The 144179-nt window shown below is 45.0% G+C and overlaps 1 protein-coding gene across 3 annotated transcripts; it reads right to left on the minus strand.

Annotated features, from left to right (window-relative positions):
- Positions 1-4614: 4614 nt before the first annotated feature.
- Positions 4615-99374, minus strand: LOC308483514 (tetraspanin-15-like). Of its 3 annotated transcripts, XM_081017543.1 has the most exons (8): positions 99183-99372; positions 79545-79730; positions 58413-58487; positions 53146-53241; positions 35393-35506; positions 19210-19263; positions 18144-18260; positions 4615-5145 (listed from the first exon to the last, which is right to left on the minus strand). In XM_081017543.1, exons 1-8 carry the CDS (start codon positions 99264-99266, stop codon positions 4915-4917), a joined length of 957 nt encoding a protein of 318 aa, XP_080873669.1. In that variant the 5' UTR covers positions 99267-99372; the 3' UTR covers positions 4615-4914. The 3 variants fall into 3 exon arrangements, with proteins under 3 accessions (XP_080873669.1, XP_080873671.1, XP_080873670.1); XM_081017545.1 differs by lacking the exon at positions 35393-35506 and having other exon boundaries at positions 99183-99374; XM_081017544.1 differs by lacking the exon at positions 58413-58487 and having other exon boundaries at positions 99183-99373.
- Positions 99375-144179: the final 44805 nt, after the last annotated feature.

Here is a 144179-nt window from a genome sequence, read left to right on the forward strand (position 1 = left end):
TTTTGTTTGTTACTATCAGTGCTTTCTCTCTTTTTTTAATAGAAAAAAAGGCGCCGGTACTCACCATAAAGTTGTTACAGTAAGTGCCACACTATTAACATTTGAAAGTAGGTGCCAGTACTGCGTACCCTTGAGTAACCCCAGAAAAAAGCACTGGTTACTATTATATGTATTTCGGGGTTTTTATATTGTAAACTCCCCGGTGATCCTTGAAAGGCATTATAGAAATTTAATAACCTAATTTGATTCTCAACTGAAGGTTTCCCCCCACCCTTGCACCTTATCTGGAGTTGTTTTTTTACTCTTACAGTCTGCATTAGGCGCCTCCTAAACTGTTTCTTACCAGTTTTTGGTTAGGCTGCACCCTTGCAAAGTGAAACGGGTCTAATTTTCTGCCCTTCCAGTCCCAATGGACCCCAGCCAAGACGCTCAGAGGGAATATTCAACTGTGTTCCACCCTGCTGTTCTTGTGCATTGACTGGTGTTGCACGTGTATGGCTAACATGGTAGCACCACCAGGGCTGTCATGATTGGCGGCTGGCAAGAGAGAGTTGCCGGGGAGATTGTGGGCATGTCATCTGTTGCCCTGTTGCTTCTGCTAGTATTCTGCTGTTCTGCCTGGTCATGGTGATGGCCACCCTAGCATTGTCCCTCCTACTGCTTCAGCACAGCATTTAGATGAATGGCTCCAGCCCCACGTGTCAGAATCACTCCTGACTAGCTACCAGCAGTGCATTGCAGTAAAAGGGTGCCTTTATGAAGTTTGTCCTTGGATCATTGCTGAAATTCTGCCCTTTGCATTAATGGTTGGACATCACCATGCTTAGCATTAACCCAGAAATGGAAATACTCATTCAGCCATCTGCCTTCGTCTCTCTAGCATTAGTGAAACCTGGCAGCTTAGCGGACAAAATATAAAACACTGTACTATAATTATCCTGAGCCATTTACAGAGTGGTATTTTTGCCTGGGGATGACAAATGCCTGCCATTTCTCAGCCAAACATGACACACAAATTAAAAGTGAAGGAGCAGCTTCCAACCCCAAAGACTGTAGAGTTTTCTCCTTGTGAAAAGAAGCCCACTTGTTCGGAATGCAGAGGTTTGTGGAAAACAAAAGGGATTTTATTTCAGAGCCATCGGAATTTCTAGTCCCAGATCATAGCTCGTTTGCAAATGCAGTTTGTCCACCCTTGCTCATTGCTATTATTTTAAAGATAAGGCAAGGGTTGTTGAAGACAAACTGGTGAATCCACGCAGGAACTAAGAAGAGTAGGATTCAGTTCCACGGTCTAAGAACAGACCTGGGTTGATTGTGCTATTTGGGGATTAATATTTTCTCTGAAGATATTCCAGAGGAGTAGCAGTGCTAGGCTATGTTGCAGAAGAAGAAAAAACCCCAAAGAATTTTTTTGAATTGACTGGTGAATTTATAATGGCATGATCTGCAAAAGCTGATGCCATACTAAATTTGTTAAATATTTAAGGTGCCACAAGACTTTTTTTGTTTTCTCTGAAAAGCTTCACCTTGGGATCCTACAGGCTGAATTCATTCCTGCGCAGATTCATGTCCAGCTAGGTATGAAACAAGTGCTAAATGATTTATGCTGCTCTGCAGCCATGCATTATACATCAAGGGGCCTGGCAATGGAGGAAATCAAAGCTCCATGAACGCTGCTGTTTCAGCCTGACAAGGCAAAGCACCCACAGATGAGCCTTCATGCAAAACAAGGCGGAAACGACCAGTGGGAAACGGCCTCTGGAAATATCAGATGGAGACAGGCTCCTGAATAAAAATGAGGGTATTTTAAGAGCCCCTTTTATTTATTTATTTTAAAAATAAAGTCTACTAAGGTGGAAAGAAGAGGATAGGACTTAATAATTTACATGTAAGTCCATACACACCGATGCTTTAACATGTCGTCTGCTTTAGAGCCTTGTGTATTACATCTCAGAAAACCTGCAATGCAGCTTAGTGACTTGGTCTAAGACCCAGGGCTGTAGCTCAGTTGTAATAATAATAATAATGATAAAAAGTAAAAAACATGGGATGCGGGTGGCGCTGTGGTCTAAACCAATGAGCCTCTTGGGTTCGCTGATTGGAAGGTCGGTGGTTTGAATCCCTGCGATGGGGTAAGCTCCTGTTGCTCTGTCCCAGCTTCTGCCAACCTAGCAGTTCAAATCCATACCAACACAAGTAGATATATGGGTACCACTGTGGCAGGGAGGTGAACGGCATTTCTGTACCGTCTTGTTTTCTGTAATGGTGTTCTGTTGCGCCAGAAGCGGTTTATTCATGCTGGCCACATGAACTGGAAAGCTGTCTGTGGACAAACGCCAGTTCTCTCAGCCTGAAGTGATATGAGCGCCACACCCCATAGTCACCTTTTACTGGACTTAACTGTCCAGGGGTCCTTTACCGTTTTTTACTACTACTATTATTAATAATACGTTGTTGTTTTTGTTTGTTTGTTTCCCACCCATCTGGCTGGGTTTCCCCACCCACTCTGGGCAGTTTACAGCACATATAAAAGCATAGTAAAATGACAAACATTAAAAAATTCCTGATACAGGACTGCCTTCAGATGTCTGTTGTTGTTGCTGTTGTTGTTTGAATTTATATACTGCCCTATACCCGGAGGTCTATTTAGACCTCCGGGTTGTACTAGCCACCACTGCCCAGCCACTCATGGGGCTCCTGCTGCAACAAGTGAAGCTCCTTCTTTCTGTTCACTCCCATAGCCTGGTGGTGCTGAGGACTTCTAAGAATGTCAGGAGAACCCTGCTAGATTAGACCAAAGGTCTAATCCTCCAGCCATTTCTGCAGATAATGGCCAACTAGACGCCCCAATGGGGAACCCACAGGCAGGGTGTGAGTGCAACTCTTGTGATTTCCAGAAACTGGTATTCAGAGGCATACGGTTTCAAAATATGGCTGTAGAACATAGACCTATTTTCCAGGGTTAGTCCCAGATTTATAGAAGCCATCCCATTTCTGATTTGATCCCAGAATGTCCCACTTTTCCTTAGGACGTCCCTATTTTCATCAGAGAAATGTTGGAGGGTGTGGAGTTATGCGAACCCCGAACCAAGGAGATAAATAACTATACAACCAGGGCTTTTTTTCAGCTGGAACTCACTGGAACTCAGTTCTGACATCTCTCAGGTGGGCTCCATTGTCATTATAAGAGAATGAAGGAAGGGTTCATGGTGAGTTCCGGCACCAATTTTTCTAGAAAAATAGCACTGAAGGTGGTCCTGTAAAGGGAGGTTTTTGGTTTTTTTAATGTTTAATGTTTTTATATATGTTTGAAGCCAGAATGGCTGCGGCAACATTTTATCAGATAAATATTGTAGGGTGTGCTGGTAGTCATTGCAGACCCAATCCTCTTGTAAAGCCATCAAAGTCTGTGACCTTGTGGGAGCAAACTCCATCATTTAACTATGTGCTGTGTGAAGACGTAGCTCCTTTATGTCTGTTCTGAAGGTCCAACCATGAAGGCAAACTCTTCCATTGCCTCCCAAGACAGATGGATGCCAACCAATGTGAATGTTCCAATAGTCAGCATCATTAGATAGCTCTGAATTCTAGTAATATGAGAGAATGAGAAAAACTGATTTCTACCCACTTCCTCCAGACCATGCATATATTTTTGTGTCAAAGATGTTACAGTTAGAGCTCCACAGCAGCCCACATCAATGCTAAACACAGATACACATTTGCTAACAACATTGCTGGTGGATGGCGATATCCCTGGAAGGTGTACATCAGTGGTGAACTGGTTGTGGGTGAACAAATTTCAACTTGCTGCAGATGAGATGGAGCTGCTGGTGCAAGGGGTCTCCCCACTCCACCGGGAAGCTGGAGAAATTCCTGCTCTGAATGAGGACACAATCTCCTGTAAGGATGAGGTTTATAGTTCTGTTAGGTTTCGCCTTTTATTATTATCTGGATATCTCTCTCTCATAAAATGGTAGAGTTGGAAGAGACCCCAAGGATCATCATGGCCAACTCCTTCTGAGGTAGCTCATTCCACCGTCAAACAGCTCCTACCCTTGGAAAGTTCTTGTAATTTGAGCCCATTGGTTTGGGTCCTGCCTATATATATAATATTCGATACACACAAAGACCAGGTCAGATCTGTGCTTAATAGATAACTACTTTGCACCCATTTGGTGGTTTGGGAGTGTGCGGCGTGATTATTGCTGAGCTGAAACAGGGTCTTCGTTGCCAAGGCTGACACCCACTTTTTGCAACACTTTGTTGTAGTGAAATTGCCAGAGTGCCACGAGGAAATGCCCTTGATGTTTTTTGGCAGCACAGTGACACCAATTTACATGAAGACATGCTTGTTCCTCAATGATGCCCACAAAGGCAGATCTGATGACTATACAGCTATGACACCATCATTATCCCTGGTTGACTGGGTTTATGTAGCCTTTAAAATGGTGTGAAGTCAGAGCTGCAGATAAATACAGGGGATTTCAGGAGACCAGATGCATCTGGGTGAGAAAAGAGGAGCATTTTGGAATTTTACACGGGATGCAAACGTGTGCAACTTTCATGTTGTACCTGCTCCTACATTCTAGGATGCTTTCAGTGGAAGATATTGGATAAAGGCAAGACCATATTTTATTTCCAAAAAAGACATACAAAAAAAGTGTGCAAATCATAAAATAATACAAAATGCTATCTCAGGACACTCACCAAACCCAACTTAACCCACATTAAAACCAACCAACCACACCCTTCTGAAGACTGTGTGGGATTTTAAAGACATAGCACCCTTTGTCATACCTACTTCTTGCTTTGCTAATTGAAACAAATCACAATGCTACCCTGCATCTACGGATGCACTAAGCCTTGACCAGACTCTCTCAGAAGGCTGGTCTTGCAGACAGTCCCAAAATACAATCAAACTTTACTCTGGAAGATGTCATCATTTACTGTGTCATCCTCTTTGTCAAGGACTGGTAAGTAGCCACCTTCACGGGGCAAACACCAGCACCAACCAGCGCCAGTGAGGTCCAGAGAGGCAAAGTCGAAGTCAGTCATGTCTAGTGCCTTGAAATCCACAGTGTCCAGCCTGTAATGAATCTCGTTGAGCTTTTGCCAGTATAACCAGGCCATCACCAAACCTACTGCCTGCAAGAAAATATGGAGACAAAATTACTTGTTAACATGTGTGCTTTAAAATGCAATTATGACAGGGTATGTATGTGTACAGCCAGGGTTTCCCTAATACAACAGTGTGAGTATGCGTAACCCAAGCAAAGCTGCTTTGATAGAAGAACCTGCAGGGAAAGTTCACAGCAAGTAAGAACACCTGTGTTTACCTTCCATGGTCCAGCACAGCAGCCAACGTGCAAAAGGCAATGGGTCCATTTGGGCACTCTTGGAAGCTAACCTTATTAGCAGCAGAGGTACCTTTAGTCGGTCCTTGCAAAAAAGCTAATGCAATTCTAGGCTGCATCAGCAGAAGTCGAATGTCCAGGTCAAGGGAAGTCATAAAGGTAAAGGTAAAGGACCCCTGACAGTTAAGTCCAGTCACAAACGACTGGGGTTGTGGAGCTCATCTTGCTTTACTGGCCGAGGGAGCCGATGTTTGTCCACAGACAGTTTTTCCAGGTCATGTGGCCAGCATGACTAAGCTGCTTCTGGTGAAACCAGAGCAGCGCACGGAAACAGCGTTTACCTTCCCGCTGGAGTGGTACCTATTTTTCTACTTGCATTTTGATGTGCTTTCAAACTGCTAGGTTGGCAGGAGCAGGGACCGAGCAATGGGAGCTCACCCCGTTGCGGGGATTCGAACCGCCGACCTTCCGATCAGCAAGCCCTAGGCTCAGTGGTTTAGACCACAGTGCCACCTGTGTCCCTAGGGAAGTCATAGTCCCACTCTATTCTGCCTTGGTCAGACCACACCTGGAATACTGTGTCCAATTCTGGGCACCACAGTCTAAGAAGGATGTTGACAAGCTGGAACGTGTGCAGAGGAGGGCAACCAAGATGAGGAGGAACAGTTAAGGACTTTAAAAGTACAAACTTGAAGGCCTGGTACAAGGGAGTGTGGTGTGATGCCCTTACAGAAAAAACGACTCTCAAATTAAGAATGGCAAGAAGAACAAAGGAAGATACCTTTGTGGGAGAATTGTGGATCTTCATTTTGTTCACAATTTCTCCAGAAAACCAGAGATCAGTTTTGTTTATAGTAGCTTGTAGATCCCTTAATACCATGTTTTATAGATGCGTAGTGTTATTAGTTGTGATGTATGTGTGGGAATGTAGGTTTTCATAATGTATTTTTTGGGGGGTCTTTGGTTTATTTTATTTAAATAAGGATCCTGCGCAGTGGAAGCTCGTTTTCAAAAAGATTTCTCATATTGCTTAATCACTCTAAAACTTAGAGAAGCCCGATATATAATATTAGATTGAAAAAGAACTCCCTTTATAGCCTCTAGCAAGAACAGCCCAGTTTATGATTCAGTCTGTTAACCGTCCCTCTGACGTGGTAGTGCACACATCCCAGCTCCCTGAGCAGCGAGAGGTCCAAAGGCAAGCACCATGAAGGCTGTGCGGCACAAACCTGCTTGCATTTACTCAGCAGTAAGTCCCAATGCATTTAATGTAAAACTAGGGGTTTGTGCAACTAGCACAAGCTGGAATGAGCCTGGTGGGTGGGATTCTGGCTCACACGTCAACTTTAAACCATTGGGTTATGAAGCTGGCTTGTTCAACTAAGTGCAGCTTGTAATAAATGAAAATCTCTGGTTTGTATGAAGTAACAAGCCCGATTCTATGAAAGCAAAACTAACTTCTGTTGAACACTTTCCCCAAGGAATGGGGGCGTAGAAGCTCAAGACTTGCTTGGGTTTGTAACAGCTAACAGACGTAGTATTTAACCATGGTTTACTATTACAGTTGGTACCTTGGGATGCGAACAGGATCCGTTCCGGAGCCCCGTTCGCATACTGAAGCGAACGCAACCCGCATCTGCACGTCGCCGTTTCCGCGTGATGCCATTTTTACTGTTTGCGCATGCGCGCGCAGCGAAACCCGGAAGTAACGCACTCCATTACTTCTGGGTCTCTGTAGAGCGCAACCCGAAAATACTTAACTTGAAGCACATTTATCCCCAGGTATGACTGTACATGCGAATGCAACTACTTGCTTCACTGGGATTTATTTCTATGACATCACATCAATGGACTGCTGACATCACTTTGATGGACAGTTCTGCATGCACAGTGGATCCCTGCACTCAGCAGAATTCAACACCCTCGCTTCCCATCAGCAGGGAGAGCACAAATTCTGCTTGCTTCAGATGTGCACACAGTCACTCCTGTGGGGAACTAGTGCATATGGTCTATTCCTGCAGAAAGCTGTTCTAATCTGCTTGGTTTGGCTGTGGGCATCTGGCTGGACTGATCCCACCTGCCCATCAGCTGATCGATGAGGAGTTCAATCCTGCTCAGTCACTAGCTCCCTTCACCCCCGCTAGCCAACTTTGACAGGTAGGTGGACTCGCCCACCTCTCAAATCTTGCCCGCCTGTCAAAGTTGGCCCAGGTGCAGGGGGCAGGTGATTAAATATCTGGCCCATGGGGTCTAGAAGGTTTCCCATCCCTGTACTACAGTATACTGTCAGAATAACTGTAATAACTACACAAGGTATAATCCTGCCCACCCTTCACCATGTGATCCCAGGTTGAGTTGCAACAATTTAAAAATACAGTATTAAAATTAGGTAAAACTAAATGAGTAATAGTGCAATCCTATGCATAGGAGCCAACTCCTAGAGGCCGAGGAGTTTTTGCTCTCCCCAAATAAAATATTTGAGGGAGTCACTCCCCCCCCCCCCAAGTTGATGGGCATTGCCATTCAAATGGTGTGCATGCACTGCGTCATGTGACTGATTACGCAGGGCGGGGCTTACCCCCTCATGCTATGCATGTATAAAAAGGTAAAGGGACCCCTGGCCATTAGGTCCAGTCATGGCCGACTCTGGGGTTGCGGCGCTCATCTCGCTTTACTGGCCGAGGGAGCTGGCGTTCAGCTTCCGGGTCATGTGGCAAGCATGACTAAGCCGCTTCTGGTGAAACCAGAGCAGTGCATGGAAACGCCGTTTACCTTCCTGCCAGAGCGGTACCTATTTATCTACTTGCACTTTGACGTGCTTTTGAACTGCTAGTTTGGCAGGAGCAGGGACTGAGCAACGGGAGCTCACCCCGTCGCAGGGATTTGAACCGCCAACCTTTTGATCAGCAAGTCCTAGGTTCTGTGGTTTAACCCACAGCGCCACCCGCGTCCCCTATGCATGTATACTCTGAAGTAAACCTCTTTGTGTTCAGCAGGGCTTACTCACTGGTGTGCTTAGGATTGCAGTCTGTGGTGTAATGCTTGGGGCTGGACTATGGCCTGCTCAGCCATGAAGATCACTTCACAGGGTGAGGATAAAATGGGGAGGAGAACCATGTGACCACCTTGAGGAAAAGGTGGTATATAAATGTAATATTTATTTTTAAAAAATGTAACAAAAGCTCTGCTTCAGTGTATAATGTGCCAAACATAAAGAGCTGAGGCAGTGTTGGGTACCAGCACCTAACTTATGACAGTAAAGAAGGATTAGACAAATTCATGGAGGATATATTATATATAGTTGTGTGGATACACATGAAAGCTCATACCTAGAAATCTTATACTTAGTTGGCCTTTAAGCTGCTACTGGAAACACACACACACACACACACACACACACACACACACACACAGAGAGAGAGAGTGGTACCTCGGGTTAAGTACTTAATTCGTTCCGGAGGTCCGTTCTTAACCTGAAACTGTTCTTTTTTTAAAAAATTTTTTTATTCAAAGTTATAACAAAACATATTTTCCAAAAACACATCTTTCTTCCCCCCCCCCCATTTTTCCTCCCCCCACCCCCACAAAAGCATGTGAGCACAGGATGCTGCGTGAAATGGACCTTTGCCCAGATCCGTCAGCCAGTCTCTTCTCGTGTTCCTGCGTTCCAAGCATAATAGGAGGATGCAGACTCCTGAAAACAGGTAGCTTCCTATTATGTGGGCCGCTATTCATAACGCAGATAACCGTCTGGAGAAGCACTGACAGAGCCTGAGATTCCAGCAACTGCCAGATCACCCTAAAAAGCTATAAACTGGGCCTTTGTTATTTCAGATCAAGAGAGAGCTCAATATGGTATATTGTGAGCAGGAAAATGTATTCATTAGTGACAAACGCAACTTCTTCATTCGCAAAGTGGGCTTATTTATAACTTTCCACCTGATATCTCCCTTGATAACGGTCCCAATGTAGCAATTGCAAGCAATATACTATAACAGAGAATGTGTTCTGTTCTTCAAAAAATAATCAGGTAGAAGCTGTTAGCTAGGAAACAGATGCTGATGATAAATAATGATTGTAAGAGCATTAATCAGCACCATCCTGTGTGCACTAGGAACAGCAGGCATTCAGGAAAAATCAGAGAAGTTGCTTGATTTGCATTAACTCCTTGATCACTCCAGTGACAGCTTATTTGCAGGAAAACAGCTTGAACCAAATTCAATGAAACTATGGCATACAGCAAACACGTCTCTTCTTCCTCCCCCAGATATATTGTTTAAGAGTCACTGCCACCCATTATATGTGTGCTCATAATTTTAGCCCATAACATTTTAGCTCATAATTTTATGGTTGTGTACATGTCTGCATGTGTGTGCTTTAAAAATCTGCAGTGCCCCTTAGATTGGACAATCTTAGCCAGGGAAAAAATCAGTAAGTGTTCGCATCAGTCTATCATACTGCCCTCAAGTCTCTTAGAAGTTGTCCTGTATCTCCAGGTAATGACGTTTTTTTGATGCCACCAGCTGTGATGAAGAGCAGCTGTGATGACAATTGTGTTTGGCTCAACTTCATTCAGCTTTTCAACCTAGTGAGGTTCACATAAAAGGCACCTACTATTTCTACTTGCAAAGGGTAGTTGGGGATTTTCTGGTAATTGTCCCTGGAAAATCACCCTGCCTGGTTTTCTTTTCTTTTCTTTTGCCTTAAAAACCTTTGAAAATTGCCCTAAGTTGCACTGCTGCCATAATAAACACACCCCAAACTAAAACCAATCCCTGCAGCCTCTCATTCTTATAAAATACTGCTATACTTATAAGCCGTTCCAACTCTAAACCTCCGTGGGTAGCACCAGCAATCTGGATATTATTGTTGGTTGTACTCTGTGTATGTTGCCTTGGCAGGATCTTTGTTTTGAAAGATGGGATATAAAGAAACAAGCACCTGCATGAAAACCTCTACTTGCAACATAATTTTGGAGCCATGGATGATGACATTGTATTGCTAGCACATCTACCGGTATTTGCATACTTGCTGTTCTCCTAAGAAATTATTTCTGGTGTGGTAGGTCTTTGGAATCAGTAAGTTTGGTGCTGTGCTGAATTACCCAACAGGCAGACCACACATATTCTTAGGGATCCAGCAAAGCAAAAAAATGAGAAAATTGTGAAAGAATTTGACATATTACAAATAAAGCGGCTAAGTATGAAGTAATCACCATGGGGAAAATCTGATTTTCTTATACTCCACACTCCTCCCACATTTTTGCTCCTCTTTTATTACTAATATCCACCTAAACCAGGGAGACATTAACAAAATAATGCAAGAAAAATGGATCCTGTCATGTGTTGCACATGAGATACATTTCAGCACACATGTAAACTTTGTCATTTCAAAAAATAATTTTGTTGTTGTTTAGTATTGGTTTTATTTTGAATTACGTACAGGGGTGGGGCACCACAATCTTTTCTGTGCTTAGGACCTCTAAAGGTCTTTATAGAGATTCAGGGCAGATAAAACAAAGTCTTCATGAAGTGCATAGCTAAATGATGGAACTTGCTCCCACAGAGAGCCGTGATGGCCACCAAACTTGATGTCTTTAAAAGATGATTAGACAAATTCACGGAGGAGGAGAGAATGCTCTCGATGGCTAATGGCAGTGATGGCTCTGCTCTGCCTTCATAGCTGGAGGCAGCAATGTTCCTGAATACCAGCTGATTGAAACCACAGGTTGGGAGAAAGAGAGAGCTCTTGCCTTCCAATCCTGCTTGCAGGTTTCTCATTGGGGCATCTGGTTGGCTACCCTTGAGAACAGGATGTTGGGCTAGGTGGGCCTGATCCAGCAGGCCCTTCTTAAGTTCTTATTTCTCAATTTGGCCCTGGCTTGGTGAGATGCTTTCACGCAACAGTCAGTTTTCAGATTAATACCATAGATGGCTCCCAGACAGGATGGTCACTAGTGAAGACAGATTTGTGCAATGCATACAAGCTCAATTTGCTAGCTCAGAAGTACAGTGGTACCTTGGGTTACAGACGCCTCAGGTTACAGACTCCGCTAACCCAGAAATAGTACCTCAGGTTAAGAACTTTGCTTCAGGATGAGAACAGAAATCACGTGGTGGCAGCGGGAGGCCCCATTAGCTAAAGTGGTACCTCAGGTTAAGAACAGTTTCAGGTTAAGAAGGGACCTCCAGAACGAATTAAGTTCTTAACCCGAGGTACCACTGTACCTGCGTGTAACAGTGTTGGGTTTTTTGTTTTTTTAGCATAGCAATTATCAAGGGTTTGAGTTGCCTAACTTTAGATTGAATAAAATAATTTGAATTAAATCGAATGAAGCTGTGACTGATGGACACACACCAACTATTAATTTGCTCCAGGTGCTGTAAGTACAGCTATAAATTAGCATTTGGCTATAAAACACAACTGTGTCTATAATATGACCACCCATCTACGTGGAGATGTCACAGCAGAGGAGAAACACCCACAGTGTGGTCTAAACAGGTGCATGCAAAATTGTAGTTTCTGCTTGAGGCATGTTATGTGCTCTCCATGAACAGCGAGAAAATTCTGCTTTCCTACTCAGGCTCTTCTTAAGTCTTAATCTGGCCCTGGGCTGGTGGGATACTTTCAAGCAACAGCCTGTTGACAGATTAATGCCATTGACTCTCATGGCTGAGTTTAGCTACATTTGATTTCTAAAGGGCTCTCACTGATGTTTCTTCAGAGCTTCTGAACTGTCACTTTCTTGAAAATTAGATTTATACCAATGGCGATTAGTGTCAATATGAAGAGAACTAAGTGACAAGAGCAATATTTATTAAGTTAAGCTGAACAATTTCTGTTTCGTGTTGGCTTTGTTGTGTATAAACAATACTAATGACTTTCTTTAGTGCTAATCGATCTGGTAAACAGCCTTGTAAACTGAAACGGGTGAAGAGAAGAGTTTATATGAAGTGCTCTATCAATTAGACAACACTGTCTCTGTTAATTGCAAAGGAACATATAGAAGTCAGGAGATGGGCTGAACAATTAACTGCGGACAGGCATACCCACTTAACTATGAATTAACAGGTGAATGTTTTCACTGACAAATCCATTTACACCTGGGAGAAGCTGGGACGCACTCTTATGATAGTCACTGAATTCTTTGTGACAGTTCAAGTCAAAAAAATGGCATCTGGTTTTACATTACCCAGTTAAAAATAAACAATGGTGTGTCAAGATGAGAGCTCTTAAAGGTACCATGTGCTCCTCTGGTCCTATTTTGTAAAGTATATGTGTGAGACAACTGCAGTAGTGCTGTGAACAGGGCTTGTGTGTTGCAGGACATAGCCATAAGGACAGAAGAGCCTGCAGGATCAGGCCAATGACCCATCTAGTCCAGCATCCTGTTCTCACAGGGGCCAACCAGATGCCCGTGGAAGACCAGGAAGCAGAACATGAGCAGAAGACCACTCTCCCCTCCTGCGGGTTCCAGCAACTGGCATTTGGAATCATTGCTGTCTCCAACCGTGAAGGCAGAGCAGAGCCGTTGTGGCTGAATTTATCCTATCCTCTTTTAAAGCCATCCAAGTTGGTGGCCATCCCTGTGTCCTTGGGGAGCAAGTTTCCTAGTTTGACTAAGTGCTGCATGAAGAAGTCCTTTTGTTTATATGTCCCAAATCTTCCAATTGTCCTAAATCTTCCAATATTCAGCTACACTGGATGTTCATGAGTTTGAGTGATATGAGAGGGAGAAATAACTTCTCTCTGTCTACTTTCTCCATGCCAGACACCATTTTATAAACTTTTATCCTGTTGTATCCTTTCTATCAAAATGATACAAGGGAGCCATTATTGCCTGTGGTGTGCAATACATCACACTGCTGTCTCAGGTCAAACCCTGCTGACAATGGTGAGAAAAAAGGTGGTTTGGTGGGCCCAATCCAGCCCATTGGCTGTAGGTTCACCACCGGTATTTTAAGCTGTATGCAGTTGTGCACATCACAGCCTAGGACCCTCTTACCTACGGGACCGCCTCTCCTGGTATGCCCCATGGAGGACCTTAAGGTCCATAAACAGCAACACCCTAGTGGTCCCGGGCCCTAAGGAAGCTAGATTAGCCTCAACCAGAGCCAGGGCCTTTTCAACACTGGCTCCAGCCTGGTGGAACGCTCTGCCTCATGAGACCAGGGCCCTGCGGGATCTGATTTCTTTCCGCAGGGCCTGTAAGAGAGAGTTGTTCCGCCTAGCCTTTTGGCTTGGAATCAATTTGATTCCCTTCCCCTCTTTCTTTTTTCCTTTCTCCTCCTGTGAAGAGGCTGCATTTTAATGTTTTAATGTTGTATTTTAATCTTGTTTTTTAAGTTGTATTTTAATCAGCTTGTTTTTATTATTGGTTGTTAGCCGCCCTGAGCCCGGTCTTGGCTAATAATAATAAAATAATAAATAATAAATTTATTTTATTATTTTATTATTATTATTATTATTATTATTATTATTACCGAAGACATAAAACTGAAAATAAGGCAAGCTGCTGGTTTTTTTTTTTTTTAAATATAACTGTCTTCCCTTCATCCCTCTGCCCCACTGGCGGTAGCACCATGGGAAGTGCACCAAGGGACTGGAGAAGGTTAGGGGGAAACTCGTAGACAAGCTGTTTCTCTTCTCTTCTCTCTCCTACACTGTCCCCCACGATGGGGAAGCTCCAGGGGCCATCATAAGGCTCAAATACTGGCTTGTAGCTGTGGATTCTTACCAAAAGAGAATCATCTCCCTTGCAAAAAATTAAGAAGGATGCCAGCATAATGGATGGGATCAGTTTGAGAGCAACCAGTAGAGTAACACTTGCAATTCAACAGACCGCTGTGGGGAACAGACACTGTCCCCCTGGTTTTCACCTCCCTAACCCCCTACCCAGTCTGCCCAATTTGCATGAATGTTACCCAGCAAGATGAACACTCTCCTTCACTTCCTCTAATTTTAGGGATGGATATTGATGATTTGGAGAGAACACAGAGAAAAGCTTTTAAAACATTTTCTTTCTTTTTTTTGGTTTTGTTAACAGTTATACAGTCAAAGTGCACCGAGTCTTGTGATGTGTGAAGACCAAAAGGCCAGAAATTGTTTTTACTGTCCTATACTATTAATAAAGCATCTAGAATATGCTTTTCTCTAAAGCCATGCAGATTCTGGCTAATGCAGTGCAAGTTATTATTACTGCATCTGAATCATCTACTTAACAAAACTATATTGACATTTGAAGGAAGAGAGCTCAGGTTTGTTTATCTTGGCAAAACCATCACTAACAATTTTTTTGCTTAGTGTGAATAATGTGTTTATTGAAGCAATGGACAGTGTTCGGTTTTATGGGGTGCTAAAGAGCATTCATTTCCTTCTTTTAAAACACTTTGTTTTTGTAAATGATATGCTAAGTGCCTCCCTGTCACTTAGCAACCTTCCCTGATTTTCAGAAAGTCTTCTTTGAGGATTATAAGTGGATGTTAATCAGCTGGGGGGTTGGGGGGTTGCTATGGCTGGAGAGGACTTTGTGTGCTTTGAGGAAGAGAGACATTTCACCTGCTTACGTTAAAGGGAACAGAAGCAGTGAGTGGGAGGAGGATGGCATTCCCCTGCTTGATCACAGCAGCCATTGCAAAGGGAGAGGGCAGCCCCGCAGGGGCCGAAAGACCCCCCACTCCTCTTCTCATTGAAACCTTTCTGCTCCAGCTGGTCTTTGAAAGAATTCTGTTACTATCAATCAGTGCCTGGGTTTTCTTTTCCCCTCTGCTCTCGCAGTCCCTTTTCCTTTCGTGGAAGTCCGAGCAGGGACTGTCCAGCACTGGCATCCGTACCCTGTCGTGGAGACTCTTTCTGGCTGAAGAGTGGGATAGAAATTATTCAAAAAGTAGTGATGAAGGGGCTTGTGTGGTACTGCCCTGCACTCCACCAACTAGGTTATGCTATCCAATGCAGCCAGGGCGTGGCCTCACTGATTAGCTTCCAGAAAAATGCCAGCTAGCATTATGGCTTCCATTTCAAACCAGAGCTCAACGCCAGTGCAGTCCATGGCTCTGTTCCTGAACTGCTCAGAGCTTGGAGTTCCCCAGCTAGGCTGGAGCCCTGGCTTCCCTCAGCACTCTAGTCAGCCAACCTGCAAGCACCAATCCTGGTGCACCCAGCTGCGCCTTTTACCAGCTGCAACTGGTTTGACAGCTATGGCCATTCCTGGACTGGAAAACCTGGCCACAGTAGTTCACTGGTTACTTCAAGCTTGGATTACTGCAATGCACTCTGTGGGGCTTCCCTTGTGCTTGGTTTGGAAGTTGCAGTTAGTGCAAAATGCTGCAGCATGATTGCAGCCCTGTTTAGGGAAGCTTTTCATGTTTAATAGGTTAATGTTTAATGTTTAATAGGAAGCCACCCAGAGTGGCTGGGGAAACCCAGCCAGATGGGCAGAATATAAATAAATAAATAAAAATAAATAAATAAATAAATAAATAAATAAATAAATAAATATTAATAATTATTATTATTACTGGCAGGAGTGAGGACTTGTCAGCATAGAACAACTGTGCTCAGAAATCTCGGCTGGTTTCTGATTTGCTACCGGGCCAAGTTCAGGTCATTACTATTAGAATAAAGCCTTTAACAACTTGGGACCAGTTTACCTGCAAGATTGCCTTACTTCATATGCACCCATTCACTGCTTTGATCAGCAGAACTGGCTCTGTTCCTGGTGACAATTTGTAAGAACTCCCTTCCTGATTATGTCAGCCAGGCACTTCACTGTACTACCAAAAACATTTTTGTTTAGACAAGCCTACCCAGAAGCTTAGGAAGTTCATGCGAGTGTTAGTCAGTAATTTTAACTTTTTAAAAATTATAAATTGTTAATTTTTCTTATTGATAATTTTATTGTTTTTTGTAAACTGCTTTGTGGTTGTGGTTGTTTTTAGTCATCAAGCGGCGTATAAATGGAGACCACTCCCCATGCTTGCTCTTCAACTTTCGCATGTGGAAACAGCCTAGGCTTCCACTCCCTTCTCATCCAACGATCTGCCTTGGATCCTGGCTTGGATTGTGCATCCCCTGATGTGAGCTTCTGAATCTTCTCTCCCTCTAGAACATGAACCTGCTTTTGGCTCTGTTAGCATGAGGTTGACTCTGGCTATTCAGCCTAAGTCTCCAACCAGACTACCTGAAGACTGAGCCCTTGGAAGGGTGGCATCCAATGAATTCACAATTGTAGATGCTCAAAAACAGCCTTCCACAAGATGGTGCCCTCCAGATTAGGCTGCATCTCCCATCAGATCTACTCAGCATGGTGTGGACTGATGAGAGTTCCCATCCAAGACAACTGAAGAGGTTGGAGAAAGCTGCTCAACAAACTTGTGGAGTATTTGCAACCCTCCGAAACACAATACAAACCTCTGCTCAACTGGCTTAATATTTATTCATCACACTTATAGCCCACTTTTCCCTTCAAGGAGCTCAAGATGGCGCACACACTTCCTCCCTTTCAATTTTATCCTCATAACAACCCTGTGAGGTAGATCAGGCTGAGAGACAGTGACTAGCTCAAGGTCATCCAGTGAGCTTCATGGCCAAGCAGATTTGAACCCTGGTCTCCCAGGTTCTATTCTGACACTCTAACCACTATGCCACAACTGGCTCTTTAGGATAGTTAACAACACACATGATGTGCCTGCTTGTCACCAACATCATCATTCTTCATCAGTGTGAAGAGCCTGCAGCCTCTGACTCTCGTGTCCCAGTCCCTGTTGGATACCAAGGTCATGGCACTAGCTGACTGGAAAGAGTCTGTGGACACATTAAAAAAGGCTGTAGGGCTCCAACCACATACAGGATTTCCCAAGGCAGAATAAAGCAGTATTATGACTTCCCTTATGTTAGTTTCCTAGAGATGAAGAGACAGAGCAGTTTTCTGATGTGTAACAGATTGGAAACACAACTGAAAGCTAATGAAATATGCCATGGCTGTTACAAATGAAGAATTAATCATAAGTGGCTGTTAAACAGTAACAAGAGCATTTTTGGGTACATGTCTGAATAATTTTATGATATATGAACCAGAAGTATGATAAATTATCTGCACTGATCAATTATGTATCTGAATATGCCTTTAAAAGAGGTTTTACTAGATATGAAGGTTAGAATCTAGGAAACTTGAGGTCCATGAGCAATAAAACAGAAAGCAACAGCAGGAAGCCTTTGATTAAAGGTACAGGAGACCTGCAAAACCTCAGCTGTGCTTTGCCTACCCACTCTGGATAGACTGGAGTGCAATTGGGGTTTATTGCAACCCATTTTCAGTGCCACAAATCAAGTTGAAAAAACATAGAAGCAAACTCTGGCAATTTTTCCATGTTGCTATCTGGAGTCTCTGAAAAAACGAGGTAAGGATCAGAATTCCAGAGGAAGAAACCAGGGGCTGTCAGTTAATGGAAATAGCCATACTGAATAATTTGGTGAGGGGCTGAGAGATTAGATATAGTTATAATGATTTTTTAAAAATAAAATAAAATTTTATTTTGGTTGTCCTGCATTGTCATATGGGTCAATTAAGTTAGATGTGGATGCTGTTTTTTGGGTAATAATAATACTAATAATAATTTTATCAATACCCCAACCATCTGGCTTAATTAATGCAGAATTTTGTCTCTTAAAAAAGTATTTGGAATGTAGTTTCATGGTGATCTATAGCAAAGAAGTAATGTCTTCACCTCTGTTTTGGGGGAAAACACACACCTCTGAATACCATCCAGGAGCAGCACATTGTTTACATACCTGTGGAAACAGCAGAGAGCAAACAATTCCAAAAGTGGCTTCAAAATTGTCTTTAAGCCACAAGCCGACCGCATGGATGCAGCCACGTACGTGAATAGTGGCCACCAGCTCCAGGCGCTACAAAGAGAACAAATCACATTAAAGGCAATATTTTGAGTCTGAGAGAGCTGCGGTTGAGCTCTGTTCCTGTTTGTGGGCTTCCCCTGGGGGCACCTGGTTGGTCATCATGAGAAGAGGAGGCTGGACCAGAAGGGACTTGGGCCTGATCCAGCAGGGCTCTTCTTGCATTTTATTTTATTATAATTTTTAAACAATCCAACAACATTTCAAATTTAGCAATCAATCATTCTACCTATGACTTCCCCTCCCTTCCTCCATGGTTCCCTCAAAATTTCAATTTATGTTGCATATTATAGTTACTCTATACCTTCACCTTATCTCACAATAAAAACAAAAAGTTCGCCCCCACTGCTCTTCTTACTCAAATCCTATTTGCGTTCTAACTTTTTTACACTGCATTTTTAAGTATTCTGCAAACGTTTTCCACGGCTCTTCTTACACTCTTATTCCAGAAGCCAGCCAGATGCCGCAATGGGAAGCTCACAAGTAAGACACAAGTTCCAGCTTATGATCCCTGGCACCTGGTACTCAGGACCTCCCACTGGAGGTAGCCCACAGGTGTTGGTAGCCTTGTTCCCCATGAATTTGTCTAGCTTGCATTTAATGCCAACCAAGATAGCTGCCCATCTTGTGGAACTAAATTCCATACCTGAACTATGTGCTGTGTGAGGATGCCTTGCCTGTCACCTTTCCTGAAGCTCTCACTATTCGGCTTCATTGGGTGAGGACCTCGGTTGGTTCTACCATTACACAAGGGAGGAACAAAATGCCTCTTTATCTGCTTTGCTCCATGCGTATGTTTATAGCCTCCATGATGTCCTCTTCCCTTACTAAGTATCCCTTACTCCCCCCTCGTCTGCCCCACAAAGCACAACCTCCTCCCTCCACAAATGTCTGCTACCTAATGCCTGGCTCAGCCCTCAGGTACCTTAAAAATGTTTGTTACCTCTTTATTTAGTGTCTTGTATCCACACAGAGTGTTAATGACTTCTCCTGGGGCCTATTAAGAGAGGAGGAAGAAGATCCAAGCTCAATAACAGTGCAGGTGGATGGTGGGAATTTGTTGTTTTTAAAAGTCACAAGAAAGGTAAAAGAGGGTAGGATTCTCTCTCTTCCTCTTAAGACTTTTCACCAGACCACAAAAACTGTTGACAAACCAAGCCACAAAGGAGTTCAATAGAGGCCACTCTCTGACCTTTTGAACACTTGCATTTGGAGAGTCAGAACTTTGCACTGAAAGCATCTCAGACTCTGCAGCAGCTTTTAAGATGTCTGGAAGTCTCCTTTACAGATATATTTGGGTATAACTGCCAAACATTTTGCAAAATTCCAAACAGTGATGAGGGTGATGCAAGGGGGGTGGGGACAACTTGAAGGCACATCAAGAGTACATGTGGAAAGGTGTCTTTTTTCAGTGCCCCATTTGCTATTCACTTCCAGTATGCCACGTCCATTCACAGAATCATCAAACTCCATCTACTCCAAACTCCTCCTATTCATTCAAGAAGAAGGCTGTCCTATGGCCCCGTCTGCATTAGAAATTTGAACTATTATAACAAAGAATCCTGGGAGCTGTAGTTTGTTAAGAGTGCCAGGAGCAGTTATTAGAGGTCTCCTAACAACTATTAGCATCCTTGACAAACAACAGCTCCCACGATTCTTTGCGGGGAGCCCTTTAAATGTGTAGTGTGGACCTAAGTAGCTGGGTAGGTGGTGAGTTGTGATTATCTCTTTTTTATTTAAACAATTTATATGCCACTTAACTACAATAGTATCTAAGTGGGTTACAAAGATACTATACAAAAATATAAAGATCAGTTAAAAATACAAATTCCAACTTCAATTAAAATGCCTGCTGGAATAAAAACAGTCTCCAGTAGGTGTCAGAACTTCTGCAGGGAGGGTTCTGCTGAACCTCAGCTCGAAAGGAGAGCCATAAAATTGGGCCCACAGTGCTAAACACACAGCTACTAGTGGATATGAGCCACACATCTGATCATCTAATTCCTTATATCCCAGCCCAAAGAAATGCAAATTGCATCTTTTGATCATTTTCTTTCTCCTCCATGCCTTCAAGGCAGACTTAATTTTCATTTTCAGACATTGTCATTCTGACAGAAAAGGTTTTCCATAAATAATGATGTGTTACGTCTTTGCATAATCCTGTATTCCTTTTGACTCTTGCGGAACACAAGGCCCAGGAACTGAACACGCAAGTCATGGGCCTCCAGAAAGCAAAGGAATCCCTTTCCATTGATTTCCTTTGTCAGCCAAACACATTTGTAGTAGAGCCAAACAGAGCAGTAATATCAGTCCTCCTCATAGTAAAACTGAGGAGTTCTGAAGAACAAATAAGTCTAGAAGTGATTTTTTCCCTTTTCCTTTTTACTAACCACCATAGAACATGATTGAAACGCTCTTGGGCCTAATGCATAAGCGTGAAGTGACTGCGAATTCCTATCTGGGTTACATTTCAGGCAATTGTCCCTTGCCAATGGCATTTAACTTAGAGGCAAAGAAGGGAGGTGTGGATCCCAAGGCCAAAATGAAAGCAATTCCATTAAGGTTGTATCCTAGCAGGGGAAAGTTCAGGCATTGGTTCAGGGTAATTGTTACCCTGGCAGTTGCAGTAACAGGAATGCTTTATTTACCACAGGCCACGGGTGATATTAAATATGAAAGGTAGCATTTGGTTGACTAAGAAGGTGGGAGACAGCAACACAACAGAGGTTTATACAATTATGAAATGTGTGGAGAGATAAATAAATAATTTCCTCATGCTACAATTTGCCACAGATGAGAAGTGAGTGATGGGGGGCAGCCAGAGGGGCATAAGGAGGAGCTGAGCAAGCATTTAGGGCAGCAGTTCTCAACCTGTGGGTCTCCAGATGTTGTTGGACTACAACTCCCATCATCCCTGAGCACTGGCCTTGCTAGCTAGGGGTGATAGGAGTTGTAGTTCAACAACATCTGGGGACCCCACAGGTTGAGAAAGGCTGATTTTGGGTTTAAGAGCTGTTTAAGGAGTATGGTGTCCCACACAGCTGGCTGTGCCGTCATGACGTTGCCCTTGTGGCAAGATGGTGAGGGAGGCACTCAAAACCAATGACTCGTCTGGTGGGAAGCTTGGGGAAGGAGACTGAAACCCTATAAACCACAATGGCTTCTCCTCTGCAACCCCCGAGGCTACGTCGGTGCCATATGAGATACCCTGTGAGAAAACAACTCTGGGTTCTTCACCCTCCAGAGTTAATGCAGACCAGCTCAGACTCCCTCACTCATGATCAAATTGTGGATGTCTTGATTTCTGAGGCAAAGGACAAAATTCTCCACCCCCATTCAATGTACAAAAGCTGAGCAGACAGGCAACTGAACCTTGGTTACAGGCACAAGGCAGGGCCTCCAAAACAGGCCATATGCAGCTCTCTTCTCCAACATCTTGCTGTTCTCCACACACCCTGCCAGCATCTGGCAACTGACTAGTGGTAACTAACCCCCGACTAGTGGTAGGTCCTGAAAACTGATGCCTTGATATATACTGACCAGCACCAAGTGTGGTGTAGTGGGTAGAGTGTCGGGCCAGGACCTGGGGGCCCAGGGGTCAAATTCCTACTTGGCCAGTCTAACATACCTTGCAGGGATGTTGTGAGGATAAAATGGAGGTGGAGGAGAACCATATACTCCACTGTATGTTCCTTGGAGGAAAGGTGGGATATAAATGCAAAACAATAATAATATAGCACCTTAAGACCCGAGGGTAGGTTGGTGTGACTGTTGAGAACACTGCGGTTGAGCAAGGGACTGGAAGGTGGCACAGGCCACCACATCCAGATGCTTATAGCCACTATAGGGATGGCCCTCCATGCTCCCTGCTGCATTTTCCACATAGGATCTCAGGCACATAGTGCAAAACTAATCAAGCAGTTTGATTATATCTATTTCTCTGTGTAAAATAATCAATGTGGTCTCCTCCCTAGGTCTCATACGTCAACATGGTGACTTGCTGTCTCCTTCGGCCTCCACACTGCACTCTCAAATATCTTGCAGTGCATGCAATGAATTGTTCAGAAAGTGCTCTAAGGAGCTGGTTTCTTGTCTGACATGACCAGCACATATACTTCTCCAACAATACACCCGCCCCAGGCTTTTCTGGTTTCATGCCAGATGACAGACCTTCCAACTCCATTATTTTAAGTATAGTCAAGATGGAGTGACAATCAAACTTGCTTTTCAATTCTATAGAAACCAGATGTCACACCTCAGCCCAGCTCAGAATAGCATGAATGGACCAAATGGTCTTTCTGTCAGACTTTTAACCAGTGCTATTTTTCTAGAAAAAGAGGTGCTGGAACTCACCATGAACACCTTTCTCATTCTCTCAGAATGGCAATGGTGTCCATCTGAAAGGTGTCAGAACTGAGTTCTGGCGAGTTCCAGCTAAAAAAAGCTCTGATTTGAACAACAGAGTCCTTGGGCCTTAGCACTGCCAGGTAGCAATAGGGAGACCAGCAAGCCTGTACTGTTCCCTCATGGTGCATATCATGGGATATCTTTCCTTGGACACCAGATGCATAGGAAACTAAGATTAGTTCCATTCTAACAGCAGAAATGATGCTTCTTTGTTCTTTGGATTCCAAATGAGCATGTCCTTTTTCTTAATGAATCTCATTGCTCCAGAAAATTCAATAGTTCCAAACCTTTAGGCGAGACAGAGTTACAGCCTCTGAAAACAAAAACCAAATCAAACTGCTTGTATATGCATCACATAAGGAGTTGTATACCAAATTTGCATATCATATTTTCTTTTGCAGAAGCCAACCACCATCAGTCATGTATATGCATGAATGCAGACTGTGCTTAATGGTTGTTGGATCAGTAATCTTCTAAATTGCATCTTCTAATGATGCTTTGCTCACCTGGTGAAACACTTGGACTGGAACAAAGCTAGGCAACTAACTCACAAGCCACAATTTATTTGATCTCTGTGTGGGCATTCATTGCCAGTGATCACTGCGAAGTTCTGGAACAGATCTTGGACAACATGTACTTCCTTGCCATCGATTTTCACTGCTTTCTCTGATCCCAGAGTCACAGCTCTATTCTTCTTTAAAAAGACACAAATATAGGCTAATTTCCCAGTCATGTTCCTCAGTATTCATGAATCAGTATCCTGGCTATATTCACACCCATGCCACCCAGTACTTACTCTCACTCAAGTTACAATGTTGTTCTGGTTTTAGCATTGCAAGGATGGTCTGTGTAGCTGATACATCTTCGTCCATGCACAAACATGAGGTCTCAACCTGCAGTCCCCTTCATCTACAAGGGGGCTTGCCAGCAGCCACACCACACCCAAAGCAGGGCTGGCCCAAGATCAGAGTCCAAGAAAGTGGAGCACACAACAAAGAGTCAGGTGAGAGGCAAAGTCAGGGCAGTTCCGTGGTCATTTTTTACACAGGCAAGAGATTCAAAAGCAGGCAGAAGCAGAGAGCCGGCAAATATACATTGTTCCAGAAGTTCTTCAAGCTCAGCACTGGGTTTTTTAAAGCTGGAGCTGCTGGACTGAGTCATGACAGTAGGGGAGGCCACTAAGATTTTGCACTGTCAGTGACTAGATCAACCATAGAACCTTCTTCATACCACATCCTTATGCTAAGGCCCAGCTGTTCATCTCATGTTCCTCATGAAAGCCTGTGCTGGACTTCCAAGATTCTCCCCAAAGTGATAATTTCTTCTGTCAACAAAGGGCCCTCCTGAAACACTGAGTAGAGTTCAGGTTTCCTTTTTGGAGGTCAGTCATATTCCGGAGATGAACACATAACTGCTTTGGTGAACAGAGTTTCATTTGTTACAGCTGTGTGTAAATATAGTTAAACCTTTAGGTGTGTTTTTCTGCCCTGGAATGCAGAATTTGCAAAATTCAGCACTGTAAAGGACATCTTTCTCTTTCTCTTAGCCTCTTTCCTATCCAGGGATCCACTGGTCACCAATGGAGGTGGAGGCCAGACCAAAGTTGGGGAGACTCTTCACTGAGCAGCTGCAATTGCATATATCACCACATGGGGCAACAGTCAGCAATTCCTGATACCTGCTTCTTAATGGTACCACTTGCAAAGCAGTAAATTGGTGCAGTGGTACCTCTAGTTACAAACTTAATTCGTTCTGGAGGTCCATTCTTGTATATGATACACTTCAGTTAATAACTGAATTATTTGCACACCCATTTTAAAATGGAACAACAAAAAGCAAATTAACCAGAAATGTACTTTTAGATTTTATTCCCCATCCCCCCAAACATAGTTGTAGTCATATTCCAAAACTAGCACCTTGGTATAATAATAATAATAATAATAATAATAATAATACAAAAGCAATCAATAAATATTTATACCCTGCCCATCTGGCTGGGTTTCCCCAGCCACTCTGGGTGGCTTCCAACAAAAGATTAAAAATAAATTAAAACACCAGTCATCAGTATTAAAAAATAAAACCAAAATATTATTTTAAAAATATATATAAATAAACCGAAGTTAGAATTTCTCATTTGATATTACCCAAGTATCTATATTTAAAAATAACATGCAGGCATAACAAATTAACCCCCAAAGCCTCATTTGACCCCATAACTTGGTGTTCAGGAGGTCAGTGTTGAACAGCTCATTTTTCTGAACATTTTTGTACAAGACACATTTGCACTGTCATTTTGTCTTTTCTGCCCTGGACTATTGTGTTAAGGGATAGTTCTGCTGTAGGGGTCTGATCTAGAGACAACACACTTCCCAGCCTGCTGTTATTGCAAGCCCATCAATTTGTTGGAGATCTCAGAAGACAAACGCAAAAATGTTTGAATGCACTACTGGTCTCAGGTGTTCTGTTTCCTCCAAAAAGATATTGCCTCTTATCCCCATTGTTAGAATGATGCCTTTAGGTGTGAGAGTCACATTAAGCAATGAAGTCCTTTACCAATAATTCTCCCTTCCTAAGTGCTTAGAGAAGAACACTCCAGAAAATAAGACTGAGCAGAACTAACACAGTTACAAATTCCCTCAGTGGTATTCTGCTGCCATTCAGAACATCAATGGGCACAGCTGAAAAACTCAGATTTGCCTTCCATGAACAGTTCCAATGCCTTTAAATATATAATGTATCAATGAGTTTTAGATGTTTTAACCTATGTGTTTAATTAATTAATACAAATACTAATAATGTGCAATGCAAAAAATTCTTAAAGGGCTGGCAGCAAGGTGACGGGCAGAATATTTTTATTCACTGATTTTCCAAGTGTGTGATTCCAGAAAGCTAGCCTTGGAGAAAGGCATATTTCATTTCAGGGGTTGGTGGTTGGTAGAAAGAATATTGGACTGTCAAACTGCTTTTATTGGATACCCAAGACTTGTGGACAAATTATTCATTTAAAAAACCCCAATTAGTTGAGGTTCTCCAGATTATATATTTCCCATGTGACCAATGGCTTTGAATGTAATCCATCCCAGATCTCGTGAATACATTTCTGTTCCTAGGAAGTGACTAACGAATGTGCTTGAAATATGTCATACTTCCTCACCTGACTAAAGCCAGATATCATAATCGTCTCCTGATTCTTTTGGGTGATTATTTATTCATGCATACCTCTGATGTTGTATGCACATTGATCTGCATGCAAAGGAGTTAGAAGGACTTGAGTTCTAGCACCTCCATTAAGAAATACTCAAGGATGGTTTGGAGCGGAGGGGGTGGGGAGCCTTCCACCATGCAAGCAACATCATTTCAGGGAGAGACAACTAGGGCAGTCAGTCAGTTGATGGAGGAGCACACTCTGTGCCAACACAGAATGCTTAAACTCTCTCTTCCCCTCCCTCTGCAAAGAGGAATCTGCGTACCTTCTGGCTGCAAAGTAGATGGTGGCTCACAGACACACACAGACACAGACACAGACCCAAGAGAAATCCCAGCTGTTTTGTGATTACTTCTGAGGCAAGAGAATGGGATCGAGCAGCTTGATCACATTTCCAAAAACCGGTGAACTGTTCTTTTCTCGTTCTGAGACATTTTGAATGACTTTGGAATAGTGTGGTGCCCTTTAAGATGTTTTATGCATATTAATCAATTATATTTTAAAGATGTTTATATATGTTTGCTGACATTTCAGAAGCTGGTATTGCTTTGTATTTTTGGTTTTGGATATGTATTTTTTAGATTGTATCTTTATGCAGTTCACTGCTCTTAGCTCCTATTGGAGGAAGGGCAGTATAGAAATGGATTCAATTAACCAATCCATCAAATAAAGCTGGTAGTACTGGAGATGGATGGGCCACTGTTTTGGTCCAATTCAATTTATCATGTGTTTATTCTCATTTTGTGCCATTTCCACATTAATCTGCAAATTAAAAAAATGTACAAAAATTAATCAGTATTTATTGAAGTAGTACTGAATAAAGTATTTTATCACAAAATATGTATTTAAATATGCATTGTATTTATATGTATGCATTTCTGAATGAATTTTACCCTAAATATAAATTTTAAATGCATTTTGGTACTTTCTTGACCTGAGGACTTGTATTGTAAATTTCGGAGAAGAATGGAGTACAAATGATAATAATGTTCCAGTCCATAAGGCAGGTCTGAATTAGATCAGTTTGCTTAAAAATGCTGGACCAAACACAAGTTTGTTCCACCTCTAGTCAACACAGGAAAGATCCAGCAAGACTTTCAGGATGAGGCAACGCCCTTGCATCAATGAGCCCAGCAACTCTCCTGTTAACTCTGCCAAACTCATGCCTCTCTGGAACCTCACCTGGACCCACTTTGAATCCAGCGCACAGCAACAGCACTGCCACTGCGATAGCTCCAGCATCAAAAGAGGGATTTATTTTCATCTCAACATTTAAATAAAATGATCCCACTTGTAACTCTAAGGGTGTGTCCACACCATACATTTAAAGCACGTCCCTTTGTGTGGCAGCAACCCCAAACAGGGGACAAGTTTGGTTTCTGGGTTGTACACTTTCATAATTCATAGAGCACCAACCTTATCATTTTTAACACTCCACTAAAATGACTCTCTTTCTCTGCTGGATAACCATCAAGCAGAAGTTGCTAACACACACACACACACACACACACACACACACACACACACCCCATCTTTCAGGCCACATCATTTCTTTTTCCAGCTCTCAGCCTAATTCAAAGCAATCACCTCTTGCTTAGGAAACAATAAAGCAGTTCTTCCAGGAAGCCAGTGGGACTTTCTATTCAGTTTTCAAGAACGATGCACTTAGCATTAGCACTGATTTGCGGCAAGGCTGGCAAGTGCCATTTCTGCACCAGAGAAAGTTTCCTGGCCCTGTGTGTCCCTGTGTGGCTTTATTGCGAATGGAGGATTTTCACGTAGGCTCTCCCAGGAACTGGCTTCCAGCTTAACTCCCCATTTTCCTGATGAAGTCTGTGGCATTTTGTGCCAGAAGAAATGTGGTAGCTATTAATGTGCCAAAAGATTATCTGCTACTTTTGCTGCAGCAGACTAACATGTCTACTTGCTGTGTTCTGGTCCTCTGCCAGAACCTCCTGAGAAAGCAGCAAGGCTGGAGGCAAGGGGAGGCTGCTCAAAGCCTGCTGGTCCACGGAGAGTCCTGGGTGAGCCACTTGCTCTGATGAAGGTCAGGAGCAGACTGAGGCCTCTTATGCCACTATCCTCAGGCTTCCTCCTCCAGGCTCCAATCCCTTGAGGGAACTTCATAGCTCTAAGGGCCAACCCTCTGGCCCTTCCACAGCCTCCTTCCTGGGCACTTCCAGAGCTCCTGGACTGGTGATGTAATAGGCAGCAGGACACACTTGGTTCTTCCAGCTCAGGAGGTGTCTGTGAGGGTCCCTATAGGCTCTGGTCATCTGGGAGCTCTTGCCCAGCCATCTCAGGTGCAATGGCCTCTCCATCTCCCTCAGTGAGCTCCGAGTCCCAGCCCCTGCTCCCACCATCTGGTGCGCCTGCAGCCTCTGACTCTCATGTCCTGATCTCTGCTGGATACAAGGGTCATGGCAGTTCCCCACTGGAAAGACTCTGTGGACACATTCCAAAATCCTGTAGGCCTCCAACCACACATACATCATTTCCTAACATGTTTGCTGTGCCCCATATTTTTCTCTCCAAGTTGAAGTTATATGTAAAGAGAATTCCCCAACTTATAGAATGGGGCAGCCCTGTGGAGCTCTCTGGATGAATCATAGTCAGAATCAGCCACTGTAAACAATCCAGCAGGAGCAAGGCACTTCTAGAACTGAAGCAAATCATGCTGGCATTATTCTCCTCACTTGTTTTGTGAGAAACTAGCCTGCTGGCTGTCCTTCAGGGTTTCATTCCACTGAACAAAGTCACATTAATAACTGATGTTTCCGGAAGAGGTCAACTGGTTAATAAGAAAAAGGAATGGTGAAGAGTGAAATATCCAGCATCTCTAAACTTCAGAGAAGACACTTCACTTTTGCTCTTCCTTGGTGGAGAAGGGATCCATGTTGTCGCACAGAAAACAATTCAGGTGTCCAGGATTTTAGTGCACTGTGACTATGGATTAGTGGGATATCCCAGGAACAAGAAAAGTAGCAGCAAAGACTGGCGTTTATGAACTCTATAGATGAAGTCATGTTTCAGCTAAAAATGTGACCTCCCCTTTCTTAGTTTGGAAGCTTCCTGAAATTTGTTCTGCCTGTGCCACTGCAGATATAGGTAATAATTACCATACCCATATTTCAGGGAACAGGGCTGGTGTTTGTTTTATTTCTTTATTAGATTTATATACCACCTTTACCTTCCAAGTTGCTCACTGTGGAGCATGTAGTCCTCCTCCTCCCCATTTCACCCTCACAACTGTTCTGTGAGTCAGGTTAGGCTAAGAGATCGCACTGACTGGCCCAAGGTCACCCAGCAAGTGCCATGGCTAAGTGGGGATTCAAACCCTGGTCTCTCAGATCATGGTCCAACACCCTAACCATTATGCAACACTGTGTCTCTGGATTTGAGAGGGTGTGGACAATGCCAGCCTCCCTAAAGTAGCTCAACGCTGTTACACCAGATGGATGGGAGCTTAGAGTAGAATGGGGGGGGGGGGCAAAGACTGTGAAGCTGAGTTGTCCTCCATATTCTGCCCCCTTCCAATATTGGGATAAACTAAATCACTGCATGAAACACAGAGAACACCAAAGGCAGTTAGTAAAGATGGTACTGAATCCTGCATTGCAGGGGCTTGGACTAGAATCTCTCTGGGTCCCTCCCAACTCTAGTTCTATGATTCTGTGTTGTTTTTTTTAAATAATGGTTATATTTATCTGGAAGCACTGGAAAGAAAACCATCCAGGCCAGGTGAAGAATGCAGCTTCAGAAATCAATTTCCAGCCCAATTCACAAGCCATTTAAACTAATGTGATTCAGTTTAAGTGCTATTTTTTTGAATCAAATAAAAATAAGCACTCATTGCGCTTGCCATCTTGCAAGTTTCCAAGAATGAGGAGGCAGAAGCTCTGCCCCTGGTGATAATGACAAGTTAAATATGACCCTGGTGGGATGCAATGCTTGTCATAATGAAAAAGCTAGTTCACTTCTTTCTGGCCCATCTAGTGGATCTCAGTGTGGAAATCAGTTCACTCACCTTTGCAGTAAAGGCCAAGGCAGGATGCAGTGTAAAAGCTAAGTCCTCTCCTGCTCTGACAAGCCACTGGCTTTGAAAAGTCACCAGTAAAAACAGCTGGTCATGTTCTGAGAACGGTCACACAAATTATCTTTTGGATGTAAATTAATCCCATGCAGAATCCCATGGGATGTGAATTAATTGCTTCTATTTCAAGGGAGATAGCATCCTATGCAGAATTTAGTTCACAGTGTCAATGGAGCATGTTATTTTGATTGCTCCATTTCTTTTATGGATGCCATGAAGCTTGGCCATCAGTCCTGAGCTGAATCGGGAGCCGCTCTTAAATCTATAAGAAAACTGCAAGTCTGGCTCAGCTGCCCCTTTCTGAAACACAGAGTGGAGTGAAAATGCAACATAGGAACGCTTGGTGTTCCAGGAAGGGGGAGCTGAGCCACACTTTTGCAATTTCCCATCTAGCACAATATTGTAGTATTGTCAACACTGGCTGGCAATAGCTTCCCAGGATTTCAGACCCAAAAATCTTTTCCCAGCCCTATCTTGAGATGCCAGGGATTGAATCTGCAAGCAAAGCACGTGCTCTATTTTATTCATTTTTTATATTTATTATTGCATATACACCCCTTCCTTTTTCTTCAAGGATCTCAAGATGACATCATCATCAGTTATTATTATTTGTACCCCATCCATCTGATTGGGCTGCCCCAGCCACTCTGGGCAGCTTTCAGCATATTAAAAACATAGTAAAACATTACTTAAAAAGATTCCCTATACAGGGCTGCCTTCAGATGCCTCCTAAAAGTGATATAATTACTTTTCTCCTTGACATTTGAAGGGACGTCATTCCACAAGGTGGGTGCCACTACTGAAAAGGCCCTCTGTCTGGTTCCCTGTACCTTCACATCTCGCCGTGTGGGAACCACCAAAAAGCCCTCAGTGCTGGTTCTCAGTGTTCAGGCTGGAGACATGGTTTGCCCCCTCTTCCGTTAATCCCCCAAACAACCCTATGAGGTAGACCGAGGCTAGGCTGAGAGGCAGCAACAGGCCCAAGGTCACCCAGTGAGCTTCATGGCTGAGTGGGGGATATGAACCCTGGTCTCCCGGGTCTGCGTTTGACACTCTAACCATCACAGCAGGCAGGCTCTCTGATGGGAGCTCCCAAGTTCTTCTGAGGCACATCTAAAAAAATCCACTGCCCACCCTCATGAATGGAGAAAGCTGCCTGTGGTCTACCTTAGTACTGCCTGCACTGACTGCCAGCAGCTCTCCAGGGTATCAGGCAGGTAATCTCTTCCAGGCATATCTGGAGCTGTCATGAATTGAACTTGAGGCCTTCTGTGTGCAAGGAGATGGCCTGCCACTGAGCTACAGTCCCTCTTCTTAAACGAACGGGAGCAAGAGTGCCATTCACAGCCCACAAGGGTGGTCCAGTCCTGCAACTGTGATAAAGCTCAGTTTGGAAGCAGGATCCCACCCCCAAACCGAGAAGGAAGAGGCTCCCTCTGTCTTCCAATCTGTTACACCTCTCCCACCACTAGACTGCCTAATGTTTGCAAAGCACGTGGATCCTTGGACAAAAGGTCTTACTGAACTGTACACAGCAATTGTGTAGCAGGGATCACGTGCACCCAGAGAACTGCGCACGGAGGGGACTGACAATGGGATTTAAAACCCCAGGAATACCTCCCCTCGTGCGCTTTTCATGCACCGGCTTGGCACCCCGCAGCACTCTGAATCACAGAGGCTAAACCTCAAGGAAACTCAAAAGCAATGGCAGAGCTGTGCCGGCTCCCACAGAGAGGTGACAAACACAGCACTTTTTGAATCATCCACATTTTCAGAGCTCTTGCTACTGCTAACCTCCATGGGACTCAATCTTCATTAATGTTGTTAGCCGCTCTGAGCCCGGCTTTGGCTGGGGCGGGTGGGATATAAATAAATTATTATTATTATTATTATTATTATTATTAAACCCATGGCATTCTAGCCTGCACCAAAAATGACTTTATCTTGGAGGCAGAGTGACCAAGCGATTTACTGATCACTTCAACTAGGCTGCACTGGGTCACAGAATCAGAGGCTTGGAGGATACCCTAAAGGTCATGTAGTCCCACCCCCTGCAATGCTCAAGAATCCCTGACAGATGGCCATCCAACCTCTGGTTAAAATCTTCCAATGAAGGGGAGTCCACCACCTTCCCAGGTAATCCATTCCACCGTCTAACAGCTCTTGCCCTCAAAAAGCTCTTCCTAATGCTTAGGCGGAATCTCTTTCTTGTCATTTAAATCCATTGGTTCACTTCAAGCTTGCTCCATCTTCCATGTGGCAGCCTTCCAGTATTTGAAGAAGGCTCTCAGTCTTCTCTTCTCTGGGTTAAACATACCCAACTCTCTCCAGCACTCCATGTGAGGCTTGGTTCTCAGACCCTTTATCATCTTGGTTGCCCACCTCTGAACACATTGCAGCCCATCACTGGATGCAATGAAGTTTACGTATTTTGGAGCATGGGGGTGGGGTGGGGAGAGATATCTGCAGCCACACAGAAGTGCCAAAGATAAATAAGCAGGATTCCTAATACATACAAAAAATTAAGGAATAGAAAAAACCCACCAATAGAACATTATAGGGAGGGAAGTACAATGGTCCTGTGCTTTGAAAAACAACTTAAATCTATTTATGATGGGACTATAAACAGTCATTGACAAGTTTTCCCCCATGTAGTTCCGGGCTGCTTCATCACCATTCTCCTGATCATTGCAACTCCACGAGATGAGATCTTGTATGGAGCCCCAGACCAAGGGAGGTTGACAGTTATTTTGTGTTTCTTCCATTTGCGAATTCTTGCACCAACTGTTGTCACCTTCTCACCAAGCTGCTTGGCAATAGTCTTGTAGCCCAGTCCAGCCTTGTGCAGGTCTACAATCTTGTCCCTGGCATCCTTGGACAGCTCTTTGGTCTTGGTCATGGTGGCTACTTTGGAATCTGCTGGAATGATTGCTTCTGTCGACTGGTGTCTTTTGTACAGGTACTGTAACGAGCTGGGATTGCAGGCAAGACCTCTCCCTTACAGCAGGGGCTTCTAATCTCAGTTCCTTACATAAAGTGAAGATACCAGGTAGCCTGACATCTGGCTGGTTGATAGGGGATCAAATACTTATTTCACTCATTATAATGCACATCAATCTCTGACTTTTGTCTTCTGGGTTTCTGGGGTTTTTCCTGTTGGTATTCTGTCTCTCACAGCTACAATAAACCTAACATTAAAATTACGGACTGGTAATTTCTTCGTCAGAGGGCAAACGGGCAAATTTAGCAGGGGATCAAATACTTTCCCCCCCTCACTGTACAATACTGAGTGGATTTCAGAAAGTCAGTGGGGAACGAGTACCACATGGTCCAGGGACTGCAATCTTAACTGGTTAATTTTGAAGGCATTTCTTGAAACAAAAACAAACCACTGAACTCTCTGTGGCTGGAAGTTTTTGTTTTGTTTTTTAAGACCCAACCAATTCATGAAAGGTAACGATATCTGCAGATATCTGGCAGGATGGTCTGATCTCCAATAACCCCTTTGGTAGAAACTCTGCAGCAACCCTCCCCTCCTCCAAGTATACCTTGCCTTGCCCTCAGGCGCCTAAGATCAGTCATTATATTAAAAACACAGTCTTATAAACAGCAGATAAAAGCAGCCAAGAATCAATAGTCATTCAAGGGGAAAGACTAAAACTATTAAAACAATGAAATGTCATTAAAAGCTTATGTGGATCGCATCAAGTTCATATATATCAGCTTAATGTGCTTTGTCCCTGCTTTGTCCCCAAAAGCCATCAGACGAAGGATTTGGAATTGTTTTCAGGAGGGTTTGGTGGCGTGGTGTGACACAGAAGAAGGAAGCAATATTGAATACTGGATATAAAGGGACAAAGTGGCAGGAATCAGGTGGCTGCAGAGGAAGGAAAATGCCTCAGACAATGTGAGCTAGGCTGAGAATGTGGGGATCTTGGAGTTACTGGTTTCAGTATCCAGAGCTGGACAATATAGGAGCAGCAGGACCCATCCCTTGTAAAAACCTATTTAATTCTGGAAGATCAATGTCACAGTTCATGGGGACAAATAAGTTATAAATACAGGTGAAGAGGGAAGGGGGGGGAGAAAATACACCTGAACTGCAAAAATCTATCTAGATGCTAGTCTTTTGGGGGCAACTCACATTCACCAAACATGCTAAAACTTGACAAAGTTGCAGCATGTGATATGCCTGTTTAACTTCTCTCTCTCATGTATATATACCGTATTTTTTGCTCTATAAGACTCACTTTTTCCCTCCTAAAAAGTAAGGGGAAATGTGTGTGCGTCTTATGGAGCGAATGCAGGCTGCGCAGCTATCCCAGAAGCCAGAACAAAAGGGGGATTGCTGCTTTCACTGTGCAGTGATCCCTCTTGCTGTTCCGGCTTCTGAGATTCAGAATATTTTTTTTCTTGTTTTCCTCCTCCAAAAACTAGGTGCGTCTTGTGGTCTGGTGCGTCTTATAGAGCGAAAAATACGGTATTCTACGTACTGCATATGCATTCTATATACATAGAAATAAGGCTATTGTCATGCTGCAGTTCACATGGCTGCCAACAGGTGGCCACACCAACTGCAGCATGACAAATGGCAAGCAGACAAGCAAGGAAGCAGCATGGGGGGGGGGCAGGAGGCTCAGGTGAGCTGTTTAATGGAGGAGGGGGTGCCCTTTGAACAGTGGTTTAGCAAGCCGCTATGTGAAGCCTATCTTCCCTCCATTAAATGCAGGTGCAGCAAGGTTTAATGAAGAGGGTGGAGGCACCACATAAGGGCTAAGCAATTATGTGAAATGCCTCCTCTCTCCTTTAAAAGAATTGGGGTTAGCTGTGAGGAAAGGAGCAGGGAATAGGCAAGAAGGTGGCTGGGGTGTAAAGGGAAAAGGGTTCGGCCAGTTGTGTGGGAAGGGCAAATGGCAAAGCTGTAGGCAGAGTTGGAAAGTGGAGCAAGACGTTGTAGTGTATCTGTAGTACAATAATATACAGGCAACTCCCCATCTGTGTGTGATCAACATGTGTGCACCGTTTTTGGCACTGCCAGGGGGCCGAACAGTCTGGCACACATGCTGCCTTGGAATGCAACCTCTGCGCAAATGGGGAGTTGCCTGTATTTATTAACCAACTGCCTCTCTCATCAGCCCTATCAGATTGGCGATGCTTCAGGGGGATCTGCGGTTAGATGTGTATTGCTGGGGCTGTAACAGAACCTAAGGCTTCTGCCTGAAGTGAAGCAATGCAAGAAAGCCACTGAGCCACACCACCACCACCACCACCACCAGGAGTCTTCAGCAGGAGTGTGAGGTGCTTGCCAGTGACCCACAAAAAACTGTACCACTGCAGGAAGCCCATGACGTTGGAGAGAGGTCCACCTAACAACTTCTTTTTTCTTTTAGAAACTCACAGTTTGCACTTCTTTCATCTCACCTTCTTGATACAGCATGTGTAGGGCACCCCACAGGAGAGAGGGCCGCTGCTGTTGCAGGAATGGTATGGATTCACATGCCAGTCTCTGAACTCATCGCCTCCGCAGCAGGAAAACTGTGGGGGGGGGGGGAGAAAGGAGATAATTGATAAGATCATGTGAAGAGCTCTGGGTGGATCAGACCAAAAGCCCATCCTGCCCTTACAGTGGCCAGCCAGGTGTCCACCTTCAGAAGCCCACAAGCAGGGTATGAACACAATGCTCTCCTGACTCACAGAATTTTAGAACTGTGGAGCTGGAAGGGACACCAAGGGTCATCTAGTCCAACCCCCTGCAATGCAGGAACGAAAGCTAAAGAATCCCTGACAGGTCGCTATCCAACCTTTGTTTATAAACCTCCAATGAAGGAGAGCCCACCACCTCCTGAGGCAGCCTGCTCCACTGTCAAACAGCTCATGCTGTTAGAAAGTTATTTCTAATGTTTAATTCCTTCTTGCAATTTGAATCCATTGGTTTGGGTCCTACCCTCCAGAGCAGCAGAAAACTAGCTGGCTCTCTCCCCCAAAGTAACAGCCCTTTAGATATTTGAAGAAGTCTATCACATTACCTCTCAGCCTCCTCTTTTCCAGGCTAAACATCCTCAAATCCCTCAACCTTGTAAGGCCTGGTTTGTTTGCGTGCTTCTTTTACATCTCAGGAGCAGGAGGACCCAACAAGAAGCTTGGAGCCAGTGCTATTCCCTTGTATTCTACACCCATGTTCAGAGGCAGCTGGCCATTATGAGGAGAGCTTTGTTGCCCTCACCCCCTGCTTGTAGGCTTCCCACCTGCATCTGGTGAGCAACTGTGGGAATCAGGATGCTGCACTAGGTAAGCCTTTTCATCCTCAAGCATCCCATCTCAGCTAACCTTTGCCACTGCTTATTTTATCATCATGGAGACCATAGTGGAATGAAGGCGGCTTTCTTTCTCTTTAGCAAATAGCTGCAAAAATGTGCAGAACTGAATTTAAAATGGGGGGAAATGAGAAACTGAGAGAACTAAAACTACAAAATCCTTCTTTCCATGGTCTCCAGTGAGCTCTTCTCCAAAAGAAGTCTTCTCACCTGCCAAAAGAAGTGGGGAGCACGTAACAGTATAATATATTTCAAGTACCATGGGCATGAATGGTGTTCCCAAGAAGAAATCCACAGCACTTACTTGACTTGGCACTTTATCTGCACTTCAGTGAGCATGGTTTAGATCAATTATATTCTGTACTGATTGTTTTTCCCTCCCTCCAGTCTTCATATGGCCTATCCCTTGATCTGGGACCCAGTTAAAGCCATTATCTCCTTGCCATATTCAAAAACTTTGCAATGAGGTATAAGGGACCCAGAACTAGCGTTGCCACCCTTGTTCTGGCAAAATATAGGACAGGGCAGGACGGGGATTGGGGGCAATTTTTTTAAAAAAATCATAGAATCATAGAGTTGGAAGAGACCCCAAGGGCCATCGAGTCCAACCCTCTGCCAAATCTGATGCTGAAATTACTTCAAAGCAATCTATTACAATCTATTGCTGCCTAACAGGATGGCCTCTCTGGAATTTGTCACATGCACAGACAAATTGGTAAATCTCTTTGTGCTTCGCCACCCAGAGCTTAAATGCACAATCTTTCACACACATACAGTGGTACCTCTGGTTACGAACGCTTCAGGTTACGAGCTCCACTAACCCAGAAGTAGCTGCTCCTGGTTGCGAACTTTGCCCCAGGATGCAAACGGAAATCGCACAGCGGGAGGCCCCATTAGCGAAAGCGCGCCTCATGTTAAGAATGGTTTCAGCTTAAGAACAGACCCCCAGAACGAATTAAGTTCGTAACCAGAGGTACCACTGTACATTTGGAGAGGACCCCTAACTTGGCCTAGAAAGTGGTGTGTGTGTGTGTGTATATGTGTGTGTGTGTGTGTGTGTGTGTGTGTAGAAGAAATACAGGACAAACTGCATCCTTTATTGAATCAATACAGGATGTAGCGTTTTACATTGAAACACGGATGATTGATCCTCTGTTATACAGGACAGGTGGCAAGCCTAAATGGGCAATCATCATCTGAGGCCCTTCTCCGTGTTCCTGCTCCACAAGAGGTTCAGAGGGTGCCAACACAGGAACAGGCCTTTTCTGTGGTGCTTTAGACTGATTAAACAAACAATCTATGGCCTTTTAAATGTGTTTGTGGGAGAGAGCTTATTGGTTTGTTTTTGGTATTTTGCTATGTATTTTGTGTTCTCATTTTGTACTTTTTTTTTGTAAACTGCCTTGTGATCTTTGGATGAAGGGTGGTATACGAATAATAACCCTAACTTGGTCCCCTCCAGACGGCTTGGACTACAACCTCCTTCAGTCTCAAGATTATATAGCTGTGCTGCTTGGGGCTGATGGGAGTCACAGTCCAAAGTAATCTGGAGGGCACCAGGTTGGGGAAGGTTGCCTTGCATCCTAATTTCCTCCTGCCACTCATCATTATGTCTTCACATCTGCAAAACAAAAAATGTTTGCCTTCTCTCCTTTCCCCTCTCACCCCATGAAAATCCACACAAGCTAATAGCATGCAAAATCATTCATACTATATTGGTTCTCTGATTCACAGGGCTGAAATTCAATCTGCTTCATTTGCTTTGAGAATACATTATTTCCGCAGGCAATCAAGAAATTTCAGTGCTGGATGCAGAGACCTATCGCCTTCCACCTGTCTCTGTTCTCATTGGCCAGCGCTTGGGTACATCCATCCTCCCTGCAACTCACCTGCTGGGCTGCATTTAAACACCAGCAGTTTTATGGAGCTCGTGTGTTCTGGCTGCAGCATTTAGTTGAGAAATTAGACTGAACCAGAGGCCTCTAGGGAGTATGTGGGAGATCAGCCACAGAGGTCACAGCAAATGAACAAAATGAGCATCCCTTTCTCCAGGAATGGTTTGTGGCAGGTAGATCCAGTTACCTGTTTCAGTTCTCAAAGACATACAGCTCACAACAGGAAGCAGACATCGGTGGAGACCAGCCAGTCTCCAAGGCATGTTTCCATGAGTGTCTGAAGAAGTGAACCTATGGGACTGGAACTGCCAGCCTCAATCCACAACTCTGTTTGCAGGTGGTGAACTGGGGCAGCTGCTTCAGCTCCATTTGGGGGGACATGGTTCAACAGCTCTTGGGAAAGGACTGGCAGCTGTGGGCAGGTCTTCTCTATCCTCTTTTTTAAAAAAAAAACAGCTGTGAAAGCTGCTACCTTCAGTGGTGCAACAGCATGAACAGTGCTATGGCCACAGCCTGCCTGCCTGCCTTCCGTCCTTCCTGAGCAGCTAAAGCTTTGCTGCCACCGCCCCACCCTATCTCTGTAGCCAGTAAGCCCTGTACTGTCTCCACTGACATTGTTTCAAGGATGGAATTGCAACCCCTGAAACAGTCACCCCAATAGGAAAAATAGGGCAGCAAATTGGGAAATGGCTTTCTCAGCCCACTCCATCCTTGGGCTTAATTCAAGGTGCCAGTACTGACCATTTCAAGCCCTTCACAGCCTGGGTCCCACTTAGAGGCTCTGATGCTCTTCTAACTTTGTGCAAGGTGGAAATTGTCTCAGAAAGAAGCTGGACCTTCATGCCAATTGCCCCAAGGCAGTGAACTGCTTCCTGGAGCACATACCGTATTTTTCGCTCTATAACACGCACCCGACCATAACACGCACATAGTTTTTAGAGGAGGAAAACAAGAAAAAAAATATTCTAAACGAAACAGTGGATGTATGATTTTTGTGGTTCATGCTGTGGCCACAGACATGTGATTTGACGGTGAGTTTGGGGTAGCCCAATGCAAAAATCCTGAGGATCCATGTGGATCCATGCTTTGTAACCACATTTTTGCACCACTGCGGCCCCAGGCAACAGTGGGTGCGTGATTTTTTTGGTGCAAGCTGTAGCCATGGACATGCTATGTGATCTGATGGTGAATTTGGGGTGACCCAGTGCAAAAATCCATGTGGATCCGTGCTTTGTAACCACGTTTTAAGTGGCTTGCTTTAAAGGAGCCAACCGGACAGGAGCCGCTTACACTCGTGTAAGCGGCTCCTCTCCTCTCCCGCTTTGCTCCTTTAAAGCAATCAGGCTCTCTGTCCCTCTCCTCCCCCCCCCCCCACTCAGCGGCTCTTCTCCCGCTTTGCTGTTTCAAAGCGAGCCGCGGAGGAGGGAAGGAAGGGGGACCATGGATCCTCTGCTCACGACTGCAGCAGATCCCCCCGCCATCCGTAGGCATTTCCTCCATAACTCGCACAGACATTTCCCCTTACTTTCTAGGAGGAAAAAAGTGAGTGTTATGGTGCAAAAAATACGGTAATTCTACTCTTTCACATTGGGCTTCCACAGGTGTGTGTGTGCAAAGCACATCTCTTCTGCTTGGTTTTTGGTTTGACTGGATGGTTTGCTTAGGTTTTTGTTGGCGGCGGTGCTGCTGCTGTTTTTTTGCTGCTTCTCACTAGTCTGTTGAATTTATTTAAAATTTTTATTTATTTATTATGGTACCCCACCATCAGTGCTGAAAAAGTGGTTGATAAATGTTTTAAATAAATAAAATGGCTGCAGGCTAGTCATCAGGGGTCTGTTATATTGTCCTCTCCCTCAGACCGCACAGCCAAGGAGACATCCCCACAACGCTCTGAAAGGGAGAATTATACAGCACAAACCAGAAAAGCGACACAAGATGGATTTAGGGGTGGAATGAGGAGGGATGTGTTTGACACCCCAATCCTTGCCTCTCAATAAGAAAAGACATTTCAAATTCAGCCTGCTATGGACATGCACTGTGGAGTCTGCCTGATATGCAGATAAGAAGTCAGTCATCAAGGGAGACATCTCCCAAAATTGTAGTCATTAAGCTGTCTGGATAAAATAAGCAGAAATCAAGAAGATTTATGGACTCAAGACAACCACTCTCTCATTGGACTATAATTTGTACTATTTATTGCTTTTGAAATTGGTCTTTTCCTTTCATACTTGGCTCCTCAGTCAAAGGAACTGAAGATGTCCAAGATCCTTTGCAAAAGAATGATCTTAAGAACTGCAAGAACCTGAGAATTTTGGCTCCAGATCTGCACTTTATCTTCTTGGTTTTTCAAACACCCAAATAAACTTTGATCCCTGACCAGTTTTTCCTCAATATTAAGTCTCAACAGGAAAGCAAATATCATTTTGTTGACATAAATCTGCTCACCCCAACCTGTAGCCTTTCAGATATTTTCAGCTACAACTCTCATCTTGGTATATTATTTGCACAAAGTCCTGCAAAAATTGATTGTATACCTATGAGACTTAGCTCCTGCACCTTGTGTTTCAAATCAGGGTATGTTTTCCCATTGATATAAGAAGAATAATAATCTTGATTTATCTTACAAGTAAGCTTGTAAAATGATCTCTCTTCCATAGATGAAAGGATCTATTTAAGCAGAGTAAGCTGAAATGAATAGCAATTGTAAAGGTATTAGCCTTTTAACAGAAAACTAATCAAAGGCTTAAGCTGTTCCATATCAATAAGCACAATTAAAAAGTCCCCAAATTTCCAGTTCTCCCAAATGTTCATTTTCTAAGCTTAAATTAGGAAGCCTGCTCTGCCCCAGAGTTTCTGCAGTACTCCTGTGATCCACACATATCTGGTACCAAAACCAATCTGGTGCCCTGTGATTAATTCCCAGTGTTCCTGGATGTGCTGAGTGAGTGCTGCTAAACAACAGGAGGTCATATTTTAAAAAGCGTATCATCCAGATCCAACTTGCAGCATTTCCTAGCCAACAGCAACTCACACACCTCTGAGAAGTAGCTGCCACTATGGGACTTTCTCACAATGTCCAAAAGATAAGAAGTGGTCTGAACAATATCCCAGAAAAACCAGCTAGCTGGGAAACTAAGAACATACGAGCTATCCTGCTGGGTAAGACTGGGTGGGTATCCTTCATGTCCAACAAGGGCCTGCCAGATTCCTCTAGGGAGCTTATAATATGGACATAAAGGCAAGTACCCTTCCTGTTAGTTCTCTACAGCATCTAATGCTCACTGCCTCTGAATGTGGAAGGCTGCCTTGAGCTATCAGTCCATACTATGAAGCCCTGCACGGCATAGCTCATAGCTTCTCCGAGTTATTCAAGCCCCTTCGCCACGGCAAGGCAGTGATCCATGAAGGATCCTATGGAAGTGAGAGCTGGACCATAAAGAAGGCTGATCGCCAAAGAATTGATGCTTTTGAATTATGGTGCTGGAGGAGACTCTTGAGAGTCCCATGGACTGCAAGAAGATCAAACGCATCCATTCTTAAGGAAATCAGCCCTGAGTGCTCACTGGAAGGACAGATCCTGAAGCTGAGGCGCCAATACTTTGGCCACCTCATGAGAAGAGAAGACTCCCTGGAAAAGACCCTGATGCTGGGAAAGATGGAGGGCACAAGGAGAAGGGGACGACAGAGGACGAGATGGTGGGACAGTGTTCTCGAAGCTACCAGCATGAGTTTGACCAAACTGCGGGAGGCAGTGGAAGACAGACGTGCCTGGCGTGCTCTGGTCCATGGGGTCACAAAGAGTCGGACACGACTAAATGACTAAACAACAACACTATGAAGCCCATGAATTGTGGGGACCAAGGGAGAAAGACGCCCAAAGTAAATGAGACAGCTAGAGGCAACTTCTAGCCCAGTTCTCCAAGTCATCTCTCAACAAGGAGATTCCCATGATGAACAATGCTATTCCAATTTCTGGTGCAGTCTTGGGGCAATAGCAGGGTCTTCTTCAGCCAGGAGCAGCCGGGATTCATGGCAGTGGCATTGCTGCTGCTTCTTATCTGGATGGGGCAGGGCTGGGGTTGGGCGCCTCTGTGGGAGCACCAGATTGTCTCCACCCTCCACCATTGCTCCCACACAGTGTCCTGTCTCCCAGTTGCCGAAGAACAAAGACTAGACAAAAAGTTCTTTCAAAAGCCTAAAAGCTTATATTACTGTGGTACATGGGAATGGTTGGTTTAAAGCCCTTCAGAGGTAATCCTAAATACAGCTACAACAAAGGCAAGTTCTCTAGCTGGCAAGCTCTGAAAGTTGATATGACACTATCACAATCCTTGGCTTTCCTATAGATAGGAACAAGGAGGACTTTTCTTAAGGCTGTAAGCATTTCTGCAATCTCCTGCTACATTTGTGTTCCCTTCTCTTTTGACTCCTTCTCGACCTAGGTGACAGGACAAGTCTATCTCTCCCCCCCCCCCCGCCAGAGGTGGCTGGGACCATTGAAACATCCCCCTCTGGGCAGGCAGAGCTACTCCCAGGATAGGATGGTGCTGGAGTGGGCATGCCAGAGAGAGGCTCTGCCAAGGTTGGAGAGGGTGGCGGGAACACAGAGGGAGGTGACACTCATGGCTCCCATTGTGGGGATGTTGGAGGCAAGAGAGCAGTTGAGGAAGGCTGCTCTCTGCCGCAGAATCCTAGCAGATTCTACTCTTGGCCAAACCTCCCTACTCTTGGCCAAACTTCCCTCCGCAGTATTCTGACTTGGCTAGCCCCTGTCGCGACTGCCAAGGTAAATACCGATGGTGCTGCTGTCACCAGCCCATCCCCCACTCCAGGCTCCCTCCAGCTCCTGTCTCCATTTACATGTCCATGTCCTGGACATGGACTCTGCTCACTTCTGGATTCTGTCCCTTGGACATGCCAGAATATGATGGGATGCTGGAGTTGGCTTTTATAAATAGGTTGTCACTGTCAAATTCCTGCATTGAGTTTTTAATGGCTGCCATGGCCGTGACCAGCTGTTTGGAAGATGGAGATGAAACAGAACGAGCCACAAAAGGAGACAGAGGGAGACATGCATCCTGCTAGCTGGACCGTAAGAGAATCATCTGGGATGTGTGTTAAGGATGCATTTCAATTATATTCCCGAGGAAAATTCTCCTGTAAAATGCAGAGCTCCAGAGGTGAACCTATTGTCAAAGCAGTTTATATTTATGAGAGACAGCAAAATAGTTTACTCAATTCAAAGGGTAGAACTGAATGCCGTTCTATTACCATTGTTCCATTACTGATAGAATGTCAGTTTGCCAGACTGAAACATCTCATTGCACTGGTTCCTGCTAGCACAACAGTTTACTTGAATCTGACCCAAAGCTTTTAAAATAATGGGTGGTATTCAATAGGTTTTACTCCAGGTAGACCCACTGAAATGAATATGACTAAATTAGGTCCATTCATTTCAATGGGTCTACTCTGAGTAAATCTTAGTTGACTACCACTCATTTTTTATTTTTTTTTTTGCAAGGAGGCATCCCCACTCCTTTGATTTGTTAAGAAATGAGTTTTGGAATGTAAAGTAATGAATAAGCATCATAAAGGGAAAATGTGTGTGTGGAATAAAATTTATTTCATTTCATTTATGAATCTCTTCCCATTAAATATCCTGAACTGATTTAACAGTAAAAACCATCAAAACAAAACCGATTTCAAATCCAATACGTATACAAACGGGAATAATAAAATCTCCCCTTAAAAAAAACTCTCTTCAAGAGAGTCTGAAAAGAAAACAGAGACGGCATGATAGGGAGTTTCAAGATGGTGTATACATCCATTCAAGGAGGAACCTGGCCTGTCTCCACACCAAGACAAAACTGTGGCAGATCCTTATCTAAGAGAAAACATTTGCAGATGACACAGCCATAACAGCGCACTCCGAGGAAGCTGTGCAGAGACTCATCAACCATTTTGCCCAAGCCTGCATGGAGTTCAGCCTTGCAATCTGCCTTACGCAGAGCAAGATCCTGGGTCAGAACAGCGCCAGCACTCCATGCATCAGCATGATGACCACATGCTTGAGGTGGTAGCTCCACCACAAACAGCAACTCCTCCATTGATACTGAGCTGGACAAGCATATTAGCAAGGCTGCTATGGCAATGGCTTGCCTCTCCAAAAGGGAGAATCTGATGCTAATATCCCATACCAAGATGAAGGTCTTGCAGGCTTACCTGATGAGCATGCTGCTTTATGGAAGCAAGTCCTGGGCAACTTCCAACCCTCAGGAGTGACACCTCAATGCCTTCTACATGCGCTGTGTCAGGAAGAATTGGGGTATCACATGGCAGGACAGAGGTTCAAACAAAGATGTGCTCTCCCAAGCCCACATTCCCAGCACATTCACACTCTTGTCTCAGTGAGGTCTACTCTGGCTTGGTCATGTCTACAGAAAGGAAGATGGCAGGATCCCCAAGAATGTGCTTTACAGGGAGATAGTTTCAGGCACAGACCAACTCTGAGTTATAAAGATGTCTGCAAATCTGACATGAAGGTTGGCAACATTAACCCCTTGCAGACAACTGCAGCACCTGGAGACGATCAGGTTGTGTATCCACAGCAGTGACCAGAGAAGGAATAACTGTTGGGAGGGGTGCAGAAAGAAGAAATGCCATGGTGCATCTGTAACAGCAAAACTGGATCCCTTCACCTACCCCAGGTGTGACAAAACACGTCTCTCTCATATCAGTCTTTACAGCCAGAGCAGGCGCTGTTAACTCTCCAATGGTTTGACTTCACCCCCTAAGGCACAGTCCATAATATAACATGATGGACTTCTTGATGAGATGTTATTTGCAAGACCTTTTCTTCTGCAGAGTACAGTGACCAGTTGGGTATATAAGGGATTATTCCTACATTGCAGGGGTCAGCAAACTTTTCCAGCAGGGGGCCGGTCCACTGTCCCTCAGACCTTGTGGGGGGCCGGACTATATTTTGGAGAGAAAAAATGAACGAATGCCTAGGCCCCACAATTTAGAAGGCGATTGGGCCGGATCCAGCCCCCAGGCCTTAGTTTGCCTACCCATGCACTAGATGATCCTTTGGTTCTCTTCCAACTCTGCAATCCTATTATTCCATGAGAATCTTCTAGGTATCCAGGTAACAAGCTCGTAACAAGCTTTGTACACCAGCACCTTGAACTTAAGCCCAGTAGCTAGCAGGTAGCCTGTGCAAATATTTCAGTAGGGGTGTGACACTTAAAGGATTACTGAGAAGGAAATTGAGATTTCTAGTAAACGGCCTTGTTTCAGGAAGGCAGATTACCTCATCATCATCATCACTTTTAATTTGTATACCATCTTTCTATTTCACAATACCCAAGGCAGTTTACAAGCTGAGGAAATGAAGAATGTACACCTTATAACAATCTAATCCAATACAAAAAGGTGATAATAAAACATACCTGTCAGGGAACTGACATCGGAGCGGGAGGAGAAGGGGAGGCTCCTAGATGATGCTGGAGAAGGACCCAGCAGCAGGGGGAGAAGCAGCTCAGTGGAGGGGGAAGCATTTAAGCGCAACACCAGGAACAAAAGTGGGCAGATGGGGAAATCGGAGAGAGGGCTCCCGGACTCTTCACTGGAACTCAGTGAGGAGGGGACAGGTCCTCCACTACCTACGCCCTCCCTGCGCAGAAGGCTCCCGCGCAGTGAGAGGAGGAGGAGACTGGGTGTCAAACAACTCTTATGTTGGAAGAGATTCAAGAAACGCCCACTGACGGATTCTGCCAGTGACTGAGACAGTCATGATTAGAAAGGGCTGTGCAGTCAGAAAGGTTTAACAAGGCAAATTAGCCTAGAGAGGCACCAGTTTACGCACGAGTAACTCATACTCATCACAGCAATCCGTCAGTCCCTGAAAGTTGCTCGTGCGCAGCAGCAGGCAGGCAGCATCATGAGCAAGCCCGGAGAAGCCAGCACCCAGGGGGGAGCAGCTGGAGGGCAAACGCTGGTGGAGAGGAACCGAGAGTTGGAGCAGCATGTGGCCATTCTGACGGCGCGGCTGGACGAAACCCGGTCTCAAGATGCACAGGTCAGACCCACCCCAATAGCAAGGAAGGTACCGGGACTGGTGCACAAATTTGGGGGGAAGCCGCAAGAATACAGTGCGTTTCGAACGGAAATAGAGTACGCATTGGAATTGCAGCATGACGATTTTGAAGACGACGCGGCGCGGGTGGCATATATTGTGGGTCACCTGCAGGACGGGGCCAGGGAATGGGTCAGGCCCCTTATGGCGACGCAGAATGCCGCCATGCAGGACCTGAGGAAATTCTTCCAAGCAATGGACGCAATGTTTTCCACTGATGTTCAAAAAAGTGTGACAAAGCGGGAATTGATGAACTGTAAACAGGGGAGCCAGTCAGTTAGGGACTACTGGTCGCGCTTTGCCATGATAGTTCACCGCCTCGGGTGGCAACTGGACTCCGAACCCATACAGATGTTATTCGAGGAGGGGTTGTCCCCAATGGTTAAGGATGAACTTTCCCGCGCACCCCGCCCACAGGGGATGGATCAGCTGACCAAGGCTGTGCTTGCGATTGGCGTGCACCAGGAAGCGCGGGCCCAGGAGAGGCGGGAAGGGAGAGAGCAACGTTGCCATGACTACCACATTCCTGAAATACCAAGGCAGCCTTCCCCGCCAGCAGAGCCAATGGAAATAGATGGGGCACACGCGCGGGAAGTTTCAAGCACCAGCGAAGGGCGCAAAAAGGAGGGAAAGGATTGGAAAACCTCCAAGAAGTGTTACCTTTGCCAGCGGCCAGGACATTTTGCCAGAGCCTGCCCTCAAAGAAAGGCCTGGCAAGGAATGGTGGGAGCCGCAGGGGGTGAGGAGGAGGTGGTAAAGGAACAGGAACAGGGAAATGGGAACGCTTGGCTGCCAATCAAGGGGCACAACAGCCAGGCCAGCCACCAGTAAAAGTGCCCCAACCAGACCCCCCCAAGGCGGCAATAGCCATCGAAGTGGTGCTAGAACTCCCGAACGGGCACCCAGTCAAGGTGAAAGGGATGCTGGATTCAGGCAGCTCATGTAATTTCTTCAGCAAAGACTTTGCATTAGAGCACCAGCTCCACTTACTGCCTTTGGATTTTCCCTTGCAAGTGACCACCATTGATGGCAGGGAGCTTCTAGGAGGGGAAGTGACACACCAGACCCCACCAATGAGAATGAGGGTGTCCAGGCACTCGGAGACCATCGCCTTTCACGTCGCCTCACTAGCAGGGCCCCCAATAATATTAGGGATGAGCTGGCTAGCACAACATGATCCAGTGGTGGCGTGGCATCAGAGGACAGTCACCTTTGGGTCAGCTTACTGCCTGGAACACTGTCTAGGGGGGGAAGCCCCAAGAATGACCGTGGCCAGGGTGGCTGGGATGGCGGTGGAGCGGAAAGGGGAGGTGCCGCCACAATACGCAGATCTGCGGGAGGTCTTCAGCGAGAAGGAGGCAGATAGACTGCCACCCCATAGGCCCTTTGACTGCCAGATCAACTTGCTTCCGGGGGCTCAGCTGCCAGTGGGTAAGCTGTACGCCATGTCTGACAGGGAGATGAAGGAGTTGCGAGAATTTATTGACAAGAACCTGAAAAGAGGCTTCATAAGAGAATCAAAGGCGGTAGGGGGCAGTCCGGTGTTCTTTGTGGACAAAAAGGACACAAATAAACCCAGGCTCGTAGTGGACTATAGAGCTGTCAATTTGGTGTCAGAACCCGTGACCTTCCCAATGCCCAGGATTGACGGCATTTTAACGCGAGTGAGGAAAGGCAACATTTTTACCAAGCTGGACCTCAGGGGCGCATACAATTTGATCAGGATGAGGGAGGGGGACGAATGGAAGACCACAATGTTCACACCCCTAGGTGCCTTTGAGTACTTAGTTATGCCTTTTGGATTACAGTCGGGCTCCGCCTGTTTTCAAGCTTTCATGCACCACGTGTTGGGGTCTCTGCTGTACAAGAACTGCGTAGCCTTCTTGGACGACGTCTTAATTTATTCGGACAATGAGGAGCAACATGTTAGAGACGTCAGGGAAGTGTTACAACGACTGCAGAAGCACCAGTTGTGGGTCAAGCTGGAAAAATGTCAGTTTCACGCCAGAGAAGTCGAGTTTCTGGGGTACAAGTTGTCTGACAAAGGCTTAGCGATGGACCCAAGCAAGGTGCAGGCAGTGCTGGAGTGGAAGGCTCCCAAAACACGGAAGGACGTACAGAGGTTCCTAGGGTTCAGCAACTTCTACAGGAAGTTCATCAAGAACTTCGCCCACTTGACAGCGCCCATCACGGATTGTCTCAGTAGCAAAAAGAAGTTTGTGTGGACAGAAGAGGCCCAGCAATCCTTCGAAAAACTGAAGAAGGCGTTCGCATCGGAAGAGCAACTCCTGCACGTAGATCTGGAGAAACCCCTGAGGCTAGAGACCGACGCGTCCGACAGAGCCGTAGGGGCGGTCCTTTTGCAGCCAGGGAGGGGCAAGCAGGAATGGAAACCGTGTGCCTTTTTCTCGAGAAAACTGAGCAAGTCGGAGCAAAACTATACAGTGTATGACCGCGAACTGCTGGCAATCTACGCGGCCTTTCGTCGTTGGCGTCATCTACTGATAGGGGCGCAACAACAGATCCAGGTTTGCACAGATCACAAGAACTTGGAGTACTGGAGAACCGCACGAGTACTCAACCAGAGACAGATTCGATGGGCACAGGAGTTCTCCAAGTTTTTCTTTGAAATCCGATATGTGCCCGGAGAGGAAAACGTAAGAGCAGACGCTCTCTCGCGTAAACCGGAGTACCTGGAAGGAGAGGGGCCGCCGGAGAAACGACACGTGATCCCCAAGGACCGATGGGTGTGTGTGGGAACTTTGGTGGGGAAACGAGAACTAGCCGGGCTGACCAGAAACGACGTGTTCACGCAAACTAAAATCCGGGAACTACGAGACGGAAGAGGGACCCATGAAGGGTTTGAGGAGAAGGAAGGGGTACTGTACTATAGGGGAGCGCTGTACGTACCGGGGGAGACCCTGAGGGGAAAGGTACTCAAACAACTCCACGACAACCCCACAGCAGGGCACTTTGGACAGCACAAAACCATGATGCTTGTGACCAGGCAGTTCTGGTGGCCCAGGGTGAGGGAGGATGTACGGGAATATGTACGGGGGTGCGACCGCTGCCAAAGGGCAAAGGGGGAGCGGGCTGCCCCCACAGGATTACTGGAACCCTTACCCACGCCGGGGAAACCCTGGGAGGTGGTATCCATTGATTTTATGACAGATTTGCCCAAGTCCCGGGGAAAGACAGCAGTCATGGTAGTGGTCGACCTACTGACAAAAATGTGCCATTTTATAGCTTGCTCACATGCTGTAACGGCAGAGGAAACAGCCCGGTTGTTTGTGGAGCACATATTCCGGCTGCATGGAGCCCCCTTGAGGGTTATCTCCGACCGCGGAAAACAATTTACTTCCCGGTTCTGGAGGAAGCTCATGAGCTTGCTGCAGGTGGAGGTGGGTTTCTCGACGGCGAGACACCCAGAGACCAACGGGCAAGCAGAAAGAGCGAACAGTATACTCCAGCAATACCTACGCTGCTATGTCAGCGAGAGGCAGAACGATTGGGTAGAAAAACTAGCGCTGGCTGAATTCGCGTACAACAACGCGGAACACGTGTCCACGGGAATGAGCCCATTCATGGCCAACCATGGGTGTCATCCCAGGGCCTTCCCGGGGAGTGGGGAGGAAAGCTGGAGCGTACCCGCTGCAGAGCAGTTTGTGGAAGAAATGGAGGCCCTACACCAGCAACTTAAGATGAACTTGGAGCGGGCCAAGGAAACTTACAAGAGGCAGGCAGACAAGCACCGCAGGGAAGGGGAGACCATACGGGTGGGGGACCGGGTGTGGTTATCCACCCAAGGGCTACCTTTCAAAGGGGGGTGCAAGAAGTTGCAGCCCAGATGGCTGGGACCTTTTGAGGTAACACAGCAAGTTAATCCCGTGGCATTTAAGCTCAAGTTGCCTGATAGCATGAAAATACACCCGGTTTTCCACAGGTCCCTGCTCTCACCGCATAGGGAAGGGCGGGAATTCCAGGGGCAAGAGGGAGAAGTCACCACACACCCGCAGGTAGAAGAAAGGGAACACCACCACAGGGCCAAGGAAATACTGGACTCAAGGTGGCAAGGGCGCCGGGTGGAGTATTTGGTAGCGTGGGAAGGGGAACCCAGGTCCGAAAACACGTGGGTCCCCACGGAAGCCTTCGAGGACAGGTATCTGGTGGAGGTATTCCACCGCCGGTTCCCGGACAAACCCAAACCCCTGGAGAGATTCTGGGAGGAGCAATTTGGAACCACAGATGAGGAAGAGGTTTTTGAGGGATTTTCTGACTCCGAGGAGGAGGGAGGAGAGGTTTCGGAGGAAGAAGAATCAGACTGGGAAGACCACCCCGTTGGCAGGTGGAAGAGCGGGTGGGAAGCGGGTTTCGAATCCACAGAAGATGGTGACAGTTCCTTCCGGGGGTTCCCCGCCTCCTCGGCCGACGAAGGGGACGAAGTTGATCCCACAGGTCAGTCCAGGGGTGGAGGGGATTCTGGGGGGGAGGTGGATGTCAGGGAACTGACATCGGAGCGGGAGGCGAAGGGGAGGCTCCTAGATGATGCTGGAGAAGGACCCAGCAGCAGGGGGAGAAGCAGCTCAGTGGAGGGGGAAGCATTTAAGCGCAACACCAGGAACAAAAGTGGGCAGATGGGGAAATCGGAGAGAGGGCTCCCGGACTCTTCACTGGAACTCAGTGAGGAGGGGACAGGTCCTCCGCTACCTACGCCCTCCCTGCGCAGAAGGCTCCCGCGCAGTGAGAGGAGGAGGAGACTGGGTGTCAAACAACTCTTATGTTGGAAGAGATTCAAGAAACGCCCACTGACGGATTCTGCCAGTGACTGAGACAGTCATGATTAGAAAGGGCTGTGCAGTCAGAAAGGTTTAACAAGGCAAATTAGCCTAGAGAGGCACCAGTTTACGCACGAGTAACTCATACTCATCACAATACCTTTAAAATAAGCAACTTATATCAAATAAAGAAATATTCAACAATCCATTAGAATAGTATAGAATAATATTAAATATCAGCATATAAAAAATTAAACAGAAATCCACTCTTAACAATTATAATAAATAATTTCTAAACTATAATCAATAAAACAACGGCAAGTCACAGTGCATAAAATATACAATACAAATTGAGAAGCAGAGACTGGAGGGTGGCGCAAGGCAGGTGGAAGAATTCAAATTCTGCTCATTTGAAAAGAAGAAACTCCTCACACTGCAAGAAGATCAAACCTCTCCATTCTGAACCAAATCGGCCTTGAGTGCTCACTGGAAGGACAGATCGTGAAGCTGAGGCTCCAGCACTTTGGCCACCTCATGAGAAGAGAAGGCTCCCTGGAAAAGACCCTGATGCTGGGAAAGATGGAGGGCACAAGGAGAAGGGGACGACAGAGGACGATATGGTGGGACAGTGTTCTCGAAGCTACAAACATGAGTCTGACCAAACTGCGGGAGGTAGTGGAAGATAGGAGTGCCTGGCGTGCTCTGTTCCAGGGGGTCACGAAGAGTCGGACACGACTAAACGACTAAACAACAACAACAACAACAACAACAACACACACACACACACACACACACACACACACACACTTGCATTGGCAATCACAGGACTTTGTTTTTCCAAAATATTTGCTCTACTGATGAAAGATGAAGATGTCAAACTTTATCATGTACTCAAGTGGTAATTAATGATATACACAAGAGCAAAACAAAGCATAATGTTTGCTTAGTTTTGAACACAGCAGCAATTTGCAGCTGCAAAAAACATTGTTGGAGTAATCTGGAACATTTCCTCCCAAAATGCTTGATTGGCTTATCTCTTTGTAAAAGAGTGAAGGAATAGTCACTGGGAGTTGGGATGGAGAAATCGGTCAATTTCAGTTTCTCTTGGTTTCTACTTTCCCCAGTTTTTAAGTCTGTTCCCTGAATTTCCATGTCAGCTTCCAATTTATGCTTTTGGAAATACCTGTCAGCATTCTAGTGCGCATCTTTCCTACTGTATACATTTCTGTGGATAATCTTGCAAGCAATTCCCCCAACAATGTTTTTGTATGTTATTTGGATGCGGAGTGTAAGGCAAGGCTTAGTGTGGGCCCAGAGAAGTCCCCAGTTCACCTAATACACCCCTGGTGTGTGCACAGTTGACTACAACAACCTGGCACTGGGCTTAGAGGCCTCTAAGCATGAGTGGAAAACTGTGTACATCCCTGCCTCACCACACAACATTTGACGCCGCCTCTGTTATACCTGTGCTGGATACTCTACATGTGCAGAAAGCATTTCAGAGCCCAGAATGGATGTCAGAATCCATCCTAGATTGTACAGTCCACTCTAGAGGAACCGGCAGGTCAATCTCCATTTGTTCTGAGGTCAGTCAAAACACCTTGTACACAGCCTGCTAATAACGGAATTGTTATTAGTTATCTATTCTAACCTCATGTGATGACAGAAACATAGCTAAGGTTGGTGGATGGCCTTCCAACCTCTGTTTAAAAACTTCTAATGAAGGACAGTCCACCACCTTCCCAGGTCATCTGTTCCACTGTTGAACAGTTATTGCCGTCAGAAAGTTTCTCCTAATGTTTATTTGGAATCTCCTTTCTTGCAACTTAAATCAGGTTGTTCAGGTCCTACCCTCTGGGGAGCAGCAGAAAACAAGCTTGCTCCTTCAATGTGACAGCCCTTTAGAAATCAGAGGGTGGCTCTCCTATCACCTCCCAGTCTCCTCTTCACCAGCTAAACATACCCAACTCCCTCACCAGCCTTGGTTCCCAGACCCCACCCTACCCAGACCCACCAATACTTTATGCTCATACTGAGAAAAACAAAAACTTACCTTTTGCTGGACAAAGTCCAAAATATTCTTGAAGTCCAAATCATCATAGTAGTGTCTTATCCCATCCTGCACAGTGGAATGGAAAACTGCATTCATCTGGAAAGAAGCAGAGTCCCAAATGTGAGAGAAATGCTCTCCAACAACAGATAGGAGGTTAGCAAGGAAAGGCCTTCACACAACATTGCAAGGCTTGGTGCAGTCTCCCTTGCAGGGACAACAAATGATGTGCTGTCAGAGCATCAGTTGCTAAACAACTCCCACCCTCAGAAAGCAGTAGTGCAGTGGTACCCTGGTTTAAGAACAGCCCCGTTTACGAACTATTCAGTATATGAACTCTGCAAAACCGGAAGTAGTGTTCCGGTTAGCAAACTCTATCTTGTCTATGAACGGAATCCGAACGGTGGAAGGGCCCTGGCGGTGGGAGGCCTCATTAGGGAAAGCGCACCTTAGTTTAAGAATGGCTTTGGTTTAAGAGGGGACTTCTGGAACGGATTAAGTTCGTAAACCATGGTACCACTGTACTGGTTATAGAAAGGCAGTGCTTTGAAATAATCACGGTCCATTTCTCTTTGACCTTTTAGACAACAAGCATTTTCATAAACACGACAGGAAGAGATTTGGCACTTTCTACAGAGATGGGACGCGGGTGGCGCTGTGGGTAAAACCACAGAGCCTAGGGCTTGCTGATCAGAAGGTCAGCGGTTCGAATCCCCGCGACGGGGTGAGCTCCCGTTGCTCGGTCCCAGCTCCTGCCAACCTAGCAGTTTGAAAGCACGTCAAAGTGCAAGTAGATAAATAGGTACCGCTCCGGCAGAAAGGTAAACGGCGTTTCCATGCACTGCTCTGGTTCGCCAAAAAGCGGCTTAGTCATGCTGGCCACATGACCTGGAAGCTGAACGCCGGCTCCCTCAGCCAATAAAGTGAGATGAGCGCCGCAACCCCAGAGTCGGCCACGACTGGACCTAATGGTCAGGGGTCCCTTTACTTTTACCTTTACAGAGATGGTGCCCCGAAGCCATCAGGGTGTATTCTTGGACAATGTATTCTTGGCAATGGACAAGTGCTCAGCACAGCTCCTCTTCTGACCAGGCAGAGACTTTGTTATGTGCCCAGTGAGATTTGTGGGGAACAGAGCCTGGAACCGAGGACAGACAACTAGAGGCAGGTAACCTGTTGCCATTCTGCCACTGACGAGGGTCAGCATCAGAGGACCTGGGGAAGGTCTCAGTACAGAGAGCTGGACTTGTTCCCATGAAGCCCAAAGCCCAGCTGAGCTCTTATATTCCAAAACATGCCAGAGCCCCACCCAAAGAACTTAAAGCAGGGAAAGCTCTTTGGCCTGGAGCAATATATTTGTGGTGCTGTTCCCTTCAAAAACGGAAACACCTGAAAGCTTTTCCTTTGTGAAGGGGTCTCCTTTGTGTTTGAAAAATGGGTCACAGGACACAGTGCCTCTGAAGAAAGCAAAGGGTCTCTCCTGTAACTGGGCACAACTAAGGAACTAAAACTCAGTCCCTCAAAGTTCTCATGTGAAGGACACCATCCTTTTTAAAAAAAAAAAAAAGACATCCCCATTCTTTCAACAGCCTTGATTCTGCAAAAGATCCCCCTCTTTCCATGACATCCATGAACACATTTGTAAAAATCCACACACTGTAGATCCTGTGCTGCATTTTGTGTCCTGAATCCAACCATGAAAATTAAGAAAAATATGCAAATGAATAAGCAAAAGGAGGGTTGGGGGGAAGGCTGCTGTGCATGGGGCACTGACATTGCTTTTCAATTTTTAAGCAGTTGCTTTTGATAAATTTAATTATGCACATAGCAAAGTTTACCAGAAAAAAGATACATATATAGAGAAAAACCCAAGATGGGTGCAATCAAAGATTCTTCCCATATATTCCTAGAGAACATACCCTTGGGCTTATTTTGACACGGCAGATGCTTCAAATTAAGCAGTAATTGAATCTAAAATGCATTTCACAAATACTTCAGAAGGTTCCTGCATCCCTCAAAGCTGAGCCCCTAATGCCTGAGGAGTTACCTTCTAAAGGAACATTTGCCATCTGACTTCTGACAAAGCCCCACCAGACACAAACCCCGAGAAATATTAATGAAAAGAAGCTGTTTGGGGTTTTTTTTGCTTAAACACACAAACTCACCAACTTACTTGGCCTAATTAATTCTGACATGAAAATTACAGAGGTTGGGTGAGCTGGAGAATAAATGTGAATACAAAGAAGAGGAATCTGACAGAGCAAAGAAGGCAGAGCCAGGGAGAAGTGAAGGCATGTCAAGGTGGAAAACACAAAGAATATTTTTTTTTATGAACCCCCCCCCAAAAAAAACCCCCTGTATCCCAAACACAAAACACAAAATGTCAGTTTCAACACTTCCATACTTAAGATGAGGCTGACAGGTATTTCCCCCCCTTAAATCCCCAACATTAACTTAAAGGAAAACCACATACAAAAAAATTCAGTTGTCTCATAGCTGACAACCTTGCCAACCTTCTAAAAAGACAGTCAATCTCCTGCCCAAGCAGTTGACTCCCCCAGGGCAGTTCCTACATTCATCTGGAGAACAGAACCATTACACATTTTGTTTCCTAGTCAGGCATGAACAGTGGGCAGCACAAAAAGCTCAGTTGCAAATACAGGTTAGAAATCTGGATGGATGAGATTTAAAAACACAAGAACCTAAGTTGAGTCTGCTGAATCAGGACAGTGGCCAGTCTAGTCCAGCATCCTTTTCTCACAGCAGCCAACCAGATCTGAGCCCAAGAGCCCTCTCACTTGCTGTGGCTTCCGGCAACTGGTATTCAGAAGCACTGCTGCCTCCAGCCGCAGAGGCAGATCACAGCCATTGTGGCCAGTAGCTATCTGCATGGGGAAAACCCTGAAACCCTCCTTGCTGCCTTTCTAGATGTGTATTCCCAACATGCCCGGGCTTCCGAACATGGGAAGAGGAGCTGGTGGGTGGGTGGGTGTCTGCGCATGCACATGAGCAGAGGAGAGAGCTGGCACCCTCCCACACTGCTTGCCTCACCTGAAGCAGAGCAGCTAGACACTGGACTTCTGGACTTGTTTGCCACAAAATATGTCAGCTACCTAGAGCTATGAGGGGCTGGCTCTTAGTGCTGCTGCTTCCCCTCTCTGAGACTATGTTTGTCATTAAAAATAAATAAATGCTGGTTAGGTAAAGGTAAAGGGACCCCTGACCGTTAGGTCCAGTCGTGACCGACTCTGGGGTTGCGGCGCTCATCTTGCTTTACTGACTGAGGGAGCCGGCGTACAGCTTCCAGGTCATGTGGCCAGCATGACTAAGCCGCTTCTGGCGAACCAGAGCAGCGCACGGAAACACCGTTTATCTTCCCGCCGGAGCGGTACCTATTTATCTACTTGCACTTTGATGAGCTTTCAAACTGCTAGGTTGGCAGGAGCAGGGACCGAGCAATGGGAGCTCACCCCGTCGCAGGGATTTGAACCGCCAACCTTCCGATCGGCAAGTCCTAGGCTCTGTGGTTTAACCCACAGCGCCACCCGCGTCCCAAATGCTGGTTAGATTTACATTATTTAATTCAGTTAGAAAGCTAGGGTCTGGAAGGCAAATTAAAAGGTGGGGGGAGAAGTACCACCTTTAAATAAATGACATTAATTGGAGAGAAAGTGTCAATGGGATGCTAACCAGTAAGACTGGTCTACCTGGCAAAATAGTGTGTGCCTTGCACCTCTGTTTCTACAAAGGCAAGATGCTTCTAAAAACAACGAAAACCATTTAACGCCCTAAACAGGCACCAGAGAGCATGTCCAGAATCTGACCAAATTAATCTAACAACCCTAACCTGCAGATTCTGCTATTCAGTGCTCACCTCTGCTCTAGGCAAATAGATATAAAACAAGCCATGTAATTTACAGAACTGTGAGGGGGGAGACTCCATCAGGCAAGGCCTCTTTCCACCTGTCTTACTCCACCCTCCAATCTCTGCTTCTCATTTTGTATTGTATTATGTTGTGCACTGTGGTTTGCTGTTGTTTTATTGATTGGAGTTTAGAAATTACTTATTGTAATTGTTGAGTGGATTTCTGTTTAATTTTGAAATGCTGATATTCAATATTATTTTATATTATTTTACTGAATGTTGTATGTTATTTTATTTGCATATTGTATATTGTATTATGCATATTGTCTTATTTAAATGATGTTAGCCGCTCTGAGCCTGGCTTTGGCTGGGGAGAGCGGGATACAAATAAAATTTATTATTATTATTATATTATTATTATTATTATTATTATTATTATTATTATTATTATAGAATTATTAAGGACTTGAGAGTGAAAAGCAGCCTGTGATTGTTGCGGTCTCAGAATTTGTTACACATCCATGAGAAGTTGAAGCTCCTGGAGAAGAACACAAGCAGAGTCTGGTGGATCAGGCCAGTGGCTCATCTAGTCCAGCATCCGCTTCTCACAGTGGCTGACCAGATGCCTGGGGGAAACCAGCAAGAAGGATTTGAGCGCAAGAGCCCTCTCCCCTCCTGGGGTTTCCAGCAACTGGGGTTCAGAAGAACTGCTGCCTCTGAATGTGGAGGGCAGAGTGTAGCCATCATGGCTAGTAGCTACCAATAGCCCTCTCCTCCATGAATTTGTCTTATCCTCTTTTAAAGTCATTCAGACTGATGGCTCTCACTGTCTCCTGGGGAAGCCAGTTCCATGGTCTAACTCTGCATTGCATGAAGATGGAAAACAATGAGTGCAACTTATGGAGTCATTTTGAGCTTGGGAGTGATTTTGGGAGTCGCGGCATTTGTGACACACTTTGCACCCATGAGGACTTGGGGCTCCTTGTTCTTTTTGTTGCTTTTAAGAAGGAAGATGGGTTTCCATGGGCAGGGCAGGTGCTGTGCTATGGAGCAGGATCTGTGCACCCCTGGTTGTGCAACACCTGCTGCTCCTGTCTATATCCTGGTGCCAGCCTGAAACAATGCAGAAATGATTTCTCCAAGTTCTGCAGTTTCATCGGGCAGAGATAAATTTCAGTCTGAAAGAAGAGGAGAATAAAGTGTGGAGAAAAGAGCTCAGCATTCAATCATACACCTAATTGCTCTGGCATGGCTGTTAAGTTATGCACACACAGAAAAATTACTCGGGTAAAAAAACAAACCTGCCAGTCCTTCTGAACATTCACAGTCCACTGAACAAGAAGATCTCCAGTCTCTCCCAAAGGGGTCAAAACACACATTGTAATTACTCGTGTGGGAGGCTCACCTGCTTTTCAAAGATTATTTCGATACACAGCAGCAGCAGCTCAGTAATAAAGATGGCCAGCAGGACCCAGAAGAACTAGGCAGAAAAGAGAGAAGGGTGGGGAAGAGAAGGGGATTTTGTATTTCTTTAAAGGTAAAGGTAAAGGTACCCCTGACCGTTAGTCCAGTCGCGGACGCTTTAAGAGGTGACAAAAAACCATGAATAATTACCGCCCCGCCCCCCCGCTTCTATAAGTCAGGCCAACACCAAACTGGATGTACACCAGTCCTAGCTGCCATGGCTCTGCTCTCCCACCTGGCATCCTGTGGCTGTGCTGAAATATGAACTAGACACAGAACCTTCTTCCCCTCCCCCCTCCCCCCTGGGCAGTTCAGCTCCACACATTTCCCCTCCTACCCACCCTTGGCTTTTAAATCAGGTGACAGTAGAATAAGATAATTCAGCACGCAGTGTCAAGCCTTCATCAATGTGAAATAGGAGAGAGAGGGACTCAGGCAGTGATGCCTGGTATGAAAACTGGGGTGAAGGTAGGTCCACTTTCACCTGTGCAATGTTGGAGGACAGGGTTGTATCATCATCGTCACCCACCCAACCTGTACCAGCAGGTACAAGGGCATCTTACAACAATTTAAAATTCAGGATTAAAAACCGTTAAAACAGATTACAGTCATGGGAATACGATGGGCTGCGAAAGCTCTCATCGTGGGAGTCAAAGGCCAAGGAAAAGAGGTTCAGCACCCCTAAACTCCTCAAGAAGGAACTGGTTCCACCTTCTTATTTCATCCTTGTCAACCCATCCCAAACATGTTGCTTCCCTGCCCCCCCAATCCTTCCTGGGCACAGGTGGGGACATCATTTTATTTGTGTCTTGGGCAATGCCTGGGGCTTCTATCCTCCCACCAGCAGAGGAGGATTTAGGAGGGCACAACCATTTTGGTCCACTTGGCACAGAGCCTTAGGGGCACTGCAATTATGATGCAGATTGAAAGGCAAGAGGTGGAGGGGGCAAATTTTGGCACTGCACAGGGTGCCACTGAAATTTAAGACCCCAAGGTCTGCCACTGCCATCAGCCCCAGCATTCTATGGTCATCCTGGTTGGGGTTGCTGGGAGTTGCAGTGCAAAGGATCCAGCAGGGATCCAGGATGGGTATAAACTGGATATAAACAGATTAAGACAAACCCAATTGGTCACATTTTTCTTCTGCTTACATCAGACTAACATTCCTAAGACAATGCAGACATTAGCACAAGCCAAAACACATAAATTAGGGCACTCCCAAGTTACCTTTCCATTACTGCAAATTCAGCATGCTGTGGAATGAAAAGAAGCCTCCTACATAAAACCACAAAATGAGATGTTGAAGCACCAAATTGCCAGATGACACCAAACTGGGAGGGGCGGCTAATGCTGCTTAAGACAGAATCAGGATTCAAAATCACACTTTCTGACAGTGAGAGCTGATCGACAGTGGGACAGTTTCCCGCAGAAGGTGGTGGACTCCCCTTTGTAGGTTTATAAACAGAGGCTGGATGGCTATCTGTCATGGATGAGTTGAGATTCCTCCCTTGCAGGGGGTTAGACTAGATCATGGGTAGGCAAACTAAGGCCCGGGGGGTAGATCCGGCCCAATGGCCTTCTAAATCCGGCCCACGGATGGTCCAGGAATCAGCATGTTTTTACATGAGTAGAATGTGTCCTTTTATTTTAAATGCATCTCTGGGTTATTTGTGGGGCCTGCCTGGTGTTTTTACATACCGTATTTTTCGCACTATTGGACGCACCGGTCCATAGGACGCACCTAGATTTGGGGGGGGGGGGAAATAAAGGCAAAAAAATTTATTCCCCCCCGCCAGGCGCGGGGCTGGGGCGGGGGAAGCCCGAGCTTCCCCCTCCCCCAGAACGGGACCCAGAGCCATGCCGAAGCTGCGCGCAGCTTTGGCATCGCTCTGGGAGCTTGCGGGGCTGGGGGAGGAGGAAGCCCTCCGCCAGCCTCCAAACCATGTCGGGAGACAGCGGGATGGCGCGCTGAGCCTCTCCCACTGTCCCCCGAGTTTGCGGGGCTGGGCCAGCCTTCTAACCAAGTCGGGGGACAGCGGGAAGGGCGCGCTGCGCCCCTGCCGCTGTCTCCCGAGTTTGCGGGGCTGGCGACGGGGAGGAGCAGGCTTCTCCCCCCGCCAGCCTGCTAGCCAAGTCGGGGGACAGCGGGAAGGGCGCGCTGCGCCCCTGCCACTGTCTCCCGAGTTTGCGGGGCTGGCGACGGGGAGGAGCAGGCTTCTCCCCCCGCCAGCCTTCTAGCCAAGTCGGGGGACAGCGGGAAGGGCGCGCTGCGCCTCTCCCGCTGTCTCCCGAGTTTGTGGGGCTGGCGACGGGGAGGAGCAGGCTTCTCCCCCCCCCAGCCTGCTAGCCAAGTCGGGGGACAGCGGGAAGGGCGCGCTGCGCCCCTGCCACTGTCTCCCGAGTTTGCGGGGCTGGCGACGGGGAGGAGCAGGCTTCTCCCCCCGCCAGCCTTCTAGCCAAGTCGGGGGACAGCGGGAAGGGCGCGCTGCGCCTCTCCCGCTGTCTCCCGAGTTTGTGGGGCTGGTGACGGGGAGGAGCAGGCTTCTCCCCCCGCCAGCCTTCTAGCCAAGTCGGGGGACAGCGGGAAGGGCGCGCTGCGCCTCTCCCACTTTCTCCCGAGTTTGCGGGGCTGGCAACGGGGAGGAGCAGGCTTCTCTCCCCCCCCCGCCAGCCTTCTAGCCAAGTCGGGGGACAGCGGGAATGGCGCGCTGCGCCTCTCCCGCTGTCTCCCGAGTTTGCGGGGCTGGCGACGGGGAGGAGCAGGCTCCCCCCCCGCCAGCCTTCTAACCAAGTCGGGGGACAGCGGGAAGGGCGCGCTGCGCCTCTCCCGCTGTCCCCCGAGCTTGTGGGGCTGGCGGTGGGGCTCTCCTGAAGCCTGGAGAGCGAGAGGGGTCGGTGCGCACCGACCCCTCTCGCTCTCCAGGCTTCAGCGAAAGCCTGCATTCGCACCATAGGACGCACACACATTTCCCCTTCATTTTTGGAGGGGGAAAAGTGCGTCCTATAGTGCGAAAAATACGGTAAGTAGAATGTGTGCTTTTATTTAGAATGCATCTCTGGGTTTTTTGCGGGGCACAGGAATTCATTCTCCACCCCACCCCCCAAATATAGTCCAGCTCCCACATGGTCTGAGGGACAGTTGACTGGCCCCCTGCTGAAAAAGTTTGCTGACCCCTGGACTAGATGATCATCAGGGTTCCTTCCAACTCTACAATTCTATGGTTCAAATGTTGTTTTAAACTGCATTGCCTTTGCCTGAGGAAACCTTTTACTCTTCACTAGCTGAATTCTAGCATTATCATGGTCGGGACAGGGAAAGCTGAAAACATTCTTGTCTTCATAAGGCCATAGCTATAACTTGGGCTCCAGCTTCTTCCTGGACTTGACATAGTTTACTAACTGAGAACTAGTCTTGAAAGCAGACTCCCTCATCCTTTTCCTTCCCCTCCTCCGGCATTGAGTCACATTGCATGATGTGCACCAATCACAAATCACAGCTCCCCTCAAAGCCACAGATCCGAACCATGTTTTGAAGAGAGTTTGCAAACTATGGTTATGAGGAAACAAGGTATCTGTAACAAAATAGCTTGTTAACATGTACAGTTATACCTTGGTTTTTGAACAGCTTAGTTCTCGAACATTTTGACTCCTGAATGCCACAAGCCCGGAAGTGACTGTTCTGGTTTGCGAACTATTTTTGGAAGCTGAATGTCCGACAGGGCTTCAGCGGCTTCCAATTGGCTGCAGGAGCTTCTTGCAGCCAATCATCAGCTGTGCTCTGGTTTCCAAATGTTTTGGAAGTCAAACAGACTTCCGGAACGGATTCCATTCAACTTCCGACTGTACTGGAAAGCTGTACTTAACGCTGGACCAAGAAAGAGGGTAAAGAGAGTACATGTTCATTAGGCTGATTCTTAATTGTTATTTGCTTCAACCCCACTTGACAGTGATCCTGGCGTGACCTTCATATTTGGCTGGAGCCCTCTAATCTTTGCATTCTTTTGTGACAAGAGACATCATCTTCTATTTGCTAAGGGGGCCAAATTCAACAGAGCTTCTTGGAGGATTAATTTGGCTCAAGTGCCTGGCAATAACGTCACCTGTTAAGTAAGGAAAAGAAATTTGGCTCAAGTTCAAAACAGACGAGATAGTTAATAAAGGGTTCAGCTACCAATTTATCACATTCTCAATGGGACAGGAGAACAGGAACAAATCCCTCATTCCATTAAACACAAACTGCCATCAGCCATCCTTAAGAAGCCCATCAGTTCCAGATTCGACAATAAATTACTGTTCCAGCACCGAGTTCGGGGCCAAAATTAATCACTTTGTGGTGCCTGCTTCCACAATAACCCAGAGAGTATTTAACTGCTTGCTTTTAATTTCATTTAACTTGGATGGGTTTACCACAGGAGAAAAGAATTCAGCAACAGGGAGAGAAGCTTGTTGTCAGTCAGAGATGCAACTGAACATGGCTCAAATAACATTTTGATATGAGAGCAGAAGCTGTTGCTTAGCCTTGGAAAAGCATTTGTGTAAAGAACAGCAGGGGATGGTCCCTTTACAGAACCTTCAGCTAGAAGCAAACTGGATGAAGGGCCTTGGAAGTCCCCAGTTCACCTCCAGCCTCCATTGGAGCAAGTTGCTCACTGTGGAGCTGCAAGCACCAGCCTGTCTTGCTGTGTAGGCACATGCAAAAGCCAAATCAGGACAGCACATTCCTTTGTGGGTGAAGTTTGATACCACGGAAGCAAAGGTGGTTGGGGGACACAGAGACATACAGGGGACTTCAAAGTCTTTCTGAAGATACATTTTATTAAAACAAGGAATAGATGCGAGTCTGGAGGAGGGCTTAGCTGTTGGCAACTCAATGCCTTTAGTGGTGTTGCATACAAGGTGCTCTCCATCCGGCAGACACAATGTCACACTGTGTTGCAGCTGTTGGTGATTGATTAGATTGGTGTTCTTTTAAAGTAAATATTGTAAGTTTTCTAGTTCAGTTTGTCCCATTAAACAGGCTGTGCTGTTTTGTTCTGTTTGGATCTTCATGAAGGCTTCTGACACTATCATTTAAAGTGGTCTTTTCAACTTATTAAATGGATTCTGTAAATTTTTTACAGTGTCCCTGCAGAGTCTTCAACTCAGAATGTGTGCATCTGGGAACATTAAAAGCACCCATTCCACAGCCTTCCCCAAACCTGAAGCCCTTTGGCTGTTTTGTGCTATGACTGCCATTATCAGCACCAGCCAGCTAGAGATCTGCAGAGCAAACAGAAGGCAATAAGGGGAGGACAGCCAATGCAACGCTTTGGGATGCCTTTTCTAGCCCTCTCAAGTCAAGTCACAGGCAACAAAGGCTCTGTGCCAGCAAGGGAGACCCACAGCCATGGATTGCCCTCTTCAGTTCCACCCACTGCTTTCAAGAGGAGAGCTGGACTGCTCAGTCTTCATTCAGCTGGAGGGAATCAGACATGCTGCTGCCACTTTGGCTGTTGGAACTCATATACGAAGCTGCCATTGGTCCATCTTGCCGAGCACGGCCTCCACTGATGAAAAGAAATTCTCCAGGGTCTCAGGAAGGGATCACAGATACATCAACAAAGGGGAGCCTAACTCATTGGTCACCCGTGTGGCCCCTGCAAGCACAAATGCGCCCTCAGAGACCTGAACTGGTGTAAATGATATACAGCTTTTTTCAAGTCTGATTTGGTGGGACGGGTGTGTGAGAGATTGAGTGTGTGTGTGTGTGTGTGAGAGAGAGAGAGAGAGAGAGAGAGAGAGGGTGGGGTGGGGTGGGGTGGGAGAGAGAGATGCTCTGTGCTTGTTGGTTGTACCTGTGTGCATGGTACCCACAACAGCTCCTTCAGTTTGCAAATGTGCCCCAGAAGGTTGACCTCTCAGATTGCAAACCTCACTCTACACTGACTTCAGGCCCTTAACCTTGGCACTTCTCACTTATTATTTGCCCCCTGCAACCACTTGTATGTTACATGATTATATGTGTACTCAATTTGAATTGCTTTATTCTAGCTTCTTTGCTAAACAGATACAGATCCTATCTTTTTTCAAAACTGGTGGAGTACTTGTTTTGTACACAAAGGTGCCAGTCTCCAAAATCTCCAGATATGGGTCAAATTCAAGGGCAGGCTGTTTCACCCTGCTGAAAATTGGGGCATAATTTCAGGAGGGTTGACTCCATGGACTATTTCATGATGCCTCCTTGGAAAGAAGTGCTTATGGCAGTGACAGGGGCCACTCTTTCCCCACCTGGCATGTTCTCTGGCCTCAGAAGGGGGGGGGGAGGGAGGTTTTGCCTGGTGAGCCACCATCCCTCATCCCTGGACCATCCAGGTCAGAAGTTGGGCCTGGGCGATACCTGGTTTTCAACATAATGATTTTTCACCAGCTAACCATCATGATATACCAGCAGTATATCTTGATGTCTGAAATAAGGAGTGGTGGCTGGGCTGTCCTTCCCAGCAGCGTGCAGGATTGCGGTGCCTCAGCTGAGGAGGGAGGGAGAGAAGGAGCAACCAGGAGAAGGAAGGAAGGAAGGAAGGAAGGAAGGAAGGCACAGACAGAGGGGCAGCACTCTTTCTTAAAGCACCAATACTGTGGTTTAGGGGAGGTGCTGAGGCTGGCACTGTTCTGCCACAGGAGGGATTGGGGAGGGGAAATGCAGCTGAAAGGGAAGGCTGCCAGCCAGCCAGCCAGAGGGAGCCAGCTGTGACAGAGCATGGTCCATCTCAGCACTTCCCGCTCTCCTCTCCTTCCTGCCGCTTGGAAGGAAGCAGCCAGCCAGTCTCACTTTGGGGGAGGCAAAATGGTTTTTGGAAGGCAGCAGCCAGCAATCAGCACACACAGGGACAGGACTTCTCAAATTGCTTACAATTATACCACCCTGTGGTGTTTTGAAGGCTGTTCACAATTCATTGCCGGTTAAATATAATGAAACGGTTATCATGACATGGGCTTCAAACTGGTTTTGAATGATGCCTGCACAGGCCTAGCTGGGGCTTTGCTCAAGTCCTCTGACCATACACTCCTCACTGCCCCCTGCCACAAGAATGAATGGCTGCAGACCTGAGCAATGTCCCTCGAAAAAACAGGCAGCCTCTCCCCAGGGGAAGGTGTAACAACAGGTCCAGACCAGCCAGTCTTCAGAAGGCCTCAGGATGCCTCACGGTGCCCCTTGGGTGAGTACCAGCAGCATCTGCCAGAGTGCCCAGTGCCTGCTGTTATCTGGCATGACCTACACTGACTTAACGTATTAGGCTCAAGCTGAATTAAGGCCACATTCACACCATACACATATGGTGCCACTTTAAATAGTCATGGCTTCACCCAAAGAGTTATGGGAGCTGTAGTTTAAAGGTGCCGAGAGTCATCAGGAGACCCCTAGTTCCTTCCCAGAGCTATGGTTCCTAGAGTTTCCTTTGATGTACGGTTAGTTGTCAGACGCTGGGAACTGTAGCTCGGGGAGCAAAATTAGGAGTTTCCTAATAACTCTCAGCATTCTTAACACACTACAGCTCCCAGAATTCTTTGAGGGAAGCCATGACTGTTTAAAGCGGTATCATGGCAGGAGTGCTGGAATGGCTCTGCTGGTGTGTTTGCACAGAGCCAGCCTCACCCTGCCTTAAGCAGGAGTTGCATTTCTTGAGGGAGACTATTGATGTGGCTCCATCACACCATTTCTGCCATTTCCACCATCAACATGGTAAGCACATCCTTACAGTTGGGGGCCAAAACAGTGGGCTGACTTGAAACACGCACACACACTTTCTCAATTCACCACTGAAGAACTGGGTAGCAATTTGGGCAGGTTCTTCTCTCAAACGCACATCCCTTTCATGCCCTCCGTAGGAGCACATGGCAGCACTCACTTCATGAAAAAACAACTTCAATCCAAGGAAACTGAAGCTGAGTAAATTCCTGTAACCCCTGGAGTCTCTCACCACTTGGAGGTTGGGGTGATGTGTAACAACACTAATATGAGAAGCCCAAGAGACATCATCTGAGACTGATGACAATAAGGTACAAATTCAAATGTGGATGTGGAAAGGGAAGTGAGATCTTTCCACAACCAAGCAGAGAACGATGGGTGTTTATACTTTCAGCTGCCTTGAAGGATCAGAATCCTGTCTCCAAGATGTGCTTTAGGTTTGAAAAGGTGCCTATCACCAGCTCATTTCTGTCAGGCTTGTCTGTTGCTACACTTGACTTGGCTGTTGCAGCCTTTAGAAGGAATATTTGAGAGTGAAGGGAGGGAGGCAGGCTGCTGCCCATTTGCATCTCACAGATCTCCACACTGAAATAAGGAGTGAGGAACACTTTTTTCCTTCATTATACATTTGCAGCTGGAGGCCAGCTAGAATGAAGGAGGCGGGCCACACCAGACTGACACCAAGGACAAGCAATGGAACTCTAAAATCCATTATTTATGAACAAGACACTGTGCTGCTGTGAGAAGCCAGATTCTCAAAAGGGAGGAGCAATCCCATGACTTTACAAAGATCAACCAACTCTGAGATTTAACTACAAGATCAACTAAGAAAAGCATCTTGTGCTTTTTCACGCTGTCCTCCCGTGTGTTGGAAAGGATTGCTTCACACAAAGTAAGAGCGAACTCTAAAGAAGGAGTGGGAAAACTAGGGGCCCTCTGGGTATCGCTGGACTACAATTCCCATCATCTCTGAGCGCAGGCCATGCTGGCTGGGGCTGGTGGGAGCTGGAGTCAAAATCTTCTGAAGGGCACCAACCTGGTTGGCGAAGGCTGTTGCCCTGCATCATAAATCAAGAGACCTGAGGAAGCTGAGGCCGCCTTGACATGTACCCAGAGAGATGGAAGTTACTTAAGAACATAAGAAGAGCTTGTTGGTTTCAGCCATCTTGTTCAGCACCCTGTTCTCTCAGTAGCCAGTCAGATGCCTGTGGGAAACTCCCAAGCAGAACCTGAGAACAAGAGTGCTTTCCTCTCTTGTGGTTTCCAGTTACTGGTATTCAGACGCATTACTGCCTCTAACTGTGGGGGCAGAGCATAATAATCCTGGCTAGCAGCCACCAAGAACCCTCTCCTCCATGAATTTGTCTACAGTGGTACCTCAGGTTACAGACACTTCAGGTTACATACTCTGCTAACCCAGAAATAGTACCTCGGGTTAAGAACTTTGCTTCAGGATGAGAACAGAAATTGTGCGGCGGCAGCGGGAGGCCCCATTAGCTAAAGTGGTGCTTCAGGTTAAGAACAGTTTCAGGTTAAGAATGGACCTCTGGAATGAATTAAGTACGTAACCAGAGGTACCACTCTAATCCTCTTTTAATTCCAAGCTGAAGGGCACCAGTGTCTCCTGTGGAAGTAGCACCTTAGAAACCAACTAGGTTTGTTCTTGGTATAAGCTTTCGTGTTCATGCACACTTCTTCAGATACACTGAAACTGATTGGCTGCATGAAGAAGTACTTTATTTTATCTGTCCAGAATCTTCCAGCATTCAGTTTCATTCCATGTCCACAAGTTCTAGCATTATGAGAGAGGCAGAACAACTATCCACTTTTCTCATGTCATTGATAATTATCTAAACTTCTATCATGTCACCTCTTACTCACCTTTCCTCTAAACTAACAAGTTTCAAACACTGCACCCTTTCTTCACAGGGGAGTTGCTCCACCCTCTTTATCATTTTGGTTGCCCTTTTCTGAACACTTCCCCAACTCTGCAACAGTGCGGTGACCAGAACTGTTGTCCAAATGCAGCTACAGCACGGATTTGTATAATGACATTATGATACTGGCAGTACCTTTCCTAATGACCCCTAGCACAGAATTTGCTCCCCTCACTTCTTCTCACTGACCAAATTTCCACCTAACCCCAAACTGTCATCCTTTGTTACATTAAACTGCCCCTCCTGCTTGGCACACCTCCTTCCTCCCAAATCTGGTTCACTCCAACTGGACCGCAAGGGGCACAAGAGAAAGATCAGCTGGAGGCAAGCAAGGCCAACACAAGGCAGTTCCTGAAGCCTGCCAGCTGCTAAACAGCAAGAGCATCTTCCATCTCATCAGTTCTCCAGAAGAACACAGTGACAAAACATGTCACACACAGCTCTCCTGCGGCTGCCGGGAGATGCAGTCACATCATCTCCACAGCATGTCAACAAAACCAACTCAAGGAACCCAGTCCCCCCCACCCAACACAACTGAAAGCAGAGATTTGCAGTGTATACAAACACAACTCAGCTTACAGTGGAGCAGGGATGCTAGGAGACAGGAGGGGAAACAACCTGATAGTATTGCTTACCAAAAAAAAAAAAAAAAAAAGGAAAAGCAACAGCACAGAAATTGCAAAGCACAAATCACATTTTCAGCATTTTTTAAACCTGGGTTCTGGTGCTGGTCACTTTTCACTAGCATTGCTGAAAATTTCTCCTGTGTTTCCTCCTCCCACCCCTGACCATTCTTCATCATTTAATGAGAACATAAATTTAATTCAAAAATAATCAAAGGGGAGAGAGATTGCAGTGTTTTTGTTTTGAGGTGGCCAAGAACTGTAGAGTTGGAAGGGACCCAAGGGTCATCTAGTCCAACCCCCTGCAATGCAGAGATCACAGCTAGATGTTCTTCTAGAAGTGAAGCAAGTCCCCAAAGTGTTATGTCTCCAATATTCTCCCCCCAGCACCCCAGGCCTTCTCCAATTGGTCCATTTCAATGCTGCAGCTTTTAATTATTGTTGACTTCACGTTTTTAACACTGTTTATTATTTGTAGTATGATTTATATCCAATTTTTGTACACTCAGTAGGTATTCTTTAAATGCAAAGTGATTCATAAATTCTGAAATAAACAGACTCACTCACACACTGGCTTTTTTTGCTGCTGCAGAGACTGGGCAGTCTGGAGGACTTCCTATGATGGAGGACCACTGTAGCCACCCCCAACGACACGTTCTCAAGATGGAGGGGGAGGGAACAGCTGCCGTCGCCTGCGGTTCCTGCGCAATGTTTGCCATCTTGCCAAAGGTTGCAGGCAGCTTTACCTGCAGCAATTGCATGTTGATTGCCCTCTTAAAAGACAAAGTCCAGCAACTGGAGGAACGTGTAGCTACGCTCCAAAGAATTAGAGAGCTGGAGCTCTTCTTGGAAGCAACAGAGCACACTGTCTCCACCAAGGAGGAGACAGGGGACTCCCCTGAGAAGGAGGCTAGTTCACCAACACAGGAGCCAGATATATGGAGAAACGTGACTCAAAGAAGTAGGAGGCCCAGGGTTCACTCTGATTGTTTAGAAATACACAATCGCTTTGAGGTCCTCTCCCCTAGCATGGAAGACGATGAGCAGACTCCATTTGAGGATCTCTCCCTCATTACAGTCGATCAGGTATATGAAGACGAGCAGCAAAGTCAGTCCTCAGGGAATGTGCAGGCGACCTTGGAACGGGCAGCTCACGGAAGAACCCCGACCAAACCTAAGAGGAGGCGTGTAGTGGTGATAGGGGATTCCCTACTGAGGGGAACAGAAGCAGTGATCTGTGGGCCTGACAAGATGTCTCGGGAAGTGTGCTGTCTCCCCGGGGCTAAGATCCAAGATGTAACTGAACGACTGCAAGGAATCATAAAACCCACTGACAAATACCCCTTCCTCTTGGTTCATGTGGGAACCAATGACACTGCAAGCAATAGCCTCCAGAAGATCAAAAGAGACTACGAGGCTCTGGGCAGGAAATTGAAGCAATTAAATGCACAAATTGTCATCTCATCTGTCCTCCCAGTTGAACGACGTGGCCCAGGGAGAGAGGGGAAAATAGTGGAAGTGAACAGCTGGCTTCGCAAATGGTGTAAACAGGAACGGTTTGGATTCTTAGATCACGGACTGCAGTTTCTTGAAGATGGACTTCTGGCAAGCGATGGGCTGCACCTCACAACGGTTGGGAGAAATGTTTTTGCCAAAAATCTCAGAAACCTCATCAAGAGGGCTTTAAACTGACTAATGTGGGGGAGGGAGACAGTGCTCCTGAAGGTAGGAGTCTATCAATTGATGAAGATGATCATCCAAATGTCATAGACCAAATGGAGCAAACAGCACACAGACCTAGTGGTGGGAGGAAAATATCATTAAATAAGAGACACGGGGGAATGATTAATGGACTTCAATGTCTGTACACTAATGCACAAAGCATGGGAAATAAACAAGATGAGCTTGAGCTCTTGGTACAGCAAACTAAATATGACATAATAGGCATCACTGAAACCTGGTGGGATAAGTCCCACGACTGGAATGTAATAATGGGGGGATACAATCTATTTCAGAGAAACAGACCAGACAAGAAAGGAGGAGGAGTGGCGTTATATGTCAGGGATGTGTATACCTGTGAAGAGATCCAAGATTTAGAACCTCAAAGCCAAAGTGAGAGCATTTGGGTCAAAATTAAGGGAGAGAAGAATAAGAGTGACCTCATTGTGGGAGTTTACTATAGATCCCCAAGCCAAACGGAGGACATAGATGATGCTTTCCTGGAACAGATGGCCAAGCATGCAAAAGGAAGGGAGATAGTAGTAATGGGGGACTTCAATTACCCGGATATTTGTTGGATGTCAAACTCAGCCAAGAGCATAAGGTCAAACAGATTCCTCACTGGCCTTGCAGACAACTTCATTGTCCAAAAAGTGGGAGAAGCAACAAGAGGAACAGCCATTTTAGATCTGGTCCTAACCAATGTTGATGACCTGGTTAGTGGGGTAGAAGTGGAAGGATCATTAGGCGCGAGAGATCATGCTCTTCTGAAGTTTACTATACAGCGGAAAGGAGCAGCCAAGCATACTAGGACTCAATTTCTTGACTTTAAGAAAGCTGACTTCATAAAACTTAGGGAAGTGCTGGGTGAGATCCCATGGACAGTAATACTAAAAGGAAAGGGAGTTCATGATGGCTGGGAGTTTGTTAAGAGGGAGATAGTAAAAGCACAACGTCAGGCAATACCAATGAGACGGAAACATGGAAGGTGCCTAAAGAAGCCAGGGTGGCTATCTAAAGAACTTTTAACTGAGTTAAGATTTAAAAAGGATGTGTACAAAAAATGGAAAAGGGGGGAAACCACCAAAGAGGAATTCAAACAAATAGCCAGCACGTGTAGACACAAAGTCAGAAAAGCTAAAGCACAGAATGAACTCAGGCTTGCTAGAGAGGTTAAAAGCAACAAAAAAGGCTTTTATGGGTATGTTCGTAGCAAAAGGAAGAACAAAGAAACAGTGGGGTCACTCAGAGGAGAAGATGGTGAAATGCAAACAGGGGACACAGAAAGGGCTGAACTCCTCAATGCCTTCTTTGCCTCAGTCTTCTCCGATAAAGAAAACAATGCCCGACCTGAAGAATTTGGAGCAAATGATTCAGCAAAGGAAACACAGCCCAGAATAACTAAGGAGATAGTACAAGAATACTTGGCTAGTTTAGATGTATTCAAGTCTCCAGGGCCAGATGAACTGCATCCAAGAGTATTAAAAGAACTGGCAGATGTGATCTCAGAACCACTGGCAGTCATCTTTGAGAATTCCTGGAGAACAGGTGAAGTCCCGGCAGACTGGAGGAGGGCAAATGTTGTCCCTATTTTCAAAAAGGGGAAAAGAGAGGACCCAAATAATTACCGCCCAGTCAGTCTGACATCAATACCAGGGAAGATTCTGGAGCAGATCATTAAGCAAACAGTCTGTGAGCACCTAGAAAGGAATGCTGTGATCACCAATAGTCAGCATGGATTTCTGAAAAATAAGTCATGTCAGACTAACCTGATCTCGTTTTTTGACAGAATTACAAGCCTGGTAGATGAAGGGAACGCAGTGGATGTAGCCTACCTTGATTTCAGCAAGGCATTTGACAAGGTGCCTCACGATATCCTTGTAAAGAAGCTGGTAAAATGTGGTCTTGACTATGCTACCACTCAGTGGATTTGTAACTGGCTGACTGACCGAACCCAAAGGGTGCTCATCAATGGTTCCTCTTCATCCTGGAGAAGAGTGACTAGTGGGGTGCCTCAGGGTTCTGTCTTGGGCCCGGTCTTATTCAACATCTTTATCAACGACTTGGATGATGGACTCAAGGGCATCCTGATCAAATTTGCAGATGACACCAAACTGGGAGGGGTGGCTAACACCCCAGAGGACAGGATCACACTTCAAAACGACCTTGACAGATTAGAGAACTGGGCCAAAACAAACAAGATGAATTTTAACAGGGAGAAATGTAAAGTATTGCACTTGGGCAAAAAGAATGAGAGGCACAAATACAAGATGGGGGACACCTGGCTTGAGAGCAGTACATGTGAAAAGGATCTAGGAGTCTTGGTTGACCACAAACTTGACATGAGCCAACAGTGTGACGCGGCAGCTAAAAAAGCCAATGCAATTCTGGGCTGCATCAATAGGAGTATAGCATCTAGATCAAGGGAAGTAATAGTGCCACTGTATTCTGCTCTGGTCAGACCTCACCTGGAGTACTGTGTCCAGTTCTGGGCACCACAGTTCAAGAAGGACACTGACAAACTGGAACGTGTCCAGAGGAGGGCAACCAAAATGGTCAAAGGCCTGGAAACGATGCCTTATGAGGAACGGCTAAGAGAGCTGGGCATGTTTAGCCTGGAGAAGAGGAGGTTAAGGGGTGATATGATAGCCATGTTCAAATATATAAAAGGATGTCACATAGAGGAGGGAGAAAGGTTGTTTTCTGCTGCTCCAGAGAAGCGGACACGGAGCAATGGATCCAAACTACAAGAAAGAAGATTCCACCTAAACATTAGGAAGAACTTCCTGACAGTAAGAGCTGTTCGACAGTGGAATTTGCTGCCAAGGAGTGTGGTGGAGTCTCCTTCTTTGGAGGTCTTTAAGCAGAGGCTTGACAACCATATGTCAGGAGTGCTCTGATGGTGTTTCCTGCTTGGCAGGGGGTTGGACTCGATGGCCCTTGTGGTCTCTTCCAACTCTATGATTCTATGATTCTATGATTCTAAGGCAGAGCAAGGATGTTGCAAGTGGAGATAGATAGCAGCTGTTTCCCAAATAATGCAAAATACTTCACCTAATTACAAGCAGGTGTTGCTGCTGGGGTTGGTGGGGGAGGGGAACGGCTGGTTATCGCCAGATATTGTTAATGATGTTTGTCTTAGACATGACAAAAATTCCAGGAGCTAGTCCTTGTTCAGCAGTGTTAGTCATATTCAGCTGCTCAGCAGCGTGGGTCCCAAACAAGATCTACATCAGTCATATACTGGCTGTGGAGGTGATTGTGGTGATCTAGGGAGCAGGTCTATCTGGAAGCGTTCTAGAGAGCTCACTCACGCATTTGGTATCCATGGGTACTGAGTGGCCAGACAAGGCAATCATGTTCTCTGGATCCTAACAATAAATGGAATTGACAACCTCAGCAGGTGGTGGACTCCCTTTCACTGGAGGTTTTCAAAGAGAGACTGGATAGCCATTTGTCAGGGCTTCTTTAGCTGTGATTTCTGCATTGCAGGGGGTTGGATTAGATGACCTTTGAGTCTACAATTCTATGAAACTATCAGCATCAATATGTCACAAGGACTGATGTGGCTACTGGCATTTCGTTCGTCACCATATGCATATGTTTGCCTTCTATAATATTGCTATAAGAAAACCCCAAGCTGAGTAGTCCAAAAATTGAAATACCAGACACGGCAATCTTAAAGAGTTTTGTCAGATAGGCACAGAATATAATATTAAAGAGAACATGACAAATGCCAGTGTCATTCATAGAATTGCTCAGGCTGTTCCAGCAGCGCTGACAAAAGGAGAAACAGCAATACCCTAAAAAAAATTCAGTTTGGAAGTTCAATCTTATTTTGTAATGTCAGAACAGATCTTATAAAAACACTGGATGAAATGGAAAGCCTCCCCTGGGAGACTGCATTCCAGCATTTCATTTGCAAGGTTTGGAACCGAGAGTGGATTTAGCCTAATCAAAAACAGCCCACGTTTGAGATGTGGCAGGTGTGGATCTAGCCTTAACCAAACACAACCTAGGTGTGAGGGATGCCAGGTGTAACTTCACTCACCACTAATGGATCACTCACCTCTCTCACGCAGCCACAGTATGGCTCACCAGTTTCAAAACTGCCGGAGGTGTGTGTGGACACAAGCAAGAGAATATCACACATTTGTCATTGAACTGACAAAAACTTTCAGGTCTTTCTGACATGTTAGAAGATGTGACTCAGAACAGCCAAGAAAGATCACCATAAAAACATAAAGTGAGCCATTTGGGTGAGGCCAATGACCCATCTAGTTCAGCATCCTGTTCTCAATGGCCAACCAGCTGCCTGTGTGAAACCCTCAGGCAGGACCCAAGCCCAAGAGCGCTCTCCCTTCCTGTGGTTTCCAGCAACTGGAATCCAGAAGCGCTGCTACCTCTGACACTGGTGGCAGAGTACACCTGTAGTGGCTAGTATCCCTCAATAGCCCTCTCCTCCATGAATTTGCCCCATCGCCTTTTTAAGCCACCTAAGTTGGTGGCCATCACTGCCTCCTGCTGGAGCGAGTTCCATATTTTAACTATTTGCTGAGTGACAAGAGAAGCTTTCCAACTATTTTCCACAGCAGCATTTTCCGCTCCCTTCATGCACCCTGTTTACTAAGTAGCACCCAGACAGTGCTCCGAATGCTGGAAACTCCAGAAGAGGAGAGGGCTGTTGCACTCAGGTCCTGCTTTCAGGCTTCCCATGGGCATCTGGTTGGCCGCCATAACAACTGGATGCTGGACCTGACGGGCCACTGACCTGACCCAGCAGATACTTGTGGAGTAACTCTACATTATACCAGGAGTGGTGGGTATTAGACCCTGGGGCTGAAATCAGGGCAGGGTTTCAGAACTAGCCTGCTCCTCCTCCGGACAAATGGTCAAAAGAGGGGACATGGAAGAAGTTTATAAAATTATGCATGGCGTGGAGAAAGTGGACACAGAAAAGCTTTTCTCCTTCTCTTGTTAACACTAGAATTTGTGAACATGAAGCTGAAGGTTGGAAGATTCAGGAGACAGAGCTAATTTATGGAACTCACTCTCACAGGAGGCAGTAATGGCCACTAGCTCAGATGGCTTTAAAAGAGGATTAGTCAAATTGATGGAGAAGGAGAGGGCTATTGATGAGTATTAGCCAGGATGGCTCTGCCTCCACGGCTGGTGGAAGCACTGCTTCTGAATCCCAGTTGCTGGAAACCACAGAGGGAAGAGGGCTCATGGGGTCAAATCCTGCTTACTGGTTTCTCACAGGCATCTGGTCGTCCAATGTGAGAGCAGGATGCTAGACTAGATGGGCCACTGGCCTGATCTAGAAGGCTATTCTTTTGTTCTTATGAGAAAGATACTGGGAAGAGAAGGACTCTGTTGTCCAGAGGAAGTTGTCCTAACTGGTGGAATCCACACCGATCACAGTAGCCAGAGCAAACAACTGGGGAAAGCCACCTCCCACTTGAGAAAGTCTTTAACCCCACAATCCCTGTGCGGCAAAAACAAAGGCCACCTATGGAGTCCCGAAGGATTTGCTGTTCCTGAATGAGTTCTGGACCATGCCTCCTCTCAATAAACCTAAAATACAGAGGTGCTGAATATCCATTGGAGAGTGCCCTTTGCCTCTCTGCTCCGGGTTCACCTTCTTCCAGTCATAACATACGGGAGGGCAAGAGCTGAGGTCTCCATGACATGGCAAAAGAATCCTGCTCAGCAGAAGAACAATCAGACTTGTGTAATGAAGACAATAAATTGAGAACAGAAGGAGTTTGAGAGGAGCACATCAAGGGTTGAGCATCATCCACTGATGCCCCCATCAGGTTTCATTTTTGAAAACACAAGGCCTTGCTATTCCCTAAACATATCCATTTCATAACCTGGAACTATGAATACCCTGGTTCCCCACCTCCAGCTAACCAAAGCATCCTGGAATTATAATTTGACAGAGAGCCCCCAGAACTGCAGAGTAACAGTTTCAGGGATTGGGGGGAGGAAGAGGAGGAGAATGGCCATTAAAGTTTTCATTCAGGCTTATAGGAAATGACAGAAAGGAAGCACTTCCTTTTCTCACATCTATTGTAATGTGTGGGGGGGGGGGATCTGCACCTGCCCACAAAAGAACATCAGGCTGCATCTATCTGTCTGATTTCGCTCGCCAGTTCCCAAACTGTGTCAAAACAGCCCCGAATTCTGCCACTTAGCCCTGGAGCGGTATTTGTCATCACCCGCTATCTTGGTTATGAAACAGTTTTATTAAACCTAAGACTTCCCGCAAAGGCCACTGAGAAATGCTACCCTTCCATCCTCAGCCAGAAAAATGCTTTTGTCCCTGTTGTTTAACTACAAAGCATCTGCCAGCTGTTTCATTCAACATCCTATTACACAGAGCAGACAGGAGCCAAACCAAAGGGTGTGTGTGTGTGTGTGTGTGCCAGTTGTTCTGAAATGCCTGCATGCAGAACAAAGACACCATAAGAATGGGAAGAAGGAGGAAGCATCTTTCTCCAGCTGCAATCTGAAGAAAGGCCAGCAAGAAGACTCCATTGCCTGGGCTTGTACTTCTAGGGCTGAGGAAACAAGGCCCTCTCACCTCGTCTGCTGGTGGCAAAATGGAAGGAATTTGGGGGCAACTTTTTCACTGGTGGTGATGGAGTGGGGGGACAGGAAGAAGTCAACGTTTGGGGGTTGGGTGCTTCCAGGTAAACGTGGGGGCACTCTCCCACTTCTCACTTTAAAGCAACCCCCCCCCCCCAGTTCAAGTGGGCAGGAGCCACCAAGTTCCCTCACAATGTCTCACCTGAACAGCATTTCAACATGGAACAGCCATGCTCCAGCTGAGACTTTGCAGGGGGAATATGGCCGCCTGCCTGGTTTCCAGTTGCAGCAGCCCCCAGCCCATTGAAGGGGGGAGGACTTTGTTGCAAAGCAAACAGGGCCAGAAAAGAGTTTGTAGGATGAGAAGGGAGAAGATGGAGCCACTACAGACTGGGGTTGTTTTTTTTTTGGGGGGGGGGAGTATTCTGCAAAATTTTATTGATGCAGTTATTGATGAAGTGCAATAGAGCTGGATGTATACTGAACAGTTCAGACATTATTCCACTGACTAATTGTTTTGTCCCTAATGCATTATTATTGCATCAACGAGAGGTTGCAGAATATACCCGCAAAAAACCTCCCAACACTCTGGAGGGGGTTCTTGTTCTTCCTGAAAAATCATAAGAATAGAATAGTTGGAAGGGACCATGAGGGTCATCTAGTCTAACTCCATGCAATGCAGGATTTTTTTTGCCCAAAGTGGGGCTCGATCCCACATCCTGAGATTAAGTTTCTTGTTTTATCAACTTCAGTCTCTCTCTCTTCTCCAGACCACCCCTATCTTCCCGAGGAGTCAGAAAACAGTTCTGAAGGATGAGAAGGGAGAAGATGGAGAAAGAAGCCCTCATTCTGTCCAATTCTTGAAATTAAATTTCTTTAAAATTAAAATATTTTTCTCTGCACTTCATATGCAAAAATCATTTAAGAAACCCCACAGATGTTTATCCAAGAGTCATCCCTTGCACCCAAAAAGCAATTTGGAGTGAAAATAAATTAAGATTCACATCAAATGATGTTTACGTGGGCAATGAAGCAACCCCTATAGATGCTTCCCATCGTTTAGAGGTGCTCCTGTTGTGAGGCAATTTAGCAGCACATTTGGGGCTCTCAAAATAACTATCTGAAGCAAACAGAATAGGGTGGCATGTATATTCCACAGCAACAGGGGCAGCTTAGAGGTCCACCATATCGAATCAATCACACAAGTTACTTAAATCCACCCATTACAGTGGATCTACTTGGAGTATGACATGTCACCCCAAATCTTCCCATGTATAAAACCATATAAAATAGCAACCAACACAATAATAATAAAATAGCAACAGTAAAACATTTCACTTCCAAAACCCAGTTCTGTCTTTTCCCACACCTTTGCTAAAAGCAGTAATGAATAGAAACATTGTTAGAGCCCACCTAAACAACAGCACTCCTGCCAACCTAGCAGTTCGAAAGCACGTCAAAGTGCAAGTAGATAGGTATCGCTCTGGCGGGAAGGTAAACGGCGTTTCCGTGCGCTGCTCTGGTTCACCAGAAGCGGCTTAGTCGTGCTGGCCACATGACTCGGAAGCTGTAAGCCGGCTCCCTCGGCCAGTAAAGCAAGATGAGCACCGCAACCCCAGAGTCGGCCATGACTGGACCTAATGGTCAGGGGTCCCTTTACCTTTACCTTTAAACAACAGCAAGGAGGAGGCAAGGCACTCCACAGCCATGGGGCCACCACAGAAAAGGCTGAATCTCTCGTGCCCAACAGCCTGACTTCTCCCTCCCTCCCTCCCCACATCACCCATCTTGGCAGGTTTAACATGGGTGAAGGTGGTCCTTCAAGTAACTTGACTCCAAACTGTTAGGGGCCATAAATGTAACCAGCAGAACTATGAATTGGACCTGGAAGGATACAGATAGCCTCTTATACAAACAGAATTGATGCAATAATGTCTGAGTATTTGGCGCCTGTCGACACCTGGGCCATGCAGACCCTCTCTGTGCCCACAGAACTGCCATATATCAGAAGGAAGGAGCAGTAGTAAATTCTCAACACTTCGAGAACTACTAACTGTTGAGGGAGTTGGATATGTTTAGTCTAGAGCAGACTGAGATGACAGCCACCATGAAATATCTAAAGGGCTGTTACTTGGGAGAGAGTGCCAGCTAATTTTCTACTGCTCCAGAGGGGAGGACCCAAACCAATGGATTCAAATGACAAGAAGGCAGATTCTGACTGAATCTTAGGAAGACGTTTCTGATGGCAAGAGCTGTTTGGCAGAGGAACAGAATCCCATGGAAAGTGGTGGACTCTCCTTCATTGGAGGTTTTTAAGCAGAGGTTGGATGGCCATCAATAATTATTTAGCTGTGACTCCTGCACTGCAGTGGGTTGGACTGGATGACCCTTGGGGTCCCTTCCACCTCTGCAGTTCTATGATTCTATGAATTTTGGAGCTGGGAGAGTTCCAGGAAGGGGGGAAGCAGCCTTACTGTTTTCAGCAGCGTCCGGTTGTCTCGGAGGGAGCCCACCATCCCAATGAAGGAAACAGCAAACATTGTTATGCCGAGGAGGAGGAGAATCAGTGCTGGTGCAAGGAAGATCCCTTCCAGGGTCCGGTGCTTCTGCCTTTCCACTTCGGCATAGATGCCAATGCACAATATCACGAGGCCAATGATCTGCAAAGAGGAAGGAAGGGGAAACATCTGTCACAAGGTTGCAGGGCTTCGGGAGTGGATGCCATTAAGAACAGCAGAAGAGTCTGCAGGATCAGGCCATTGCTGCGTCTGACTATGGAGGCAGAGCAGAGCCACTGTGGCTAGTAGCCATCAATAGCTTTGCCCTCCATAGGTTTGTCTAATCCTCTTTTAAAGTCATCTAAGTTGGTGGTCATCACTGCCTCCTGTGGGAGTGAGTTCCATAGTTCAGCAAGGTCTATTTTATCTGTCCCAAATCTTCCAACATTCACCTTCATTGGGTTTCCACAAGTTCTAGCATTATGAGAGAGGAAGAAGAACTTTGCTCTGTCTGCATCATTTTATAAACTTCTATCATGCTGCCTTATTCTCCTTGTCTTTAAACCTAAAAACCAAAAAGGCTGCAACCCTTCCTCATAGGGGAGACTTTCCACCCTCGATCATTTGGCTGCTCTTTTCCGAACCTTTTCCAACTCAGTGGCAGACCTTGGGGTCTCAGATTTCAGCGGCTCCCTGTGTGATGCCATACTTAGCTGCTCCCTGCATCTCACGCTCCATTCTGAATCATCGTTGTGACATCCCCTGTGGCGTCAGTGTGACCAAACCAGTCACGGTCCCCTAAATCTGCCTCTGTCCAACTCTACAACTTCCATTTTAAGGTGAGGAAGCCATAACGGTACATGTTCTGGAACCAAGACAAAATCGCCAAGTTTGCTGTTCTTGTTGCCCAGCGCAGTTCCACTTCCTCTTACATTCTGACCTGCCTAAACAGAGCAAGAGAGGGAGGCAGAGAAAAGGTTCAGAACAGGGTGGATTTGATTTAAATCACTAGTCAGTAAGACTTGACTTAAATCTTTTTCTTTTCTTTCTTTACAGAAAGACTCATTCTTACTGGTATATTCTTAATATTTACAACCAGATCAAGGTTTCATTTTTGGAATAATAAATTTTCAAAGTAATTTTTACAGTTATATCAAAAATTACTGATTTGGTTATAATATTAGAAATACATAGACAGATAATTATGAAATTACTGTGAGGTTTAATAAGTTAACTGTTTGTATTTGGACAACTTTTCTGCTGTACAGTGGTACCTTGGCTTAAGTACTTAATCCGTTCTGGAGGTCTGTTCTTAACCTGAAACTGTTCTTAACCTGAAGCACCACTTTAGCTAATGGGGTCTCCTGCTGCTGCCGCGCCACTGGAGCACGATTTCTGTTCTTATCCTGAAGCAAAGTTCTTAACCTGAAGCACTATTTCTGGGTTAGCGGAGTGTGTAACCTGAAGCGTATGTAACCCGAGGTACCACTGTACTTTATTGGAAGGAGAAAAATAACCATTTCCTTAATAAAAATTTAAACAATTTATTTAACTAAAACAATAACATTATAGCATATGTATCCATGTTTGTTAACTGATGTGGTTAAACAGTTTAAAAAACAACAATATACTTTGAGTTTTAGCACACATGAAAAACGTAAAACAAATCCTTATTTCCTGATGAATAGCCTTTGGACTATAATGTAACTTAAATAGAAAACTATCTTTAGAAAGATTCCCCCCCCCCCCAAAGCATTTTATTTTAAAAATCCAATTTAAATGAAAAAAAAAATCTGATTTAAATTTTAAAAATCTGATTTTTTTATTTTGATTTTTTAAAATCATTGATTTTTATCCACCCTGGTTCAGAAACATCATGAAGGGAGGAGGAAGCAGGTGCCCATGTGACCGACTAGGCATGCTGAACCCTGGTCCCACTGCGGAGACGCTGCAGGTTCCCTTGCACCCACCCTGCCAGGATGGCTGCTATAGGGGTACAAGATGGCAGTTGCTTTGCCTTTTGCCTCAGCGCCACAAGCAGCTGGTGTTGCAGAAAGGGCCTGAAGTGCCACTGAGTTGCCTCGGCACTCTCAGTTTGTTTGGGAATCTCGGGGAGATGTTGCCAAGCCTTTCCCCCCGCTAGGTTGCATGAATTAATATTTTAAATGCCAGAGACTGTGTGGCTGAAACTCAAAGCTACAGGGGCTGGCAGTGGAGATTTAGCTGGGATGGGCTATCTGGAACTATCTGGAATCAAAGTCATTTTTAGCTTGGCCACCTGAAAAAAAAATAGAGGGGCACAGGAGGAGGAAAGTGCCTCACTTGGGAAGTTCTAGGTACCAAAGCATCTTTTGGGTCAAGCTGGATGCACAGTTCCATTAAATGCCTCTAGGCTCTGCCCCGTTTCTAAACAGGGATACCCAATTAGGGGTGATGCCATGATGCATGGGAAAGGGGGTGTCAATCCTTTTCCCTGCAGTACTGATGAAGCCCCCTCCCCAATGGTATCGGCCCTGCAAGGGAGGCTCCAGAAACCAGCTGTTTAAGGCAAGCAGCTGCAGGAGTAGAGGAAGCAGCAGAGAGGGAGAGACCTCATTCAACGCAGTTTGCACTGGGACATTCTCCTGTAAAACCTGAGTCACACTGCACAGCAAGAACCTGCCCACCCGCCCAAACAACCCTGCAGCCTTAATGTGCATCTGCACTAGCTTTTTGTTCAACACTTTGCATGACCTATTGGAGCTGCAACATTGAGCATGGAAGAGTTCCAGCAAGGTTGGAAACAAAGTATTTTAAAAGGATGAACCAGAAGGTTAATGAAGTAATTGTTTTAATAAAAAAATTGAGATGAACAAAGAACAGTTAATTAGCTTCCAAAAGGCTACAGCCGTTACTCTTATTCATGGCATATTCACAGCTCGCCTGCTGCCCAGTTCTCAAAAGCAAAGTAAAAATTATTGCCCAGTTTAAGAGATGGCAGGACATCCCCAGCTCCTGGATATTGCAACTGGCACTCAGGAACAGTCATCAGCTTCATCAACAATGGTGTGACACATTTTTCATTCTGTCCATTTTTCTGGCTTACTCTGTCTCCCTTGCCGAAACCCTCAAATTTGTAATGGCTTGGAGCCTGGAGTGCCAGAGTTGCAAAGGCAGTGCTGGGACACCCTCAGTCACTTACAGCAATGAGAGAACTTTTTGAATTTGGGAAATATTAAGTGGAGTGCAAACAATTTGAGGTGCTTGCAAAACACTCACACAGCCTGCTTGGGGATGGGCACCTTGGAGAGAGCTCTATGATAAGCTCTACATCGGGAGCACCAACATTATCCCATTTCAATTAAAGGCATGGAACTACAATTGCTCATTAGCAAGAATACAAAAGGAAGATTGTTTGAAAACTTGGAATGGATGGAACTGACTCCTCTGAGATCATACACATCAAGCTGGTCTTTGAGAAAATGTTATTTACAAGAATAATTCTACCATAGCCACCATTATTGGAATAACAGGCCTCTCTTGACTTGAATAAGGCATATTTTGAAGCAATTTGTTACAATCTGATGTGTTGCCTGCACATCTGTCAAGTCTGCTTAAATCTACCCCTGTATGTTGGCACCAACTGAAGCTGAAAAAATTGTCTCTCGCATGCCTTACCCATTTGTCCTAGCCTGAATTATCAGGAAGATGCTCTAAATCAGCCTTCCCTGGTGCCCTCCAGATGCTGGCTGGGGCAGATGGGAAGAGAGAGTCCAAAACCTCTGGAGGGCACCAGGTTGGGGAAGGCTATTCTAAAGCCTGGCACGGTCACCCTCAAGGATGCATTTGATCCAACACTCTGCTTCCCACAGCAGTGAATCAGATGCACACTCAGGAAGTAGATGATGGCTTGCCTTGTTTGTACCCATCACCTGGCTCCCAGATGTTAGGGAAGTTGCATGTCATAGCTGCCAAGATGATTTTTTTTTGCTTCATCATACCCCATGTTGAGTAGGATCTGCAAGGTGAAGCCTAGGGTTGTCATAATCTTTATCACTGTGCATTTACATGTCACTTGGAAACCGTCCTTAATAGTTAAGGGAGCAAGGCCACACGGGACAAAGCATAGTCTTAGCCAGTAATTTAGTGTGGTGATCCATACTCTGGCCTCAATTCTTACAAATCCAGTTTTGAAACGCATGGTAGCATTGGAGACGTGTTTAGGAACTTCAGATATTTGTCCACTTTTCTCAAAGGCATAGTAGATGGAAAGAATGCAAGTTCCACAAATTTCTGTTCAAGAATTAGTTCTCAAAGCAGTTCACATAGGAAAACTGAGCAACAATTAAAACCTCCTTAACAATCACGGTTCTAAGTTTCCACCTCAGTGACCTCTGAACTCTTCCTTGAGTGTTTAGCACTGGGACTAGTAACTGCTCTACAGAACTTGGCTTTTGGATCTTTTTGTGGCTGGCTGTTGAAGCCCTGGGAGGAATGCTGGGGTGCACAATACCCCCACCACCACCCTCTTGTTGCCCTGCTAGGCTCATAGTGCTAACAGAGGAGTAGCTCTGTAGGTACACTCATGAGCACCAAGCCCATATAAGAAGACTATGGTGCCATAAGAGGGCAAAGGGATTTTCTTCTGGTGGGCAGATACTATCAATTGATTTTGGCTCTCAGAAGGCAACCTGTGGGGTGTTCTTGAGATGGCCAGGAAGCTAGAAGAGCAACTGGGCTGGGGGTGTCTGGGGTGAATACCAGACCTTCATGGATAAGCTAGAACTCTCTTCCCAGTGCGCCTGGATTGTACCACCTCTCTCTCTTCCTCATTGTACCTTCTGAAATGTCACTACTTCCTTGCTTTCTTTAGCTCAACCTTAACTACACTTTTCTTCTCATCTTCAATTGAAATGAAGCTCAAGTAGGTACAAATTGATTAATTCATCACATCCACACACACACACAGAGAGAGAGAGAGAGGGGGGGGGGTTTGGATAAAAAGATTTTCAATTTTCAAGGCAGGAACGTTGGAGGAAGACTTTTCTCCATTTGCTACATCTACAGCATTTGCTCTCGACTCTCATCCCAATAGCGATTAAGTTGATGGACGACAATTGGCCTCCTTCACTTGCATACATCTGCCTGAAACTGGCAATTTGCTCTGAAGTGCCGTGCACTGTCAAAAAACCATGTACTTTATGTCTATCATCTCTGAACTGTGGTAATGAAGAAGGGCAAATGGGTTGCCTTTCAGCCATCTTAATCCAGCAAAGAAAGAAACAAAGCAATGGAGCTTTGGACAAACAGCTTTCTAAGGCTTCCACAAGCACTGCAAGAAAGAACCTCAAAGTAAATTCCAACACTCCCTCAGCATCTTGTATACAATTTGGCTAGTATTTCTAACAAACCTGTTCAATTTCACAAGGCCTGGAACATCATCTGCTCCAGGAAGGTCAACACCAATAAAGACTTTGTGAACATGTGTCTGCCACCAGATTAGCTATCAGAGGCTCACAGGACACTTGTAGGCTGTCAGTATTTGCAGAGGGGACCCACAAACGCACATTGTGCAATTGAGGTGGATTTTTTGAAATGGATTTTCAAAATGGAATTGAAATGGATTTTCTTGCACAACCAACCTGCTTCCAAAAGCAAACAAAACAAAACATTTTGCAGGAAGGAGAGTGACAGAAAAGTGCACTGGAAAGTGTGGGGTGATAATGGCTGGACACGAAGCTCACCATGAAACAAACCAGGATGTATACTCAATAAAACAGTGGATGTCCTTTAACCTCTTCAGACATTTTGTGCAAACAAAAGTGGATGAATCAGTTGTCTGGATGCAACCACAGAGGCAAGTAGCCAAGTAGGACTAGTCCCACCTCACTATCAGTTCAGCCTCTCAAGAAGAAACAGTTTGACAATGGAGTTCTGGCCAGTGAAGAAATAAGAGGGTGTTTTTTTACAAGCTGTGTCTGCAGTGAGAGAGCATCTGTTCTGCTTATGAAAGGCCCTAGATTTAACCCCCAGCATCTTCAGGTGGGGCTGGGAGAAACCAGGAGAACTCCAGCTAGCCAGTACAGACCCACCAGGTGTCCCTAACTTCCAGGAACAGTCCCAGATTTACAGAAGCCACCCCGGAATGTCCCACTTTTCCTTCGGATGTCCCTATTTTCATTGGAGAAATGTTGGAAGGTTTGCGCTGTGTAGACAATACTGAGATTGACTAAGGCAGCTTCCTGTATTCCTGAGAATAAGGGTGGGAGGCTCCAGACGGCAGGCTTACTCAACGCGTCTGCTGCTAAATTAAAAGGGTAACACCACAAATATCTGGTATTCTCTGCTCACAAGAAACTGAACCAGCAGAGCAGCCTTTGCCAATGTGGTGCCCTCTAGACATTGTTGGACTACAACTCCGTCAGGTCCAGCCAGCACATAACCCAGGCCTACTCCTAGCACCCCCTAAGGCAATCCCAAGGCTCCCCAGAGGGCGCTACAGCCCATTTTCAGAACCACTGCAATAAATGCAAACAGGATGTTTACCACAGGCGTAGCCAGGATTTTTGTTGGGGGATGGGGGACAGAACCTCAGTTGATATTTTGATTTATTTAGGGCAGCAACTGTTCCCTGCCCCCCCTTGGCTACACCCATGACGTTTACCCGCCTGGCTAGAAATGGCTTGCAAGGGGTGTAGAAAGACGGACCACCAGACGAGCTGGAATTCTGCAGAAGAATCTTTCAGAGACATTAGGGGCCAGAAAATGACAGCATTCCCTGCCATGATTGTATAATAATAATAATAATAAATTTTATTTATATCCCGCCCTCCCCAGCCAAAGCCAGGCTCAGGGCGGCTAACAACAATCAAATAATCAAACAATCAAAGTCAGCCTTGCCAAGGCTAATACAGGAGCACAAGAACATCCCTGCGTGGCGCATTCTGAAGAGAGATGTGCCTTACTGCACTGCACACGTCTGCTGTGTTTTAATTCAAGTACAAGCCAGCTAAGTAAATCATAGTTAGCAATTAGCGACATAACATACCACAGGGAAGGATGAAATGGTCTTCTGCCCAGCAGATGCCAGATTAATTCCATTTTTAAAAGGTCAGTTATTTTGACCAAGCAGCAGCAATTAACTGGCCATGCCTAATTAAATGGGCAGCTTTCACTTTCTCTCTCTCTCATTTTGGCTACCAGACACCATGCTCTGCATCTCTCTCTTTTTTTTATAATAATTTTTATTCAGTTTCCAATATACATTCCATCCATATTTAACATCCACTTCTAACATATACATCTTTTAGACTTCCCTCAGCCTATCTGACAATACTCCGGCTTCTCCTCAGATCATATAAATCTTTCGCCTTTTTTACATGCTCTGCATCTCTCACAATGTTTTCTCTAGACTAAAACACCTTGAGATGTGGTATGTGACTCTTGTCTCTGCAATGACTGTGGCTGCACAGAAACTCCATCCGATTTCAGCCTTGCTGGTGCTCTGCCTTACATCTGTCCTGTGCAAGTTTTATTTTAAAGGACAAGAAAGAAAGAAAGTCTACATCTAACTTGTATGCATTTTGAATACACACACACCTAGCCCATTTCACATTCCACATAAAAGTGTATGTGAAATATACATTTGTGTGCACCCTTTTTGCACACCAAAAGTGCACAGCAAATCCAGGTAAGTGCACAATCTGGCTGGGAGCTGCATTCTAATCTGCAGGCAAGTTCAGAAGCATTGGATCGGCCTGGTCTGCTGAAAGAAGTAGGCCCAAAAATGTCTCCTTCAGAACTCTGAGCCCTCATCTATATAAACTGCAGCACAATATGCTCTAAAAAGTTGCACCAATTAAATCTGAAGGTGGAAGATGGGCAAAGTTACATTTTTTTTTACATTCCCCTTAAGAAGAACAAGATATGAACTACCTGCAAGTGGAGATCTAACACAGAATGGAAGAGGCTGGGTTAAAAACTACCTTTCTACCTGCAAGGCTTTAAAAAAAACCCCAAAAAACCATGTATGGCAAAAGTTTATTCTCCCTTCTCACCTGACACAGACCATCCTAGCACCCTAGTCTGCTGCATGTGTGAACCAGTTCTAAGCTCCTACAGAGGTTTTAGTTAGACCTGGAGCAGTTGCCAGGGCATTACCACATTCACCTCTACATAGTTCCAGCCTTATTTCAAACATCATGATATATCAAAATATTGTGACGTTTATCTGGTGATATATCGTGATATTGAAAACCAGGTATCGCCTAGCCCTATAACGTGACCATGTTGATGAAGGGTCTGGAAACCAAGCCTCATGAGGAGCGACTGAGGGAGTTAGGGATGTTCAGCCTGGAGAAGATGGAGTATGATAGGCCTCTTCAAATATCTAAAGGGCTGTCCCATGGAAGATGGAGCAAGCTTGTTCTCTGCTGCTACAGATGGTAGGACCCAAACCAATGGATTCAAATTACAAGAAAGAAAATTGCTACCGAACATTAGGAAGAACTTTCTGATCGTAAAAGCTGTTTGACAGTGGAACAGGCTCCGTTGAAAGGTGGGGGGGTTTCCTTCATTGGAGGTTTTTAAGCAGAAATTGGATGGCCATCTGCCTGCAGGAGGTTGGACTAAATGACCCTTGTGGTCTCCACAATTCTCTGGTTCAAATTCCCTTGTGCATGGAAATATCTCTTTACCTGTTCAGCACAAAATGAACCATGAAGCCTCCTCAACGTCAGGAAACACAGGGAAGCTTCTACATGCCAAATGTGCCTAGAAGGCCCTGCAGACTTCTGTGCTAAATATGCAAAGGTCTGAAGATGACCCTTGACATGCAGATGTGTTGGGGAGACATGGCCCCAAACCGTCACCCCACTTTAAGCTGCCGGGTGTTCAGGCAAACACCTGAACAAGGCCACAATGGCTGTAACTCGGACCCATGCTAGGCTTGAGGGTGGGTGCTGCTGCCAGATGAAGAAGCCACCTATCTGCCACATCTCCACTAAGCGTCCAATCTGGTGGCTGCTTTGGGTTGGAGGAGGAAATTCCTAGGAGTTTATCTCAGTGAAGACCTTACTTGGAAAATAAATACAACCCAGGTAGTTAAGAAAGCCCAACTGAGGCTCCATCTCCTCAGAGGATTGCGGAAGAATGATGTCAATCAGCATTTGATGATCTCTTTCTATCAGTCCACAACAGATTCATACTGCATCACGGTGTGGTACGCTGGTTTGACATCAACTGATAGGAAGTGCCTACAGAGGGTGGTGAATACAGCACAAGATATTATGCGTTGTCCTGTGAATCCACTGGATGAAATAGCAGAAGAATGTTGCCTCATGAGAGTGAGGAAAATTCTTGGGGATGAATCACACCCTGGTCGGCACTTTCTTGATCTCCTGCCCTCAGGCAGAAGATATAGAAGCATGATTAGTCGCACCAACAGGGTAAAGAACAGCTTCTATCCATGGGCTGTTAGGCTGCTGAATGAAAAGATAACAACAGGGCAACTGACTTTTGGGTTTGGTGGGTAAACAAGGGGAATTAAGTAAACAAGGGGAATTAAGACTAAGAGAGCTAAGTGGGGGGTGCTCGTGTAATCTCACTGTATACAAGTTGTGCAAGTGACAATAAAGTATTTCAATATCAACTTCAATCTCCACTAAGCATTCAATCTGGTGGCTGCTTTGGGTTGGACGAGGAAAAGCAAACGGAAAAACTTTATGGCTCAGTCCAGACCAAATGGCATGGGGCTCTGGTGACCTTGGGGCAAGGCAGCCTCCACTTCCGATTGTGGATGTCTAGGCTGGGGTATGCAACGAGGGCCAGGGAGTCCCAGGATCACATCTCACCTCAGCCACGAAGCTCACTATGTGGCCTTGGGACAGACAGGCCCCCTCAGCCACGTTTCCTGCACAGGGTCACTGTGAAGGCAAGACTGATGTGAAGAGGAGCTCCAACCCATCCACTCTGGAGCACCTTGGAGGGAGGGCCGAACGAAAACACAACGAGAAGAAAATGACTCTGAAGCTCATAGCTGGGGCTGGCCTGCTTCGTTTCCCACAAACCTCCTCCCTGCCTTGGATTTTCTACAGTGGAACTTTTCTACGATGTGAATTTAATTAGTGCTCGGCTGTCAGAAGAACGATTTGGAAGATGTTGCTTCTCCCGGCACACACTCCATTATACTACTCCTCATAAAAGTTTGCCAGTAAACCCTCCATAATTGCCCAGCAGTTGCACAGAGATCTTCTTTTATGTATTGCAAACAGAAGTTGCAGCAGCCTTCCAAGGCAGGAGATATATCACATTCATGACAAGATGCAGGCCTGCAGCAGGTTTCAATTTCCCTTGTCGCAAAATGGCAACGACTATGGAATTAACCAATCAACATCTACCTGGTTCTGGAAAGCCATCCTGTTTAGCAACCTGAGCTGTTGATGTTGCTGCTTGTCGTTCTCAAGTTTTGATTGTATCTGTTGTGTTTCTATGATATTGACAGCCATCTTAGGAGGCCTATGCCCACCCAACGGTGGCACATAAATAATTTTATAAATAAAAATAAAACACAACTGTAATGCTTATCCAAAAGCCCAGAATTCAGAATCATACGATAGGCAGCTGATTCAGCAGGTGAAGCTTTTCTGCCTCAAGGTGAGAAAAAAGAGCTATATCTGCTGAATTTCAGCCTGCCTCATAGGTCAGTGGGGAAACAACAGCTTGATGGCTTCCGACCATTAATATCAACATAGCTAATACAATGCGGTAGCTCATATGTAGCTGATACAGCTGTTAAGAGTAGAATTATGTTCAAACGGCTTTTGCTCCAGTTACCTTCCATTCCAAGCAACTTCCTGGTTCACAGTTCAATCTCTAGGCCACAACACAACACATATGCAGCCACTACAGCTGCTTTGCTGCATTCCTGAAGGAAATGCAAACCAACCTTGCAGAGCTCTGTACAGATGAGACCGGGGTTGGGGGTGGTGAAGTGAACTTTCCACGTTCTCAGCTTCCCAGTTTGATGGATTGCCTCTATTTCTTTCTGAATACACATGTGCCCACATGCATTCTCCCTCACCCTCAGTATTTAACTCTGGCAATCTCAAATGGTTTTTAAAAGCCTTTCCTGACAACCGCTCAGAAGCTCTTTAGCCACCTTCCTTGCTTTCAAGCAGCAGCAATTAAGACCCAGGGCAGGAGGGTTTGCTCTCCAGGCACCTCCACTCATTGGAAATGCTGCAGCTGAAAGTTGCCAGCAAGCACAAGTGGATCCATTGCCTCACAGGAAAGTCCTCTTCTTGAATGCTACAGGCCTGCCCAAAGTTTTCCTCGGATGTCTTCCCCAAGAATTAAGCAGCATTATATTATAATCAGCAGCAGTCATCTGTGAAGAGGAAAAAGCAAGCAAGTTCCTTCCCACAGCGCCTGCATGGGGTCATTCCTCTCCTCCATAATAATAATAATAATAATAATAATAATAATAATAAAACCAGGGTGGATTTGATTTAAATCAAATCGATATAAATCACAATTTAAATCACTAGTCAGTAAGACTTGATTTAAATCATTTTTTTACAGAAAGACTCATTCTTGTTGGTATAATCTTAATATTTACAACCAGATCGAGGTTTCATTTTGGAATAATAAATTTTCAGAGTAGTTTTTACAGTTATGGTATATCAAAAATTACTGATTTGGCTATAATGTTAGAAATACATAGAAAGATAATTATGAAATTATTGTCAGGTTTAATAAGTTAACTGTTTGTATTTGGACAACTCTTCTGCTGTACTTTGTTGGAAGGAGAAAAATAATCATTTCCTTAATAACAATATAAACAATTTATTTAACTAAAACAAAAACATTACAGCATATGTATCCATGTTTGTTAAGTGATGTGGTTAAATGGTTTTTTTTAAAAAACAAACAAACCTTAGACTGAGTTTTAGCACAAATGAAAAATGTAAAATAAACCCCTATTTCCTGATGAATAGCCTTTGGAGTATAATGTAACTTAAACAGAAAACTATCCTTAGAAAGATTTTCCCTCCAAAAGCATTTTATTTTAAAAATCTGATTTAAATACAAAAATCTGATTTTATTTTATTTTATTTTTTAAAAAAATAATTGATTTTTATCCACCCTGAATAAAACCTTATCCCTTCCTAGGGATGAGCAAACATGTCAGTTTCAATTTCTTATTCTTCCAATCTTAAGTTCAGCCTTCCTCATTGCTGTACCAGTTAGCAATCGTACAGCAGTCACATCTTAGGCAACGGTTCTGTCCAAGAACCATATATGCCATATATGCAGAAACGAATATACATATACACAAACTGCGCCTTTGGAACTGCCCCTGCATGAGCATCCCCAGCCTTACAGGGCCAGCGTGCTTAGTGGGACACACACACACACACACACACACACACACCCCAGCAAGGCAGACAGCTTTAAAGCATTTTTCACGCTGGGTTTGCTGGGATAGAGAATCAATATGAATCTGCTTGGGCACTAGCCAGCGTTGCCTCTGGCACATCTGAACAGACATCAGCTGTAGTAGATAGCAGAACATTGGTTGCTGGCTTCTTCACAGGTGCACCTCCATGAACAAGCTGTGTGGGTTTTAGGTAATATCGCAGCTACAGAGACTTGTTTGTTAAATATGGTGCACTTGACCAACTTTTGACTCTGACTGATGTTCCCGATCCCTTATCTGTGGCTTCTGGTTACCTCCACAATGTAACCTGGACCCTGACAAACCACTGTTATAACCAGAATCCTGCACCACCCACAGAAGCTGCTGAGCAGATCTTGCCCACCTTGGTTTGCCTATTGCACAACCATGGCCATGAAGCTTTGGCTAACACACACTTGGCTATTTCTTGACTGGTGGTTTGAATGACAAAATTGAAACAGAGGTAAAAACGGAGCTGGTGCCACAGCCAGGAAAGCTCCTGAGCTGTTGGAAAATTCCAATGGTGAGTTATATGAAACAAATGGACTCTCACACAAGTCCATTCACTGGTGGCCTCAAGCACAGCAAACCATCTCAGCCTCAACTCTACAGAGGGTGATGATATGCTGACCTACAGGTTTGCTGGATGGATAAGCATCTTAAGTACATAGAGCTTTTAGGGGGGAAAGCCATTACTGAAAGTACCTGTGATAATAAGGGTGATTATATGAGATGTAAACAATGTTAATGTCCATTGGGATTGCTGGTCCACTTATAGGCATTATTGACTGAATGTTTCAGAATGCTAAATTAGATTTCGCCCAATATTCAGACTATAGATGCTTTACTAATTGATTAAATTTATAGAGTGTAGATATTTCACTTTCTGCTGGTTGTGTTTATTATATTTAAACAGAAGAGGGAAGCAAAAAACCCAGCGCATCCTCCAAAAAGATCCTTTTCACTGTCCTGTCAACTGCGCGCGTGCGCGCGCACACACACACACACACAACATTCAATCACCAGGAAAATGAAGTTCCAAGGTAACAGGATGCAAATGAAGTTCTCTGTGCAACAGTGCCCCACTGACCATGCTGAACTGCTCAAAACCACTGTGCAAACCACCTGCGGAACAGGGAGCATGTTTACATGATCAGATGCTTATGTGGAACTTTCTTCCCTTAATGCTATTCCATGCCAATGTTTGATAATCTGCAGTAAAACAGATGTTTGTTCATTTGGCATCTCTGTTTTCTGTGAGAGATAATACAGCATTCTGCCATTATGTGGTGAGCATGTGTGCGCACACACGTGTGGGGTTTGTGCCTACATGTGTGGATGCTAGAGACAGCGGACACAGGGTGGACAAAGACGCTTTGGTGATGCCCACTTTTAGATTGTTGCTTTTTGAACACTGGCCAGCAGCAGAATGGAACAACTGATTGGTTCAAAATTGGGAAAGGAGTACAACATGGCTGTATATTGCCTCCCTGTTTATTTAACTTATATGCAGAATTCATCATGTGAAAGGCTGGACTGGATGAATCCCAAGACGGAATTAAGATTGCCGGAAAAATATCAACAATCTCAGATATGCAGATGACACAACCTTGATGGCAGAAAGTGAGGAGGAATTAAAGAACCTTTTAATGAGGGTGAAAGAGGAGAGCACAAATTATGGTCTGAAGCTCAACATCAAAAAAAACGAAGATCATGGCCACTGGGCCCATCACCTCCTGGCAAATAGAAGGGGAAGAAATGGAGGCAGTGAGAGATTTTACTTTCTTGGGCTCCATGATCACTGCAGATGGTGACAGCAGCCACGAAATTAAAAGACACCTGCTCCTTGGGAGAAAAGCACTGACAAACCTAGACAGCATCTTAAAAAGCAGAGACATCACCTTACCAACAAAGGTTCGTATAGTAAAAGCTATGGTTTTCCCAGTAGTGATGTATGGAAGTGAGAGCTGGACCATAAAGAAGACTGATCGCCGAAGAATTTATGCTTTTGAATTATGGTGCTGGAGGAGACTCTTGAGAGTCCCATGGACTGCAAGAAGATCAAACCTATCCATTCTTAGGGAAATCAGCCCTGAGTTCTCACTGGAAGGACAGATCCTGAAGCTGAGGCTCCGATACATTGGTCACCTCATGAGAAGAGAAGACTCCCTGGAAAAGACCCTGATGTTGGGAAAGATGGAGGGCACAAGGAGAAGGGGACGACGGAGGACGAGATGCTTGGACAGTGTTCTCAAAGCTACTAACATGAGTTTGACCAAACTGCAGGAGGCAGTGGAAGACAGGAGTGCCTGGCGTGCTCTGGTCCAGGGGGTCACGAAGAGTCGGACATGACTAAACGACTAAACAGCAGCAGCAGCAGTTAGCCACCTCAGCTCTAAATACTTCTCTGTTGCAGTTTCTCACCACACTGAATCCTCAGAATCACTTTGTCCAATAAAGCAGATCCATTCCATTATTCACGAAGTCGCAGAATGTGAGTATTACAAAGCCTGCTGAGAGAGAAAAGGCACCTTGACACCTTCCGAAGTACAGATAGCTTCTGCAGGTAACCATTCAAGCAGTGAAGCAGGCCCATGTATCCGTGGTACAACATCATTCTCATTTACTTCTACTAAAGGATTCAATAAGATTGAATGGGACCGGAATAGAATTTTCTCTTGAGGCAATACGTTCCTCATGGAGCAGATTTCAACATTCAACTAAAGCTCAAGGTACAAGTAGAATTATTAGGAGCAATCACAAAGAAGTACAGCATTTACTCAAAGGCTTCTGTTCCACTCCTTACCCACATCCTTTCATGAAGTTCATACAGACAAGCCTGTCATACTATTAAGCTTTGTACTATTAACAAAAGCTTCTTTGTCACCCATCCATATCAAGCAGTGACATGAATAACGGCATACAGCTGGTTTTACTGAACAGCGAGCTTCCGAAGAATACCTCACTCTTGCAAGAAACAAGAGACTTGCAATTTACAGAGAAATGTTCAGAGGCAGCCTTCTTGACAAGGAGGGCCCGACACCAGTTACTCTACATACCACTACCAGCTCACCTCCAAAGTTTTTACAGTCTCAACCAGCAGTGGACTGATTTATAACTGAAGTTTGTGATCAGCCGGCAGGCGTGAAGCCGCCTCTGTGCCTGGACTGAACCACTTCAGTTTGCAGGGGAACAAATGCGTGTTTGGATACGTTCTGCTTGTGGGCATCCCATGGGCATCTGGTTGACTGTGGGAACAGAGCACTGGCCTGAGTGGGCTCTTCTAGTGCTCTTATGCTCATCTGCATGAGACAAGCAGGTCAGGGAGAAAGACTAGCCTATCCGTCTTCCAAAATGCTCGCTTCCTCAGTTTGTACCCATGGTGGCTGGAGGTAATGGGAGTCATAATCCAAAGCATCTGGGGGGCACCAAGCTGCCTGAATTACACCAACCTTGCAAAGGTGGGGCAGTTAAACTAGCAGGAAAAAAGCAGGGAGGGCAGGTCCACCTTCCAGTCCAGAAGCCAAGGAGGTGATGAGCCTCAACAGATTCTGAAGGAAACAAGCTTGCTCAGCGCCTCTTGATAGAGTCACCTCCCTGCCTCTTCAGCCCTACCAGACCCATCAGACAAAGGAAGAGGTGATGTCCCCACTGTGGAAGGACGTGTGGATCCAGAACTGGCTTCCACAGTCACTTACAGACTCATTGTTAAAACCGTGTTTATGGAAGACAATCTTACTCGGCTACGAGTGATCGCCAAAGGAGGAGGAGGAGGAGAGGCCAAGTGCTTTAGCCCAGTGCTCCCTTGTTAATTTATGGAATAATCCAGATTACTTCTTGATTTATGGAGGAACAGATGCAGGGGCTCAAACCTATGGGGAGCCATGACCCTTCTCCATCTGTAATCCCTGATGTGCAGCCCTCATCTGTAGGGCCATCAGCAAAGGGCAACCAAAAGGAGGAAGAGGATGGAAAGACTCTCCTATGAAGAAAGGTTGAAGCATTTGGGACATTTTAGAGAAAAGGTGAGTAAGAGGCGACATGAAATAAGTTTTTAAAATTATGCATGGCATGGAGAAAGTGGAGAGAGCAAAGTTCTGCTTCCACTCTTGCAACACTAGAAATTGTGGACATCCAATGAAGCTGAACGTTGGGAATTTCAGGGCAGATACAACCAAGTTCTCCTTCACGCAGCACAGAGTTAAACTATAGACCTCACTTGGATGGATGGCCACCAACGTAACGTAAATGGCTTTAAGGGCTATCCGTGGCTGAAGACGGGATGACTATGCTCTGTTCCCACATGGAGGAAGTAATTCTTCCAAATACCAGTTGCTGAAAACCACAAGAGGGGACAGTGCTTGGATCCTGCTTGTGGGTTTCCCACAGGTACCTGGTTAGCCATCACGAGAACAGGATGCTGGACTAGATGGGCTTGATCCAACAGGCTCTTCTTATGTTCAGTGAGGAGAAAAATGCACTCCACACCTGATCAGAGGCCATTTATCCTTACATCATGCCTTTCTGGGGCCCTGGCATTGAACTCACACTGGGGGCAGAGGCAGAGAAAGGTGGGTGCGGTGGGTGTGACCTGCCCCAGGTGCCATCCCTGAGGGGGGAGTGACATCGCCGCCCCGCCCCAACACTTGCCACTTGCCCAGGAGGCTAGCAGTGGTTGGTGCACCCCTGGGAATCGTCCCCCGCATCCCTGGGATGCTCGCCCCGCCTCCACGGGCCCCGCCTCCCATCCTCCACGGGCCCTGCCTCCACGGGCAGCTAGCCCCACCCCCAGGTGCATGCCGCTCCAGGTGCGGGAGCAGCTAGCTCCACCTCTGACTGGGGGTAAACCTTGGTAAAATTCGAGTGCAAATTAGATCCTGGACTTTCTTCACCAAAATCTTCGGCAAAGAAATTTCCCCTCCTTTGATAGCTCCAGTTGCCAGAAGGAGGTGTACAAGACACCATCCAACCACCTTAGGGACTCCACTCTGATTTGCATTATGTGAAGCAAAACTCAAATGTTGCAGTATGGTCTGAACATACACAAAGTTAGGCATGATTTTCTCGGCCAGTCTGTCGTTCTTCCCCAACAACTGGTACTCAGGATACTGCCCCTGTACTCAGTTCCTTTTAGCAAAATGTCCCATGAATTTTAAAACTTTTTCAAGCTCTCTAAGCCAGTGGCCATCAACACAGCTTAAGGCGGCAAATTCCACAAGTTATTTATGTATTGTCTGAAGAGGGACTGGTAGTTACACCATTGTTTTAATTAGTTCCCTAGGCAAGGTGGGGCTGTTCTCCCACAAGTGCACACATGTTCAGTCAGAGGCTCAACTGCCTAAGAATCAGTCTAAGCTTTTTCCTGCCAGCCTTGACTGGGGTTTTTTGTTTGCCTGTGTGGGGACCTGGAGATCTGAGTCATGACCAAACTGCATTTTTACTGGAGATTATATTGGTGCATTTTATTATGGTACCCTCTCTGATATCACATGGTGATGAAAGGCAAATTAGAAAATACATTAAATAAATAAAAATAAGAATGAGCAACTTTCCATATAATGAGCTGGGAAAAGGTGTAAGTAGAGGGGGTGAAACTGTGGCCAGCAGATCAAAGAGTAACTCATTTATTACAAAATACATTTTTTGTGGCCATGCAGGGTTATCCTGAGTTGCAGGAATATATGCACACACCTGTACAGTGGTACCTCTGGATGTGAACGGGATCTATTCCGGAGCCCCGTTTGCATCCTGAAGTGAACGTAACACACGACTGTGCGTCTGCGTGGGCGGCATTTCGCCGCTTCCACGCATTACATCATTTTGAGTGTCTGCGCATGCACAAGCAGAGAAACCCGGAAGTAACGCACTCTGTTACTTCTGGGTCACGCGGAGTGCAACCCGAAAATGCTTAACTTGAAGCGTATTCATCCCAAGGTATGACTGTATATGTGTATAATAAAGGAAGGGTCAGAACGCAGAGGTAGAGCATGCAGAAGGTGCCTACACTTCACAGGGAGGGCTGGAATAGAAGTAGCGCCACTTCCAGCGAGTGTGGACAATGATGTGCTAAACACACCCAATGGTCCACTTTGGGGTGTTCACATCAGCATCTTGAAATGCAGTGAGGTTATTTCCTCCTGCTGTGCTTCAAGCCACATCTGCATGGCACTGTTCACATCAGAGAAGGGGTGGGCAAGTATTCACTGGATGCACATGAGCTTTTTGGTTCCCCTGCCCTTGCAATCCCCCCCCCCCCCCGCAATCCTATTCAATAAGCTATCATCTGCATAAGCAGGACAGCTGTTAGGGTGTGTTCAGATTGCTGCTTATTCCACAAACAGTTTTCTAGTTAGATTGCACCTGGTTTTTTTTGGGGGGGGGGGTGTTGAGGAGAAACCACACCAGGCAGCAGTATTTTCCAAGAAGCAACAGGATCCTTCTGGATTGTGGCTAATGTCGTGTAAATGCAGCTGCCCAAAACATTCCTGTTTATATCTTTCTCATAAAGAGCTCAAACTGGTGATACATAATTCTCCTCCTCCCCATTTTATCCTCAAAACCACCCTGTGAGGTGGGCAGGGAGTGACTGGCCCAAAGGGAGCTTCATGGCAGGAGGGGGTTTCGCCAATAACACAGAACGTGGACATATTTCTGCTTCAATTTATTGCTGATTTTGATCTTTTATCAATGTTTCCAATGGCTGTTAACTGTTTCTACCAATAATGTTATCGTTTTATTCTTGTCTGCAAAACAATCCAACAGTATATAATTCTAAAGAACAGAGAAAATCAACGCGGCTTCCAAGCCAGCCGTGGGAAGGCACTGGCTGCGGGCGATCTAAGGCCGCTTCTTTTCTTCCGCTCCCACACGGGGGGGGGGGGCGAGGGGGGAGCAGCGGCGCCAGAGGCCCGCAAACACCATGCTGGAAGATGCAGAGTCCAGAAACCAAACCCCCGGGGGAAGAGAGGCGGCGGCGGCGGGGGGCGCAGATACAGCAAAGCCCCCCCCCCGCGCGCTGCAGGCTGCAATGGAGGAGCGGCCTGCCCGAGACAAAGGGCTGGGTTTGGTCCCCGCCCGGCGCGGCGCTGAGCGGCCCCGGGGAGCCACGAGGCGGCGGCGGAGGAGGAGGAGGAGGAGGAGGGCGAGAGCCGCCCGGAGCCCGGCGCCGAGTCACCTACCGAGAAGAGGGTGGCGTACGCCGAGAGCGCGAACTTGAGGCAGTAGTAGTAGCCCAGCGAGTCTCGCCAGCCCTCGCCGCCCATGGCTCCGCCGGCGCGCCTTTCCGGGGGAGGCCGGCCAGCGGCGCGCCTCCATCCAGCCGGGAAAGGGACCTGGGTCGCCGCCGCCGCCCCTCGCCCCCCCTCGCCCCCGCCGGCAGCTGCCGCTCCACTTTCTCTTTCGCCTCGCCAGCGGCGCGCCCCTCCCACTTCCGCCCCGCAAAAGTGAAAGCAATTAAAGGGCGCTCCCTTGCGCCCTCGGCCCTCCAGGCGCGGTGTCGGCGCTACCCGCCAAAAGAGGCGCAGAGGGAGGAGGACCGGAAGCTTCTCTCCCCACGAAGCACGCACAAAAATCAAGTTGTGTTTTGTGCCCTCTGGAACTTTTACGGGTTGCCCGCGTTTCGCATTTCAATTTTGACACCACCACAACAGTCTTTCAGCTACACTTTTATGCAGGTTCTGCTGGCAGGCGCAAATTTGTGACCCGCTCTGCGCTTCACGTGTAGATGTCCAGAGAAAAATGTCTGAATGTGAATGGCTCCATAGAGCAAAGGGCCTTTACTTGGAGGCTGTCAGGGATGGTATTAGCTATGTTCCTTCCTGATGGGAAAATTCCCACTAGAAGGCCACAGAATTATCTTCAAGCAGCAGGTGAATACAATGTATCAGTTGAAGATGGTTGCAAAAAGTCTGTGCTAGAACAGCCACATCTTCCTATTTGCACTTTTGTCTCTCGCGTTTTGCATCCTCTCTGGAATGAGGTTAGTCTTCTAATAAATTGAATCTGATGTCTTTCATTTACTTCTATCCGTGCAACGTTTTTCTTTGCCTCGCTCAATCCGTTTCAAAGACCAGCACATATTTCCTGGGTTCATAGTTACATAAGAAGCTGCCTTCTAGCAAGTCAGACCATGATCCTTAAAGCTCAGTGTCATTTGCTGAGTGGCTAAATCAGCAAAATGCTAAAGCCCTAAGCTATGTCAGCCCCATAGCACTGCCCTCCCTAAAATGTGCAAGAAAGGACAATGAAAACAGCAACTGAATGGCAAGAATGATCTAGCTGCAGGAGATAGATAGATGGAGAGAGAGAGAGAGAGATTTAAAAATGCAATATGACAAATGATTGTGAAGCCATTAGATATTTATTTCTCCTATCAGATAAATAATGTCTGTTTCAGAGCCTATTTTCCCTGTTTTTTACGTTTTATTTTTTAAATGAATCATGGTAAGGCTTTCAGGGAGGAGGTGTATTTAGATGCCTTTCATAGTCTGATGGCCTAAACAATAGATTATTTAGCTTTCCCATAAATCTAGCACTACTGGCAGTAACTGTAGAGGGTCCTGGGACAGAGGTCCTTCCGAGCCTAACTTGGAGATTCTACAGCTTGAACCTGGCACCTTCTGCATGCAAAGCAAGGCACCCTCCACCAAGATTTGCCCCCTGGACTTTTCCCCTGCAGGAAACAAGGCACTGGTAGTACTGAGAATGCTGCAAAGGCATGAGAAACTCAGATTCCATTTTTTATGTATATGTCAGGTTCTCTAACAAATCAGAACTGGTTAAAGAACACGAAGCAGAAAGCAGTAATAAACAAACATTTCTCATAATGCAGGTGTGTACCTTCAGCAGTCAGTATTGCAACCTGGGCTTTTCAACATAGAATCATAGAATCACAGAGTTGGAAGGGACTCCAAGGGTCATCTAGTCCAACCTCCTGCAATGCAGGAAACTCAGCTTAAGGATCCATGGCAGATGGCCAACCTCTGCTTATAAACCTCCAAGGAAGGATAGTCTACAACCTCCCGAGGGAGACCATTTCACTATCAAACAGCTCTTGCTGTCAGAAAGTTTTTCTAAATGTTTAGTCAGAGCCTCCTTTCTTGGAGCTTGAAGCCATTTGTTCGAGTCCTACCTCCCAGAGCAGGAGAAAACTAGCTTGCTCCATCTTCCATGTGACAGCCCTTAAGAGCAGGCTTCCTCAAAGTCGGCCCTCCAGGTGTTTTGGGGCTACAACTCCCATCATCCCTAGCTAGCAGGACCAGTGGTCAGGGTTGATGGGAATTGTAGTCTCAAAACATCTGGAGGGCCTTGAGGAAGCCTGCTTTAGATATTTGAAGATGGCTATTATATCTCCTCTCAGTCTCCTCTTTTCTAGGCTAAACATACACAGCTGCTTCAAGTGCTCCTCATAAGGCTTGGCTTCAAGACCCTTGATCATCCTAGTTGCCCTCTCCTGCAGACATTCCAGTTTGTCAACATCCTTCTTAAATTGTGGTGGCCAGAACTGGACACAGTATTCCAGGTGTGGTTTGACCCAGGTAGAATACAGTGGTACTATTACTTCCCTTGATATGGGCACTAGACTTCTGTTGATGCAGCCTAGGATAGCATTCACTTTTTTCCCTGCTGTTGAATTACACTGTTGATTCATGTTAAGCTTGTGGTCCACCATGACCCCTAGATCCTTTTCACATGTACTCCTAGTAAGCCTGGTGTCCCCCATCCTATATTTGTGCATCTGGTTCTTCCTGCCTAAGTGCAGAAACTTACATTTGTCCCTGTTGAAATTCATTTTGTTAGCTTGCACCCAGTTCTCCAATCTTCAAGTTCTCCAAGTTCATAAATGTACAGAAAAGAAAAGGTTGATCCCATGGGGCCCCTCCAGGTAGGGCGTATATATATATATATGTGTGTGTGTGTGTGTGTGTGTGTGTATGGGTGGCAGGTGTATTCTGCAACATGGCATTGATACAACACACTAGAGCTAGGTTTACACTGGACCATTTCACTTTCTTAGTTGTTCTGCAATGCTTTCCTACTGTTATTACATTACTGCTTTCTGAAGGGGCACAACAAATGTGGGGCAAAAAAGAAGTAAACTGGAAGATTTGTGATGTAAAAGGATTTCAGCAGGAAGTTACAGGACGTACATTGATTAGAAACAAAGCAGTGAATCGGACTAGGGAAGAGGCATAGGTGTCTCCCCTCCTCCATGGTCTCTCAGAACCAGAATAGGCATGAAGCAGGAGGAGCAAAGACAGACATGCAGGCACAGTCTCCAATTGCTCAGAAAAAACCCTGGGGAGGAGGAGACATAGGGGAGGAGGGGAACATTAGGCTTGGCAACTGATCAATAAGGCAAGACCTACCAGGGATGAGTTCCTGTGTTCGTTAGGCCTGTGCAGACCTTGTTCTTGCTAATAAAGAGTTAACTCCAAAGTGTGTGGTGTGATTTACTGCTGGCTTGCTCCTGCCGCAGGAGGTGTGGATGAGGTCTATTGCTATTGGAATCTGCAAAGAACAAATGCCTCAAGCAGGGGTGCCAACTTGAATAAAATATGGGGTGGGCAGGTAATCCCAAGATGTGGTGTGCACACACCATTTGAATGGCAATACCCATAAACTTGGGGGGGGGGAGCCCCCTCAAATATTTTATTGGGGAGGCAAAGGGACCTTGACCCCTGTGAGTTGGCTCCTATGGCCTCAATCATTCTCACCTGGAACAAATGGATTTGTATGGACTATGCATCTCTCTTTTTCAGGAGACAAAATTCACTCACATTACCTCCTCTTAGGCAACTAAGGACTTCACCTGAGAGGGAAAAGGCAATTTTCATCAAAATGACTTTGGACTGGATGAGCATATTAAGGGAATAACACCCACCTAGAAGATTTCACTGGAAATAGCAAGTTTGCCGTTTCCCCTTGTTGTCTAAGAGGAAGCTGGCATCATTGCAATGACGCAAGGATTATTTAGGGCTCGTTTCTTCTACTTAAATGCTACCTTTGGGAGGGGACAGGAGGGAGAAAAACAAGCTCAGCTAGATTTCCTTTAATCAAAATGTAATGTAGCTTTCGGTCATGATTGGAGCAGGCACAAGACTGTCCCTGGCATTCACAGACAGAGTCTCAGGCATTTGATCAGTAAGTGCCACCAAGCCTGGTATAGTATATGGAACAGGAGCTGTAAAGTGGTGGTTTGCTATCTGCACCTGGCATCCAGGTGTAAAGGACGAAACAATGGGGGACTGTGTTGCATTTGAAGGAAATGCTGCATGTGTGATGCCACCTGAATATGGATGTAGACAGTGATTCCTAACAGAAAAAACAATGGTTGAAATGGGCAGCGGGTGGCACCTTGTCAGATCTGAATTCTGCTGAACTGTGAATGAACACACAGCCTTTGTCCCTCCTGGCTCAGCACATGTGGAGGGAATGTCCTGTACAGTTTTGCTGAGATTTCTCTCTTCCCTCTCTCTCCTGTGCAAGGTCCCAGAGCCTTGGGAGGGACCAACAGCACCATCTCCTAGCAAGCTGGAATTGAGAAGCAACAGCAACGGTGGAAATCAGACTGCCTGGCACACTTCGGGAGGATGCATCCCATTTCCCTCGGCCTCGGTCCTGTATACCTGAAGGAGCATCTCCACCACCACCATTCAGCCCGGACACTGAGGTCCAGCGCCGAGGGCCCTCGCTGCGAGAAGCCAAGTTAGAGGGAACCAGGCAGAGGGCCTTCTCAGTAGTGGCGCCCGCCCTGTGGAATGCCCTCCCACCAGATGTCAAGGAGAAAAATAAGTACGAAACCTTTAGAAGACATCTGAAGGCAGCCCTATTTAGGGAAGCTTTTAATGTTTAATAGGTTATTGTATTTTAGTGCTTTGTTGGAAGCCGCCCAGAGTGGGTTATTATTATTATTATTATTATTATTATTATTATTATTCCCTCTGTCACACTCTTCCACATCACCCAGAGGGGTGTAGTGGTTTGAGTGCTGGGCTAGTGCAGCTGGGAGATCAGGGTTCCAGTCCCCACTGAGCCAGGCACTGCCTCGTCCTACCTCACAGGGTTGCTGTGGGGATTAAATGAGGGGGGGAAACCATATACACCACCTTGAGTGGCTGTAAGTGCAATAATGAATAAATGAGGTGGATGGGTGAACGACTTGAGCTTGCTTCTTGCCCCATCACTCACCTGCTAGCTTGGCAGGCATGGGAGAGGTGTGGGTGGGCCTGGACTCAGTAGTAGGGGGGTCCCACCAAGGGCATGTCCCCAAAGAATCCTGGAAGCGAAGCGGTAATTTGTTAAGGGCCTCCCAACAGCTTGGTGTAAGTCAAGGTGTGAATGTGACCCTAGAAAAAGCAGCTCCCCTGACTTTCTAAATGGTTAAATGCCATGCCAAAATTCAAAATGAGAGGATTCCTGCCCACTCCAATGATTAAAAGTGCTCCCCTTACCTTAGTCTTCATTGCAGAAAGCAGAAAGAGAAGAACTTCAAATTTATTTTTAAATGACTTCCCATTAATTCCACTTTTATTGCTTTTAAACCTCAGATGGCAGAAACACAACCACTTTTGTTCTAACTGAGTTTGGTAAAGTTATTTCCAATCCAATGATCTTAAAAAATTAGTCATTCTAGGTATTTTTTTTATAAAAAAAATATTGTTGGAGTCTGAGCTTTATTGGCTTGCACATTTTGGTCAGAGTAATATGAAGCTTTGGTAGATAAAATCTGAATACTTCTGATCCATTAAAGCTCAGTTATTATATTAAACTGTGAGACAGAGTAACTGTTGTCTGACTTGAATGGTGCATATTGAGTTTTCGTAAGCTCTCTAGTGGAATACAAAGGCAAAACAGCTTCAAAGGTGTAATTCTATGCAAGTTTCCTCTTGTGTTCAGGCAGTGAGCCGTGTTCCAAGCATCTTCTTTGGACTTGCAAAAGGTTGAAGGTGCTTCTTGCTCAATGGTTGTGCTTCACCTATTAAAAAGGATGCCTGGTGATGAGTCATTGATAGGGAAATGAGGTGGACTTCCCTGGGGAGAAAGTTTCAGAGCCTCAGTGTGGCCATGGAGAATGGCCCCTCCAGAAAGGACTGGAGCCACTCATCGTGCCATGCCCCCCCAAGACCCATTTCCCTACAAGATGCTTCAAAAGGACACCATGGTTTATGTATTGAAGCTGCTCAGAAATCCAGATGTTCCTGGCCTAGATCATCTACCAGAGTGACTAAGGTGCTGTTTCATAACTGGGCCTGGAGCCAGATTAAAATGGATATAATTTTAATTCATGGAGGAGAAGGCTATCAATGGCTACTAGCTGCCTCCACAGTTGGAGGCAGGCAATGCTTCTGAATACCAGTTACTGAAAACTGCAGGAGGGGGGAGGGCTATTGTACTCAGTTCCTGCTTGCAAGTGTCTCTTCGGGGCCCCTGGTTGGCCACTCTGAGAACAGCATGCTGAACTAGATGGGGCACTGGCCTGAGTGAGCAGAGTTCTTCTTATGTTATGAACCACTGCTTCCTAGCACACACCTTTCCCATTCTCTTCTCTAACACTCTTATGTGCATGTGCCCACCCACCATCTCTCACAGTCTTCCAGCCGCTGTCCCGTCCACTCTGTGACTTTTTCTCCATCTCTCCTCCCTACTGGCTTGCTCTCACCACAGCTTCCTAACTGCATTCCATCTTGATTTCTGACTCTTTGGCTTTCAAGTCTGGGATGGGCCATGAGCTGCTGTCAGGTCTCCCAAAGGCATCTGATTGGCTGCTATGAAAATAGCATGCTGGATGAGATGAGCCTCTGGTCTGATCCAAAAGGCTTTTCTTACATTAATATGTTCAGTGATGAATAGGACCACCACCATTACAGCCTTACCCCAACTCCCCAGAAGGCTCCTAGTGCTTTCTCATTACAAGGAAAAATAAAACCCTGTAGTAGCTGTGCATTAGAGCATTGCTGAAAAGAACATGAAACATGATGTTCCTACGGGTGAGAGGATATATTTGCTCTTCTAGGTTCCTGAAGGGGGGGGAAAGTGAGATGAGAAAAAGGGGTATTTTGGATCTAGGCAGGTTTGCTACTCTAATTAACAAGAGTGCTGAGCTAAAAGCATTTAGTGTTTCTAGCTGTCATCAGGAAGTATTTATGAGTAGGAAATATGAGGTCGCTTTTTTCCAGAAGATGCAAGTTACGAAAACCTAATGGCTCCTGCTGATACAGAGTGAACAACTGCAGAGAACAGGTCCATTTCCTTGACCATTTTGGTTGCTCTTTCTGAGATCTTGCATATATGATAGTGTTATGCTTTTCCTAATTCTCTGAGTGGTGAAACAATCCAATCACTCCATTTCCATGACCATTTTGGTTGCTCTTTCTGAGATCTTGCATATATGATAGTGTTATGCTTTTCCTAATTCTCTGAGTGGTGAAACAATCCAACAACTCTTACCCAGGTTTGGTTTCCTGTGGAATGGGGTATTTGGAGGCTTATTGGCATTTTATAACAATGTATATACAGATGGGAGGCACCCAGCTTAATCAGGCCTCCAAAATCCTTTGTCGCAGCATTAGGATGAGACCCTGGGGTTGTAAAGGACAGCTCAATGAAGATGCTGACCTACTGAGTAGCAGCTATGAAAAAGGCAGATTCCATGCCACGGATCATTAGGAAAGGAATTATAAAACTGCCTTCTAACTTTTGCAGAATAAGTTGCTTGCTAGGTGCTCTCCATGGTGCTGCAATGAGCAACATGAACTTGCTGCCTTGCTCTGTAGATTCCTGTGCAGATCAGAGCAGCACAAACCCTAAGGCCCCTCAGCTGATATAACTTCATTAGAGGTTTGCACCCAAAACAACTTAAAATGCATTGATTCAGCTGTCAGCATTCTGAATCCCTATCCATTTAGCACAACATTTCTCAAGATGAGTCTCTGATTGGCTCAGCCCCTTCCTGCAAAGATCCCAGAGGTCCTTGCTACACGGACATAAAGATGGATGCTCTACTACTAGAATGGAATGTTTAGAAGATATTAAACATCAAAAGTAAAATCACAGAGGACAACTTTAAGGATATATATTATTGGCCATACTTTGTTAATTCATCATCTAACAGCTATCTGTCATTCCCATAATTTCTGTGTCCCTTTATCTCAAAAGTGGCATTTTACCTCTGGGCTGCCTCCTAAACCAAGCACACACCACCAGCATCTGTAAGTGGTTCCCCCCCCCTCACCCCACTTACAACAGAGCAGTCACAAAGCCCAAATGTCCTCAGTATATTCTCTTCCCTGCAGCATATTTTCTTCCATAACAAATATTGCTTTGACATGAGTGGTTGTGCTATCAAGAGGCCTTGACAAAGTCTTCCTGACATTCTAATTTAATTTCTAAAATTAAGAGTAACAATGTAACTGGTAAGCCATCAGCTAAGACAGCAGCTCAGGTATATGTATACTGCTGCCAGACCTCTTTGTATGGATTTTGTTTCCAAATAACTAATTTCCCTTCCATTACATTTTTGGCACTTGATTGCTATATTAGAAGAGGCAGTGGGTGTTAGTAGTACATGCAAATACAACAGACAATTTGCTAGTAATTTCAACACCCGGGTCAGGCTACTGAGTCTACTCCTCCCTTTTCCTCTCCAGGGGAAAATAAAAATCACTGAAATATGAAACAAGGAAAGGAATTTAAAGCAAAAAACAAAAACCCAAGTAAAAAACCCCATGTATGGCTGGTGGAGAAATTTGGTTCAGGTTGGATTTTAATGCAAACCCTTCAGATGACATCAAAACTATTTCCCCCAACTTGCAACAATGCATAATATGATGCTAATTTTTAACCCCTGCCCAGGTAGCTGCTGGGCAGATGCCCCCACCATCCCATTCTTGTTACTGCTTGGCCAATCTCAACCCCGGATGGGCAATATTAGGATGGCAAGGGCAATAACCTCTTGTCCATCATGTCAAGGCAGCAATGTAACAAATGTGCTATGAGCCCACTGTAGTATCTGGCCTGGAGGATGGATTGAAATAGATTGAATAACTTTTTTTTTTATTCCTTTCCAAAACATGATGTAAATAACAATTCTTTTAGAGGTCTGTACAATGAGGTGGACCTGAACTAGAGACGCACAGTGAAAATGGTTCTTCTGTGTATCAAAGGAGCCTGTCCAGGGCCTGAGCAGAAGCTGGCCAGCTCCCACACCAAGACAGGAGGCCTCTGTGAAGAAAACCCCAGCCTGCTGTAGAAACATGTTCTGCCTAATGCCTTCGATCATTTAGCTTTTATACACAATGGAGCAGACTAGACATAAATCCTTTCAAGGAGCCGGAGGTCCTGGCTTCTCTTATCCACAGATCAATCTGGCCCAGTGTGGGGCCCTGCCTGTGTACTGACAACAGCTGAGTTAAATGAAGTGATTAGGAAGAAGGAAGAGGCCCATCGGCCAGGCGGTTCTTCAGACTGAATTTGAAAGATTTCCACCTCCCTCTTGGATTATTTTCTGAGTGCTTTGCAGGCAGAATGAGTCACTTCAGGAGGGCTCCCCTCACGCTGTGCCCAGGAAAGCATTAATACCAGTCATTCAGATGCTTAGAAGAGATGCCACAGTGCCAAAAAGCTCTGTTATCTTGCAGAGGAAAAACAGTGGCATTACTGTGCAACGACCAGAGACAGGGGTGCCAACATGAATAAAATTTGGGGGGGAGGGGACAGATAAGCTCCGCCCTGCATAATCAATCACATGATGTGATGCACACATACTATTTGAATGGCAATACCCATCAACTTGGGGGTGGTGGCCCCCCCTCAAATATTTTATGAGGGGGCTGGAGACCCCTCTGCCCTAGGAGTGGGGCACACCAAGGAAGGCTCCCTGCTGGAGGCCACCCCCTCCTTCCACATTGATCACACATTGCAGAAAGCACTTCATAGGCCACAATCACACCGTACATTTAATAATAATAATAATAATAATAATAATAATAATAATAATAAATTTATTTATATCCCGCCCTCCCTAGCCGAAGCTGGGCTCAGGGCGGCTAACAACAATAAAACAGTACAAAAGTACAGCATAAACAACACTCTAAAGTCATTCATTATAAAATTAATTAATTCAAGCCACCGGCAACCATTGGGCCAGAGCTCCGCGAAGATTGCTGAGGGAGGGAGTCAGGCTGTGCCCTGGCCAAAGGCCTGGTGGAACAGCTCTGTCTTGCAGGCCCTGCGGAAAGATGTCAAGTCCCGCAGGGCCCTGGTCTCTTGTGACAGAGTGTTTCACCAGATCGGAGCCACAGCCGAAAAAGCCCTGGCTCTAGTTGAGGCCAGCCTAACTTCTCTGTGGCCTGGGACCTTCAAGATGTTTTTATTTGAAGACCGTAAGTTTCTCTGTGGGGCATACCAGGAGAGGCGGTCCCATAGGTACGAGGGTCCTAGGCCGTATAGGGCTTTAAAGGTTAAAACCAGCACCTTAAACCTGATCCTGTACTCCACTGGGAGCCAATGCAGCTGGTATAGCACCGGGTGAATGTGATCTCGCAGTGAAGACCCCGTAAGGAGTCTCGCTGCAGCATTCTGCACCCGCTGGAGTTTCTGGGTCAGTCTCAAGGGCAGCCCCACGTAGAGCAAGTTACAATAATCCAGTCTGGAGGTGACCGTCGCGTGGATTTAAAGCACTATCATACCACTTTAAACAGCCTTGGCTTTTCCCAGTGAATTCTGGGAACTGTAGTTTGTTTAGGGTGCTGAGAGTTATATGGAAACCGCTGTTCCCTTCACAGAGCTGCAATTCCCAGAATTCCCTGGGAAGAGGGATTGCTTGTTAAACCATTCTGTAATGGTTACACCAGAAGGGACATGGGCTCCACTGGCTTTCACACCATCCAGGTCAAGTAACAACCGGTCCTTTGTGAATCATTTTCCTATACCTTGAACTTAATTACCAGGATAGTTATTTCATTACCAGGAGAGGTATTTCCTCTGCTCACCAAAAGAGCAGAAAAAGATGTGGGCTGCAGTTCTCTTTATTTTGCATATATACACAAAATTTATATACCTTTATCCCACCCTTCCTCCAAGGAACTCAGGGCACCAGCTAGTGCCCTGACCCATTTGCCCTCACAACAACCTTGTGAGGTTGGCTATGCTGAGAGACAATGACTGGCCCAAGGCCACGTGGTGGGCTTCATGGCTGAAGAACTTGCCCTTTGGGGGTTTACTCTAGGGGCATCAAAGTTGGACATCAAGGACCTGAATGCAAACCAGATCTAAATTGACTCGGTGGGGCTGGGGACTGCTGCCCTGGACCCAAACAATGCAGAAAAACACAATGATCTGTGATGGTTGGTTTCACCTGGCACTACATGGGAATGCATACCATGAAATGGGGAATTTTAGTAATTTCTGTAGGCACACAGAAAGCCACCAGTTCCTGCTTCTGCTTCCCTTACGCCAAATTAACTTTTATGGGGCAGAAGAGATGGAGGACTGGCATGAAGGCAAGAGAGGCTTCCAGAAACATCAGAACCAGGCTGAGTTAATAGAAGTCAGCCAAATGCGAGTGTAAGGTGACCAAAAGAATCTCTCCCAACTGGGTGTGTGGGCAATAAAATGGCAAATGGAATTAAATGCAAACAAGTTATGCTCATTGGGGCAAAAATATACCCCAATTTCACATATACGCTCATGAGGTCTGAACTGAAAGGAATGATGGCCCCCCAACTCGGATGGCTTTGAAGCAGGATTTGACTAATTCATGGAGGAAAAATATATCCAGCAGCCTCTAGTCCTAATGGCTGTGTACCATCTCCAGCATCAAAGGCAGTAGACCTCTGAATGCCAGTCGCTGGAGGTCTCAAGTGGGAAGAGGGCTGTGGCACTCCTGTGTTGCTTATGGGCTTCCCATAAGTATCTAGTTAGCCACTGATTCAAAGATCCCTTTGGATAAAGAATGGCTTTGCTCACGTCTTGCTCACAAAACCACACTGAACATTTTCATAAAATTAATTTAGAATTCACAGCAGCGTGTGTGCCTTGGTTCTGCAGGGGGTGTAACAAAAAATGATTAGTGGTGGGGTTGTATTAAGGTAACACAATTGTAGGACAGTTTTTTCCTAGATTGCTAAAATCATGGGTCAAAAATTGGCCAAGTCAGAGCAACTGGTGTTACTAAATTTATTTTGTAGAGAGAAAAAAGAGACTTATACTTTAAATCTTTAATTGGACTTTTATTGGTGCCAGTGAGGTTGCTAATTGCTAGATTTCAGAGGGGGTTTGTCAGTGATGGTGTAGGGCTGGAAAATCTGGCTAATTGCCCTAAATTAAAAGCTTAATGAAAACTGTGAAAGGGTGTGTGTGAGAGATGTAAGGACACATTTGCCATGAATAGCTTTACAGTATTGCTTACATGATATCTACAGTAAATGAAGCGGGGAACCCCACCGCTTGCAGGATTTTTTGTTGGTTCAGTTTTGATATTGTAATGTCTCCTTTTTCTTGTTTTTGTATAATCTGGAAAGGAATTTAAGACATATATATTATTGTTTGCACCCTGTTGCATCCTGGGTTTTGTAGTGGAGGTGGGCTATTTGGTTGTAAATATTGAAAACTTCGAAGGTGCCATTCAAAATATGCAATTGGGTAAATCTCCAGGACCAGATGGCTTGACTTCTAGATACTACAGATCTTTGAAAGAATGGTAAATTCAACCTTTGAAAGAGGTCTGCAAAGAAATAATGGAGGGGAAAAGAGCACCAGAGTCGTGGAACGAAGCATATATTACACTTGTACCAAAAACAGAGACTGAAAAGACACAGCTTAAGAACTACCGCGCTATATCATTACTTAATGTGGATTACAAAATTTTTGCAGACATTTTGGCCAAGAGATTTAAAAAAGTGTTGATGGAAGAGATTCATAAAGACCAAGCGGGCTTTCTCCCAGGAAGACATCTGTCTGACAATTTGAGGAATATAATTGATATTCTGGAAAAACTAGAAGTGAACATAAACACTAAAGCAGTTTTGATATTTGTGGACGCGGAAAAAGCCTTTGACAACATTTCTTGGAACTTTATGAAGAAGAATCTACAGGGTATGGGGGTAGGCCAAGGTTTTGAGAATGGTATAAGTGCAATTTATTCAGAACAAAAGGCTAAATTAATTGTAAATAATGTTGTGATGGAAGAACTTAAAATTGAAAAAGGGACACGACAAGGTTGCCCAATTTCCCCACTTCTTTTTATTTCGGTCCTGGAGGTTTTGCTGAATATGATTAGAAGGGACCGGTTGGTTAAAGGTATACAGGTCAGAACTAAACAGTACAAATTGAGAGCATTTGCAGATGACTTAGTATTGACGTTACAGGAGCCAGAATCTAGTACTAAAAGGGTTTTAGAACTGATTCAAGAATTTGGTCAAGTAGCAGGATTTAAATTGAACAAGTCAAAAACTAAGGTTTTAGAGAAAAATTTAACACCGATTGAAAGAGAGAGGTTTCAGAATGAGACAGGTTTAACAGTGGTTAAGAAAGTTAAATACCTGGGGATTAACATGACAGCAAAAAATGGGAATTTATTTAAAGACAACTATGAAAAATGTTGGGCTGAAGTGAAAAAAGATTTAGAAATTTGGTCAAATTTGAAGCTTTCACTGCTGGGCCGTATTGCTGCGATAAAAATGAATGTATTGCCTAGAATGTTGTTTTTGTTCCAAACTTTGCAGATTGTGGACAGAATGGATTGTTTCAAGAGGTGGCAGAAAGATATTTCTAGATTTGTCTGGCAGGGCAAGAAGCCCAGAATAAAATTTAAAATACTAACGGATGCAAAGGAAAGAGGTGGATTTGCCCTGCCAGACCTTAAACTTTACTATGAATCAGCAGCTTTTTGCTGGTTGAAAGAATGGCTACTTCTTGAAAACACTGACATTTTGGACCTAGAAGGTTTTAACAATGTATTTGGATGGCATGCATATCTATGGTATGATAAGGTCAAAGCACATAAAGCATTTAAAAACCATATTGTCAGGAAAGCGCTGTTTAATGTTTGGATAAGATATAAGGATTTGCTAGAAAACAAAACCCCAAGGTGGCTGTCACCAATGGAAGCGAAAGCCTTGAAAAAGCTCAATATGGAGGTCAAATGGCCGAAATATTGGGAAATTTTGGAACAAGATGGAGATAGACTGAAATTGCAGAGCTTTGAAAAACTAAAAAACAAAGTGCGAGACTGGCTTCATTATTTTCAGATAATGGAGGTATTTAAATTGGACAAGAAAATTGGCTTCCAGGTGGAGAAATCAAAATTAGAAACTGAACTGTTAGAACCCAAAACTAAGAATTTGTCAAGAATGTATAACTTGCTGCTGAAATGGAATACTCAGGATGAAACGGTAAAATCGGCTATGATTAAATGGGCACAAGACGTTGGACATAACATTATGTTCGCTGACTGGGAACAGTTGTGGACCGCAGGTATAAAATTTATGGCATGTAATGCTTTAAGAGAGAATATTATGAAAATGATATACAGGTGGTACATGACCCCAGTCAAGCTTGCAAAAATCTATCACTTGCCCGATAATAAATGTTGGAAATGTAAAGAAACTGAAGGTACATTTTTTCACCTTTGGTGGACGTGCCCAAAGATTAAGGCTTTCTGGGAAATGATATATAATGAATTAAAAAAGGTATTCAAATATACCTTCCCCAAGAAACCAGAGGCCTTTCTCCTGGGCATGGTCGACCAAATGGTGATAAAAAAGGATAGAACTTTCTTTATGTATGCAACAACAGCAGCAAGAATACTCATTGCAAAGTATTGGAAGACACAAGAACTTCCCACACTGGAGGAATGGCAGATGAAACTAATGGACTATATGGAACTGGCGGAAATGACTGGTAGAATCTGTGACCAGGGAGAAGAGTCGGTGGAGGAAGGTTGGAAGAAATTCAAAGATTATCTACAGAAACACTGTAAAATTAAAGAATGTTAGAGTGATGTTGGATTGAAAATTAGTGGTTTCCAGCTGTACAGGATTTAAAGTTATAGATAAACTAAGATTAAGGATTAGGATTAAAGAAGTTTAAGGAAATGGAAATTTGGCTTTTAAGAGGTAAAATTTTAATGTTATATTATATTAAGATTAAAGATTGGGATTAAAAAAGAGGGAAAGAAATTTCTGGACAAACAATTTGAACTGGAATACAAAAGAGGGAGGTATGAGAAGGTCCAGAAAACAAGTAAATTTAAAGATGGAAACGAAAAGGTGATATTGTTTTTAATTGTTCCTTTTTTCTTGTATTTTGTTTTTTCTTTGTTCTTTTTTATTCTTTCTTTCTTTTTTGGACTATGTATTGTGCTTTTTTGAATTGTGTATTTTTTGTTTATGTTTTTCTGTTTAATCTTTTATTGAAACCTTAATAAATATCATTTTTTTAAAAAAAGTAAATATTGAAAACTTCAATAAAAAGACACTTATTTTTTTTAAAAAAGAATTCATAGATGTGTGGGTGTGTATCTTCATTCCAACTGTAAAATGTTGCCTGATTTATTATACCATTTCATTAGCCCTGCTTGAAATGCAGCGCTGGGACTTGGAAGTCAGCATATGGACTTAAAAGTTTCATTTTATTAAAAGGGTTTAAAAACAAAATTGAAGTGACTTCTGCTGTTACGTTCACAAGGCACTAAATTTCATTTCAAAGAAAAGACTTAACTGCTGTGTCAGAGTATTGTGTTAAGCTAAGCAGTAACACAGCATACTGGTATATATTCATTTGCTCCTTATCATTTTTAGCAAAGGAGAAGTTATGCCCACATTCAGACAAAGAGCTGAAACTGAGACCCAACCTGCTCAGGGGCACATTCTGTCCATGTAGCTAACACACCTTCCAAGGCAAAGGTCTTTGGGGGGGGGGGTAGGTTGTCCAAGTGGGATGTTTGACTTGCTTCCCTTTGAACAGTAGACCCTCCACTACCACTCCACAAACTGCTCTGGAAAATCTCTAGAGTACCATGTGGTGATCTACAAGGGATTGCTGCTGAAAATGGCAACTGCGTGTTGAGGCCATCCCTCCTCTCCCTTCTGAACACTGGAGCCAACTCCAGGGGGCCCTGGGGGCCTGGGCACCCACAAAAAATTGTTGTGGGTGCTCAGCACCCATGCCACAGTGCCTCCGATGTGACTTCTGGGTCTTCCAGGAGCCGCTGAGGCATGTGCGATGTAACGTCCCATTATGACATCACATTATGTCGCACATGCCACTGGGCGCCCATAATCTGGGGCCCAAGTCGGCTCTGCTGCTTCTGAATGCCAATTGTTGGGGGTCACAAGTGAGGAGGGTTGTTGTGCTCAGGTCCTGCTTGCATCTGGTTGGCCACTATGAGAACAGGATGCTGGACTAGATGGTCTGATCCAACAGCGTCCTTCCTATTTTCCTAACCCCTTGATGTGAAGGGTTTCCTTAGTAGCTCTATATTAATGTATGTGAGAACTATTTGGTTTTAAAAATAAAAATTGGTTTATAGCAGAGTTAAAAGTGCTTGGAATTTGGAGCTATCCAGTCTCACTACCACTCATTCTGTCTCATTTGCACACTACTAGCATTGCTTAAGGGCAGGTGGCACTGTGGTCTAAACCACAGAGCCTAGGACTTGCCAATCAGAAGGTCAGTGGTTCGAATCTCCACGACGGGGTGAGCTCCCGTTGCTCGGTCCCTGCTCCTGCCAGCCTAGCAGTTCGAAAGCACTTCAAAGTGCGGGAAGGTAAACAGCGTTTCCGTGCGCTGCTCTGGTTTGCCAGAAGCAGCTTAGTCATGCTGGCCACATGACCCGGAAGCTGTACGCCAGCTCCCTCAGCCAGTAAAGCGAGATGAGCGCCGCAACCCCAGAGTCATCCGCGACTGGACCTAACGGTCAGGGGTCCCTTTACTTTTACCTAGCATTGATTAAAAGAATAAATAAAACGCACAGAGGGCCCATTTGTTCTTACAGTTTATTCATATTTCTAAGGATGACTTCAGATTCTAAGACTACATAGTATAAGTTAGTTTCATGGTTGCTTCATGCAGGAAGAGAGGCATGGGGTGGGCAAGATAAAGTGCTGGAGCTTGGGATTTTGGAGGGAAACCACAAAGTTTATTCCCCCCTGACTATCTTTTAGTCCCAATGCTGATGACTGCTCACTGGAGGCGTACAAAGCTGCTTATACCCAAAAGAAATTTTTGCCAGTCCCATTGAAACTGTTTTTGATTAAATTCTTCAGATGTTCTGTCTAGGAATGGGCCTCCAAATTCCCTCAATATTTCATTTAAGGTGAAAGGTGATAGCAGCTCTAATAAAAACAGAATAGCAAAGAATTTCAAACAATGAGTAGATGGCTAGAGGATGAAATGGAAACTAGGAAGATAAAACATTGATGTCTTCTCCACTCAGTCCTACTAACATTCATCTAATTACAATACTACAACCCATCCTCCCCAAATCTTTGAGGTTGGCTTCTATTAAGATCTGTAGCTTTTTGAAGCCAGTGCAAATATTAGCAGAAAAAGCAATCTTCTCTGTGTTGTTCAGCTTGCTTTCCCACTTGCTCTGGATATTTAATAATCTTGATTGCTTCCTTCTAAATAGATTTGGTGAATTTAAACTTTGCCTCTTTAACCATTGCCAAGCTAAAACGATTAAGCAAAGTTAATTAACAATCTCATTACTGGATACAAAGTTGATGATCTACCGGTAATTAATGTGGGCAAATTAATGAGAAGAGGAAATGGCAAAGGTCAGAGAGAAGGATTTATTATTGTTGTTGTTGTTGTTTAAAGACCAGGCAGTGCCATTTTGACAGTCATAGAATCATAGAATCATAGAATCATAGAGTTGGAAGAGACCACAAGGGCCATCGAGTCCAACCCCCTGCCAAGCAGGAAACACCATCAGAGCACTCCTGACATATGGTTGTCAAGCCTCTGCTTAAAGACCTCCAAAGAAGGAGACTCCACCACACTCCTTGGCAGCAAATTCCACTGTCGAACAGCTCTTACTGTCAGGAAGTTCTTCCTAATGTTTAGGTGGAATCTTCTTTCTTGTAGTTTGGATCCATTGCTCCGTGTCCGCTTCTCTGGAGCAGCAGAAAACAACCTTTCTCCCTCCTCTATGTGACATCCTTTTATATATTTGAACATGGCTATCATATCACCCCTTAACCTCCTCTTCTCCAGGCTAAACATGCCCAGCTCCCTTAGCCGTTCCTCATAAGGCATCGTTTCCAGGCCTTTGACCATTTTGGTTGCCCTCCTCTGGACATGTTCCAGTTTGTCAGTGTCCTTCTTGAACTGTGGTGCCCAGAACTGGACACAGTACTCCAGGTGAGGTCTGACCAGAGCAGAATACAGTGGCACTATTACTTCCCTTGATCTAGATGCTATACTCCTATTGATGCAGCCCAGAATTGCATTGGCTTTTTTAGCTGCCGCGTCACACAGTCCAGTGTGGTCAAGTTAGGAATGGGGAGAAATTAGCTTCAGTTCAATTTAGATGTGATTCTGACTCCCTTACACAATACATGAACCCAAACGCAGCTGTCTTTCAAAACACACATTTGTTCAAATTTTGAAGTGCAGTTCTCCCACCAAATAACACATTCAAAAATGCATACTTTAGGAGAAACCCATCTGGATTTGGGCCTAAAAGGCCAAGGAAAAACGTGGGTGCAAAGAGGGTAAGTCCTAAGCAAGTACAATTAGTGACATTGCGCAAGATCAGCAATGGTTCTTGCTTACAATCAGCCTTAACCTCCAGTTGCCAAATTTGTGGAATGCAAGTCAATGTGAGATAGCCTTAACTCTTGTCTTGAACTAGGTTATTGAATAATAGTGAGGAGCGCCTAGGGCTGTCCAGGAATTTGTGGAAACCCAAAACTATTGCGATTTTTAAATGGATGCAATTTGTGAGTTTGCACCTGTCACCCTAAAAATCAGGCGAAGTCAAACCAAGTCAGGTTTCAGGCTGCTATTTTGATTCAAAATGACGCCCTGCATCCCACTGTTGCCAAAGACTGCTTTCCCCACCTTGGGAACCTCCGTGCTGAGTTTGAAATTGATGCAGTTTGGAGATGTCATGCCCAAAATTGGGTGAAGTTATACCAAAGTCACATTTGGGTCTGCCATATTCAAGATGGCAGCCAGCCTCCCAACATTAACCAAAACAGCCAATCCCAGCTCAGGAACTCTCGTGCCAAGCTTGGTGTTCCTAGTTTGAGAGGCAGTCAAGCTTTTCAAGTCCGAAGGGGGAGACTAACCAGTTTCCAAAATGTATTGTAATAGATATGTGGGTGTTAAATGTCTGGGTTCAGTAAACGTTAGAATTTAATTGGAGCTTGTGCGTTAAATACACCTGAGTCTAGTTATTTCCCAGTTCTAAGAGAGATCCAGGTGTGTATTTAAGTTGTTGGAGTGTAATTCTCATGTGTGAAGGCTAATTAAGTCAGACCCGTGTGCTGGACTGTGTGCCAGATGTCCTTAATCCTGTGAAATCAACATGAGTTCAAAGGTAATGGAGTCAACCTAATTTCCTTTGAGATGAAAGCCTGTGGGTAATGAGCCATTAGCACAACAAAACATGAAAGAACTAGATGTGAGGATGCAGTTGAATGAGGTGTCTCTCTGTGTTAGAAAAGGGCTTAGGTTAGCAAGGCTAGAACAGGTGATATGTGACTGTGCTTGGGGAAAGGCAAGCTGCAGGGGAAGGATGCTACTGCCTTTGAAAGAAGCTGGCATTGCTTTGGATGTAATACTCGGAAGCCCCTCCACAGCAGGCTCAGGCTGTAAATGTGTGTAAATAAACCATATATCATATACCACATATCCTATATCATAGAAATAAACCACATATCATAACCAGCCCTGAGTGCTCACTGGAAGGACAGATCCTGAAGCTGAGGCTCCAAGACTTTGGCCACCTCATGAGAAGAGAAGACTCCCTGGAAAAGACCCTGATGTTGGGAAAGATGGAGGGCACAAGGAGAAGGGGACGACAGAGGACGAGATGGTGGGACAGTGTTCTCGAAGCTACAAACATGAGTTTGACCAAATTGTGGGAGGCAGTGGAAGACAGGAGTGCCTGGCGTGCTCTGGTCCATGGGGTCATGAAGAGTCGGATATGACTAAACGACTAAACAACAATCATAGAGACACCACAGTCTTTGCTGTGCCTCATTTGTCCAAAAGGCACGCCGGCAACTGCTGGAATCTCACACCACTCATGGAGATTGGAGAGGTGTGGAAGGGCTTTGTGTGCAACAAGATAGCAGGCTAATACTGATTAGAGACTTATCACATGCCCAGTTCCATGGGAACTTGAAACTCATAGGGGACCAGAGTTGTGTGCAAGTCTAGGACCTTGGACAGTTCCAAGAGGTATTCTCCTCCTAAGGCAGCTGCAGAATATGTTGTCTCTGGAGGGAACCAGAGTCAAGTGAAGTCTTAGTTAGGTGGACAAGACCTGGAGTAGGGTAGGCTCCACCATCCTGGGAGGCCGGCTCACAGGCTAGTTAAAGGTCCTCACCTTCTTTTCTAGTCTTTTTGTTCTGCAATGCTAGGGAAATCATTATTTCAGGGACACATCCTCTGGTGGCAAAGCTGTATCTTCTGGCTGGTAGGAGCTCAAATAAAATACAAATGGTTATCCCCCCGAGGAAGCATTGGAGTCCTCATGGTACCACCTATGCACACAAGAAAGGTGTACACTCAAGTACAAAAATGTGCAAAGGAAAAGCCTATGGAGAGGAACTCTAAAATGGCCCCATAATATTTCAATAGCATGGAGTGTTAAACGAGTAAATGGGGAGCGTTTGTGACCCTGACAACTGGGTTGTGGAGGGGAATAGGATTGAGTGGTTGGAACTGGAGGACATGTGAATACATTTCAAAAGCAGAAAGAGCCATATGATTGTCTGGATACATCAATTTATGGTTCATACCAAGAAGCTATTTTTTAATGTTCCCACAGATGGAAGAGAGAGTTGTTCCTAGACATATGTATCAAATTAAAGAATTTTAAGCTAGCTGGGAATGGGCACAGGTAGATCCACCCCATCCTCACCCCCACAAAAAACCCAACAACCCCAAAATGAGAGAGGGAAAGCACTACAGCCAATGGAGGACTGAGCATGCTCAGTGCATGCCACGTGGAAGAATGTTTCAGGTACTGCTTGCAATTCTTTATTTTCAGGTTATTCCCCTATACTGAGGTTGAAATGATGATAAAATGTGGGAGGTGTGTGAGCAATCTTCTGATATCCCCCCCCCCACCCTGAAAAACAGAACACAGAGAGCTGTGAATAGGGCTGAATAAGTGGCAATGCTGTGTGTGTGTGTGCTTAACCCTTACAAGCTTTACACATCAATCTTCTGGCCGCTTATCCCCCTGCAGGGTTTAAATTCAAGAGTATCTCATTTATTTCCACCTCTGTGAAAGCTTGGGAAGTGGCTTTGATCCAAGAAAAACTGCAGGAAAAGGTCAAGCATACTCTCCCTGCTGCTGCTGTTACTGTGCCAATGAAATTTTCATCTTCTCCCTCCTGTGTCTTCACTCCAATTAAAAGGGGGGGGGACTCCCCAGTGGAGATGGATTGTGGTTCTCCTGTGCTTAGTTTGGCCCTGCGTCACTTGCTTTCCCTGTTGGAGGTGGAAGCAAGCGGATCCCATTTTTGCCGATTTTTCACAAGAGACTGTAAGATTTCTGGCTCCCATCTTACCTTTGCATTTAATCTAATGAACTGAGGCACCAAGACGAACCATTTCCCGAAGCTGAAAAGGAGCTACAGGTGCTGCGCTCGTTTTGTGCCTTTTGAAGAAGTGACTACCCAGGTGTGTGTTACAATGTCACTTGATTGAAGTATGGCAGCTGAATGGCCAGAAATCAATGTCTTGATTGGGATATAACTGCTTTTCAAGAGCAAAAACTTCCAAGCAACGGTAGAGGCAAAGTGTTCAAAATATATTGCGGGAGATGCCCTGCTCTGTGTGAGGCCCAGGTAGTTTTGTGGACCTTTGCAGGAATAAAGATGATTGCTGCTCCATATGGTTGTGAGATGGGGGTGGCGGCTCATTCAGGTCTCATTGCCTGTGTAGCAAAGGCAGAGCAGAGGCAAAGGAAAGGACAGGAAAGGTGGAAGCATGCTAGACATTGTGACCTGCCATGTGATCTTTGGATGAAGGGTGGTATACAAATTTTAATCAACATCATCATCATCAACCCAGGCACATGTCTTTATGTAGGAGATGGATTGAGGATTAAATCTGTAGATTAAAATTCAAGCCTCCTATCCCATGTATCGGGACACGGGTGGCGCTGTGGGTTAAACCACAGAGCCTAGGACTTGCCGATCAGAAGGTCGGCTGTTCGAATCCCCGTGACAGGGCGAGCTCCTGTTGCTTGGTCCCTGCTCCTGCCAACCTAGCAGTTCGAAAGCACGTCAAAGTGCAAGTAGATAAATAGGTACCACTCCAGCGGGAAGGTAAACGGTGTTTCCGTGCGCTGCTCTGGTTCGCCAGAAGCGGCTTAGTCATGCTGGCCACATGACCCGGAAGCTGTATGCCGGCTCCCTCGGCCAGTAAAGCGAGATGAGTGCCACAACCCCAGAGTCGGTCATGACTGGACCAAATGTCAGGGGTCCCTTTACCTTTATCCCATGTATGTGGAAGAAATACAAAAAGTAGTGCCGGAGCTACGGTGGTGGGGGGTGGGTGGGGTGGGGAGGACAGACTAGCCAGACCCAGATGAAGCCTACAGAGGGGCACCATTGAGGCTCCCAGCGCCTCTCTCTCTCTCTCTCTCTCTCTCTCTCTCTCTCTCTCTGTGTGTGTATGCAAATGTGTGGGGGTCTTTATGTGCCAAACTGAGACTTTGACCCGAGTGAAATAAGTCAGAAAAGCTAAAGCACAGAATGAACTCAGGCTTGCTAGAGAGGTTAAAAGCAACAAAAAAGGCTTTTATGGGTATGTCCGTAGCAAAAGGAAGAACAAAGAAACAGTGGGGTCACTCAGAGGAGAAGATGGTGAAATGCAAACAGGGGACACAGAAAGAGCTGAACTCCTCAATGCCTTCTTTGCCTCAGTCTTCTCCGATAAAGAAAACAATGCCCGACCTGAAGAATTTGGAGCAAATGATTCAGCAAAGGAAACACAGCCCAGAATAACTAAGGAGATAGTAGAAGAATACTTGGCTAGTTTAGATGTATTCAAGTCTCCAGGGCCAGACGAACTGCATCCAAGAGTATTAAAAGAACTGGCAGATGTGATCTCAGAACCACTGGCAGTCATCTTTGAGAATTCCTGGAGAACAGGCGAAGTCCCGGCAGACTGGAGGAGGGCAAATGTTGTCCCTATTTTCAAAAGGGGAAAAGAGAGGACCCAAATAATTACCACCCAGTCAGTCTGACATCAATACCAGGGAAGATTCTGGAGCAGATCATTAAGCAAACAGTCTGTGAGCACCTAGAAAGGAATGCTGTGATCACCAATAGTCAGCATGGATTTCTGAAAAATAAGTCATGTCAGACTAACCTGATCTCATTTTTTGACAGAATTACAAGCCTGGTAGATGAAGGGAACGCAGTGGATGTAGCCTACCTTGATTTCAGCAAGGCATTTGACAAGGTGCCTCATGATATTCTTGTAAAGAAGCTGGTAAAATGTGGTCTTGACTATGCTACCACTCAGTGGATTTGTAACTGGCTGACTGACCGAACCCAAAGGGTGCTCATCAATGGTTCCTCTTCATCCTGGAGAAGAGTGACTAGTGGGGTGCCACAGGGTTCTGTCTTGGGCCCGGTCTTATTCAACATCTTTATCAACGACTTGGATGATGGACTCAAGGGCATCCTGATCAAATTTGCAGATGACACCAAATTGGGAGGGGTGGCTAACACCCCAGAGGACAGGATCACACTTCAAAACGACCTTGACAGATTAGAGAACTGGGCCAAAACAAACAAGATGAATTTTAACAGGGAGAAATGTAAAGTATTGCACTTGGGCAAAAAAAATGAGAGGCACAAATACAAGATGGGGGACACCTGGCTTGAGAGCAGTACATGTGAAAAGGATCTAGGAGTCTTGGTTGACCACAAACTTGACATGAGCCAACAGTGTGACGCGGCAGCTAAAAAAGCCAATGCAATTCTGGGCTGCATCAATAGGAGTATAGCATCTAGATCAAGGGAAGTAATAGTGCCACTGTATTCTGCTCTGGTCAGACCTCACCTGGAGTACTGTGTCCAGTTCTGGGCACCACAGTTCAAGAAGGACATTGACAAACTGGAACGTGTCCAGAGGAGGGCAACCAAAATGGTCAAAGGCCTGGAAACGATGCCTTATGAGGAACGGCTAAGAGAGCTGGGCATGTTTAGCCTGGAGAAGAGGAGGTTAAGGGGTGATATGATAGCCATGTTCAAATATATAAAAGGATGTCACATAGAGGAGGGAGAAAGGTTGTTTTCTGCTGCTCCAGAGAAGCGGACACGGAGCAATGGATCCAAACTACAAGAAAGAAGATTCCACCTAAACATTAGGAAGAACTTCCTGACAGTGAGAGCTGTTCGACAGTGGAATTTGCTGCCAAGGAGTGTGGTGGAGTCTCCTTCTTTGGAGGTCTTTAAGCAGAGGCTTGACAACCATATGTCAGGAGTGCTCTGATGGTGTTTCCTGCTTGGCAGGGGGTTGGACTCGATGGCCCTTGTGGTCTCTTCCAACTCTATGATTCTATGATTCTATGATTCTAAGCCTAGTTTCACCCCTGCGAAAAGGAAGTGGGCTGTGAAGCCTTTTTAGAAGAATAAAACACTTATATGTTTTGCAGCTTACTAAAGCTTAGGAATATGGCAATTATACCTTTTTATCATTTTTATTTGTGGTCTGCTGACTTCTCCTCTTCACACCGATTGCAGAGAATAAACCACATTTTTTAGTAAGCTAAAAAAATAATATAGGTCTATTTACACTTCGATGCAGGCAGCAAATATAATACAGCTGAGAAAACTTCTGAGATACAAAATACGAAAGGTGGCTTCAGAGCAGGCTGCATGTGCCTGGAGAGGCAAGGTTCTGAGGGAGCTGGATTTCATGCCCCTGTCCTGTGCTTGCCTGCTTTTTCTTTAGGGGGATTGCCGTGGGATTGTAGAATCCACACAGACCATGCCCAGCCTAGCATTTGAACAGTCCTACTTCCTATACTGGCCAGGTCTGAACCTGTAAAATAGCATGATGCAGTGCATTACTAAAGAAAAAACTCATTCTAGCCTTTGATTCATTTACCTTCAGTTATTAAAATGTAATCTCCTATGGGTGTAACCTGGGTGGTCCTCAGACTTGAAAATTGCTCTCTTACCCACTGGCACTTTTAATCCTGCTCATAGCTTCCCAAACCCCACCCTCCACCAATTGCTGGTCTCCTACTGCAAAGTCTTCTCCCATCCATACTCATGTGGCCTTTGCAGCTACTGCATTTGCAAGCTGGTTGGTAACAGCTGTTCCATCGTTTGCACTGTTGCAGGCAAACATTCAGAACTTTAATCAGTGCTTGCCTCTAAAGCTCCAGGCAGCCATCTCAGAACACCAGTATAATTGCCTCTCCAAAGTCTCTTTCATTCAGCTGTGTACTAAATGCCCTAATTCATTCATTAAACTTGCATGGCAAAGAATGTCAGGTTTGGAAAACATTGTGGAAGGGTCTGTGTTGGGGACCTACTTTAAAACACACAGAGTCATGATTTGCAGTATAAGAACCAGTTCATTCATTTGCTTCCATTCCAGTTTGGAATGACTTGGGCAACAAATGGAAGAACATGGCGCTTGGTCAAAAGGAAGATTAGGGGGTGTTAGGTACCAATGAGAAGAATGGCTTAAGGGAGAAAGTACCGTACTTTTCCATGCACAAGACTATGTTTTTTTACTCTAAAATAATGTTCAAAATCTGGGCTCGTCTTATACACGGATAGTATCTCCTCCCATTTTCTTAAATTGGAGTCCCCAAAAACAGGGGGCGTCTTATACATGCAGCCGTATTATAGATGGAAAAATACGGTACTTCTTCACACAATACATAGTAAAACTGTGGAAATTGCTCTTACAGGACACAGTGGTGGCCACCAACTTGGATGGCTTTAAAAGAGGATTAGACAAATTCATGGAGGAGAGGCAAAGTTTCCTTTTGTACACAAACATTCCAGGCACAGGGTAGAAGCGAGTCCTTATTTGCATCTGATCCCTAAGAACACAGAAGAAGAGCCTACTGGACCAAGATAATGGCCCCTCTTGTCCAGCATCCTGTTCTCACAGCAGACAACCATCTCTTGCGGGGCCTCAGTTAGTGCCAGCGCCTTCTGTCAAGAGCTTGAGTGTAACCTTCAACACTTCCCTTTCCATGGAGGTGCAGGTTGCAGTCACAGCAAAGGTGGCATTTTTCCATCTCCGCCGTATCAAGCAGTTAGTCCCTTACCTTTCTCGCCCTGATCAGGCCACAGTGATCCATGCGACGGTCACCTCCAGGCTTGATTATTGTAACTCGCTCTACGTGGGGCTGCCCTTGAAGATGACCCAGAAACTCCAACGGGTGCAGAATGCCGCAGCAAGACTTCTTACGGGGTACTTGCTGTGGGATCACATTCATCCAGTGCTATACCAGCTACACTGGCTCCTGGTGGAGTACAGCGTCAGGTTTAAGGTGCTGGTTTTGACCTTTAAAGCCCTATGCGGCCTAGGACCCACGTACCTACGGGACCGCCTCTCCTGGTATGCCCTGCGGAGGACCTTAAAGTCCACAAATAACAACACTTTGGAGGTCCCGAGCCACAAGATGGTTAGATAGGTCTCACCTAGGGCCCAGGGCCTTTTCAGCGCTGGCCCCGACTTGGTGGAACGCTCTATCACAAGAGACTAGGATCCTGCGGGACTTGACATCTTTCTGCAGGGCCTGCAAGACAGAGCTGTTCTGCCTGGCCTTTGGTTTGGACTCAGTCTGATCCTTTTGTTTCCCTCCCCTTATGGTCTTGATTTATCAGCTACTTTAAAATGAGGCTGCATTTTAAATTGCGTTTTAACCTGTATTTTAAATTGGGTTTTTTTCCTATTATATTTTTACTGTAATTTTATGGTGTTAGCTGCCCTGAGCCCAGCTCTGGCCGGGGAGGGCGGGGTATAAATAATATTTATTATTATTATTATTATTATTATTATTATGCATGTAGGAAACCTGCAAGCAGAACCAGAACACAAGAGCGCTCTTACCTCCTGTGGTTCAACTGGTATTCAACAATATTCCTTTTTTTTTTTATATAATAATTTTTTATTGAAGTTTTAAACAACAAAACAAGAAAAACAACACACACAAAAAACAATACAAAACTTAACAATAAAAACACAAAACACAACAATTAAAAACAAACTCTCTTTTCCATTTCCAATTTTAAATTACTTATTTTCTAGACTTCCTCATACCTCCCTCTTTTGTATTCCAGTCCACATTATTTGTCCAGCAGTTTCTTTTCCACTTTTTTAATCCCAATCTTTAATTTAATAAAATGTTAAAATATATAACTTCAACTTTTTTAAACCTAATCCTTAATCTTAATATCTTAATATCATATAACTTTAAAGTTTTCCCTTTTAATATCAAATTTCCATTTCTTTAAACATCTTTACTCTTGATCTTTAATCTTAATCTATCCTTAACTTTAACCTGTGCAGCTGGAAACCACTTGTTTTCAGTCCAACATCACTCTAACATTCCTTAATTTTGCAGTGTTTCTGAAGATAGTCTTTGAATTTCTTCCAGTCTTCCTCCATCGACTCTTCTCCCTGGTCACGGATTCTACCAGTCATTTCAGCCAGTTCCATATAATCCATAAGTTTCATCTGCCATTCCTCCAGCGTTGGGAAGTTCTTGTGTCTTCCAATACTTTGCGATGAGTATTCTTGCTGCTGTTGTTGCATACTGGTATTCAACAATATTCCTGCCTCCAATTGCAGAGGCACCAAATAGCTAGTAGCCATCAAGAGCTCAATCCTCTATGAATTTGTCTAATCATCTTTTAAAGCAATTCATGCTGCTGACCCCAATGCCTTCTGTGGGAGTCCACATTTTAACTATGCACCATGTGAAGAAGCACTTTCTTTTATTTGTCCTAAAGCAGTGATCCATCTTTACAAAAAGACCACTTGCTGTAGTTTATTTTAAACATGATGAATTCATGTATATTTTAAACATGATAAGATTAACAAACAACAACATGCAAGCCTTTTTTCTGTGTGTCTTCCTTCACTTTGCCAGACTAGCTAAGCCTGAATTGCATCATAAGCCAGGGAGACTATCTCAGAGTCAGGGATCTGATAGCTAGACCACATTTGACACTTAGCCAATCTACAACGCAAGAGATAATCAGTTTTGCTCAGATGGCATGTCAAGAGTTGGGAGCGGTAACTGATTTTAAAAATCTTTAGAGAAATAAGGTAATGACTGCTAAATACATGAAGGACTTGATGTTGCTCTTTTGCCATTAGAATTATTGGAGTGTTGAAATAAGCCAGGGCTTCAAATCTGTATCTTAGACACACAGGCATCGCCTCCAGCCAAGCCAACATATTTGATGCCAACGCAGCCTTGAAGTTTGAAGTTTACAGACAGATTTAATGCAGCTTTGGATGGGCAAAAGCAAGGGGGAAGTGGCTTGATCTCTATCTATACCATCTTTCCCCTATCATAGCCAGCAAAAAACATTTTGTCAGTGCTAGTGGATTAACAAAAGGGTTGCCAAAACTGTGCAAGATAAGGCATGAGTGATGAAGGGGGAAATGCAGATTGGGCAGACTTTGATAATATGGTGCCCTGAGTGAGGACAAAATTTGGCACCCTCTCCTAAATATTTCTTATTTTCACAATAATTCATTTTGGTAAAGTTGCTTTTTATGGATCTTATCAGGAGGAACCCATATAAATACAGATATTATTATTATTATTATTATTATTAGTCTCCTTGGCTCGGCACCCTGTGCAGAGGAATCTAGCACTGATTAGATTGATTCCAAAACTGGAAACAAACCCAAGCAAGAGCCAGTATGCACATGTGGGTGACAGAAGGCAGATTCTAAGGTAGTGTATGCATTAGGTACATGCTTAGAACACAGCTAGGTCATTCCTTTTTCTCAATTCAGTTCAAATCTAATGGAGGGGGACGCCCCAAACCCAATATTTCATAGGAAATGACAGGGTGGCTATGGATTGTGTTTCACATCATATGCACACTGCTTCCTGAATCTGTGGTGGGAATGCACTGGATGAAGAGAAAGAGAGTGTGTGCAAAGCCCTTCCTGAACTTTTCTCTGTGTTCATTCGTTCTCTCTCTCTCTCTCTCTCTCTCTCTCTCTCTCTCTCTCAGCGTACAGGCAATATCTGCTCTCCTGTTAGGACTGAACCACAATGAACCAAAAACAAACCCCTGTGTTGCAATAAGAACCAATCACAACAATACAAACACAACACGTAGGCTAATAATTAATAGAGAATATATAATAGAATAATAAGGTAAAGGTAAAGGGACCCCTCCCCTTCATGGATCACTGCCTTGCCATGGCGAAGGGGCTTGAATAACTCAGAGAAGCTATGAGCTATGCCGTGCAGGGCCACCCAAGATGGACAGGTCATAGTGGAGAGTTTTGACCAAACATGATCCACCTGGAGCAGGAACCAGCAAGCCACTCCAGTATCATTGCCAAGAAAACTCCATGGACAAAGACAACAGGCATATAAAAGTTATGACTCTGGAAGATGAACCAACCTCTCAGGTCGGAAGGCATCCAACATGCTACTGAGGAAGAGCAGAGGACAAGTACAAGTAGATTCAGAGCTGATGAAGCGGCTGGGCCAAAGCCGAAAGGACGCTCAGTTGCGGATATGCCTGGAAGCGAAAGGAAAGTCCAATGCTGTAAAGGAAAATATTGCATAGGAACCTGGAATGTAAGAACCATGAACCTGGGTAAGTTGGAAATGGTCAAAAATGAGATGGCAAGAATAAATATTGACATCCTGGGCATCAGTGAACTAAAATGGACGGGAATGGGAGAATTCAGTTCGGATGACCATCATATCTACTACTGTAGGCAAGAAACCCGTAAAGGAAATGGAGTGACCCTCATAGTCAACAAAAGAGTGGCGAAAGCTGTACTGGGATGCAATCTCAAAAATGATAGAATGATCTCGATACGAATCCAAGGCAGACCTTTTAACATCACAGTAATCCAAGTTTATGCACCAACTACTGGTGCTGAAGAAACTGAAATTGACCAGTTCTATGAAGACTTACAACACCTTCCAGAAATGGCACCAAAGAAGGATGTTCTTCTCATTATAGGGGATTGGAATGCTAAACTAGGGAATCAAGAGATAAAAGGAACAACTGGCAAGTTTGGCCTGGAATTCAAAACGAAGCAGGGCAAAGGCTAATAGAGTTCTGCCAAGAGAACAAGCTGGTCATCACAAACACTCTTTTCTTTTCTTTTCTTTTCTTTCTTTTCTTTTTTTAATGATATTTATTACTTTTTCAACATTTTCAACACAACACTACAAACAAAAAAGAAAAGAGAAAAAACAATACAAATACAATACAAAAATGCTACATGGACTAACAAACAAAGCAAAAACCAACAAAGACAATTTAAAAACACCTCAAACATTTTCAATATCTTATATTTCATTCACTTATTTCCAGCGACCTCCTCACACCTCCTTTTTTGTATTCTACTTCTATTAATTGTTTCAGCAATTCCTTTCCATCTTACTCTGTTTTCTATCCTATAATTATCTTAACACATTCTTGGTTTTTTTTCCTTTAATTTTCTATTAATCTATTTATACTTAATTCCTTATGCCATTTCTACTAAAGCCATATAACTTCATTCCAACATTTTTCTAACATTCCTTAATTTTACAATATTTCTATAAATAGTCTTTAAACTTTTTCCAATCTTCTTCCACCGACTCTTCTCCCTGGTCTCGGATCTTGCCAGTCATTTCCGCCAATTCCGTATAGTCCATCAACTTCGTCTGCCATTGTCCAACACTTCAGTGTTTTCAAGAAGCAGCCATTCTCTCAACCAGCAAAAAGCAGATGGTTCACAACGAAATTTAAAGGTCTGGAGGGCAGGTCCACCTCCTTCTTTGGCATCCATCAATATCTTAAGTTTTACTCGAGGCTTCCTGCCCTGCCAAACAACTCTAAAAACATCCCTCTGCCACCTCCTGAAACAATCCATCCCATCCAAAGCTTGCAATGTTTGAAACAAAAGCAACATCCCCAGCAACACAGCAGCCCTCATCCCCACCACAGTAACTCGGCCCAACAGTAACAACTGATTTGTCCATATTTCCAAATCCCCCTTCTCTTCAATCCAACATTCTTCACAGTTATCCTTAAACAGATTCACATTTTTGGAGGTCATACTAACCCCCAAATACCTCTCTTTCTCAACCGATGTTAGTCCTGTCGCCTCCTGAAACTCTGTCAAGCTTTCCTTTTCCAGTTCAGATAGGGCTCTGGTCCTCAAATTCATCTGTTCTTCTTTAAATTCAATCATAACGAATGTCAGCTTATGTTCATCAGGCTGTCTTTGTATGGATGGGACTCTCCTCCCCAATTGTATTGCTTTAGATTCAGCAGCAAGGGTTTTTTCCTTGACTTCATCTGCAGTTTGCCATATCAGAGTAGATTCCTGTGTCAGTTTCTGGGTGGTTTCTGAATTGGTATTCACCTTTTGTCCCAAGTTATTTAAACTTTCTACGATTAAGTCAATTTCAATATTTGCAGCATCCATTTTCACATTTATCACGTCTGTTTTCTTGTGAAGTTGTTCCAGCGAATCGTTTATTTTCAATAATGCAGCCACTAAGGCCTCTTCTGTCGACATCCCGTCTCTTTTTTCCTTTCCGTTTGCCATAACACTTAAGAGATTCAAGGTCAATTCCAAAGTCTCACACTTTTTTATCTTGCAGCTGGAAATTCCCCTAGCCTAGCTCCTGTAAAGTAACCAATTTCAAAAGCTTCCACTAGGGTAAAACAGTTTCTATTTGTATCAGTCAGTATGTCCTCTTTTAAACACAGTTTCAATAATCCAAAGTTAGTTTCAATTTTCAGTTACTTTCCTCCTTTTTTTTGAAAACAACCGGAGACAGTAGAAACAATGTATTCTCTTGTTTAGCTACCTGTCAATGAACGTTCTAAACGCTGTCAATGGACGTTCCAAAAATTGAATGATGATTTCCAAAAAATAGCAAGGAGAGACAAGAAGGCCTTCTTAAACGAGTAATGCAAAGAAATAGAGGAAAACAATAGAATGGGAAAAACCAGAGATCTGTTCAAGAAAATTGGAGATATGAAAGGAACATTTCGTACAAAGATAACCATAATAAAGGACAAAAGTGGTAAGGACTTAACAGAAGCAGAAGACATCAAGAAGAGGTGGCCAGAATACACAGAGGAATTATACCAGAATGATATGGATGTTTTGTACACCCCAGGTAGTGTGGTTGCTGACCTTGAGCCAGACATCCTGGAGAGTGAAGTCAAATGGGCCTTAGAAAGCACTGATAATAACAAGGCCAGTAGAAGTGATGATATTCCAGCTGAACTATTTAAAATTTTAAAAGATGATGCTGTTAAGGTGCTACACTCAATATGCCAGCAAATTTGGAAAACCCAGCAGTGGCCAGAGGATTGGAGAAGATCAGTCTACATCCCAATCCCAAAGAAGGGAAGTGCCAAAGAATGCTCCAACTACCGCACAATTTCACTCATTTCACACGCTAGCAAGGTAATGCTTAAAATTCTACAAGGCAGGCTTAAGCAGTATGTGGACCGAGAACTCCCAGATGTGCAAGCTGGATTTCGAAGGGGCAGAGGAACCAGAGACCAAATTGCAAACATGCGCTGGATTATGGAGAAAGAGTTCCAGAAAGATATCTACTTCTGCTTCATTGACTATGGGCAGTGACAAGATGACATTGACTTTGCTTCCATCTCCACAGACATGGCATTTGTTGCCAGAGGCTGGCCAACCACCCCCCAGAGGTGCTGCAGTTGCATCCAGCAGAGAAGACCACCAAAGTCTATTTCCAGTTATACAATTTTATGCTTGTATATGTGAAGTTGATGTTTTTAAGTGGTTTATTTGCCATTTTAAAGCCCATTTGCCCGGTTTGAAGAGATCACTTTGGAGCACCTTGCAATCCCTTAAATGATGTGGTGTCTTATCCCCAAGTGCAGATCATTTATGAACAAGCTCCAATGGATTTCGGAAAGGATCCCCATGCAGAACTTCCATGTTCAGAGGCAAACAGGAGGAATGGAAAAGGAGGCTCGACTGGCATTTAAGAATGCAATTGTGGCTTTGTTTGTTCTTTGTTTACACAAGTGATAAAACTGACCCACCTGCTTCTCCATGTTCTTTAAATTTTGATGTGACTGAGAAATTGTCTACTGTAGAACAGGGAATTTGAGGGCAGCCTCCAAGTTATGAGTTGTTAACTTTTGAATAAATATCCACTCTGTACCTTCAGCCCTAAATACATTTCTGGCATGTTCATTCACATCTCCATCTGCCATTGACCTGCAATCTCCTGCTCTGGGTCCAAGCCAGCTCAGCTCATCCTAATGCGTTAATTACATTACTGCAGTAACTTGGGACACAAACGAACATTACCGCGGATATGTGGGATATGGGCCTCCCACCATTTCCTTTCAACACATTAATTGTAGCAGGGAATTGTTGCATACAGCAGAATAAATTTTCAGATTAATTATCTTGCTCATTGTCGAAGAGTAATGAGCTGTGTGTACATCTGTCTTGCTGTTCCTCTGTCATTTACCAAGCCACTGTTATAGCAAAAGGCCGCCTGCCTCTTGCAGAACAGCTCTTCTTAGCTTCCCAGTTTGGGATTGCTGTTGTACAAATCTATGGTACAATAACTGCATTCCAAATAATGTGTACAGTTCTGGTTGCCTCACCTCAAAAAGGATATTGTAGAGTTGGAAAAAGTTCAAAAATGGGCAATCAAAGTGAACAAGGCTGAGGGCCTTCTGGCAGTTCCCTCGCTGTGAGAAGCCAAGTTACAGGGAACCAGGCAGAGGGCCTTCTCGGTAGTGGCACCCGCCCTGTGGAACACCCTCCCACCAGATGTCAAAGAGAAAAACAACTACCAGACTTTTAGAAGACATCTGAAGGCAGCCCTGTTCAGGGAAGCTTTTAATGTTTAATAGGTTTTTGTATTTTAATATTCTGTTGGAAGCCACCCAGAGTGGTTGGGGAAACCCAGCCAGATGGGCGGGGTATAAATAATAAATTATTATATTATTATTATTATTATTATTATTATTATTATTATTATTATTATCATGTGTAGTAAGGGTGCAGAGCTCAGACTTTATAGTTTGGAGAGAAAGGGAGAGGTGACATGATATAAGTTTATAAGATTATGCATGGCATGGATAAAGTGGATAAAGGTTTCTCTCTCTCTCTCTCTCTCTCTCTCTCTCTCTCTCTCTCTCTCTCATAACCTGAGAAGTCATGGACATGCAAGGAAGCTGAATGTTGTAAGATTCAGAGCAGATAAAGGAAAGGACTTCTTCACACAGAGCCTAGTTAAACTATGGATCTCCTTCTCACAGAGGCTGTGGTGGCAACCAGCCTGGATGGGTTTAAAAGAGGACTGGACAAATTCATGGCGGAGGAGGAGGCTCTCGCCCAGTCTCTTTTTTGCTCTCACAATTTTCAAAAGTGAGAATTAAGTGTATCTCTAATGTTCCAAATTATGTGTATCTCTCTGTGATTAGATCAAATATTTCAGATTTCAGAGAATGCATGACTGTTTCAGAAGGGAGGCAGTGACACCGAAGTGCAGAAAATATGGTGAGGAGAATCATTAGGCAAGCGTTCCAGCTCCTCCCATAGGCATGATTTAGTTTGTATCCACTTACCACGTACAGGATGTATACGTAACTTGTTTTCCAAGAGAACCCAAAGAAGTGAGAATTGGGCTCTCTGTTTGTAGAGCATTTCAAATAGGCAGTTCACCTACTCAGTCAAGGCAAAACATAATCTTTTTTAGTTCCTTCACAAAAGAATATACTGGTATTTTTACTGAAGTGTTTGTTATTTTGAAAAGAGTTAACAAACATGAACTTCCTCTTACAAAGAAATACATCTACAGCTGCAGATCAATGCAGTAGACAAAGCGAGTCTCTTTTCTGGAGTGCTACTTAGGATTTCAAAATATCTTAAGGTTGCTAAATAATTAAACTATCAAGTGCTCAAGAGGCTGAGGAGTTTTCAAAACCCTCATATGACAACTCAAGGAAAAATCAGCCCGTCACGATGCCTTAGACAGAAGAGTGCAAAGAGCTCTCCCTGTGTGGTGCTAACAAAAGCTCAGGTTGGGCGTAATGCTGAACCATTATTTGACACTAATTGGCTGAGCCTGCTTGGGCACTCCTTGTTCTGCTCTCCTCTGTAGCAGCTGCAAGGAAAATATCAGAAATGCCAGGTTCTGTTTTCCAGTGAACCTTGAGCTTGTGATTTCATCTACACTGGAAACTGTACTGTACTGGAAACACAGGTTAGTTTTAAAGGGTTAAAAGAAGCCAGGATCAGAAACTAACTATAGTTTGGCTCTGGGTTATTTCATCAAACTATAGCTTACACCAGAAGTGGGCAACCTGTGGGTCATGGACAGCCTACAGCCCAATTTCAGGCATCACTTAGCTTGATTTCAATAGCTCTCTGCAAGCAAGCAATGCAGCCCTCTCTGTTGGTGGAGAGGGGTGAGAAAGAGAGAGAAGGGCTGTCCGAAAAAGAGAGAAGATTTGGTAACTTAGTGGGGTGGACCAATGGTGTGACTTTACATCATGCATCTTCAGATGTTTGCATAATTCATACCACATTATTAATGGATCTATGAAAGGAAACACCGTATTTGGAACAATGGAATGTGCTGGGAAATGTGGATATTCCCCTATTCAGTTATGCAGTCTTATTTAACATTCTGGTTAAGCAAACAGCAAATAAAATGACCACCTCGCCAGGGCTCTAATGTGCCATGAAGATGGAGGTTGTTTTGTTTGATCAATGTTTTCTATGCAAGGTTGTTACAGAGACAGAACAAGCCGGGACTGTTCTCCCTATCTCTGCTGCTTTTATTAAAGCTTCAAGAAGCGAGTTCATTTCCATCCGTGTCTCTGGGGTGAGCACATCCTTTGAGCTTGGATTGTTTTCTTCCTCGGCTGCTAAGGAAGGATTCCTTTTTTCATGTGTGCTTTTTATATATGTTTCTCTTTCCACATGCATTTCTCTATATTAAATTTTCATTATGTCTTTTATCAGAGGCATCAATCTCCCAGCTGCTGCTATCAGGATGGCTTTTCATTTCTGAACTAATGGTGGAATGAGCCTTTATTGTTCTCCTCCTCCTTAGATTTCTCCCCAATTCATTTCTCACTTAGATCAGAGCAAAATATGGCTGAAAGAGGGATGAAGAAAGAGGATGGCTGCAAGAAGGCATAGAAAGCTTAGGCTTCTCCAGAAGAGTAGAAATTAATGTTACATGCCACTCCGATATCTGGGTGGTGAGACATTACAGGGGTTCTAAGAACTTACTCAAGGTTCAGTTTCCTTGGAATGAAGGTCAGCAGAGAGTATGGTGTCTTTAAGATATATGGTTTTATTTACACAATATATACAACCTGAGCCTAAGATGGAGGGGCTCGCAGCGTTAACGCCCCAAGAGATCTTGCTTCTCCATTAGTCACAGCTTGGATCTGCACAAATGAAGCATGGATTTCTCTCTCCAGCTTCTCAACCTGCAGCCTGCTTTTATCTCAGCTCTTACCCAACTATCAAGCCTATCAGGCAGGATGGTGCTTTCTAAGCCCTAAGGACCACTTCCCTTAAGCTCAGATCTATACATGATCCTTTATAGAAATAAGGGAGCTTTAGATTTACTTTCTCAAAGCACAATGGAAACAGAGTTTAACAAAACCTTGTGGGATACCCTAGAGCACAAGGGTAGCTTAATAAGCATGTAGCATAGCATGTGGGAAACACTTTAGTACAATTTCTAGAGAAATAACATTTTAAAACTGATTAAACCACCAATGTATAAATGGGTTTATTTGAGAAAAGAAGGGGAAAGGGAGAACAACAGATCATATACAGATGTTCCAATAAACAATAAAGAGCCAATTAACTTAGGTAGCTATACTTTACCTACTTGAGTCGACTCTAGGGTTTCAGAGCATGTGCAGTGTTCCTTGTAGAAAAGATGTTCAAACAGAGCATCACAAGGCATTTTGATCACCTGATTTGAATGGTTCCAAGGAGATAAGTAGAGGAATTTGAAACCAATAAAAGCTGGCTTCATTTCTTAGATGGAATCAAAGGAGAAAGAAGCTCCATCTCTGCTGTCACTGGTCTAAGTAGCCAGTCAGATATTTACTTTGGAGGCTGATTCAACCTTCTGAACTTCTATTATGAAGGATAGCCAGTTCCAACCTGCCAAGCTCTTTTTTTTAATTAAGAATTAAACTGGGGAAATGGATTGGGAATAAAAACTCAGGATGTTTATCAATTCAGGAATGGGGTGCCAAGTCTCAGATGCTCTATATGGCACTGTTGGTCTACAGAGGAATCTTGGGGTGGGGTGATGTTGTCAGGGGTGCAGTCGACATACCAGCCTAAGCTGGTAAAGGCACTACACCTAAGCACTACTGCCAACTGTTCTTCCACAGATAGCACCAAATGACCAAAGTTGTTTCTGTCCCATATCCAGATTGAAACGATACACATACTCAGTTTCCTCCAAGATAGCCTGCAGTTGAAGGGCTCCATAACCACATGATCAGATAGTGTCCTAGCTACACCCATCTCTAACTAATGAAACTATACTATCCAAATCAGCATGAATGCAAGCCATTTTACCCACACAGTGCGGCTCACACCCAGCCTTTGAGGATTCAAGCACATCCACATTAAGGAGTCCAGAAGAAGCCTCTGGGCCGCTGTTCCTACAACAGAAGCAATGAAAATCAATAATCATCATACAGTAAATATAAATTAATTTCAGTTTGTGATTTCAGCAGCAACACCAAAAAATCCAGCAGTTAAGGGGTAATTATCATAGAGGAAAGGGAAGCATCTTTAAAAGTATACATACAAAGGAATAAAAATTAAGGGGATTCAGACATTCACCGGGCAAATAAAAAAGGGACTTTGGCTGGCACCAGAGAAGGTGCCAGGCAACCTTTTTTGGAAGGGCATTGCACCCTCGGAGCAAAGGGTTTCAAGGGCTTTCAGGTGTCACTGTCCATGGTGCTGCTTTTGGAGGATTTCATAGTATGCCCGTTGCTTCCTCAAGAGGTGCAGAGGATTGGTGGGCTTCTGGGGAAATGAAGCAGAGCTTCCAGACTCCTTTAATGTGATATTGAAAGCCCCAGTCCCAGATATAGCAGTGGACAACTCCTCCTTCAGGGGGATTCATCCTCAGAGTCTGTTTCAGGTGGCCTCTGAGGTCCCCAGGATGTGTCACTCTGGCTCAGTGTCTTTATTAAAGAGGTCCAGGCACTGGCAAACAGAGGGGGGGGGGCAGGGGGAGTGCACCACACCAGGTACCATTTGGGGAAAGGGTACCATTGTGGCAGCCATGCCCCCACCTGTTCTCCACTCCGGGGGCTGCAGCATGTTGCTCCGCCACTGGGTCCAGGGACTGAGTCACAAACTTTGCCTTGCTTGGAAGAGGATTTCTGAATGGCTGTGTCTGCCTGCCAGAGAGCATGAGGCAGAATCATTTCTGGGCCCTGTTTTTCAGCCTAAAACAGGCCCCTCAGGAACAACATCACTTCGGAGAAATGTGTTGAAAGTGTGCAGAGGCAAGAGGGTGCATTAACACCATACGCATTAGCTTATTTGGGAGATAACTCAGGTCAGCTCTTTAGCCAAAGTGTCAAGGCTCCTTTCCAGTCAAGGAGATTTGATTGCACATAGGCTGCATCACACCAAGTGTCTCATTATACTTAACTGCAGTGTGATTTTGTAGCTTGATTTCTTCCTGTTGGTATATTAAACATTGTTCCAATCTTGGCTCAGAGCCATATGTTCTAAATTATCAAGTGATCTGTGATGCTAAGATAATTTCCTCTGACACTCAGGTAATACATTTGTTGTTGTTACCAATGTGTTTGATGGGTTTCCCACCTAGTAGACAGCACAAGTTATTTGATTAGACCTTCCTCCCCTCCATCCAGGTGCACTTATCACAATGTTATGTTTCATTTCACTTTTAATGAAAGGGCTGGTAAAGCCAAGAGAGGGAGGTTGCATATTCCTGGGTTTGTAAATACTATTTCTAGAATTTCTGGGAACTTCTCTGTCTGCACATTCCCATTTACATCCAATGTGTTCCAAGCGCTGGTTTGGAAAGCAGTGAGCACAAGATGTTAGCCACAATCCATATCTATTCTGCATCTACCTATCATATTTCTTAGGAAATATTGTGTTTTGATGCATTTCCTCCCAAAGCAGTTTCAATCCAAATGGAGGAAAAGGGTGACTAGGCTGTGTTTTAAGTTGGCAATATGTACACAGCTGTTGTTTCCATAATTCAGGGGTGGGGAACAGGATCTAGTGGGAAGGCTGGAGCTCTAACCCCCCTCCCAAAAACCCATGGACCAATTTTCACAGAGGATAGGGCTAACTCCTGCCAATCAATGGACATCATAACAATGTCAGCTGATCAATTGTGTCAGCTGATAATTCACTGTGGATAAGGCAAGTGTCAGGAGCGAGGCAGCAGTAAATCACACCATGCAAGTTGGAGTTAACTTTTTATTAGCAAAAACATGATCTGTGCAGGAGTGTCAGGCCTGATGAACACAGCAGCTCATCTCTGCTAGGTCTTGCCCCCATGAAGCAGTCGCTGAGACTGAAGTCCCTGCCTCCCCACAACTGCTTAAGTCCCCTCCTCTCCAGGATTTCCCCCAAGCAATCAGAGGCTGCATCTGCCTGCCACTAATCTCTCCTCCACCATTTTCATGCCACTCCTGGTTCTGGTGGGCAGGGGAGCTGGTTGCAGCAAGTAGTCATTGAGAGCCTTCTCCTCAATGAATTTGTCTGGTCCAAGCTGGGGGCCACCACTGCCTCCTGTGAAAGTTCCATCATTTAACTTTGCCCTGCATGAAGAAGGACTTCCTTTTATATGTCCTGAATTTCCAGCCTTCAGCTTCATTGGGTGTCCATAGGTTCTGGTGTTATGAGGGTGGGAGAAAAACTTTGCAGATTACCAGTTGCTGGAAACTGCAGGAGGGAACAGAGCTCCTGAGCTCAGATTCTGCTTGCAAGCTTCCCAGAGGCACCTGGTTGTCCACTGTGAGAACAGGATGCTGGACTATAAGGGCCATTGGCCTGATCCAGCAGGCTTTAATGTTCTTAATGATGTCAGCTGATTGGTGGTTGCAGTAACCTCCTTTGAAAATGCGCTACAAGCACACCTTCAAAGTGGCTGAGTATAATTTAAATCTGACTGCCAACCCAGTGCTACCCAGATATTTTGGGCTACAAATTCCATCAGTTCTCACTGGGGCTGATTGAAGCTTTGGCCCAAAATACCGTATCTGGAGAGCACCAAGTTGGTGAAGGCTGGTTTAAGTTATATAATACATCTAATTTACCTATTTTTCCCAGTTGGGGATAATTTTTTATTCTGCCCAGAAGATAGATGAGAACTGTAAGCAGGTTGGTAAGCAAATTACAGAACAGAGCTTGGAAGCAGTTGATCCTGCTGTGGCAGAATTATCTACAACTTTTGCACCGTGGAAAGGAAGAGAGTCACCTCCTTACACAAACCCCTGTAGCACAGAAGATGGTGGCAGTTTCCACAGTAAAAATGTGGAAGAAGAAATGTAATTCCTTCCAGATGCCCCATTTCACCATAGGATCAGTCTTGTTCCAGCATTCAAAGGCTTTCACTGTGTTCTCACAATGTTTATTGGCACCAAAATACCAGGCTGTGCTCCCCCCCCCTTTAATCTGGAGTTATCCTTTCTGCAGAAAATTTGATAAGTTATACAAACAAAGCCTGTTGCCAACAATTCATTTGTGATATCTGAATGACTCACTTGCAGTCTTAAGCCTCCCTCTGGAAGCATCCCAAGAGCCAAGCCTCAAATCCTCAAGCCTAGTTCTGCCCACTCACAACTGATTGGTCAATTGGCCAAAATCCTCTGAAGTGTTGACCCAAAGTTGAGCAGGTTCTGTCTGCCTCTGTGACTGTTCGTACAATCATTTATCCTGCGATAACAATTTGAGATATATATATGTAGAAGGAGATTGGAAAGTGGTGAAAAGGAGTTGCACAACACCCAGAAAGGCTGGAGGAAATCAAGGAAATGAGTTTTTGCTGCCAAACTTGTTTTTATTATCTAAAGGCCCAACAACATAGCCAAAAAAGCACTTGCAAAATCAGAAATGGGCGTCTTTTTAATGAATTGGTCCCCATTGTTTGGTTGTATAAATAGGGAAAGTCATATAAGCAGTGCTGGATTTACGTATAAACTAAACAAGCTATAGCTTAGGGCCCCACTCTCTTGGGGCCCCCCAAAAAAATTAAAGGGAAAAAAACCTGGATATACATTTCCAAAGTATAAGAAAAATATAAATAAAATAAAACCTACATACTGTTAGAGCTTAATAATTATTTCACTATTAATATACTTCTTCTTAATTTTATTTCACTATTAATATACTTCTTCTTAATTGTACTTCAATTCAATAATTACTTTGATAAAATACATATTTTGTTATGTGCAAATGGCTTTAGATACCTATTAGGTAAATAAATTACCATATAGCATATATTCAACACAAAAAACAGTGACAATTTGTTGTTGACAAAGCACAGCTGGACATATAAAGGGCCCCATTACCTTCAGTAGCTTAGGGCCTCATCAAACCTAAATCTGGCCCTGCATATAAGCACTTCTCTCATGACTCTTGTTAGAGGTTGGTTATAGGCTCCTTCTAAGAATTTTGCTACATGTAACTTCATCTCTGTAATTTGTTTTTTTGTGCTGAATATGCTCCATGTATGGTTCTGTTATTGTTTGTATGGTTATGTGTTAGTGTGTAGATAGGAATGGGCATCATTTGCATGACATCTGTGTGCCTTTTGTGAAGCCTTCATTGCTGAGTCCATTGCTTCCTCTGCTGCAGGATATTTGCAGAGCCGTCTTTCCCACAGGGCTTAGTGGTGCGTTGCGCCAGGGCGCCGACCTCTCAGGGGTGCCCCAGTGAGTGGGGGAGCTGCGCGGCTTTGCCGGCGGCCTCCTCTTTTCCTGCACGCCTGCCAGCTGCGCCCCATCAACCATATGGCTGGCAGGCGTGCAGCTTCCTTCCCAAGCCTCCGCGGGGATTGCTTTCCCACAGCGGCATAGGGGAGAGTTGCGCCCCCCCCGGTGGCTGGCAGTGTGCAGCTTTGCCCCCCCATCCATGGTAGTTTGGGGGCACTGAGAGGATATTTGCACCCCGGCACCGCATCTGCTAAAGACGTCCCTGGGTATTTGTTACATCTGAGGCATAGTAGCAAACGCCCTGCAGTATCAGAGTCTTGCTTTTTTGTTTGAATCAATGTACTATAAGTGAATAATGTTGCTTAGCTCGACACAGATCTTCCACATCTCATCTGCCTGGGCTTATTTGTTTTACCAGTGTGTGATGTGGGAGGGGGTGAGGGTGCAAAGGCAGAACTTCTTAAATTCACTTTTTAAAAATCTAAATATACTCCAGACCAGTACGTTTCACCCAGGTGCCAAAGTGGAGGACCTCTTATTCTCCCATAGTTCAAGTACGAGGTTGTCCAACAGTGTCCTTCTAGTGTAAATGAGGTTAAAGCAGCCCACTGAATATAAAACAACCTGGGGAAATGTATTTGATTACCAAAGGGCTATTAAACTGGAGAAGCTCCAGGAGATTAGGTGATAAATCAATCAGCAAGGCCTACATGAAGGACAAACATGGAGACAAACACTTGAGGCGTGGAAACCGGAAGACAAAGGGGAAATATTTTGCACCACAGCTTAAGAGAACATTTCCGTGCAGACTGTTCAAAAAGAAAAATGGGAGGATGTCACAACTTGGGTGCCAACTTTTAAATTAAAAATCCTGGTGCCATTTGGAGGTGGAGGCAGGGCTGTTGTTGTTTAGTCGTGTCCGCCTCTTCATGACCCCCTGGACCAGAGCACGCCAGGCACTTCTGCCTTCCACTGCCTCCCGCAGTTTGGTCAAACTCATGCTGGTAGCTTCGAGAACACTGTCCCACCATCTCATCCTCTGTCGTGTCCTTCTCCTTGTGCCCTCATCAAGCAAATTCCAGCTGAAGTTGGGGCATAATCCCAACCAATGCCTGGCAGAATCTGGATTTCATAGGCTTCCTGGTACTTGTTACCCCAGCATTTCCTATTCTTACCAGGGAAACAGAAACAAAGCAATAGGGTTGAGTGGCTTCAGGAACTGGGCAACCTTTAAAGTTGAAGTAAGAAGATGCATTTTACAAGGGAGCAAAACACAAGCATGCATTGGGGGTTCAGTTTGGTGTTACAATCTGTAACCCATCCCCCTTGAGTATTTATTATCTTGTAGGTCAACAACAGCTAAGGACCTAAGCAACCCAGAATACGGCGGCCTTCACCTTATCTCAAGACAGCAGGCTCTCTGGCAAGAGTGTAATCCTATGAAGCTGTCTTATTCAGAGTCAGCTTGACAGAACATATATTCCACTACTGTCTGTGCCAGACTCCCTCAACCTGGTGCCCTCCAGATTTTTTTGGACTAATCAGCTCCAGTCAGCTAGGACTCATGGGAGCACAGCCAGGTAGTCCAAAACATCTGGAGAGCACCAGGTTGGAGAAGATTGAGGTGCCAGACAAAAAGTATCTACATTATAGGAGCAGGCAGAAGTCTGTTGGCTCCTGACCCCTACTAAGTCAGTATCTGCACCACAATCTGCAATACCCCCTCTGGCCTTCTGCTGTGGTGGCAATGAAGAGCAGCAAGCAGCCTCTCATCAACTCCTCCTTCTAGCAAGCTGCCACGTTGAGTCTAATTCAAGTCTGCTGGTGCTTTGTAGCAGGAATAATTGGAGGCAATAAGAATGCCTAGAAGCAAGACTTTCCCATTCTCTTTCTCCAAGTATTGCAAGCATGATAATTCCAAAAGCAAGGTCCCAGGAGAGGAAGCTCTCATGTCAGCTGTGTGCCATCTCCCTAATACTTCTCTTATTGCGTCAATTCTTTTCTTCCCCTCCTCTTTGATGAACATGACCTCAATTTCCTCTTCTCACCTCTCCGAGAAATCATTTTTCAAGTGCTCATTTTCATCTTCAGTAGCAAAATTCCACTTGATGTAGTTTTCTTCCTTTCATTTTTTTCCAGAGACAAGGGGCGGGGGGAGTATCTTTATTGTTTTGCCCTGCAGGGGCTCTTTAGCTTTCACATTGCAAATTCAAATATTATTTTGTCTTTCACCTTGCTCTCCATCAGTTGTTGCTTGAATTAATCCATGCCTTGAGTTCTCTCCCCTACAGTCAGGGAGCCAATGGGGGCAGGTTGCTTAAAAATATGATTGGAATGCATTTCAGAAAAGAGGCCCTGGGGTTGACATGCAAATCTGAAAATTAATTTCACTGGTTGCTAAGGATAAACTGGGCAGAGATGCAGCACATTTGTTTGTTTGTCAGTTTGGCTTTAGGTGAAGTTAGATACCCCCAAAGATATCTTTCCATTCCACTTGCCACAGTTGTTCAATTGGATTTTTTTCTGAACTTCACGTTAAAATTAGTGATGGGCAAATTCCCTTCAGAGCAGGATTTTGAAGCGGGTCCACAAATCATGGGTGTCTTTGGGGAACTGCTGGGGCGGGGGAGTTCAGTTCTTTATCATTATGATCACAGATCAGCTACTAAATGATAGTCAAACAGATACAATTTGCAGGCCAAAAGAAGACTATTAAAAACTGATTGACCATTGCTGCAGAATACTAGGATACTACGACCCTGTGCTCACAGTCCTGCTTAGGAGAGATTACTGAGTGCT

The sequence above is a fragment of the Podarcis pityusensis genome (genome assembly GCF_964106645.2).
Source record: "Podarcis pityusensis genome assembly, chromosome: 8".
NCBI lineage: Eukaryota > Metazoa > Chordata > Lepidosauria > Squamata > Lacertidae > Podarcis > Podarcis pityusensis.

Bases quoted from the DNA above. Each gene is read 5' to 3' on its own strand.
- LOC308483514 (XM_081017543.1), bottom strand. From the start codon at position 99,266: ATGGGCGGCGAGGGCTGGCGAGACTCGCTGGGCTACTACTACTGCCTC. The intron at 58,488-79,544 runs GTAAGGCTGCTT...TTTTCTGCCTAG, and splicing joins ACCGGACGCTGCTGAAAACA to TTCTTCTGGGTCCTGCTGGC. The intron at 53,242-58,412 runs GTGAGCCTCCCA...GCTTCTTTCCAG, and splicing joins AAATAATCTTTGAAAAGCAG to ATGAATGCAGTTTTCCATTC.